The 103,922-nt window shown below is 38.7% G+C and overlaps 1 protein-coding gene across 4 annotated transcripts; it reads right to left on the reverse strand.

The window, feature by feature from the left end:
- Positions 1–616: 616 nt before the first annotated feature.
- lonrf2 (LON peptidase N-terminal domain and ring finger 2) lies at positions 617–65,331 on the reverse strand. Of its 4 annotated transcripts, none has more exons than XM_052126862.1 (13): positions 65,262–65,331; positions 63,766–64,498; positions 33,039–33,157; positions 23,719–23,841; positions 17,307–17,468; positions 16,961–17,132; positions 16,690–16,792; positions 16,496–16,610; positions 16,149–16,270; positions 10,903–11,061; positions 2,388–2,550; positions 2,113–2,262; positions 617–1,968 (listed from the first exon to the last, which is right to left on the reverse strand). In XM_052126862.1, the coding sequence occupies exons 1-13, from the start codon at positions 65,262–65,264 to the stop codon at positions 1,810–1,812; spliced, it is 2,283 nt and encodes a 760-aa protein (XP_051982822.1). In that variant the 5' UTR covers positions 65,265–65,331; the 3' UTR covers positions 617–1,809. The 4 variants fall into 4 exon arrangements, with proteins under 4 accessions (XP_051982822.1, XP_051982824.1, XP_051982823.1 ...); XM_052126864.1 differs by having other exon boundaries at positions 63,766–64,495; positions 64,977–65,318; XM_052126863.1 differs by having other exon boundaries at positions 64,977–65,318.
- Positions 65,332–103,922: the final 38,591 nt, after the last annotated feature.

Genomic DNA, 103,922 nt, shown 5'->3' on the forward strand with positions numbered 1-103,922 from the left:
GGGAGTCATCTGGATTGAGAGGATTCAATTTTGAGGTTATCTAATACTACACTACTTCATTTCAAAACTTCAACTTACCTTAGATAAGACTATTACACTCACTGAATCACTCTCCACCAACTTCTAACACTGAACTGTTTCATACTGGGTTCTTCAGATTAGAATGTATACACTCATTCACTGCTTTAAATTTTGTGTTTAATTTTATAAATGTTTTTGGTTTGCATTGTCAGGGATTGTTCATATTGTTTTTTATTTTTTCATATTAAAATTCTACATAAAAGATCTGGTTATTCATTCATTTGGATATTCATGTTTCTTACCTATTTAATATGAAACCTAAAATGTTTTTGTATAGCTGATTGAGTTTAAAAAGACCAGATGCATAATGCATTATGAACAGTAATATTTTGATAAATTAACATACACAAGGCCTTCTATTATTAATAATAATGATAAAAGATGTATTTAAAAGTATAATCATCCTATCTTCAGAATGAATGGTCTGATGCCTGTTAGTATGACGCCTTTAGACATGACAGTGTTTTTCTAGAGACCCGTTCTGCCAACAGTGATGTGCTACTCCTCACCTGTAAATCAACCACTGCATGAAGAGTTTAAATTTTGCCATTGTTTAATGTTCAATCCAAATCTACATACTTCGTTGAGCTTTATCATGCAGTAACACACAGAGATCCTTCCCTCCTTCCCTCCAAATCCAAACACAAGTGGCAACAGGAGATGCATTTAAGTGACCAAATGTAAACAGTGATGTGTTTCACCTGACCACATATGATTCTATCATCAGAGATGCATCTAAATACCAGCTGTGCTCCAGTTCCCAGTAACAGTATGTGTTATAAATAAATTATGCAGATTAGTGTACAACTTCGCTTTACTGCTTGTCAATTTTAGATTCACTGCTGTTATTTTATTTTTTGTAACTTTCAGTTATTTGTCATTTTGTGACTCTTCAGAGCTCATTTTATACTTACTACGTTGTTTTTACCGTCATTGTGATTTGTATGTTAAATGATCAGGTCCACTCCGAAAACTTCGTATGTGCGATTGAAACCATTGGTCTGCAGAGAATTTCAAAATAAAAGGCATTAATATTTCTTAATCTTATGACTTGTTCATTTAATATGCACGTAGTCACAGGGCCCTAGGCCCTGGTGGGCTACAAAACTATTTTAAAAGCAATATGGAAATATTAATGGACATCATCAGAACACTGCAATTTAAGACTCCATTAATGGTCTCTGAATAAACTAGACAACTCTAAATGAGTGTGAGAAATAGGGGGGGGAAAAAAAAAATCAACATACATAGAAAGCACACAACCAGAGACTTACATTCCATTTACATATCTATGATTTTTTTTTCAACACTGTATTGTACACCATGGAAATAAGGTGACTGAAACAAATGAAGCACATGGATTTTCTTTTCAAAAAGGTCAATATTGATACTAAGAGACTATTAGAAACATTTGGTCAGTCTTACACACCATCTAAGCACAAAACAAAAGTGGAAGTTTCTTAGAAAAGGTTGTAAGCACAACAACAAAAAAGCACACCTTTCCCACATCAATGCCTTTCACAATGTTTGTTGCTACATTTAGACTGGCAAACTGTTTTATTGCACATTGTCACAGGTGACTAAACGGTAAGGGTTGCGTGTTGTAACGATTGGCCAGGATGGCCAATGGAAGATGCCTTCGTGACCCCAGTCTGAAGCAACATTCTCAAGGTACAGGTTAATAGTGATGATGACAATTTGAATTGAGGCAGACCAAGATCATATACATCATCGAGGGCGCTTGCGAGTTACAAAAATGAGGACTCGGCGGATGGCAATCAGTCGGTCCTTAAGGGCATTCATAGCAAGGATGGTGAGCTGGGCTCGGTTTTCCAATGGCAACACAGCCAACAGCCACCAACACCATGCTGGACCATTGGGGTTCACCTGAGAAAAACAAGACAACAAACCAGATCTGTTAGCTTGTCATTTTCACAAATTAATTGGATAGACAAAATAATAAAAATGCATGGCAGCAATCTAAAAACAAAGAGTGGTGTCTTAAGCTAATTATTTGGTGTATAAGTTCACCTGTGGGTCGACGTCTTTGACAGGCAACTGGCCAAAGTGGCTGATAATTTGATTCTTCATATCATCTTTAAGGGAGGTAAACCAGGTTGTAGCCTGATCATACACCGATTCATGCAACTTCAGAAGCTCTGTCAACTCTTCTCCTTCAACCTGAACACAGACCACATACGGACCAGGTTTGCATGGAAGATTACAGATTTTTCTCTCCCTCTCTCACACAGTGTGCACACACAAATGTTTGAAGTCTATCTTGCACTCCTCAAATGTATCTATACCTTCATATCCTCTAAATATTCAATCTTGGCTGTGTGGTATCCATCTCTCTGGCCGTGACTGAGCACTTTGAAACGAGCAATGCCGATGGTGTCCACCACAGAGCGTCCATCAGGAAAAAACTTAACATCTCTCACCTCCAACATGCAGCCATGGTCTGCAAACCTGTTAAATCACACATTGCCATTTAACTGCAGGTCACAAGACAAACTGTTTCTTAGATTTAAAACAATTTACCACACATGCAAATGTTTATAAATTATACTTGTATACATACAAGTTATTGGTACAGTATTAACCAAATAACCATATCATTCTCTTCTAATTTATAAATAATGATCAGAACCATCCCAAGAGCAACAGTGCAGATATCGGTGTTCTTTTAACATAATTTTGATATAGATAAAATGAAGATGGGACATTTAATGAAATGAAAGTAATTTGTAGTCTTTGTATGGCAGAATTGAATTACCATCGAAGTTTGACAAGTATTTTACAAAGTGAAACATTGCCGTTAATGCGAAAACCAACAAATCTTACCCTGAACAAGTAAGTTTTTAAACATTTAAATAGAACATTTATTTAAATAGAACATTTCATACACAATGGGAATTCAAAGTGCAAAGAAAATACATAATTAAGAATTAAAAAAAATAAATAATTAAGAACATGAAATATGAATAAAAGTAATAAAATAAATACAAAGGATACAGAGGATAACTACATTGTTAAATAAAACAATTTAAATGAATAAAATAGGAAAAAGAATACAGAAATAAAATGATGCAGTGCAATTAGTAAGTGCAGCACAGTGCTCAGTGAATAAATGCACAGCTAAACGGATGTGTTTTCAGTCTAGCCTTGAATGTGACAACTGTGGAAGCACACCTGACCTCTAACTGGAAGCTGGTTCCAGCTGCAGGTGATATAATAGCTAAATGCAGTCTCTCCTTGTTTTGAGTGAACCCTTGATATTTCTAACTGACGTGATCCTAATGGTCAGAAAGGTCTGTTAGGTTTATATACAACAAACATATCTGCAATGTACAGTATTTAGGTCCTACACCATTTATAAACTAGTAATAGTACTTTGACTTCCAGTTACATTTAGAATTGATTTTAGTGTAAAGACATGAGTACTGGAGTAATATGCTTTGCTTTTTGGGTTCTGGTGAGAATCCTGGCAGCAGCATTCTGAATGAGCTGCAGGTGTCTAACTGGGCTTTTCCACTGCATGGTACAACTCGAATCAACTAGAATCTGCTTGCAGAAATCAGGGATTTCCATTGTGGATAGTACCTGGTACCTGCTACTTTTTTTAGCACCACCTCTGTCGAGGTTCCAAGCGAGCCGTGCCGATACTAAATGTGATGTCAAAACCTTGCAGATCACTGATTGGTCAGGGAGAATAGTCACTACCAGAATCACTGGATTTCCGACATGCAACATCAACCCACTAGTTTTAAAGTTAGCAACAGCTATAACAGTATAATTTGTTCACGTGACTTTCGAATTGTGAAAAAAGAAATAGCTGTGCGCAAAACCAAGCCATGGTCAATAAACAAGGTGCAGGCGGTGCACTCGTTAGCAATGAGCAAAAAGAAAAAGTCTCTCAGGAAGTGTCTCAGCTGTTGGCCGCACACATCTACCACCGTACTTACCAACAGTGTAGGGAAAAGTAAAAAAAAAAAAAAAATTTTTAAAAGTGTGACTACAGAACCATCAAGGAAAAATGGAAGTGGTTCGACCAAATGGACACTATATAAACCGACGAGCAATGGGAGTTAGAGTCCTCTGGACTGGCGTTGATCCACGATGGAGGATGGTATGTTTCGTAACGTTAACTCTATACTCTGCTTGAAAGCTTCACTATATTTAGTTGACCAGCTACTGTGAGATTGCTTCTAAAACAACCAGGCTACAACTGCTTTATGCAGCACAATGAGCTAGTAGCTAACAGCTAGCAGTTGTGTTATTGATTTGGTTAGTTTGTGTCGTGTTTAAGATGATGTCACGGCAGTAGAGGCGGCACATCTATGACTATCAGACTATAATCCCACCCATGTTGAGATGGCACTAAACTGCAGTGGAAATACAAGCTCAAAAACGTAAAGCAAGTAGAGGAGAGTCAAACTGTAACGTGCAGTGGAAACGTGCCATAATGGTCTTTTTGGAAAGGGTGGTGAAATGTCCATTGCAGCGGTCCACATACTGGTGATGAATGCATGAACAAGTTTCTCCAAGTCTTGACTGGATACAAAACATCTAATTCTCACTATATTTTTGAGGTGCTAGTAGGCTGATTTAGTTATTACTTTGATGTGACTAAGAAACGAAGTTCTGACTCCAAAATGACACCAAGATTCCTGACTTGATTTTTTGTCTTTAGACCCCTGGAGTCAAGGTATGTTTTCACCTTGGGAATTTTGCCTTTCATGCCAAAACAATGACCTCTGTCTTGTCGTTGTTTAACTGAAGGAAGTTTTGGCACATCCAACTGTTGATATCATCAATGCACTTGCACAGAGATTCTATGGGGCTGAAGTCATTTGGCGATAGGGCTAGGCAAATCTGGGTGTCGTCTGCATAGATATGGTATACAATTTGGTTCTTTTTTATAATTTGGCTAAGTGGGAGCATATATAGGTTGAACAGGAGCAGTGCAAGTATTGAGCCTTGTGGGACTCCACACGTCAAGAATGTCCACTCAGATTCATAGTTGCCTATGTTTACATAGTAACCCCTCCCATCTATATGAACTGATTCAGCTGAGGACCATCCCAGAGAGCCCTACCCAGTTTTCCAATTGGTCTAGGAGAATGTGCGGTCAACAGTGTCAAAGGCAGCACTTTGATCTAGTAATACCAGAACTGATATGTTGCCTGAATCAGTATTTAGCCAAACATCAATAAGTATCTTTACAAGCACTATCTCTATGCTGTGATGTGGTCGGAATCCAGTCTGGAAATTGTCCAAGTAGCCATTCGAGTTTAAGAATTTGTTCAGCTGATTGGAAATGATCATGCCTATGAAAGGAAGATTTGAGATTGGTCTGTAGTTGTTTAATACGGAGTTATCCAGATAGATTTTTTTAGAAGAGCCTTGACATTTGCAGTTTTTGGGGACTTCCGAAACGTGCCTGAAAGGAGTGTGGCATTGACCATTTAAGTAAGAGATCTTTTTCCGGACAGTTAAATACATTTTTGAAAAATGATGTGGGGATTGTCAAGATAGCAGGTCAACATTTTCAGATGCTATACTACTTCTTCCAGGGTTTTGCCATCAATTGCCTCAAACTCATAGTAACTAATTTCTGAAGTTTTTGTAGTGGGTTCGGTTCGACCTCAGTCCAACATGAGGATGAGCAGATAGAGATTTTAATATCATTGATCTTCTTCATGAAACAATGCAAATTCGTTGCAATTGCTGTCAGACAACCAAGTGTTAGGGGGTTAGTAAGGTTCTCTACAGTAGCAAAAAGAGTGCGGGTATTTTTTATATTGCCGTTTATAATGTTTGAGAAGAAAGTCTGCCTAGCTATACTTAGTTCCAAATTGAAAGCATGTAGGCTGTCTTTATAAGGCTGTTTTATAGATATTATAATGTACTTCCAAGTTTTTTTTCTGCCACATTTGTTCTGCTTTCCTGCATTTTCTTTTCATGTTTTGCACTACTGTTGTGCTTCTCCATAGTGCTTTATGCCTGCCAGTAATCTTCCTAACCTTTACAGGAGCAATGCCATCAATAGCATTTTTATCTTTTGAGCAAAGTTATCTTGGAGAACATCAACATCGATACACTTGGTTTCATAGATACAGCCTTCATAAATTGTACACTAGATATTCTCATTCATGTACCTTGTTTTGACAGTGGCTGGAGAAATCAATATTTCTAAGAAAATACAGAAATGGTCAGATAGCGCTACGTCCTTAAGAGTGACTGAAATGTTCAGACCCTTACTAAGGAGCAGATCCAGAGTGTGTCCACAATTCTGTGAGGGTCCATCTATATGCAGAGTCAGATCAAAAGTCTTTAAAACTGTTGTGAGTTCTTTTGCAGTGTTGTGCTTAGGATTATCTATATGAATGTGAAAATACCAAGCAATAACAAAACAGTAAAATTTACTGATAACAAAGTTGCTGATAACAGTTCTGTAAAATCATCAAAGGCTGGAGAGTATTTTGATGGCTTATAATTATAAAGATACACCTTGCTTCCAAACATTAATCCTCCATTTCGGCATACATATTTGCTCTAGTTTCCAACAAATGAAATATATTTATGTATATATCGCCATTAATACAACAAAATCTCTGAAAATTGACACGAGGGCATTTAAAAAATAAAAATACAATTAAAACTGAAAATTAAAAGAAATCTAATCCTGAGCAGCAGTAATCAGGGTCCAAGCATGTATAGCCAGAACATGACCAAAATAATCAAAATGGAATCAGAAAATATCCTGATAATACTGTGGACAAAATCAGGGCTTGACATTAACTTTTTGGTTCACTGACCACTGTGGCTAGTTGAATTCCAAAGTCACTAGCCACTCAGAATTTTTACAAGCCAAAATCCCTGGCCCAACTAAAACTGGTTTAAACAACTAGAGACTGTAACTACATACATTTGTTTGGAAATCTTATTTGAACAAGAATAATTTTTTCCAGTATGTGGGACTGTTCTGAAACTGCTGAGGTACTATCTGGGCATGATGGTTAGCATGCAAAAAAGCATTCAAGAGTTAAAAGCCAAAATAGCGATTTTTCTATCTCCTGACCAGTAGGGGACAGTGTGCCAAAATACTGCAGGTAACCTTCGGACTTAATGGTGATGACACGTACAGAGTTTCATCCCAATCCCTCAATAGCGGAGATACATCCTCAAGTTTAATTTTGCGCATTCTTCGTAAAATTAATTGAAGCGTCATTCAAAAACTGTATCGTTTATCAAAATTATGAGAATAATTCTGTTATGAGTGCCTCTAGATGATGCAGAACAATTGTCGTACAAATCGGAGAAGCAGTCTAGGAGTTCGAAAAAGTAGGTTTTCAGAACATTTAAAAATGGCTGACAGGAAGTTTGCTCTATCGTGACATAATTTGTTTTTGTTCTCGGCATGAACCACGGAATCTATCAAGACCAGACTCATGACAGTAGGCAAAAAGGGTCAATAGCTATTAGCATTTATAGAAATAGCATTATAATTTTTTTGACCACAAGGTGGCGCTGTCCCGAAACTTTTTGAGTCCCTACAGAGCATGGTGCCAAAGACACATACAAAGTTTTGTAATGATACGCCAAGTCGTTGGTAAATACAGCATTTTATGATGTCAATTGGCTGACATCCAAAGTGGCCAACATAGGAAAACGTGTTATCGTTCGACTAAGTATGTAGCACTTGATCTAAAGAGACAATTTTCATAAATTTTCAGCAAGTGTTCAAATGTTACAAGCCAAAAAAACATTTTTAGCCATCTCCTGACATGTAGGGGGCAGTGCGCCAAAATCCTGTAGGTAACCTCAGGTCCTAATTATGACGACACGTACCAAGTTTCGTCCCAATCCCTCAAAGCGTTACGGAGATACAGCCTCAAGTTCAATTTTGCACATTATTCGTCAAATTCGTTGAAGCGCCATTCGAAAACAGTATGGTTTATCAAAAATCTGCGAATACGTTTTGTCGTGCGTGCCTCAAGCTGATGCAAGCCAATTAACTTGCAAATCAAACAAACGGCCTAGGACAAGTTTGAAAAAGTAGGTTTTTCAGAAAATTCTAAACGGCACAGAAAAGACGTCATAGGGTGCAATCGAATCATCTTGAGCCATGGAATCAGAGGAAAAAATTATTACATTTCTCACGGTTCAAAATTTATTAACATAAACGTGAGTGCAAATTTGGGCAATTGGTGGCACTAAAGGGTTTTAGGTAGAGATGTTAAATTTGCTGTGGTGACACATCTAACTGCCAAATTTCATAACTTTCCAGCAAGCGGTTCTATTGGCTGCCATAGACTCAAGAGTGGAAGTAGTAGAAGAAGAAAACTAACAGAAACAATAGGGGTCTTTCACCCCTTCGGGGCTTGACCCCTAATAAGAAAACGAAGGAAAACAATAGGGGTCTTTCACCCCTTCAGAGCTTGACCCAACTAACGAAAACAATAGGGGTCTTTCACCACTTCAGGGCTTGACCCCAAAATATAGCTGCAATCAGCGATGCCGGGGTCAAGCCAATTATTGGCACCATGAGCAGCAAAAGAAGCTGTGATATGTTTTTGGTTCGAGTTCGATGAACAGTGTATGATAATTTAGAAAAAGTAACCTTTCAATCATAAAAACCCCATTTATTTTAACCCTCTGGGGTCAACGGTGCATCCTGCTGGATTTTTTCGTAATTACAGTGGAAACAACAAAATTCTCTGTCATTTTGGGGCCTACAGATAAGTGTATGACATCATTAGAGACTATAAAGGGTCTTATTTTATTTGTGTACACTCACAATAATAAAAAACCTTGTGCTTTTGTAAAATAAAGAAAATAAAAAGGGTGTGCTTACAGCCAAGATTGCACCAAGTTTCGTCCTAATCCCTCCAAACATTGCGGAGATACAGCCTTAAGTTCAATTTTGTGCATTCTTCGTCGAATTCATTGAAGCCGTTGGATAACGGTATGGTTTATCAAAATACTGTGACTAACGTTTTGTTAGATGATGTAGGCCAAATTGGACAAACCTAGGAGGAGTTTAAAAAAGTAGGCTTTCAATTTTTACACTATTGTTGTGCTTCTCCATGGTGCTTTATGCCTGCCAGTAATCTTCCTGACCTGTACAGGACCAATGCCATGAATAGCATTTTTTATCTTTTGAGTTAAATTTATTGTGGAGAACATCAACAAATTCTGTGGATATACTTTGCTTCATAGATATAGCCTTCATAAATTGCACAATATTATTTCATACATAGTTCATTTAAACTTTGTCAATCAAACGAATGTGAAGTTATGGCTGTGTTTTAGTTGTGGCACCCCCCCATGGCCATTCAAAATGTCCCGTTATCTATTTATTACAGGACCATTTGGGACCATCCTGACAAAATTTTTGTCTCTAGGACATTTTATGCTGCAAAAGAAGGCAAAAGAATAATAATAAATTATTTTTGTTATTAACATTTTTATTGATTCCATCCACAAAAACCAATAAACAACATCAAATATGGAATCAGTTATATCATTTGAAAATTGTGTGTCCAACACATCACACATAAATCTTTGAATCTTCAACCAAAATTCCTGTATTTTAACACATTCCCAAAAAACATGGGTTGTGTCCCCAACTTCTGATTGGTATTGCCAACAGGTGGGTGTGTCTTTAAGGCCAAGTCTACACAATCTTGAGGGTGACCAATATAATCGATTCAAAATCCTAAATTGCATCAGACGCACCCTTGAATCTCTAGACGTAGACTTGACGTTCCTTAGAATACTAGCCCACACTCCCTCCTCCAATACCAGACTATGAATTACTAGAGTAGTACACTGATGCCTCATAGCCTTTTCCAAAAGCAGTAATCACCACTTCTACAGTATCTGCCCCTTTGGGGAGGGTATGCTACCCCCAAAAATAGTACAGAGCAGGTGGCGCAGCTGTAAGTACCTGAAGAACAGATCTAGGAATCCTGAAATGTTGGACCAAATTTTCAAACAATCTCAACCCACCACTCTCATACAGGTCACCAAGCGTATTAATACCCTTCACAATCCACTCCCACCAGCAGAAAGGGGACACACCAATACGCAACTTTGGGTTTTGTGAGAACTTCTCCAATTCGTTTAATAGAAAGTCTTTGTAATAGTAAAATCAGGGCATGAACTTTGTTCAATTCCAAACCAGAGAGGGGCTCTCTCAGGTGGAAGTGACCAATAAGCTAAATGTCTGAGACAGAACGCAAAAAAAAAAAAAATCTTTAGTAGGCCTAGCCCACCTTTGTCAACTGCCCTATGTAACTTATTGAAATGTAACCTGGGATGCTTTCCATTCCAAATGTAGGACTTTGCTATGCTATCAAATTGCTTGAAATAAGAGAGGGGGACATATACAGGCAAAGATTGTAGTAGGTAGATTAATTTTGGAAGATGGCCAAAACCAAGCATTTCAGACAGAGGGCCAAAGACACGTTGAAAATTCTCATATATTACTAAATTATGACAGTTTTGGTGCAAAAAACAAAACAAAAACTTTACTAACATTATCACTGTACCTTGGGGAATATAATAAAATTATATGAAATAAAATTAAATTTCATGAGCCCTTTAATTTCATTTCACAGGTTTTTAAACATCAACCAGGTGCTTCTTTAAAAGTGGACCATCACAAAGAGTTCAAGCTCTTGTAAAATTAATTAAAAAAACTTTTAATTTAGTGAACGTATTCAAGTTTTGAACTTCAATACCATATAAGACTTCCCTTTTTAAAGAGCACATGAATGTAGAATCAAATAAGATTCATTCTAGGTCTCTTACCCCTTTAGTTCATCAGCAATGCACATGCCAAACTGCTTCGTTCCTGTTTCCATGGATCTGCGAATCATAAGCCTGTAACGAGGCTCGAAGACATGCAGTGGGCAGGGAATCGTGGGAAATGCCATGGTGCACACGAAGATGGGCACTTCCTGATTCAAGCTGCAATGAAAAATAAACATGTTAATATCTGGATATTAAAGTCAAGAGAAAATATTAAGTCAATTTAACAATAAAGAACAATTGCAACTCAGTTACCCTAATAGCTATGTGATAAATCATCATCTATTCCGAGTATAACAAAGGTTTTAGTAATTTGCCAAAGCACAGTGGCCTCATTTATAAAATGCACATACGATTAGATTTGATCCGAAATTCCTTGGATTTGATCCTACCTCAAAAGTCAGGAACAAATCAGATTTATAAAATGCAATAGCAAGTAGAAGAGAATAGCGGGAATGGAATGTGCATGTCTTGGTTTAAACGGATTGTGATTACCATGTAGTCTATGCATTAGTGTTGACACAATACCATAATCATATCTTACAATACCAGCTGAAGTATCATGATAGCAATTACCACAATTAAGGCTGAGCATATGGCAAATATATATATATATATACATATATACATACACACACACTCACCTAAAGGATTATTAGGAACACCTGTTCAATTTCTCATTATTGCAATTATCTAATCAACCAATCACATGGCAGTTGCTTCAATGCATTTAGGGGTGTGGTCCTGGTCAAGACAATCTCCTGAACTCCAAACTGAATGTCAGAATGGGAAAGAAAGGCGATTTAAGCAATTTTGAGCGTGGCATGGTTGTTGGTGCCAGACGGGCCAGTCTGAGTATTTCACAATCTGCTCAGTTACTGGGATTTTCACGCACAACCATTTCTAGGGTTTACAAAGAATGGTGTGAAAAGGGAAAAACATCCAGTATGAGGCAGTCCTGTGGGCGAAAATGCCTTGTTGATGCTAGAGGTCAGAGGAGAATGGGCCGACTGATTCAAGCTGATAGAAGAGCAACTTTGCCTGAAATAACCACTCGTTACAACCGAGGTATGCAGCAAAGCATTTGTGAAGCCACAACACGCACAACCTTGAGGCGGATGGGCTACAACAGCAGAAGACCCCACCGGGTACCACTCATCTCCACTACAAATAGGAAAAAGCCATTTTTCCAGAAAAAAAATTTGCAAGAGCTCACCAAAATTGGACAGTTGAAGACTGGAAAAATGTTGCCTGGTCTGATGAGTCTCGATTTCTGTTGAGACATTTAGATGGTAGAGTCAGAATTTGGCATAAATAGAATGAGAACATGGATCCATCATGCCTTGTTACCACTGTGCAGGCTGGTGGTGGTGGTGTAATGGTGTGTGGGATGTTTTCTTGGCACACTTTAGGCCCCTTAGAGCCAATTGGGCATTATTTAAATGCCACGGCCTACCTGAGCATTGTTTCTGACCATGTCCATCCCTTTATGGCCACCATGTACCCATCCTCTGATGGCTACTTCCAGCAGGATAATGCACCATGTCACAAAGCTCAAATCACTTCAAATTGGTTTCTTGAACATGACAATGAGTTCACTGTACTAAAATGGCCCCCACAGTCACCAGATCTCAACCCAATAGAGCATCTTTGGGATGTGGTGGAACGGGAGCTTCATGCCCTGGATGTGCATCCCTCAAATCTCCATCAACTGCAAGATGCTATCCTATCAATATTGGCCAACATTTCTAAAGAATGCTTTCAGCACCTTGTTGAATCAATGCCACGTAGAATTAAGGCAGTTCTGAAGGCGAAAGGGGGTCAAACACAGTATTAGTATGGTGTTCCTAATAATCCTTTAGGTGAGTGTATATATAAAATCTATATTTTTCAGCCAATTGACAATAAACTATATCTAAATATTTATGTATTTGTTCTGATAAAAAATAAATAAATAAAAAAATTCAAAATGTTTCATGCATGAGAAGTATATATTGTGCAAAATCTACATCTTTTTGTTTTTGGAACACAGTTGACCAATATTACTGAATTATTACAGTGTTTACAGTTTAATAAATTCAATTTATAAATAAATATATTATTGAATAATTATTACAATTTAAAAGATTTTATTTGTTTTATACAATAGTAATACATTGTAATTTTGTTCACCTGGAGCTTTATTTTGATAGAACAAGGTGTTCACTGGAAAGTCATCTCTTCAATTTCTGTAATACTGTGACTGGTTTGAAGATCTGTTTTAAAATTTGTAGCGGTTTAACATTTTATAATTGCGTGAACTGAAGAATTTGCTTATAAATGTATGTGGAATGCTCTTAGAGTGCCAAGAACAACAGGAGCCCTGTGCATGCACAAAAGAACAGAACGTCACCTGTTCACTCTGCTTGACCAGGAATTAGTTTAATTAAATCACAGCGTTTTGTAGTTTAATGTTGACATAGGACCATATTGTGTTTCAGGTATTATTTTGATTATTTGTGCAGTCCTGAAAGACGTGTAATGAGTCTGGCACCAACAATCATCCATGCAGTTATCTAATCAGCCAAAAACCTGATCCCAACCAAAGAAGTTGGTGCCATTTTGGCAGCACGTGGGTTACCTACACAATATTAGGCAGGTTGTTTTAATGTTGTAACTGCAGGTATTTCCAAAATGTTAACATACTTTTTCTTGTCACTGTATACAATATTTAAAAATAGAAAAATTGTATCATTAATAATACCACACATACAACATTACTTACGATACTACAGAATAGTATTCCACCATTCAAAAAATACAGGTGGCACTGCCAGTATTTCGAAGCTTTAGTTTTGCGATAATACTATAGTACCAGTATACTGTTCAACCCTACTATGCATTATTTATTATATGTAGACGAGCATGCAAACCTCTTTTTGGAATTATTATTTAACAACAATATGGACCGTGATTGAAAAATTGTGTGCATTTACTAGGGATGTCCCGATACCACTTTTTCCACTTCGATCCAATTCCAATATTGGAAATCTCAATATTGGTGGATAGGCCTACCGATCCAATACCAGTTGCTTTTTGCATAATCAGTTTATAATATCTTTACATTATTGTGTGGAAATAATTGGGTGTACTCTTTAATATGTAAAGAAACAAACCTATAACTACACATTATTTCAATATAAATATATAGCTTATTAAGCTACGTGCACGTTTAGTCACTGCCGACAAGTTCTGATTACACGCACCTGCATATCATTAGTGGCTAATCAAAGACTGCATAAATACCCCGCTTTCACACAAACACTCTTTGCCTGTTCTCATCGATAGTATCTCTGAGACTCCAAAACTTTCTATTATGTCAAACAGCCCTCTACTCAAACCCTGCTACTGAGTTCATATCTCTGCCTCCATGAGTCTCTCCGTGACAGCTTGACCTTTTAAACCCTCACACTTTTTATTCACAGTTTAATTCGCTTCTTATTTAAATTCTGGTAAAATGCACCCCTGGTGCCGTACTAAGTCCATATTATAAGTGAACCTAACTACTGAGCATCTACATCGGAGATGTTGTAGCGCTCAAATATTGTGCACGCGTGAAGGCTAAAAACAGCCGCGGGTATGTGTGTGTAAACCGAGAAGGGCCATTCACTAACGCGTTGCAGCTGCGCGTGCATTTTAGGTTTACTTATTCAACACAGCCCATTGCGATTCACAGAGCTATTGCACGTCTTCAAGTGGCTTTGAATAAAATTTGAGTAATATGAACTGCTTTAATGCCGTTTTAACAGTTAATTTATGTCAATTTATTTTTTTTAGCTGTGAACAAACACACAGTATCGGATTTGGGTCGGGCTCGTCGGACCGATACCCGATCAGTCTAAAAATGTCAGTATCGAAACGGATACCGATTCAGGTATCGGATTGGGACATCCCTAGCATTTACAGTAGGGATGTTAATTTTCAGTCATTTTCATAATCTGTCATCGTGGAAATTAATGATCAATTAATCATTAACATTAATATTGCAAAACACACGTGGAGGACTCCAAATAATATGTGCTTGTAGCCCACTGTTTATATATATATATATAATATAAATGAATAAATGTAATGCATTAAGTATTGCCATTTTCCTCTAATAATATTCTTAATTCAGTGTATTTTAATTAATTTAGGCTACATTTAGTTCAAATTTGTGAATTGTTTAATTACTGTTAATGAATTACTGTTAAAAATAACTGAAGATATATAACTTGTATACATGTTTGAGTTTATTAAAACTTCACATTGTGGAATATTTTGGACCTTTGGATTTATTTTTTCATGGAAATTAAGGGAAATAATAGCATGCTGTGTAAACACAGTACATAATAAACCGCTTCTCCGGTGATTGAGAGATGTCAGCTGAATATGATTTCCCGTCGATCGCTGACGTAATTGTAGTTTGGGATGAAACAAGGAGATCAACCATGCTTGTTGTCATGTACGATCACGGTGTGTGCAGAAAACAAATGCTCATTTATAGAGAAATGCTCCAACACTGTTGAACATCACTCTGATCTGTGTGGCTCTTCTTCCATGAACTGGAGAAGACATGACATGCAGCGCCAAGCAACTTCTAGCGAATTATGACTATAGACAGCCTTATGAATGTCTGCTGTAATGATTACTGAACACATTTTCCTGAAATTAATTAATCGAAGATTGATAAGCTTAATTCGATAAAATTATTAATGACAATTAATCGATTTTCGATTAATCATTAACCTCCTTACAGAAACTGTGGTCAACGAATGAACTTCTATGACAAGTTGTTGTTGAATAGTACATGAGCAGAAGAAACCAGGAAATGGTAAGGCGCCCGTGCCTGCACACACATTTTTAGAGAACCTTACTAAAAGAAGAAATAAACTAATGAACTTGCGCATGCACTTTAATTGTATTCTCTCTCTCCCTAATAGAATATTTGTGGGCTTATGTAGGTGGAGTCCATGCGCTCATTCACATGCATATGATTTTGAGATTTGCAATTTATTAAGTGTTTGTGAAGAAAATGTTTGTGCATACCAGCTTGTTATAAATTGTTCAAAGAAACATTTAGGAAATTGTTGTAGGATCATTTAACGTGCATCTTTATAAATGACGCCCCAGGTGTGTTTAAAGATTGTACAGGGAACAATCAAACAGGGTATTATTATTAAACAGCAAAGTGGTTATGGAGACCACTATAACAAACACCAACTTACTTTGAAAGTTCTTTCATCTCTTCTTCATGCAATATTCTCCTTTCTGCCAGCTCTTCACTCAGGTAGCGCTGCAATACCTCTTCCATTAGAAGAGTAATGTTGTACGCTCTAGTAGCCAGATACTGCAGAATAGAATCCAGTCTGATATTTTAACTTTGGATAAAAAAAGCACCTTCTCATTGACTAATGACTAAAACAAAATTCCCAAAAACTAAATATCATTTAACAATGATTGCCTAGCTACAAGATAAAAGGGCGTGTATACCTCGAGGAGAGAATAGTGTGTTGTGTATGCTAATATCTGGTAGCAGTGCAAGGAGATCATGTCTGACTGGGTGTGTGTTTACCTCAGATAGATTCTCCTTGCACAGGGGGCAGTTGGGGTTGTGGTCCAAGCAGCGCTCCAAACACTTCAGGCAGAAAGTGTGTCCACAGGGTGTGGTGACAGGCTCATAATACAGTCTGGGAGAGCAAATGAGTGAGGATGGAGTTTGGGTCCCTAAAAAGTCATGCCTTTAACCAAAAATGTATCAACTTTTACCTCATGCAGAGAGAACACTCGAAGTCTGCACTGTCCAAAATCTGTGATGGGACCTGCCTTCCCCCACAAAGAGTAGGGAAAAGTTTGGATGACGGTGCCTCATCTGGGAGTGACATAAGTACAGAGAAACAGTGATTGTGCATAGCAAAATCCATAGCTTATACAGTATTAGAACAAGTACAATAAAAATTCCTTTATAATATCCATTTTAAATAATCTTTTGTGTCACTTCCCTCTGAAGAATTCATGTATTTTTTCTACATTGTTATACCTTCTTTAAGCTGTTTGCTGGGTGGCTCAAAGGCCTTCGCATCTTCAGTCCATTTCCTCTTCAAGACTGGCAGAACAGGAAGTGAATATAAGCCAGAGTTGACAAAATTTTCAGTTTGTTTTAATAAAGAGGAGCTCCTATCTTTGAATTTACTGCAACCGAATGTTGATTCCTAAAAAGGGTGTACAGAACAGTTTTAGCATTGATTTTTTTCACCACCTATGCTGATTCTAAATTTTCCTCTTTAAACGTAAAGGGAGTCCTATTACAATATTCAGTGTGATGTTATCACAATTGTTGAATCAACTGCAATTGTTATTTTTTTTGTGTGCAAACATACACTAACCTTGGAGCTGCCTGCTCTGGCTCCATCTCTAGGAAGAGAAGTGTGCAGAGAACTGAGGAGGGATGAGGTTTTGATACGAGGAGAGGGGCAAGCCGAAAGGGGTTGCAGGGATTCGGCCAGGCCATCATTCACAAACACTAAGGAGAACATGTCGCTCAGGATCTGCAGAGACACAGATGTGGCCATCAACAGTCAGGTCAGAGAGGTCACCAATCACTAACCACCAGGAGAATAATCTACCAGGGAATGGCATTTTGATCAGTTTGTTTATTTGAGTACATACAGAAATTGGGGCACACATGGACATGAAAATGTATACAGTATGTCAGATCCAGCTCAGTTCCTGCTTGGTGTCGGACTCCACTGCTACATGTCTCTGAGTGACATTGACTAAATGCAGCCGTGCCAGCCAAACATCACTTCAGTCTATTACGATGGACTTCAGAGGATGAACTGATGCTGACTCCAACCATAAGAAATAGAATACTTCATATGCCACTGCCTGAACCTTGGACATAGGATAGACCTCACCGAAACGATATGCTGGTTGAACTGTGATGCACCTTACTGGTCTCTGCCTGCATCACCTTGGTCTAATGATGGACTATGCTTTTAAAATACAATACATTCACTATCCGTGAATTGCCAACAAAAGCCTTCATCAGCCAACTAACATCTATGTGCACTTCTGTAGTTAATCCAGGATGGACTTCAAAGACATTTCACACAAAATATTTGTTTAAACACTGACCTTTAAAACTTACTTGGTTTACTCATTTTAAACCATGACTTGCACATAATATGGGCATTATATTCATGCAGTTAGCCAAAATGGAACTGGCCTCCACAGTGAGCCTGGTTTTTCCCAATGTTATTTTTCTCCATTAACCAACATCTTATGGAGCATTGCGTTCCTTGCCACAGTTGCCTTCAGCTCACTCACTGGGGTTCTAAATACAACTAGATTGAAAATATTGTGGACAAACTCTAGGTTGGATTGAGAAAGCCTCGCCTGAAAGTTTGAAGTAGTTGTAAAAGCTTGAAGGTTTTTAGTTAAAAGTAGATATGTTTAAGTAGTTTTAAATGTTAAAAGTTAATATAAGAATATAAGACCATTCAGATTCAGTCTAGCAGATAGATAGATAGATAGATGGATAGATCCTTGCTATCCTGAGTCCATGAACAAAACCAGAAGTCTTTGTTGTTCTGGTCCAAAGATATGTGATTTGTTACTTGGTTGCTAGGGTAAGCCCATGTGGTTGCTAAGTAGTTACCAAAGTGATACAATACATGGCTCCTTGCCAAACTGAGTGAAATAAGTCAACCAGGAAGTCTCTACAATTTTCTAGAGCAGAGCTATGATATTTGTTAATTGGTTGCTATGATAACCCCATCTGGTTGCTATGCAGTTACCAGGGTGATACTCATCAAGGATAATTTCCATCATGAGTGAAATAATTCAACCCGGAAGTCTCTACGTTGTTCTGATGCAGAGATATGGGATTTGTTAGTTGGTTGCTAGGGTAACCCCAACTGGTTGCTAGGCAGTTACCAAGGTGATACTCAAAATGTTCCTTGCCATCCTGAGTGAAATAAGTGAACCCGGAAGTCTCTACGATGTTCTGTTGCAAAGATATGTGAATTGTTACATGGTTGCTAGGGAAACCACATCTGGTTGCAATGCAGTTACCAGGTATACACTCACCTAAAGGATTATTAGGAACACCTGTTCAATTTCTCATTAATGCAATTATCTAATCAACCAATCACATGGCAGTTGCTTCAATGCATTTAGGGGTGTGGTCCTGGTCAAGACAATCTCCTGAACTCCAAACTGAATGTCAGAATGGGAAAGAAATGTGATTTAAGCAATTTTGAGCGTGGCATGGTTGTTGGTGCCAGACGGGCTGGTCTGAGTATTTCATAATCTGCTCAGTTACTGGGATTTTCACGCACAACCATTTCTAGGGTTTACAAAGAATGGTGTGAAAAGGAAAAACATCCAGTATGCGGCAGTCCTGTGGGCTGAAAATGCCTTGTTGATGCTAGAGGTCAGAGGAGAATGGGCCGACTGATTCAAGCTGATAGAAGAGCAACTTTGCCTGAAATAACCACTCGTTACAACCGAGGTATGCAGCAAAGCATTTGTGAAGCCACAACACGCACAACCTTGAGGCGGATGGGCTACAACAGCAGAAGACCCCACCGGTACCACTCATCTCCACTACAAATAGGAAAAAGAGGCTGCAATTTGCAAGAGCTCACCAAAATTGGACAGCTGAAGACTGGAAAAATGTTGCCTGGTCTGATGAGTCTCGATTTCTGTTGAGACATTCAGATGGTAGAGTCAGAATTTGGCGTAAACAGAATGAGAACATGGATCCATCATGCCTTGTTACCACTGTGCAGGCTGGTGGTGGTGGTGTAATGGTGTGGGGGATGTTTTCTTGGCACACTTTAGGCCCCTTAGTGCCAATTGGGCATCGTTTAAATGCCACGGCCTACCTGAGCGTTGTTTCTGACCATGTCCATCCCTTTATGGCCACCATGTACCCATCCTCTGATGGCTACTTCCAGCAGGATAATGCACCATGTCACAAAGCTCGAATCATTTCAAATTGGTTTCTTGAACATGACAATGAGTTCACTGTACTAAAATGGCCCCCACAGTCACCAGATCTCAACCCAATAGAGCATCTTTGGGATGTGGTGGAACGGGAGCTTCGTGCCCTGGATGTGCATCCCACAAATCTCCATCAACTGCAAGATGCTATCCAATCAATATGGGCCAACATTTCTAAAGAATGCTTTCAGCACCTTGTTGAATCAATGCCATGTAGAATTAAGGCAGTTCTGAAGGTGAAAGGGGGTCAAACACAGTATTAGTATGGTGTTCCTAATAATCCTTTAGGTGAGTGTAAGTCAGTGGGATTTGGTTGCTAGGGTGCTCTAAATTGTTGCTAGGGCGTGGCTAAGTAGTTTCCATGATGATACTTGAAGACTGATTACTCACCCAATTCAAACAATCCAAGTCTCATGTCTGTAGGACATTCTGATCAGAAGATATCACACTCTAATTGAAAGCAATCGAGCTGGTTGCTAGGGTGCTCTAAATGGTTCCCAGGGTATGGCTAGCCAGTGATTTGTATTGGCTGCTTACCATCCTAAATGAAAAGAGCCAATCCCCAAGTGTCTACGATATTCTGTTATGAAGATATTGTTCTGAGACATTTTGAATAGAAGTTAAAGGGGTGTGGTTGCTAGGGTCCCATAAATGGTTGTTAGGGCTTGGCTATGCAATTTCCAAGATGAAATCTAAAGACTGATTGGTTGCCCGAGTGAAATGAGCCCGCCCCATGTCCCAAGAACATTTTGATTGGGAGATATTATCCCACAAAATAAAGGTTTCTTGTCATAGTAGGGGGAAATGTTTTTTTCATGGGCAAGAACCTAGCTCAAGTATGTCAAATGTGACATTTTGGGGTGGTTTTTTGCCCCGGGGGTGAACTGTACCCCCAACCCCTTAGAAAAGTCATAGCACAGGTGTCGTCAATAGGCCGGTCAATTTGGATAATAATATGAATAATAATAATAATAATATGAATAATAATGTGAGATTACAATAGTGTTGCTTTGCAAGCACAACTAAGAAGTATGTGAGATTACAATAGTGTTGCTTTGCAAGCACCACTAATAATAATAATAATAATAATAATAATAATAATGTTTAATTAGAATATCAGTAAGTTGGCTCTTTCAAGACAACCTAATAATAATAATAATAATAAATATAGCTGCAAGCAGCGATGACAGGCCCAAGCACCATTGGTTCATTTCCACTCGGTGGCTTTCGGAAAACAAAGCAAGATGAACATAGCAACAACTCAACATTAATGTAAACATGGACCCTAAACATACAATGTGTAATAGACATATGCCACCATTCCAGTTTGACTACAACTTCATGTAATTTGATCCACTGCCATGACAACACTATTAAAGTGACACACAGCTTGTACAGCTGCAAACAGATACAGCAATGGCCTGCGACCCTCATCGCAAAGAAACAACCATTCTAGTCTAATAAAAACATTATGAAAAGTACAGTTGAAGTCCGAGTCTGTAGTCTGAGCCAGTAGTCTGGCTTTTTTAATGGCAGTTCTGGAGCAGTGGCTTATTCGTTGAACAGCCTTTCAGGTAATGGCGATATAGGACTCGTTTTACTGTGGATATAGATATATACACATAGACCTTAGCCAAATACATTTAAACTCAGCTTTTCACAAGTCCTGACATTTAAGTCCTAAAGTAGAAAGCATTCCCTGTCTTTGGTCAGTTAGGATCATTATTTTAAGAATGCGAAATGTCAGGATTATAGTAGAGAGTATTATTTATTTCAGCTTTTATTTCTTTCATCACATTCCCAGTGGTTAAGAAATGTATATACACTTTGTTAGTATTTGGTAGCATTGCCTTTAAATTGTTTAACTTGGATAGAACGTTTTGGGGTAGCCTTCCACAAGCTTCTCACAATAAGTTGAGTGAATTTAGGCCCATTCCTCCAGACAGAACTGGTGTAACAGAGTCAGGTTTGTAGGCCTCCTTGCTTGCACAAGTTTTTTCAGTTCTTTCCACAAATTTTTTATCGGATTGAGGTCAGGGTTTTGTGATGGCCACCCAAATACCTTGACTTTGTTGTCCTTAAGCGATTTTGCCACAACTTGAGGTATGCTTGGGGTCATTGTCCATTTGGAAGACCCATTTGTGACAGAGCTTTAACTTCTTGGCTGATATCTTGATATGTCACTTCAATGAGTCCACAATTTTCCTTCCTCGTGATGCCATCTATTTTGTGAAGTGCACCAGTCGCTCCTGCAGAAAAGCACCCCACATGATGCTGCCACCCCCATGCTTGATGGTTGGAATGGTGTTCTTCAGCTTGCAAGTCTCACACTTTTTCCTCCAAACATAACGATGGTCATTATGGCCAAACAGTTACATTTTTGTTTCATCAGGCCAGAGGACATCTGTCCCCATGTGCACTTGCAAACTGTAGTCTGGCTTTTTTATGGCAGTTCTAGAGCAGTGGCTTCTTCCTTGTTGAACAGCCTTTCAGTTTATGTCGATATAGGACTCGTTTTACTGTGGATACAGATACTTGACTATCTGTTTCCTACAGCATCTTCACAAGTTCAATTTGCTGGTGTTCTGGTATTGATTTGCAATTTTTGCACCAAACTACGTTCATCTCTAGGGGACAGAATATCTCTCCTTCATGAGCGGTATGATGGCTGTGTGGTCCCATGGTGTTTATACTTGCGTACAATTGTTTGTACAAAGGAATGTGGTACCTTCAGGCATTTGAAAATTGCTCCCAAGGATGAACCAGACAACTGGAGGTCCACAATTATTTTCTTAGATCTTGGCTGATTTCTTTTGATTTCCCCATGATGTCAAGCAAAGAGGCACTGAGTATGAAAATACATCCACAGGTACACCTCCAATTGAATTCAATTAGTGAATTTTGTGCTTTGTGCTTGTGTCATGCATAAAGTAGACAACACAAAGTAGATGTCCTAAACGACTTGCCAAAACTATAGTTTTCTAATATGAAATCTGTGGAGTGGTTCAAAAATTAGTTTTAATGACTTCAACTTTAAGTGTATGTAAACTTCTGACTTCAACTCTACATTTGCTGTTCAGCTGTTTTTTGAATATAAAATACCACTCAAATATAAAATCTTGATTATATTAGCCAAAGCTGCACAAAAGATTTATAATTATCGTTTTGTCTATATTATGTCCGATAATACTGTACTCGTACCATTAAACGCCGTAATCAAGGGTCTGGATGATGTAATGCACACGGAAATTGTATGCCGATGAGGATATGCATAGTAAAAACAGGTGGTGTACAATCCATACATGGTTATTTTGGGGAGGAGATGGGTGGGGAATGAATCACATGCAAGTATGCACAATCTTCCTCTAGCTGGGATTTATTAAGGGAACTATGCGCAGGTTCTGGCATACATAGAGTTTTAGGAATCAGTTTTGTTTTTGTGCGTATGCAAAATCTGACTTTTGTGCTAATGCACACTTTTAGGAAGAAACCTAGTGTGTTGAGCTCTCTCTCTCCCAGAAAGTCATGGTGCGCTGTGTTGGAGCTTGTTGCTGTGATGATTTAGACTGCAAGGTACCACCTCTTTAACATGTTTGTGTAAAGCTGTCATTGAATTTCAAAATGAGTGAAAATGCAAGGCACGCTTGATCATTTGATCATTTTTTCATGATATAATGTCACTTTTGAGTACTTGAGCCCATCCCTAGAATCTACAATACAAAAGTTGACACCCTCAAATAAACAGACCAATTTAATTTGTACACAATATGCATTCGATAATAGATGTACCTTCTGAGCCTCCAGTTTTACAGCGATCCAGTCAGATTTCAGAGCCACACAAAATAAATACTCCTGCAGAGCCTCTTCAATTCGGCCTGCATTCTTAAACGCTGTGGCCTTTATGTAGTAAGCCTAGAAATGGAAAAGATTATAACAATTAGGGCTTTGGACAAAAATGTACATTTTTGCAATTATTTAAAAATATATATTGTTATTGCGATTTGAACTGCGATGTGATTGTTAACATAAAAAATTTAAATAAAAACAAGTGCTTCCTTTTTACCCAAATTAAGTCATGGACAAACATGCTCTATTGCCAATACAAATATTGATAAAGATGGGTGTTCACACTTGAGTCCTCTTAAAAAGAACCAAACTAAATAAAATACAGTAAAACAGAGGGGGGAAAAAAACAAAAACAAAAAAACATTTCAAACCATCTTCACAATGTATCCGTTTGCTGTGTACATGTTTTTGTCTACTTTGTGATGGGGTCTCAGCCCACTTATATTTGGGTTCCAAAAAATAATAATGAAAAGTTAAAAAAATATATATTTTTGTATAATAATTATATTAAGTATAATTATCATTATAAAACGGTACCATATTATTAAACAGTACCATATTCATGTCATATTTTCTTAACCTGAGAGCAGCATGGCTATTGGCGGAAGACATTTTTGTTTGTAGTAGAGTTAACAATACCTTTTAATGCAGAGGAATGCACAAGGCTGAATCCAGCTTCTTGTTCATGCCATCTGCTCCCAATGCAACGCTTCCGTGTTTAGTCTTAAAGGGTCCATAGCCCCATTTACGAGTGCAATATTTCAACTCTGCAATGTATTACTGCAGAATATAATCTTATGTTTAATATGCAATTCAAACTAATAATATGCAAAAAACATAGCATATCTGTAAACAGCAACTTAGCAAATACAGTCAGGTCCATAAATATTGGGACATCGACACAATTCTAATATTTTTGGCTCTATACACCACCACAATGGATTTGAAATTAAACGAACAAGATGTGCTTTAACTGCAGACTTTTAGCTTTAATTTGAGGGTATTTACATCCAAATCAGGTGAACAACGTAGGAATTACAACAGTTTGTATATGTGCCTCCCACTTTTTAAGGGACCAAAAGTAATGGGACAGATTAACAATCATAAATCAAACTTTCACTTTTTAATACTTGGTTGCAAATCCTTTGCAGTCAATTACAGTCTGAAGTCTGGAATGCATAGACATCACCAGACGCTGGGTTTCATCCCTGGTGATGCACTGCCAGGCCTCTACTGCAACTGTCTTCAGTTCCTGCTTGTTCTTGGGGCATTTTCCCTTCAGTTTTGTCTTCAGCAAGTGAAATGCATGCTCAATCGGATTCAGGTCAGGTGATTGACTTGGCCATTGCATAACATTCCACTTCATTCCCTTAAAAAACTCTTTGGTTGCTTTCGCAGTATGCTACGTGTCATTGTCCATCTGCACTGTGAAGCGCCGTCCAATGAGTTCTGAAGCATTTGGCTGAATATGAGCAGATAATATTGCCCGAAACACTTCAGAATTCATCCTGCTGCTTTTGTCAGCAGTCACATCATTAATAAATACAAGAGAACCAGTTCCATTGGCAGCCATACATGCCCACGCCATGACACTACCACCACCATGCTTCACTGATGAGGTGGTATGCTTTTGATCATGAGCAGTTCCTTTCCTTCTCCATACTCTTCTCTTCCCATCACTCTGGTACAAGTTGATCTTTGTCTCATCTGTCCACAGGATGTTGTTCCAGAACTGTGAAGGCTTTTTTAGATGTTGTTTGGCAAACTCTAATCTGGCCTTCCTGTTTTTGAGGCTCACCAATGGTTTACATCTTGTGGTGAACCCTCTGTATTCTCTTGATTGTTGACTTTGACACACATACACCTACCTCCTGGAGAGTGTTCTTGATCTGGCCAACTGTTGTGAAGGGTGTTTTCTTCACCAGGGAAAGAATTCTTCGGTCATCCACCACAGTTGTTTTCCATGGTCTTCCGGGTCTTTTGGTGTTGCTGAGCTCACCGGTGCTTTCTTTCTTTTTAAGAATGTTCCAAACAGTTGATTTGGCCACACCTAATGTTTTTGCTATCTCTCTGATGGGTTTGTTTTGATTTTTCAGCCTAATGATGGCTTGCTTCTCTGATAGTGACAGCTCTTTGGATCTCATATTGAGAGTTGACAGCAACAGATTCCAAATGCAAATAGCACACTTGAAATTAACTCTGGACCTTTTATCTGCTCCTTGTAAATGGGATAAAGAGGGAATAACACACACCTGGCCATGGAACAGCTGAGCAGCCAATTGTCGCATTACATTTGGTCCCTTAAAAAGTGGGAGGCACATATACAAACTGTTGTAATTCCTACACCGTTCACCTGATTTGGATTTAAATACCCTCAAATTAAAGCTGAAAGTCTGCATGTCGATGTCCCAATATTTATGGACCTGACTGAAAATAAAGTAAAAAATTATTATCTTCATTTATATTTATGGCATTATGTAATAGTTGATGAAAATAATTCTACAACCTTAAACTTTACATAGAGAAGAATTACTTGGTCTGTATGTCCATAAGGATTCACTATGGTGCAATTACTTTCATGGATGAAATAAAATTGGCAATTTGGACTGATATTTAGTCAATAAGACTATCCATATGCAAAGTATATCCATTTAATTTGTATACACCCGGGACAAAAGAAAAAAAAAATTGTCCATCTGTCTAGTTGAAGTAGCTGTGGCACTGGAGACTGGAGCACCGCTGCATTGCATCTTTATATATATATATATATATATATATATAAAGATGCAAAGACAATATCATATCTAGTGAAAACTTGCTGTTTATAGGTATGCCATGTACAAATGTTTGAAGGGAGAATGTAATGTGCAGAGTGGTGAGCCTGTGCAGATAGTGAGTGTAAGTACAGGTGAATTGCATATTAAACTAGGGCTGGGCGATATGGAATTTCTTTTTAATTTTTTTTATCAAACTTATGAACAATTCATGGGGGCCTGGGTAGCTCAGCGAGTAAATACGCTTACCCATGGAGTCACGAGTTTGAATCCAACTGAGATTAATCGTTCGCCACCCAGATTGAGGCGAGTCATACACCACCACGAGGATATAGAGCACATTAGGACTTGGGCATTCCAATTTGGGCAGAAAAAAAAACTACAAAATAAACACTTGTGGACCATTCACGATTCGATTTTTTTTTTTTTCAACTTTAAAATGTACTCCAACATGATTCAAATTGTATGTTCTTTATTAGAATGCAAGGCACCCTGGTTAGATAAATCCAAGATCTTTTCATTATGAAAAATGACTCAAATAATGATAGTGCTGTTTTTTTACATCAGTAATGTCCTGACTATACTTTGTGATCAGCTGAATGCCACTTTGGTGAATTAAAGTACCAATTTCCTTCCGAAACAGCTAAATCTGTACATAATTCCAAACTTTTGGCCACCAGTCTATATTAAAGAGTTTGATTTATTTTACATTGCATTTACAACCATTTTATTCACATTTAAGCCTCTTAAAAATGTGGGGTGAAAAATGTATTTTAAAAAGTACAAATAACTTCCATAATGTCTTGAACTTACATATAAAATACTACGAGCTGTCCTGTTTGAAATTTCATGTCAACTACACATTTTTACAAATTATTAACAATTTCAAACCTAAAAATTAAGCAGAATTACACATATAACAAAAGAAACGCTTGTATCATGAAAAAGTGCTGTGTGTCATAGCTGTCTGAATGTGATCCAATTTACCTTAGCGGGTGTCGGAAAAAGTAATTTACAGTAGGGCTGTCAAATTCAAATTTCGAAATAAAATGCACATTCGAACGCAAAAACAGTGCATTCGAATTTTAGGTGTGTCAGGTGGTGCGCGAGACAAGATGACGTTGCTGACGCAGTTTAGCCTATCCAGTTCAACCCATTAGATGCGGCACGGCTGCATTGATAATTTGAAAAATGCTGAAAAAGAGAGTGAGGACTCTGAGTCGGAGAGGATCTTACTTGCACCAAAACATCTTAAAAGTGCTGTGTGGCGCTTCTTCAGTTTCTGGAGTATCGAAGGCAAGATTGAAGAAACCGCTACTATATCACTCCACAACATCTAACTTGAGAACAAAAAAAAAAATAAAAAACAAAAAAAAACTAAAAAAATTATTTACATTTCTTGTTGCACTTAAATCTGTTTTGTATACTATTCTGATGATAGTGAAACTTTGTAATATGGCACTTTTTGTACCACTGTCTCCCCAAGATGATTCACTGATGTTTTTCCTCTTTTGTGAGTCGCTTTGGATAAAAGCGTCTGCCAAATGAATAAATGTAAATGTAAATGTAACACGCATGCAGTCTTCTCATCCCGAAGAGGGGCCATTATTAAAACAGTCCATGGTATTACTGGCACATCGGTTAGAGCAGAGCGTGTGTTTTCATCAGCTGGAAACATCGTCAACAAAAATGCTCAGCCCTGGCTGCAGATGTAGATGTATGAGTGAGTGCATAGATTTAAAATAACAGTTTGCCATTTTGTGTTAACAATACATTACGCTGTCTGTTGAAGCGTGTTTTCTTTACTGATGCTCTTCCTCTTACATGCACTTTTGTTTCCTCAATTTCCTTGCGTGCACATTTAGAAATTATATTTGATCTATGAATGATTGTTTCAATAAAAAATGCGATGCTTGATTTGGATTATATTTGCTCATTGCGCTCACTTGCGCCCTCTTGTGGGCTCAGGAAACAATACAGTACTTTTTTCATCTAACATAAATTAATGTCTTCAGAATTTGAATATAACTATTATTCAAGTAAGAAATTCGAATTTAGTTTTTCAGCCATTTTGGCAGCCCTAATTTACAGTAACAGAAAAAAAACACCTAACAAGCATTTCCACATATTAAAGGGGTTGTGTAGACTCGCACCATCAACTCTTGGGGGAAAATACCTTGGCTCCCACACATAATCAATTTTGATCTCAGTACACTAATGCAAACAAAGTTAGATGACAAAATACAAAAGAGCAGAGCGTGGAAAAGGGGTGGGGCTGAACAAGGTGAATATATATACAGTACACTTGAAACACATCACAGAACAAAAGCAATAATTAGCGATTTATCTGAATCATCATGACTAAAGGATGTTTGATTCTCCCTTATATAAACTATCCATATGATTACAAATGAAGTGCCCATAACGGTCACATAACTAATGCTTTTTTTTAAATCGGTAAAAAGAAAAGTTATGGTCTTACACCGGTGTATACCTGCTTGGTGGACGAAGCTGAGCTACAATCACACGGTGTGCAATCATACAGGGAATATTACCGCTGTCTTTTATATCAGTCTCCGTGTTGTTAAACGGTCACGTTAATTTGGAGGGCATAACACACTTGCTGCTGATCAGATCGGGAGAGGCATTCAGACAAACATTGTGAATTCTTTTTCTCTTCCTTATTCAGCCTTTGGTGGATTTACAACGTATCCAACTATAGCGTTTGCAATACTTCTATTAGGCAAAATCTCTATTTAAAAGAAAATATTAAAAATATTGTCTCAAAACACAAATTAGAATTCATTTGAAAAATCACCCAGCCCAATATTAAACTCGAGTGAATTGCATATTTAACATGAGATTATATTGTGCAATAATACATTGCAGAATAGAAATATTGCCCTTATGAGTATGTTTAATTGTTCACGTGAGAAATGGAAAGTGTCTTTTAAAGGGGAACAGATGTGTATAAGAAGCTGGATTCAACCTCATGAAAAATGCTCTCATCCACTCTTCTGTCCACAAAACTCTGTGTTAAGGCATTACTTTAAATTTGGACAGTAACTTTTAGCAGCCAAGCATATTTGAAATTACGCTCATTAGACTCTTGCACGCTTTTGAGTATGTTACACAACAGGGAACAGAGCTGTGCATATAAGAGCAGCAAGCGCAGACTGTATTTATTTTATCAGATTGCAGTCTTTGCGGTTTAATATTCGCACTACGTAATATCGCAATTTTTTTCTGATTAATCACAGATTACACAGATGCAGATTACGGCTGGTTGGGATGGCGAAATATTTTGTGACAGAGCTAAAATGCATCAACCTGTAGAGATTTTGCTATATAGTATATACCGCAATATGTAAATATCTGTGTGACTAATATAGTATATTTTTCAATATTCTAGTATGTTTTTATATCAAAGTACTTATATGAGTTTCCTGGCCTTTGTGTGACCCAGGAGAGAGCATATGAGGTTACTAAAAGTGTTGATGCTGCAGAGGCCACAAAAAGCACCCAGCTGTAACAAAATAATGAGGCTAAGGACCTTGAAACACAGCTGAAGATAAGGAGTAAAACCATCTAGTGGTCAAATTAATTAAAAAGATAGACTTAAGCCAAGTTTCTACCAGTAAAAAGATATCAAAAGGCTCTGTGAGATAATGGTGGCAAATAGTATCCATTGGTTACAAAAATAATGAAGGGGCGTAGAAATGAGGTAATGCCAGATAACAAACTGTATAGAAGAGGAGGTTTTGGACTAAGAGTCAGAACGGACAGCTGACCGGTCTCAAGTTTGTTGGTGTTCAATAAACTACAACTTTGGCATCTGGAACTCAAGACTCCGAGAGTTTTCTTACAACTTCAGGAGGCCTGTCCTGTGGCCACAGGACAGGGACTGGGTCAGGAGGCCTGGGAGGTGGCCACAGGACAGGGACTGAGTCAGGAGGCCTGGGAGGCGGCCACAGGACAGGGACTGGGTCAGGAGGCCCGGGAGGTGGCCACAGCCATTGAGAACTCCGAGGGCGGAGCTGTAGAAGGCGGAGCCATGGAAGATTCAGGTGGCAGAGCCATAGAGGGCGGAGCCGTGGAAGACTCAGGTGGCAGAGCCATGGAAGGCTCAGGAGGCAGAGCCGTAGAAGGCGGAGTCATGGAAGGCTCAGGAGGCGGAACCATAGAAGGCTCTGGAGACGGAGCAGTGGAAGGCAGAAGCCTTGGAAGGCTCAGGAGGTGGAGCCGTGGAAGGCGGAGCCGTGGAAGGATCTGGAGGTGGAGCAATGGAGAACTCTGGGGGCGGCACCGTGGAAGGCTTGGGAGGCTCGAGAGGCCGAGCCCTGGGAGGCTCGAGAGTGACCTCAGTGGTCGTGAGTACTAAAGGTCCTTCTCTTTCTCCCTCGGCCAGCAGGAGGCGCGGTCATGGGAACTGTCGAGGCTTCAGGTGCTGGCTCTGGCTATGGGATGGTCGAGGTTACAGGCACTGGCTCACTGACGGTCGAGGCTGCAGGCACTGGCTCACTGACGGTCGAGGCTGCAGGCACTGGCTCACTGACGGTCGAGGCTGCAGGCGCTGGCTCACTGACGGTCGAGGCTACAGGCGCTGATTCGTTGACCGTGGCATGCGTGAGCTCTGGTTCACTGAACGTTGAATGCAGAGCCATGGAAGGTTCTGTGGATGGAGCCATGGAAGGCGGAGACTGGAGAGCAGAAGCCTTTCCTCTTCTCCTCCTCCAGGCGGACGAGGCGGAGCACGCTGGTTATGGGACGGATGAGGCTGGCAACGCTGGCTCTGAGACGGACGAGATTTCTAACTCGTTGGCCGTGGCAGGCCTGGGCATTGGCTCAGAAGCCGAACACGGGACTGAGAGAGCTGGTTCCCCTGCGGCAAATCTCTCCAAGATGAGCCCCACATACTCCTTCCATGTAAAGTCTCCGGTGTTAGGCAACTCCCACAGGCGTGTTGGTAGTCCGATCCGATACATATCCTTCAGGGTATTGTCATCGAGATCGGAGTGGATGGCTGCGGCGGAGAAGCAATGGGAGTACTCCCGGATTGTCAAATCCGCCTGGCGTAGTTCTGCGAAGTACGCCGTTAATCGAGCTGCTAGATCCATTATGTGGACGGTCGTTCTGTTAGGATTCAGACGAGGGCAGACGACGAGTGAGGATCTAAATGCAGCTCTTTATTAAATAAACAAGAAAACACAGAATAAATCAAAACACAGGGAACAAACAAAACATCCACGAGGGGATAACAAAATATAAACACTAGAAACATCCACGGAGGGCACGGAGGGCACGGAGGGCACGGAGGGCACGGAGGGCACGGAGGGCACGGAGGGCACGGAGGGCACGGCAGGAACACAGTCAAAGTCAACCATAACATACAACGACCGACAACGAATGAACAAACAACAGGGCTTAAATAAACAGAAGGATAATGATTAAATTAAACACAGGTGTGAACAATGACACTGGCAGTGATGAGGGCAGAGGATTATGGGAAGTGTAGTTCGGGACAGGTGACGGGAGAAACACTGAGCAGACAACGGGGAATCTTGACAGAATCTCATGAGAGCAATTCACACAAAACATCCTAAGAATATGGCTTAGCTGAAGCAGTTCTGTAAAGTTGTGCAAGTCCTCTGCTACCGGAAACACTTGGTTGAGGTTATTGCTGCCAAACGAGAATTGACCAGTAATTATATCGAAGGGTTCACTTATTTTTACACACAACTGTGAATGTTTAATGGGAATTTTTAAGTAAAGACATGAGATTATAATTGTGTGTTGTTATCTTAAGCACATTGTATTTGTCTATACTTATGACTTTGATGAAGATTAGATCACATTTTATGACCAATTAATGCAGAAAACCAGCTAATTCCAAAGGGTTCACATACTTTTTCTTGCCACTTTACAGACCAAAAATGTCAAGAACAATAGTCATATAAATTTGCTTATATCGCCCACCCCACAGCAGATGACATTTTGTTATAAAAAAAAGCTATGCGTGAATTTAAAGGAAATCACACATCGAACCAGATGTAATACACATCAAAATCGAAACGCCTCGGTTATGGCCATTTCCTTTGGAAAATACACCACATATAGATGTGTAAAGCCATAAGAAATAACCACAGGCAAGTGCACCTTAAAATACATTTAGTGGGTGGCTTCTTAACAGAAGGTTTCTAGAAGAACAAAGAATGTTGAGGCCAGTTTCAATGTTACAATCAACCCAATTCATCTGATATAAAAGATACTCAATGGATTGTTACAATTAATAGAGTAACCTAAATCTCCCATTGTGTTTCCACACAGAATATGCTGTCAAGTCGATGATTCGTTTGGAACAGTTTTCCACATACATTTACAGTGTGCCTTTACAGTGTCCCCATTTTATGTCTAATTTCCACACTAAAAAGCTGTAGGAGTTTAAACCTGTTCTTTGTGGATGTGTGCATCCTCCTCAAACATTCCTACCTTTGGCCACCATGGGCGGAGTTGGCACATGGCATCCCCATCGTGGATTGCTTGGCTGAAATTTTTCATTTCCAAATGCAGCTCAGCCCGCCGTGCCAGGAGCCAACAGATAGAAGGTGCTATAGAGACGGTAACAAAAGATATAGATTGTGTAATTTAGATAAAACTACTGTAGGTCAAAACCATATTAAAGTGGCTAAAATTCTTAAAAAATTTGTAGATTTACAATCAAATAAAAAAAATACATACAGCATATAAACCATATCAGCACTATACAAAGAGTGAGAGATATATATATATATATATATATATATATACACACACATACACATACATATACACACACACATCTATAGGAACACCTGTGAACCTACGTATTCATGTGTTTATCTATTCAGCAAGTCATGAGGCAGCAGTGCAATGCATAAAAACATGCAGATGCATGTCAGGAGCTTCACTTAATGTTCACATTAGGGTTGCAACAGTATGAGATTTTCACGGTATGATAACAGTCTCAGAAAATATCACGGTTTCACAGTATACGGTATTACACAATTACTATTATTAGTGAAAACAGAAGGGTTATTTTATTTATTTATTTTTGAGCAAACACTTTATTACAATTGAAACCATTTATTTTATTGAAGTATGTGCGGCATCCACTCTTGGTACATGTGTAAAAAGTCTCCCTTTTTAAAATGAATGAATAAATAGAAAAAATAAGGAAGCTAACAGAATTATAATAAACAGAATTATCATTATATATATTCATTATGTTAAATTAATTACTAAATGAAAAATAACATCAGCTGTGTGCGCTTTTAAAGTAATGTCCTATGATTATTAACAGTTAACATATACCTTTAACATATACCTTTAACTCAGTGGTACTCAACTGGTTTTGCTTCAGGACAGATTTTACATTGGAAATCAAGTGTCGACCTGCCATAGATTAAACATAACCTGTATTTAAATGTATCCTGGGTTGCATTTCCTTTTATGTTGCATAGTTTTGTTCATGGTTTTCCAGTACAAGGACATGCATCAAGTGTCATTATTTTTGTTGATGTCAACAAAATCTACAGGAAGTTGTCTCTCCCCCTTTTAAAAATTTAAGAGCGTATTTACTTATATGAGCCCATTATTATCCCATTTGTTACCTAATATTACATATTTATACACGTATTACACAGAAGGAAAGGCTCCTCATTACCATGGTTAGGTCAGTGTGCTAGTCTTAAATAATAGCAATAATAATAATAATAAATTAATGTATTTATGAAAAATAAATACTAGCTGAAACATCTTGAAACTTTAACTAAAACTGCCACTGTTGATATAAAATGAGGTCTAATAAATTCTACCTTTAGATTATTTCATATGAAACTATAACATTTTGTCAAAATATAAAAAAGTAGTAAAAGTTTATTTTACTCATGTAAAATCCTGAAACAAACTTGTAATTGATTTGTTTTTTGTAAGCCCAGAAATAGTTGTGTACTCAATTTTCTGAAGTGTATCTTTGACTAGTGAGACTATGTTGCAATTGTCTGAAGTATTATATTGCTCTACAAAGATAGATACTTTTCTAGGCAGAGATAATACATTTATTTTGCCAACTCTACTTCCCTGTTAATTTATTATTCAGTTTTAATAATAATAATAAAAAAAAAGAAATTTATAGAACTTTCAATGTTTGTCGCAAAGCATCCGAGTTTACTTTTTTTTTTTTTTTTAAACGTTACCCGTTTACATGCTAAAAGAGTCATGATGCGGGTCTCCTTGATGGATTGACTTTCAGCACACAACTGCATGAATATGATAAATGATTACTGCAAGAGTTAGATTAACATACAGGTGCGAAGGAACTTCAACGTTTCTAAATTGCACAAATAAAGTAATTTACATATTTGTCTCTGGCTTGCTTTTGCTCACGTCAATGATGCCAAGATCTACTTTTATATTTAATTTACGAGGTTTACCTGCAAAATTAGTAGCACCAAACATCACAAGCAGCTTTCAAGAATGGACACATAGTAGCCATATAACACTTTTCCTTGAGCATAATATTGCACTACAGATCGTTAAGTTTGTTGAAAGGGGAAAGCGTGACGTGCATGGTTGCCAGATTGCACAAAATAAGTATAACATTAGGCGGAATATTTCCAATTTGCGCAAGTATAAATCTCAAACTGGGGGTGTTTTGTCTCTTATCTGGTAACCCTGAGCATGTTAAATGCTTGTGGAGGCGCGTTAGGTCCCAATGCAATTTAATTGAAATATCTAATGAAAGATGCTTTTCTGATAAATGGGCTGTATGTTGCCCATGTCTGCTTTAGCTGTCTGCGAGATTATCATTAAATCTATGTCAGCAGTCCTAAATAGTCTTATCACTTGGGCGGCCGCAGTAATATCTTCAATGGGAGAACCATGGAATTGCTCTTTCCCTGCTGTCCGCAACCCAGTCCAAATAGACCAGTTGAAAAACACTGCTTTAACTCACACACACAATCATGTCAGACCCCCTCGCCTCACCTCTCTCAAACATGTGCGTGTGTGTCGCAAGTTGACGAGTCTGACAGGCAGACAAGGAATAAAGGAGATGCGCACGCGCATGTGAGATTCTCTGTCCGTTTGCATTTTTTTCTCAATACCGTAGCTAAGCAAATGTACATGATATGATAACAGTCAATTTTCAAACCGTGGTATACCGTGAAACCGGTATACCGCTGCAACCCTAGTTCACACCAACCATCAGAATGGGGAAAAAATGTGAGCTCAGTGATTGACCGTGGCATGATTGTTGGTGCCAGATGGGCTGGTTTGAGTATTTCTGTAACTGCTGACCTCCTGGGATTTTTAAGCACAACAGTATCTAGAGTTTACTCAGAATGGTGCCAAAAACATCCAGTGAGTGGCAGTTCAGTGGACAGAAATGCCTTGTTGATGAGAAAGGGCAAAGGTGAATGGCTAGACTTGTTCGAGCTGACAGAACAAGGCTACAGTAACTCAGATAACCCCTCTGTACAATTGTGGTAAGCAGAATAGCATCTTAGAATGCACAACACGTAAAACCTTGAGGCGAATGGGCTACAACAGCAGAAAACCTCGTCAAACAACAATCATCCATGCAATTATAAATCAGCCAATCATGTGGCAGCAGTGCAGTGCATAAAATAATTGAGATGCGGGTCTGGAGCTTCAGTTAATGTTCACATCAACCATCAGAATGGGGAAGAATGATTTGAACAGAGGCATGATATATGGTGCCAGATGGGCTGGTTTGAGTATTTCTGTAACTGCTGATCTCCAGGAATTTTCAAGCACAACGGTCTCTAGAATTTACTCTGAATGGTGCCAAAAACAAAACAAAAAAACATCCAGTGAAGGGCAGTTCTGCAGATGGAAAGCCTTGTTGATGAGAGAGGTCAGAGAATGTCCAGACTGTTTCGAACTGACAAAGTCTACGGTAACTCAGATATCCGCTCTGTACACAACAGTTGTCACTGTTTTGGTGGCACGAGGGAGACCTACACAATATTAGGCAGGTGGTTTTAATGTTGTGGCTAATTGGTGTATACTATTCTTACTTACACATGTATGTATGCACATATGCATGTGTGTGTATGAACTTGAGCATCGGTTTTCAATCCAAGAGAAGAACGTGAGAAAAAGCTATATTTTAGGCAAAATTTATAAATATTAATTTTTTTGTTTTTTTTATGTATAATTTAATTGCATAATCAAGATAGACACTAGGTCTACACAATAATGGTTAAAATGATCATGATTATTTTTCAATATTATTTATGATTATCCTGTAATTTGATAATTTTTTGTTTTTTTTTCCAATTAAAGGGCTGCAAAATTTCGATAAAAAAAAATAAAAAAATCACTTGCCACAGTTTAGATGTCAATCTTAAAACAAAAAATTGAAAAGTAGCTCTCATGTTGAACAAGGTGTTAATACTACAAACTAGTAAATTACTCCTTTGGTGCAAAATTCATGTTTTGTCCATGCTTTACTGCCAATATAAGACTTAATCTCTAGGGTTTTTATACTTTAGTCCTCTTTAAAAGATAACTTTACATTTACCAATTATTATAATAAATTATTATTGCAATATATAAATAGTAAAATATTTCTGTAATAATTTAGCACGCTGCATTGCTATATGGTCTCAAGCCTTAATAGATAGTATTAAATTACTTCAAACATCCCCCCGCTGTCGTAATGGGTGGACACATTGGTAAACAAAGCACTGTGTTTCTCCTGTTAGGTAAATAAAGAACATTTCTGGGCGATATGTAAAAATGTATTTATCGATAATCGCCTTAAGAAATATTGTATATTGGATATACAAGTATATTGTCAACCCCCCTGGGTCGGTGATTTTTTTTTGCTTTATTGATTTTGCTTTAAAAAAACGTTTTTATTGAAACATGAAAAACATTTCTAAATTCAAATTGCACTATAAACTACACGAAAAAAATAAATTAACGCCTCTGAACAAACAGCGAATCAGACACATCCATTGACCGCTTTTCTTTTGTCTATTCTTAAAAATATAATCGTGTGTTTCTTCAAGCACGTCTCTTTGTGACTGACAGCATTTCTTGTCTTGTGTCAATCCATAACTTCATACAGGTCGTCTGCCTTTTGCAGGTAGAGGAGCAAAAATTACCAGCACATGAAATACATTTGGACGAGGAGCTTGTGAACTGGATTCAGCCTTGTCACATTTTGCAGGTGGCGGGTGCTAGTTTCACACTCTGGGCTATGGTTTAATATATTTGCAGACTTCCCAGATCCATGGTTTTGCCATTTCCCGATATTGTCAGTCAGGATCTTTGTAAGACATCGTTGATAACCCATAACATTGTCCTGTTGCCCAGCCCTAGTTTATACATGCAAATACTACTCTGTACAAATAGACATAAAAGATTTTACTGTGTTTGGCCTATGTATTTGTTTACCAGAAGTCATTGAGATCAAAATAATGGTTGAATATCTCTACTGAAATAATCGCTTTTTATCGGTTTCTCAGGTTCAACACCTGCCGTGATATTCCCCTCTATTGTAAATGTGCTGTAAACAGTTTATGTATAGATTTATCTCTGCTGTACACTCTTAGCTCACTTCATTAACAATATTCAGAAAATATGAGAAATAAAACTGTTAAATAGTAGGGCTGCAACTAACGATTATTTTGATAATCGGTTAATCTAATGATTATTAGAATGATTATTCAACTATTCGGCAATTAATCATTAGCACTTAACCGATTATTATGCTTGTGTCCCGATTTAAAAGGTTGTAATGTGCTTACTAACAATACAGAAATTTTTTTTTTTATAAGTTTAATTCAGTAAAGAAATTCACTGCAAAAAAAAAAAAAAAACTTATTTTGTCTTGTTTTCCATTAAAAATTTCTAAAAATTCAAACTTTAATTGAAAAGCAACATAACATATTTATACTTGCTTTAAGAGAATGTATCTTAAATATACAGCAAGTACATATATATATATATATATATATATATATATATATATATATATATACGTAAATAAGTGTATTTTTTACTTTGTTATACTTCTACGAGTGCAGTAAAGACATACACTTATATATTTATCTTCAAGATCTATTCTCTAAAAGCAAGTATAAATAACTTATATGCTGATTCTCAAGTGATATTTAGATATTTTTAAATATTTGTATTTTTGATATTATATTCAACATTCTCAGATAATTTTTTTCTTCTGCAGTATAGTTGCCAAAAATGTTACTTTGTTTTAAGAGTTGTACATATTTATATTGGAAAACAACCCAAAACAAAAACAAATCAAAAACCTATTTTGTTGCAGTGTATTATGGGGTGAAGACAACCCTCTCTCACCTTTTTGTTCACTTCAATCCATCTTTCTCACAAAAGAAAACTCTTATTAATAAAGCTGCATATAGTCATATTATTATTTGACAGTATTATTATTAGATTCCTCAGGTAGGAGGAAACCTATTGTTATTGAAAGTATTATTAGATTCCTCCGGTAGGAGCAAATCTATTGTTATTGACAGTATTATAATTATTATTAGATTCCTCCAGTAGGAGGAAACCTATTGTTATTGACAGTATTATTAGATTCCTCCGGTAGGTGGCGCTACAGGTCATGTCCAAATTCCATAGATTCCATAGGTGGCACTACAGGCCATACCCAAAAGTCCCATTTTTGGGTCAAAAATGTTCTAATTGTGTACAATTGATACTACAGGCCAACGGTAACCCCCAAACCAATAATGGCCATCATTTGCCTTTAGGGGGCGCTACAAGCATTGCCCAAATGTCCCATTTTCAATGTGGTATCAATTCCACCCCATTTATTCAATTCTTCTGAAACTTACTGTACATACCTCATTGGGAACAAAAAAGCCTCAAGGATCCATAAGGTCCGGCATGATGGATTTTCCTGTACACTGAAAATTTTTTGTTTAGGATTCAGACAGATAGACATGTTTTTTTGGATTCCTCCATTGGGAGGGTTTAACCCAAACCCTCTACTGTTCAATTTTAAATTATTTGCCATTTTGAGGAGAAATCGCATTGCTGCTTGCAGCTATATTTTATTGTTGACGTTGTCGATAACATTGACACATTTTTTCAACTCTATTAAAGAGGCTTAATGTTAGGTATGGGAATCGTAAGAAATTTAAATTCCTCTTAATTTTTCTGGTAAGAAGTTTAAAAAATGTAGGTAGAATTATTTGATGAGATTCCTAATATTCTTATTAAATTAGAAATACAATTTTTATAGTATTAACTGCCCTCTGCAGTCTGTTGCAATATGATGATGATTGTTTTAGATTTCTACAGAGCAGATATAACAAATCAGAAATAAATGTTATACAATTCGTATATAAAAGTGTGTTTGCTGAATTGAGACATTACACATTTTAATTAAAATTCCACTTATTACAACAAAACTTGTGTATCTTTAATTATACATTGTCATATGAACAACAAGTCAGTAACTGCACTGCTTGATTAAAGTCTCACAGGTCTGAAGTAACATTACAAAGCAGTAACCGTTCCAGAGACAGTTTACGCTGTGTTCTTTTGTCTAATGTTGTACTACGGGATTGTGAAACTTCAACTGTTCTAATTTCATTTCGAGTTGGACATTCATAATTTGTGCATCAGTATAGAATAAGACTTTACTGGAAGTCTGTTTTGCGCTGTAAATTCAAAAGAGCCAGCTCATTTGTTCAGGAATCAAAATAAACTGATAGTGCTCTGTATTTTACGCTGCACACCCAATAGATGGCAGTGCTGCTGCAGACATGCTTTGCAGGAAATACTCTGTATTTTAGTAAAGTGTTCTGCACATAATGAAACTGTTAACAGAACCGAAAGTCATGAAGATCATACCATTCCGGTATTTTTTAAAGAATGGAACGATTCCAAACCCTTCTTTTTGCATAATCATTACTTTTTTTGTTTATTGTCATTATACACACTTATAGCATCATATTAGTCCAGTTGGGTAGTGCACATATTAAATAATACCGTTACCGAGGTGATAAAAGCACCAAATTTTACATGAAGATTCTTTAGGACCTCCTGAATGATTTCAGCCTAGGAGCCCAGCTGAAATATTGAAATTTAGTGTCAAATCACTTAAAAAACAATATTCATGAAAAACGTTTTTTGTTTTTTTTCCATCTCAAGTAAAACTTTCAGGATAATGGCCTTTTAAGACCACTGAATAAGCTTCCTTTTGTTAATTTGTGCTCAGGCCAGTAGATCTTCCAAATTATAAGTGTAAAACAGAGTGCCAAGACACCTTATACCTAAAACAAAATCAAAAAGCCCTGTATAATATAGGCAGAATTATTAACCCTCTGGGGTCTGAGGGTGTTTTGGGCCCTGGAGAAGTTTTGACATGCCTTGACATTTGTGCTTTTTTCAGTTGCTTAAAAACATATTAATGGCTAAAGTCTGATAACACTGTATTCAGCACAAACTGGGCTACAATAATATGTGAGCAACATGTGTGTACATGTTTGTATTTTTGAGAAAATAATGTTTATGCGTGGTTTTTGAAAAAACAAAAATTTTAAGTCACTGAAATAAGGCCATATAACACATACTAAACATTTCTCAAATACGTTTGAGAACTGGATCTTGTAGCCTAGAGTTTTTGCTACAAAATGATGTGAAAATCATCCTGATCACTCATTCATACAAAACAATATAGTAATTTAACTTTTGTGTGACAATTTTAGTGTTGAATGGCAATATGCGTGGAGGCATGAACTATCATGAATATTGATGAGATTCACATTGATGTGACACAAAGACCACTCCTCTGGGCCTATCAATGAGGAATGTGACGGAGAGAGAATTAATGTGAGGAGACTTAATGATCAAAATCAAGTTTTAAGTTAAAAGAAGTAATCTGACTATATATTTTCTTTACATAAAACTTTACTTAATTTTACACCTACACTACTGTTAACAGAAGTCTCTTCTGCTCACAAAGACTGGATTTATTTGATGCAAAATGCTGAAACAATATTGCTATTCTGAACTCTTTTTACAATTTAAAAGAACAGTTTTCTATTTAAATATATTGTAAAATGCAATTTGTGATCAAAGCTGATTTATAATCATTCTGATTTTCTAATATGGGAATATTTAAAGTGTATTTTACTAATTTAACCTGAACACATATTTGCAAGCAGCTTTGTTGATGATAATGAGGCATTTTAAACACTAGATAAAATATAATCTAAACATTCATATTATTTTTATATCATACAGAATACAATTTACATGTACATGTATATATAATATAGCATGTCAACTAATGAAAACTAAATGACTTACTCGTCTGAAATTGTAACCTCAGCTGGATCAAGTCTCTCTTCAAAATACAAACGTTGCTGCTCTACGAGTCCTGCTCTTCTTCTGAGGAAAATGTTAAATCTTCCATAATATCCTGGAGCTTTCTGGCCATGTCATTGCAAACGCGCAGAAAAATGAATGAAAAGTGTTTACCTCAGAGTAGGGGGCGTGTACATTTGCATTGATCGTCTCGGCACATTAGCGTATGAATGGCGCGCTCTGCTGGTGGGTGGGATCACATTACAGATAATGAGATGGACCGGTAAAAACTGTACATCGCTTTGTTTCAAACAGATTGCATTGCAGGAGAATATTTGTTTTAAATTGGAATAGTTTTATTTAAAAGTAGACATTTTAAGCTTTCTTTAGACATATGTTTCATATTTGAGTGAAAATAATTAGCAGAGTTTCAGTTCATTTTTGTGACGTGTTTCTGAAATATGCTCGTGGAGACAAGAGACTGCTGAAAGCTCAACCTTTTAATTTTCTTTATTTTACAAAAGCACACGATTTTGTTGTTATTGTGAGTGTACACAAATAAAAGTAGACCCTTTATAGTCTCTAATGATGTCTTACACTTATCTGTATACCCAAAAATGACGGAGTATTTTAAGTTGTTTCTGCTGTAATGACGAAAATATCCAGCAAAACCCTTTAACCCTTTCGCACGTACTGCACCGGTGTGATTAGAACGGTCAGTGCATGCACTGCTAAATTCAAAATGTGCTTTCGCGCGTTGGCTGGCACTGAGCCAGAGACAGGCGTGCTCAGAGCTGTCATATATCACAACATTTCAGTGTTTTCAACCACATAATGTTTATTTTAGGTTTCAGACATTTAAGTACTAAAAAAAACAATACATTTAGAGTTTGTAAAATACACACTGATGTCAAAGGAAGAGCCAATAATAATCCTTTCCATAATTAGAAATGTTTTATTCATATCAGATACACATTGTGTAAGTGACTTTAAAGTTTACTCTATTCGTCTCCCAGTTCACCAGCCACTTACTTTTATGTATTTCGGGTGAAGTGGATGAATTCACGTGTTGTAAAATCCAACAGATCCGATTCTCTGAACTGCGTCTGCGGCACAAACTAGATGACGACGCCCATCGCGCATACAGCTCAACTAACGCGATCGTTATAAAGGTGTTTAAACAACAAAACACTTCCACTTGCATATATTTGACAATCGGAATATCAGATATTTCATGCCATATCTAACAAAAGTGTGAATATTTTGAATAAAAAAGGAAAAATGACATAAAAGCAGATCATCATTCATTCTCTGTTGTTGCTGCCGTGTGTCACGTGACAAGCAATGGCCATGGAAACCATAAAGTGACACATTCTAAATAACGGTATAATAATAACTTTTATGCTTACATAACATTAGTTTCTGAAACTTCAACATGGAGCTGAACTGGGCTCTATGTATTATTTGCCAGAAAGACACATCTGAACCCCTGAGAGGTACCTTGCAGACACCTGGGACAAGTGGTGATAAATCTCATGCCTATAGATCATTTCTTGCTAATGTCGAGCAATTCAGAGCGATTGACAATCTTCCAACTAAACTCTATTTTGGGAATGATGAAACTGCTACCAATTTTGCTTCACATTCTGCTTCTTGGCACAAATCTTGCCATCTAAAGTTTAACAATTCAAAGCTTATGAAAGCGACAAAGAAGAACATGCGGAATGCTGTTGAATCTGGACGGGGAAAGCCAATGAAACGCCAATGACTGGATGTTCGAAAGTGCTTCTTCTGTGAGGGTGGCATAGATCAAGGTGCTCTCCATGAAGTATCAACATTTGATACTGACAAGAATATCCGAACCATGATCACTGAACTTAAGGACACAAGGCTTATGACAAGGATAATTGGAGGAGATTTAACTGCAATTGAGGCAAAATACCATTTACCATGCCTTGTAAAGCTGAGAAATTGCTACCGTGGACTCGCTAGTAAGAGCTACCAATGTCCAGAAAACATAGATGAAAATATGAATGAGTCTCGCGCTTTCGTTGAACTTCAGGACTACATTGAAAAATGTGTTGATTCTGGAGTCCTTCTCTTTATGCTATCTGAGCTCCACTCTTTGTATGTAAATCGACTTCAGGAACTGGGTGTCAGTAAGCAAGTCAACAAAACCAGATTGAAAAATCATTTGCTTCAATGCTTTCCAGATGCACAAGAACAATTTGATGGAAGGAATACAGTTCTTGTTTTCAAGGAGGGCATGAGAAATATGCCAAGGGAAGCTCTGAGGAAGAGAGACTTTGATGAAGATGCTCTCATCCTGGCAAAAGCTGCGAAGATTATTAGAAATGACATATTCAACCATACAGGCTTCAAATTAACTGGCTCCTTCCCAGAAAGATGTCAAGAAACCTCACTTCCTTCAAGCTTAAAGTCTCTTATCTTGATGATAATGAATGGCTCCAACTTGAAAGATCAAGATAAATGTGAGTCTCAGGCTTGCCTCACAATGGGACAAGGCATTCTTTATAACACAAAGAAAAGGGCAACACCTACTGCTAGGATGACCAGACACAGCCTTGAACGTGAACCACCACTCCCTATTTACATAGGCCTTAATGTACATGTACAAACCAGAAGCAAGCAACTGGTCCAGCAATTAAACCAAATGGGTATTAGCATTTCATATGACAGAGTTATTAAAATTGAAGACTGGCTTGCTAAAGCCACATGTGAACGCTTTGAAGTTGATGGTGTTGTGGTTCCAGCTTGTCTCCGGAAAGGGCTCTTCACAGTTGGTGCCCTTGATAACCTTAACTATGACCCAAGTTCAACCACTTCTGTAGGCTCCTTTCATGGTACTGGAATCAGCATGTTTCAGTTTCCAACTAAGGATGACTGTGGTGTACAGAGACCACCCATTATGATACCACCTTTTGAAAATAAAAATAAAGCTCTTCCTGACACTTTTGCCACTGTCCCCGCTGTAGCTCTGAAAAATACTTCTGTTTCAGTGCCAGAGTGTAATGTAGTTACAGCTATGGGTTTATTGGATAATGCTAGAGAAGAGGAAAACAGGTGGGTCAATCATGCACTGCCACTTCTAGAGAAGAGAGAACTAGACAGTGATGATGCAGTTGCATGGTCTGCATATCATGCTTCTATGCAACCATTGGTGGAAGACCCCCAGCAAAATGTGCACTCCTTCCTCTGTTTTATGATAAATCTGCCACTCCAGCCATGATTAAACATGGCATGAATGTTCTTAGACAAGCTATTGAATTTCTTAATCCTGGACAAATCCCAGTTACTACATTTGACCAGCCTCTTTTCAGCTCTGGCAAAGTTAGTGCAATGGAAATGGCCAGACACACATGGTGAAAGAGTTCATGTAGTTATGCTAGGTGGATTACACACAGAAATGGCCCTCTGGAATACACTTGGCGACCTCTTAGATTGCTCTGGTTGGACAACAGCACTCACTGAAGCAGAAGTAGCATCTTCTGGAAAGGCTGACTCATTTCTGAAAGCAGCACACCTAACTCGCACCAGGCATGCCCACCAAGACACTCTACTGTCACTTCACAATCTGCAGCAGGAAGCTTTTAGGCTTATTGCTGGCCCCAAAGATGAAGATACCTTTATCACTTGGAGAAATGATATGCTGAAGAAGAGTCCAACTTTCATGTATTGGGATATAATATTAAGATATGAAACCCTCATTCTCATTTTTGTCAGAGCTCACAGAGAGAAGAACTTCCTTCTATATGTAGAAGTTTTAGAAGAACTCATCCCTCTATTTTTTGCCTTGGACCATACAAACTATGCAAGATGGGTGTCTGTCCACATCAGGGACATGAAGTCTTTGCCCAGTACCATCAAGGATGAGTTTGAAAACCATTCACACTGGGTTCTCTCAAAGACATACAACAAGTTCTCTGCAATACCTTTCGACCAAGCTCATGAACAAGAAAATAAGATTGTGAAAGGTTGCGGTGGTGCAGTTGGTCTCACAGAAAACCCAAATGCTTTCAGACGATGGATGATCTCTGGACCAGAGTTGGGAAGATTGCTGAAAGAATTTGAAGAGGACTTTCTTCCTGAAAATGACATAGATAATCCTAAGAACTTCCAGCATCATGAACAGTGTCTTTCCACACAGAAGACATTTCAAAGACATGTAGCCAACCTGTCTGAAACTATTAAAAGAATGGGCAACCCTTTCTTGGATGATTTTAAAGATCTAGTCACTCTTGACAGCCGTAACTGTGCAGATGAATCTGTGGCTAAACAGTGTTCATCTTAGAAGACACAGGCAAGAAACAATATCAACAGTTTGTCACAAAGGTGCTTACTGATCGCAGCCAATCCATCCATGATCCAATCAAAAGGAATTCATTGCAACTCTTCAAGCAAACTCGACGCAAGACATTATCTACACATGGGAAGAAGATTAAAATGCTCCAGAACAACGTGACACTATTTGGTCAGCTGTATATTGCAATGCAAAGTCGTGAGAGTGATTTGGATGAATTCTTTGCACATGAAGTACAGTCCTTCCCTCCTTCCCTCTCTGACTTTGGAAAGATTCACCTGCCAGGCACAAAGTCTGACTTACTTCAATGCCTTGAGTTCCCTGGGCAATCACAGCCACCCTCATGCTTTGACTGCAAAATCTTGGATGGAGCGGTCATTGTCCACAGTCTGTCTACTAATACAGTGAACACATTTAATGAATATGCAAGTAATGTTTTCATCCCTTACCTGCAGAGGCAGCTACAGGATACACAAAGGTTGGATATTGTATGGGATGCATACATCTCGGACAGTTTGAAGGAGTCTACGCGTCAAAAGAGGGGTCAAGGTGTACGCAGGAAAGTGTCTGGCCAAACAAAGCTGCCAGGCAATTGGATGGATTTCCTACGTGATCCAATGAATAAGAAAGAGCTTTTTGCCTTTCTGACATCTAAGACTGAAGCGTTCAACTGGCCCCCAGACAAATCTCTGTATATCACATCAGGGCAAGCTGTATCTTCATTTGGTTCCAGCAGTACCATGAGCAGTTGCAATCATGAAGAGGCAGACACCCGGATTGTGGTTCATATACAGCATGCCCTGGAGCAAGGAGCAAAAACTGTCCATGTGCGTACTGTGGACACTGATGCCATTGTGATTCTTGCAGGTTTATTCCATGATTTACTGGTGATTCAACCTTTGACTGACATCTGGGTGGCTTTTGGCATGGGCAAAAAGTACAGATTTTACCATGTCAATAGCATATGTAAAAGTCTGGGTAAGGACAAGTCTCAAGCACTGTTGATGGTCCATGCCTATTCAGGGTGTGATACAACATCTGCTTTCACTGGGAAGGGTAAGAAGTCAGTTTGGCGGGCCTGGCAAGCCTATGATGAAGCCACTGAAGTATTTGCTTCCCTTGCCAGAAATCCATTCCAAAAATTAGATGCTGCTTCATGGCAGTTCCAAAAGCTTGAGAGACTGACTGTCATCTTGTATGACAAGTCCAGTTCTTCAAGCTCCATTGTCCAGAAGAGGAAAGATCTCTTCTGCCATGGGAGTAGGACAATGGAGAAACTGCCACCCACCCAAGATACTCTACTGCAGCACATCAGACGGGCAGTTTATCAGACTGGAATCTGGGCGACCAGCACACTCTCACAGCAAGGTATTCCTTCTCCAAGGGACTATGGATGGACCAAGGAATCAGGGTCTTGGGAACCAATTTGGATGACACTTCCAGAAGTCCCCACAGCCTGCAGAGAACTTATCAAATGTTGCTGTAAGGGGGATTGTTCCACCTGCAAATGTGGCAAAGCAAGTCTAGACTGCTCACCTCTTTGCAAATGCAACTGTAACGATTCACAATTATCAATTACAAGGCCAATAAAGACCATATAGATAATACTTTAACATGTATTGAAGCTTTTGTTATGTAAAAGTTCATAAACATAAATAAACATAAATGTTAACTTTGGGATTCATTTGAATACTTTATCTTGTGCAGGAACTTGAAAATCGCTGTGTTTTTAAGCATATTTCATTGATAATGATATACTTCTAATATGACATGTTACAAAAAAAAAATTCCGAGGGCTCCTAGGCCAAAATTACACTATAGACCCTAAGGAAACACCATGCAAAATTTGGTGCTTTTATCATCTCGGTAACGGTATTTTCACTACGCCACCGGACTATATCCATAAAATCGAGAAGTGTCTCTTTATTCATAATCTCATAGCTCTGTCTTTGCTTCACTGTCGTGCTAACAGTGAAGCATCCTGAGACCATCAGTGTGTGGGGATGCTTTTCATCCAAGGGAGTGGGCTTTCACACAATTCTGCCCAAAATCACTGCCATGAATAAAGAATGGTATCAAAACATCCTGCAAGAGCAACTTCTCCCAACGATCCAGTAGCAATTTGGTGGTGATCCGTGCATTTTCCAGCATGATGGAGCACCATGTCACAAGGTAAGAGTGATAATGAAGTGGCTATGAGATCATTACATTGAAATTTTAGATCCGTGGCCAGCCAACTCCCTGGATCTCAATCCCATAGAGAACCAGTGGTCAGTCCTCAAAAGGCGAGTGGACAAGCAGAAGCCCACAAGTTGTGATCAGCTCAGAGCACTAAGAAGGCAACAATGGATCGCCATTAGTCAGTATTTGGCCCAGAAGCTGATATACAGCATGCCAGAGTGAATTGCAGAGGTTATGAAGAACAAAGATCAACACTGTAAATATTGACTCTTTGCATATATTGAATGTTTTTGCCAACAAAAGCCTTTAAAACTCATGAAATGCTTATCATTGTTTCCCAGTATACCATAGAAACATGTGAAAAAATATTCTACAAATACTGAAGCAGTATTCAGCTCGGTCAATAAACAGCTTTCTCCACATCAACATAATTTCCCCGTGAAGCTTGTGTAATTAACAAACGTGTGAGGAAGACTTCACTATTTTATTCTCTATTGCTTCACTTTATTCTCTATTGCTTCACTTTATTTTAAGATATTCCAGAGTTGTTGCCATGTTTGTTTCCTTACCTTTCTATCACGACCAGCAGTGGAATTGCGCTTCAATAGTGGGGTTTCCCTTAAGATAAAACTTTGGGATTACCTCAATGTACCAATTCATGTACGTGAATATGAGGGACCATTGAATTTTACAGAGTTGTCTATAAACACCATATTTTTTATGGTATTTTAAGGTGAATGTTCTTTTCCCAATGTAATCCCAGAAATGTTTGTTGTTGAGCTCCATCCTATGGCATTTGTTATCCAGTCTGTTCCACGCACATGCGCACTACTCAAAAACTAAGCACCTTTCTCTGGGAGAAACCTAGGTGCGCTAAACCACTTTCTCTTAATTCCTTAAACGCTGTAAGAAAATCAGCATGATGTTTCAGAATGCCGCAAAAACCCTAGAATAAGCCTCTTTCTTAAGTGCATGTATACATGGTCATTGTTACAGCACAGCAAAGCACAGCCAAGCACACTTTCACTAGATTGTGTAGTCCAACTTCTGTTCCTATACCAAAACTGACACATGACAGTATCCCATATATAAACTATTGTAAATGTTGTACCCTGCCTGGTAAAAATACCAAAAATGTTGCATACTCTAATATTTTGTTGGACTGCCTTTAGAGATCTATTTATAACGGGAGAGTCGAACCACTCCGTAAAGTCTTCTCCAGCACATCCCAAAGACTTTCAATGTGGTTAAGGTCAGAACTCTGTGGTGACCAATTCATATGTAAAAATTATTCCTCATGCACCCTGAACCCCTCTTTCACAATTTGAGCCTGATGAATCTTGGCATTGTCATCCTGCAATATGTATCACTCAGTACATTCAGGTAGTCAGCTGACTTCATATAACGTTGCGCATAATGATGTGGATCCTAGACCTGGCCAATTGAAGCAACCCCAGGTCATAACACTGCTTCCAAATGCTTGGACAGTGAGCACTATGCATGATGGGTGCATCGCTTCATGCACTTCTCTTCTTGCCTTGATGTGCCCATCACTTTGGAATAGGATAAATCTGGACTCATCAGACCACATGGTCATTTCACATTCCGATCTTTTTTTCTCCCTAGCGAATTGAAATATTTTTTTCCAATTAGCCTCACTAATAAGTGCTTTCTTGTGGCCACACAGCTGTTTAGTCAGAATCCTGTAATTTCTTATGTCATTGTGTGTGTGGAAATGATCTTACTTTCACTATTAGTTCTACTGTCGATTTATGATGTGCCTTCCCAAAAGCCTTTTAGTGATTTCCAAACCTCCGATCATTCAAGATTTTTTTTCCCACCAAATTTCTTCAGTGAAGCTGACAGTTCACCACTATCCTTCCAGGTTTTAAGAATGCCTTGGACAGTTCTTAACCCAATTCCATTTTATTTTTTTAGATGTATCAGGAATCGTTTTGGAATTGGATTGAACCATAAAGTGCTTAAATATTTCCATCCCTATTCTAAAGAAAACGTGATGGGTCAGTTGAGGTGAAAATGGACTTCAGAAGAGTTTGATTTGGTCTGTCATGAGTAGATACAAACTATAATAAAATAAACATTTTGCAAATTTACCTGGCTGTAATCTCTGCTTGCCATCTCACTAATGTTGCAGTTGGTTATGCTTAATCAACCGTGAAGAGGCAGAAAACGTGATCGCGGTTTTAGATTAATTGTGCAACCACAATAGAAATGATACTCAGAAATTTCAACCAGTTAACATCTACCGCTATATAGATTTAACTGGAATATTAGCCACCCTAGTACCAAATAGGGCTGCAACTAACGATTATTTTTATTATCGACTAATCTAGATAACACTCATATTTTAATTCACCATGTCGTGAGCAATCACTATTAAGCATGCGCCAGTGATGAGCCAGGAGAAGTTTAAAACTCTCGTGTTGTTTTTCATGCGCCTCATAAGTGGCTCAGACAAATGCCAGTTTCGGAGTTTGAGCTCATTTATAAAGCTTGCTTCCTAATTATTTGAACTTTAATAAAGGATGCATTAAATACAGTATATAACGGAGCAGTGTTTCCTTTTTAGACACCCTAACAGGCAAGTTTTGCTCAAGCGGAACATCAAGTACACCTCCGCTTTATTTCACGACGACACTGCTTCTGCATTTACTTATTTTGAATGTTTGTATTATAATGCTCTGCAATCACCTTAATCTGTGTGGAAAGTTTGGAGTGCATCTGGACTGTGAACTGATCTTTCTTCCTCTCCTAAATCAAGTGCGAACTCAAAAGCTACTCTCTCACGTCATCATTAGCGTATCAAAAGATCTCATGTTGTGTTTAATGAAATCAGACGACTATTATACTACATTGTCGATAATGTCGACTAATCGTTTCAGCCCTAGTATCAAATAATGAAAGTTACATGGACACCTAAACACTCCAAAAACATGTGTTGAGTGCCCACTTATGCATAGTTTTACATGTGCTCTAAACTTGTCACAATACCAAAATTTAAGTAGCTGGTACCGATAGTAGGGCTGGGCGATATGGACCAGAAATCGTATATCTGTATTTTTAAGCTGAATGGCAATACACTATGCATCTCTGTATTTTCTACGAAGTGGGCTAAATGTTCAGTGGTAAGGCAAAGACACATGTGAGATGGTAAAAGAAGCTTGCAACGTGCTTTGTTTCAGGCTGCAAAGGCTTCACGGCAGGGACTGCAGCAGCAGCACGAAGGTTAACACACTCTTCGTACTGCTGTTAATGACGCCGTGGTAAATGGTGGAAGAGATTTTAAGTGCTTCCACTTTTGGATGCAACCGGTTTATGGCATTCTCTATAGTGTGAGAGGAGAGATGCAAACATTGGCATGGCTTTACGGAAAAAATGGGTTACCTAACGCAGCAAACTATATTGATATAAACAGTATTGTCTAATCCTATATCTCGTTTAAAATATATATGATATACCTTAAAAGTTCCAGCCCTCATAAAAAAATGGGTAAAGTGTTCCTCAATCAAGCATTGCTTTAACAATTTCTTCAATTTCACATGTGTAGTTGAATTGAGCTTTTATTTTGACGTGAATCGTTTCCGTTTTTGACAGTAGCTTCACACTTCTGGAAAAGCAGTTGGTTATATGGCCCAATATATAGTCTGCATGTGCCGTGTGCTTCACATTGTACGAGTTCTCTGCTTTGTCATCTCCTACAACATGCGACGTGAGATATTCATAATGTGGAGTTAAGTGTATGAGTTGCTTCACACACCAACTAAAGCGTGCAACACATCCAGACTAAATCACAGCAATTTATGTTTTAATAATCACACAGGGGACAGAACATAATTTTAATTTGATTAATTTTTTACTCAATTTCATATTTAAGAATTTGAAAGCAGTCATGTTTCAGTCAGATAGCGCATTGGAATCCAATTGTGTCTGTACTACCGGTACTGCAGAAACTCTGGTATTGTGACATCTTTTTTATTTTTGTATCGATTTAGTATCAAAGTGCCAGTACTTTTGGCATCCCTTATGTGCTCTTTGACTCTGCTCACTTGTATGTTTGTCAGAGCAGCCTTTTTTTATGGTTTAGAACACTAGACATTCAATGTCAACGAACGAACACATCTGTGATGCAACAAATCATGTTTCAGTTGATGGCAGCTGAGATCGAGTGAGATGCTAGAAACAAATACTAAAGCCAAGCTCACAAGCACGGCTGTTTCCAGACTAGGTGCATAAACCATAAAACCATTCATGCCCGAATGAAACTATGATGCAAATCTATTTTACAAACAGAAAAGAACGTTTATTTGTGATATGTCAACGAACAACATGAAACATTGGCTTGCGCCCTTTTTTGCACTGATTTGCATAAAAGAGAAAAAAAAAACACCTGAAAATAATAATGAGACAGTGGTTCGGGAGATGGGTGTGATGTTTTTATTTTATTGTTTTAGTTTCCTGTTTTCCAATGCAAGATAAACCAACTTGGACCAGCAACCTCTAGTTGTGGTTATAGTTCAAAAAATGTAAATGAATAGGCTTAACCAGTTGGGATTTCTTTAAGACTGCAAGGGAAGCTCAGCTTCCCCTATAATGTCAAAAAAATAATGGTCAAATATGTACTATTGTGTAAACAATTTATTGACTAAAAATGCGTTAGAACACGTTCATCTCGAAGACGAGTTCGTTCAGAATCAGCTACATTACATACAGCAGGTCGGCTGACTCGATTTACTTCTCATACATTCCCGTAAGCGTCAGTGCATTTCCCTGTTGAAGCCGAGCGTCCATTGACTTCAATGGGGCTGCTCTGAACAGTTTTTTCAGTGCTCGAAAATAGACGGTCATTGGATAAATGCTGCGATTATGTCCCGCCCACGGACGCTCAGCGTCTCTGGGGGTGAATGAGGAGTGGGCTGGCCCGGACTCCGGGCTTCCGCGTGATGATTGGGGAATCTGTCGAAAGACTGCATCTCCTTTTGATTGACAGCTGAATCTGTACTATAAGAAGTCACTGAAGCTATTTCAGGCTCAGTCCCATCGCGGATTTCTCAAGTGTAGTCGAAAGACAAACTGCTGCAACCTATTTCTTTATATTTGTTTGGCGAAATTGCTAGTCAATTTGCATAATACATTTCACACAATTATACACCACATTCCTTGTTTCAGTTTTACCAAGTTTAATATATTTTGTTTTAGAGCGTTCGTTCGTTCGTTCGTTCATTCATTCATTCATTCATACAGTAAGCTAGGCTAGCGTCGTACAGGTGAAACTGCGCACGATGGCAGACGGTGCTAATATTGTCGACCTGATGTTGGCGAAGCCATTTGAAAGTCTTCCTTACGAGGAAAAAAATTAGAATTAAACAGCAGGGCAGATCAACACCTAAGATTGATTTAGTGCAAAAAATAGGGAAAAATAACAGGTCTTTTCAGCTCTCCTGGTATGACAAAGTTAGCTGGCTGACTGGAAGTGCTGTGACAAATAAAATGTACTGCTGGCCATGCCTCTTGATGAAACCATCTCACGGATGTGTTGTTTGGTCAAAAGTGGGGTTTGGAGATCTGTCTAACTTTGACAGGGCATATAAAAGACATGAAAAGAGCAATGAACATGTGAGTGCATGTGCAAGATTAAGTTGCATGGGCAGGATCAGGGTTGAGCATGCAATCAATGAAGGTGCTCGCATTCAAGTGACTAAACATAATGAAACAGTCAAACAAAACAGGGCCTTCCTAAACCGCCTTATTGATGTAACATCCTTGCTTGGCCGACAGGAGCTGTCATTTAGGGGACATGATGAGAGTAGTGAATCATCCAACAAGGGAAATTACAGGGAGTTCACAGAAACATTATCTAAATATGACTCTGTACTGTCCACACAATTAGAGTCCTCAACTGTGTTTTCTGGTATGTCCCATACTATTCAAAATGACTTGATCTCTGCTCTTGCAGCCACCATTTCTGATCAGATCAGAGATGAAATTCAGGATGCTCCCTTTTTGGATGGCAGGTGGATGAAACAACTGATATATCCTGCCGTGCCCAACTCTCTGTCATTGTTCAGCTATGTGGATAGTGCAGGTAAAATTCAGTAGCGCTTTATTGGATTTTTTGATGTTTCTGGAGGGCTGAGATGCTCAGTCCGTTTTTGATGTTTTAAATGAGAACATGCAGGCCTACAATTTTAAGGATAAGCTTGTGGCACAGACCTATGATGGGGCTGCTGTCATGGCTTCAGCACTCAATGGTCTGCAGGCCAAAGTGAAAGCAATAGCCCCAAGTGCAATGTGTGTGCATTGCTATGCACACAGACTGAATCTGGTGCTGTCACAGGGGGCCAAATGCTTGCCTGAGTGCAGAATTTTTTTTGCATCACTCTCTGGGTTTGGCACATTTTTTTCAAAATCCACAAAGAGGACATCTTTTCTGGAGTCTGCAGGCTGTTCAAGGTTGCCCAGAAATGCTCCTACTCGATGGAATTTCACATCACGGATAGTGAGCATTGTGGCAAACAATTATGATGGCCTCCTGCAGACATTTGAAAACATCATTGCAGACACGACAATTGATGATGATACACTGGATTGTGCCAAAGGCTTTCTGAGGAAACTGGAGGATTTTGAGTTTGTGTTCACGTTGTACACATATGAACAAATCTTCACTGAGACTGATGTGGTCTTTGATGTTGTCCAGCAGAGGGCGATGGATGTTTTTTACTGCAAGAAAAGAATTGAATCTCTTCTTTCATTTGTCAAAGAGAAAAGGTCAGAGGGGGCTTTCCAAGCTGTTTATGCCAAAACAGCAGATCTCACATAAGACCCACGAGATGAGCCCATGAGAAAGCGCCGTCTGACCCAATTGTAGGATCCCCAAGAGCACTACAGAAATCTCTACATGGCCATCCTTGATAACATCTTGGAGCAGATTCCTCAACGTTTTTCAAATTTGGAAAGTATGCTCTTCTTAGAATTAGTCAATCCAGGGAAATTTGATGACATGAGACAAGAATTTCCAGAGGAGGCCTTCCAAAGTGTCCTGAAAAGTTATGGCCATCACTTTGATTCAGGGAGACTGAGGTCTGAACTTCAAGTCCTGTATTCAGATCAGGACTTGCAGGGTAACAGGGGAAAGCTGTGTGATTACTTGGTGTTCCTCAAAGACATGGAGTTGGACAGTGCAATGCCTCAGCTTTACAAACTGTTCTCATTAGTGGCAACAATTGGAGCTACATCTGCAGGTGTAGAAATGAGCTTCTCCTGTTTAAAGCGTCTCAAGTCCTACACCCGTAACACAATGGGCCAAGGTCGTTTAAGCAGCCTAGCTCTGCTGGCCATTGAGAAGACACTGGTCAAGTCACTGGAAAAGACACCTAGTTGGTACGACAGAGTCACAGTGCATTTTCTCGAAAAGGAACGTAGGGCAGAATTTACTTTTAAATAAGTTTATAATGTAGGCCGAAAATGAGCTTCCCCTCTTTGAAAGACCAGCAGACACCACTGGGCTTAACATATACATTTTAATTAACAATTATATCAAATGAAAAAAGTTAATTGATTTTTGAAAACCGCTGTTAAATAAAAAGCTGAAAGAAAAAAACATTCAACTCTATCTGAGATTGTGTATTGATATAAATAAATAAGGGGACAAGATGCATTGTGATGACTCAAGAATAGTTTTATAATCAAATCGCTACCTTTTGATTAGTAATCGAATTGTAAGGTCAGTGAAGATTCACTTCTCTAATATTGACAATATTAATCACAGTGATTTTGCTGCCGATATAGAACATGGTTCTGTCGGTGTGTGTAGGGTTAATGATACCAAGGAGTTCGCATGATACTCTCTTTTCAGTGGTCTCAGAGAAATTTGTAAGCATAAAAGCAAAGCGCTGCAGATATACACATTCCAAACATTTGTAACAGCTAATTCTAAAAACAGGACAAGGCATCACAGAATAGGATGAGACAGCATGTCACCATATTTGTAATGAGCAACATTGCAAACTGTCAAATACACACGGACACTGCAGTGCACTTTCAGCTGTCAGCCAAAATGCTCAAGGTGAAGCAAATGTGACAAAAATATACACTGATTAGCCACTAGGGTTGCAAAATTCTGGGAATTTTCAAAGATGGAAACTTTCCATGGGAATTAATGGGAATTTAAGGGAATTAACAGGAATTTATGGGAATAAACGGGAATAAAGTGGGAATTTTCAAAGTTGAGGGATGGCTCTTCATAAGGAACTTAAATATAGTTGAGGAAAGTATATTTTAGCATAATCTTGACTAAAACAAACAGATGCCATTCAAATACACTTGAATATCCATGCCATTCCTCAATCACATGCACATAGAACACTGCTTAATGCATGGCTATTGAGACCACACCCCTACTGGCACTGTGCATCCCTCCATCACATGTACAGAAGCCCAAAGCACAAAACTATTGAAGGCACACATTTGAGCCTGTGGACTAAACAAAGTGAAGTAAGTTTTGATGATATTATGGGGAAATATATTTATTAAATGTTTAAATTGCAAGTATCACATACAAATGTATTCATCTAGTAGCAATGCTGATAAGTTAGATGCTAAATAAGCTAGCATAACTTTATTTACCACATAAGGCAGATGCTAGCTACCTCATGTGGCTGTTTTTCTCTGCCTCCTGCAATATGTTTTCAAGATCATTCCAGTTGTTTAGCTAGCCTTACTATTTATGTATCTGTTCATGCCATTGCATTAGTATTCTTTCTTACAAGCTCTTGCATTGCATTAGTATTCTTACAAGCTTATTTTACAGAAAAATGCCACGTACACCATCCGATGTTTGGAGACATTTTACACCAACTAATGTACAAGGGAAGTCTGTATATAAGTGCAAATATTGTGATAAGACATACGTGAAGAATGCCACAAAAATGCAGCAGCATATTGCAAAGTGCAAATAATTTCCTCAAGACCCAACACATGCAGAAAAAAAGAGTTCCACTCCAGGGGAAAATGAATCTGTTTCAGCTGTATCAGAGTCAGATACCCTCTCATCTGCTCCTGCCAGGCCTCCTGGTCCCTCTGGCATCAGAGGATTCTTTGATTATATGGATGAAGCTAGCCAGAGAAATGCAGATGAGTGTTTCACTCGTGCAGTCTATGCAACTGGCTCACCCCTGATGCTGCCATCCAATGTGTACTGGAAGAGGTTTTTGAATGTTCTCCGACCAGCATACACTCCCCCAACCAGACATGCACTGTCTACTCATTTGCTGGATGAAGAGTTCAACCGAGTTCAAACAAAGGTCAAGCAGACCATTGTCAAAGCTGACTGTATTTCAGTCATCTCTGATGGATGGTCCAATATCCGGGGACAAGGAATTATTAACTACATAGTCACCACTCCTCAGCCTGTGTTCTACAAGAGTGTAGACACAAAGGAAAACAGACACACAGGCCAATACATTGCAGATGAGCTGAAAGTGATCATCAATGACCTTGGACCAGATAAGGTTTTTGCACTGGTCACTGACAACGCAGCCAACATGAAGGTTGCCTGGGCAGATGTGGAGGAGACCTACCCTCAAATAACTACTATTGGCTGTGCTGCCCATACACTCAATCTTCTCCTGAAAGATATAATGGCACTGAAAACAATGGACAACCTCAACAAGAGAGCAAAGCAAGTTGTGAAATATGTGAAAGGCAAACAAGTAGCTTCCGCTACATATCTGTCAAAGCAAAAGGAAAAGAACAAGAGTACTACACTGAAGCTCCCCAGCATAACGCGATGGGGTGGCGTTGTTATCATGTTTGACAGCCTTCTGGAGGGAAAGGAGTCTCTGCAAGAGATGGCCATATCCCAGTCTGCAGGCATCGACAGTGACATAAAGAAGGTCATCTTAGATGATGTGTTCTGGGAAAGAGTGTCTAGCAGTCAGAAAATCCTCAAACCTATTGCAGCAGCAATAGCGAAGATAGAGGGTGATGACGCCATCTTATCGGATGTCCAGTGCCTTTTTGCAGAACTCAAAGAAGAAATCCAGACAGTCCTGCCCACTTCCCTACTACTGAAAGCAGAGGAAACGGCTGTGGTCAAGTCATTGGAAAAGCGGAGGGAGTTCTGCATGAAGCCGGTGCATGCAGCAGCGTACATGCTGGACCCAAAATATGACAGGGGCATACTTTCTGGGGAAGAAATTAACGGTGCCTACGCGGTCATTACAGCCATGTCTGACCACCTGGGTCTTGATAAAGGCAAAGTTCTAGGCAGTTTGGCAAAGTATCGAACAAAGCAAGGCATTTGGAAAGGGGATGGAATATGGCAGTCATGCCAGCATATATCTGCAGCCACCTGGTGGAAGGGACTTTGTGGATCTGAGGCCCTTGCACCTGTGGCCTCCATCATCCTTCAAATCCCACCATCATCAGCAGCCTCCGAGCGCAACTGGTCCCTGTTTAGGAACACGCACACAAAGGTTCGCAACAGGCTCTCAAATGTAAGAGTGGAAAAACTGGTTGGCATTCGGGCAAACCTAAGGCTCTTTGAGCCTGACACAGAGCCATCCTCAACAAGGCTGGAAAGTGACACTGAAGAGGAAGAGTTGGAAGTTGAGGAAGTGGACGTGTTGTTGGATGTTGATGAGGCCCACAAAGAGCCCACTGACTGAGCAAAACTGCAGAGGATTGCTTGAAAGAAGAATGGGACGTTTTTGAGGGAGAAGGGTTTTTTTTTTTCATTTAACATTTTGAATGGAACTTTGTGGGGATTTTTGGATGGGGGTGCATTTTTGATTGAGTGGGGTTGGGGGATGAGTAATATTTAACCCAATATTCCGGTTTTTGTTCTTCCATGAAACAAGTGATTGTTCAGTAAAATAATTAAAACTTGTTCTGTTCTACTTACAAAAAAATCTGTTGAAATATCTGCTGAAAACATTTTGCATGGATGTTTTCTTATGACTTCTGTTTATATTTATGCTTGGATATGATACAATGATCGATTACATTACAATTAATTCCCAGTTAGTTCCCCTAAATTCCCATTAATTCCCATAATTCCCATTATTCCCATGGAAAGTTTCTAATATGGAATATTTCCAAAATTCCCCAGCTTAACTTCCCATGGAAATTTACCGGAAACTTTCCGGAAATTTCCCGCCCCTTTGCAACCCTATTAGCCACAACATTAAAACTGCCTGCCTAATATTGTGTAGGTCTCCCTCATGCTGTCAAAATCTGTTCTTCTCACCACAATTGTACAGAGCGGTTATCTGAGTTACCATAGACTGTCAGTTTGTACCAGTCTGGCCATATTCTGTTGACCTCTCATCAGCAAGGCATTTCCATCTGCAGAACTGCCCCTCACTGGATGTTTTTTTTGTTTTTGCACCATTCTGAGTAAATTCTAGAGACTGTTGTGTGTGAAAATCCCAGGAGATCAGCAGTTACAGAAATACTCAAACCAGCCCATCTGACACCAACGATCATCCATGCAATTATCTAATCAGCCAATCGTGTTGCAGCAGCGCAGTGCATAAAAACATGCAGATACAGGTCAGGAGCTTCAGTTAGTGTTCACATCAACCATCAGAATGGGGAAAAATGTGATCTCAGTGATTTGGAGCATGGCATGATTGTTCGTGCCAGGTGGGCTGGTTTGAGTATTTCTGTAACTGCTGGTAACAAGGTATGAGGGAATTATAAAAAAAAAAAAAAAAAAATCAGAAGCACTCTCGTTGTAGAATGAGCAGAGCCGGAGCTCTTTAAAAGGAAACACCCAGGCTTTACATCTTAAATGCAGTTATACTTTATGCATTATAGCTTTATTAAAGTTCAAATAATACAGAAGCAGATCATGTAAATAACTACAAACTCTTCTATGAGTTGCGCAAAAGTCCCTATCTAAGGGGGAGAGATTGAAACTGTGCCCAGCTGATGCACACTGTCGCAGGGACACTCATCACTCGAGTGTACATGCTTAATGCAGCTACATTAGAACGTAATGGCTTGCGACTTATTGAATCATAATAAACGTCACTGTGCATTTCTCATTGTGCAGAAAATTGCCAATATGCAGCTTTATTAATAAGAGGGAGTTTGTTTTTTAGTGAGTTAAAGATGGATTGAAGTGAACAGAGAGGTGAGAGAGGGTTATCTTCATCCCATTATACACTGCAACAAAATACATTTTTGATTTGATATTGTTTTGCCTTGTTTTTCAAAATAATTATAAAAAACTAAAAAGCAGCTATAGGCCTACTGCAGAAGAACAAAAATCTGAGAATGTTGAATATAATATTACAAATAAAAATATTTTAAATGATCTAAAAATCCTTTTAAAAAAAGATGCATTCACCCGAGAAGCAGCATAAGATATTTAGACTTACTTTGAGAATAGATTTTGAATACAAGTATATTTTGTCTTTACTGCATTCGCAGAATTATAACCAACTGAAAAAAATACACTTGTATACAAAATACACTTCTATTTAAGAATTTTTTTTTTTAAATCAAGTCTAAATATCTTATGTTACTTCAAGTAAATATATTTTGGTTTTTTTAGACAATTTTAAATGGAAAACAAGAGAAAACTTGATAACAATAGGGTTTTTTGGAGTGAATTTATTTACTGAATAAAATATTTTTTTTTCCTGTTAATTCAGTGAATGTCATTTAGGGGTATTTTTAAAAGGTGATTTTGTCCTCTTTATTTTTAGTAAGCACGTTTAATACAAACTTTTAAGTCGGGACACATGCAGAATAATCGATTAAGTGCTAATGATTCATCGTTGCAATAGTCGATGAATAGTCGAATAATCGTTCTAATAATCGTTAGATTAACAGTATATAGATCACCCGGGCAGTAACTACTAGATCTGATCAAATTCACCAAGGAAATCAGAATACAGCCTGGGTGATCTATATACTGTAACAAGGGCAAAAGACGATATAGACTTTTTTTATTTGTATCTGACGGTGTAACCTTAAGCATTATTAGTTCAAAAGACCTAAACTTATATCCTGTCTTCTGTGTAACACCTCAAACTACACTGTAAATTGCAGCAACACCTCCTCGACACTTCATGAGCAGAGGTTTGAGACTGATGCAATAATCAGTGAAAAACACAGAGGAAATGAATGCGAGATGTAGACAAGCGGAACAAAAGGTGTGAGTGGTAATATACACTCAGTTGAAACTGTAGAAAAGCGGATAAAAAAACGAAGCACGTGGTAAAATGGCAAAGGATAAAATGATGAACATAAAGGAATAAGCAGTGATAAGCAGGCTAGTAAGTTACAAACAAACACAGACTCGTGCAGCATGCCGGCAGCAACCTGAACAGGAAGTCACAATATTTAATAATTTCCATTACACCAATACAGTAATAAAAAGCTATATTTACCTACATATTTTTATAAAAAAAAAATATTTTGTGAATAAACATGGTGTGCAGAAACTACAAGTTCACTACGGAGCCCAGTTGAATTATATTATAATACAATATAGTAGGGCTGCACCAAATTATTATTTTGATAATCGATTAATCTAACGATTATTAGAACGGTTATTCGACGATTATTGCAAAGATTAATAACCAAGCTCTAAACCGATTATTCTGCATGTGTCCCGACTTAAAAGTTTGTATTAAACATGCTAACTAAAAATAAAGGACAAAATCATCTTTTAAAAATACCCCTAAATGACATTCACTGAAATAACAGGAAAAAAAGTAAAAAGTTTAATTCAGTAAAGAAATTCACTGCAAAAAAAAAACTATTGTTATCAATTTTTTTCTCTTGTTTTCCATTTACAATTGTCTAAAAAAAAAAACAACTTGAAGTATATATTTACTTGATAGAGCTTTTATTGATGGTGACTTCAGCATTCACATAATGAAAATTACACATTGGGATGCAGGGCTTTCAGTAACTCCACCCCCTGTCATATTTTTAGAATTAACAAGATGTATCGTGACTCAAAGCGGAATGCTATGTTTCTCAAGTCATACAGACTGTGGCAGGCAACATATGTGTTTTCAGTCAAAGTGCCCAAGGATCATATTGTGAGATGAAAAAACATGCAGCCAACAAACGCCTACACTGCCACCGTCCATGTGAGAGGATGCAAGAGACCAGAAGACAATCTGCCAACATTCTGATTCACAATTGTGGCTGAGAGCAGGATACAGGCTCTAGTGCTCTTTGCAGAGATATAAGCTTTCTGCATTAAGACGTGAGCAACCTGCTACTGAATTTCTGTGAGCATTACACTGTTGCTCCTTCCTGTGCCCTTCTACCACCCCTTATATACAGGTCAGAATACAGGGTCTAGGCTGGCAAAATTAGGTCAAGTATGATCATGGTTATCAAGGCATCCTGAATCAAGAAACAACCTTGTGTAAATATTTTTGCCCTGTTTCATTGTTATTTTAAGATATGAATGAGGAAAATCAAAGGTTGTCAAAATACATAGACACTGGCGTTTACACCTTAATCTAACCCATTAGAGTGTGAATTGTAAAAATCTAAATTAAAGTGCCTGAAAAACAAATAAAAAAAAATTCTAAAAATATTGTTATTTTGCCCCTTAGCATTTTATATCTTTAAAAGCATACAGAAAAGGTTTTAAATCAAATTTAATAATGTCTGACTGAGCTGTTTGACAACGCATTTAACTTTCTTGCAGTCTCTTTGTGTTTCAGTGGTTTCATTGCATTGCTCACACTTCACATGAATGAGCAGGTCCATTACCTATTTTTGAAAAGCACAAAAACTTAAGCTAAAACAAGGGCATAAAATAACCAAAAGGAAATTAATATAAAATGCATAAAACTTATTCAACTTAATTTAACTAAATTCTATACATAACTTAATTTCAACAGAGAGATTTCTGCCTCTAATTTATGGAATATTCCAGATTGTGCCAAAGTGCCAAGAACAGATGTCAAATGTAGCCAAATGGTGCTGCATGTTTAGAAGCCTTTGGGTAGAGGATCAAACATAAAATAAGATCAATTCAAATATTATTAATAATAACAAGGTATAATATATAACTGAATTAATAAAATAACTACAATAATTAACCTGCCAACCAAATGAACACCATTTTAAGACCCTATTTTAAATCCACAATCATCTTTATTAAGTGTAATGGACACAATGTTATAACAGCTGTGTGATCTTTGGAACGTGAGATGCTCAATGTCGCCCCCTGCGTCTGTTTCATAACTGTCTCTCAGAAAGTAGGTCAGTCCACAACAAAATACCTGCCGCTATAAAGTGGCTGAAATATAACACTTCGTAATACGTTTAAATGAACCTTACCTTGTTCAACCGCTTTGTTAAACATCTGAATGGCGGTGGCCAAGTCGTTTTTCTTCCAATGAGTTTCCCCTTCCAACCAACACCTTCTCGCTTTGCTTTCCGAGTCGAACCATTTTGCAATCAAGCCACTTACTATTACGTTTACTCGAAGTCCGTCAACATTAAACGTTCTAAGTGATTTGATAGTTTTTAAACAGCAGCTTTTGCACTCTTTCACTACAGCATCTTCAACACAGCGCTTACAGAATGTGTGCCCACACACCAGAGTCGTCGGATCCGTTAACAAGCACTTGCAAATGGGACATGAGAACAAGTCCAAGTTCTGCTCTTCTTCAAACTCATCACTCTCAAAGCATCTGCCCTCAGAGTTTGAGCACTTACGGTCACACTGCTCTTTTGCACATATTGTTTGCGCAATAATATCAACTAAAATGCGCAGTTCATCAGGTCTTAGTTTCTGGAGGTTTGCGGCGATGCAGTAAGAGTCTAAAGCCTCGGCTATGCGTCCTCCACGGGCCAGAGCATCGGCTTTCCGCAGGCACAGGCCGCGATCGGTGTGGTGGAGTTCGGCGATCTGTGAGGAGTATATCTCCACGGCCAGGTCGAAGTCTCCAGCGCTGCACGCCTCATCGGCCACGCTGAGCATTTCCTCACACAAAACCGGTGCGCTCGGGTTGGAGAGGTCGTGCACGTAATGGTCGATGTGATTTTTAATCCCAGGATCCATTTTCTGCTACAATACATCAAACACAAATTATTTGCGAGAAAAGGGAGTGATCAAAGTTACAATGCCCAGGATACTGGTCTGGAGCTTTAGTGTTTTTAATTATTTAACGAATGCAACAAGATCTGATTAAATTATAGCGAAATCCAATTATGCTTGTATCCAGTCTCCGAAAACAGAATAATTAAATATTTTCTACACTATTCGGCTAGGCCAACAGCATCGACTGGTGGTACATTTTCCAGTAGAGCAAAATAATGTTTTGTGTATAATTGGCAAAACAAGGAATATAACACATCAGTAGATGATATAATTGAAGTTGAAATGTAAAAACCAAAACAAACTTTGAAAACGTCTTTAGATAACTATAGAGTGAATACTTTGGCATTGTTTTGAAATCACAAACGTGTCTCTGAACAGAGTGCTGACGGTTGAGCAACGAAGGAAGATGTTTGCCTGAAAGCCGATTTTCTTTGAATGCACATACCAACTCCAGGTTAATCAGTCCCGCTGATGATTTGTGAGATCTCTGCTTAGTGAAGCATATTCATGGACGATGTTTAGATGACCCATTAGTTTTATGTAAGACCCAATGTCTCCGGGTAAAGCAGCACTTAGCGTAATCCCCCCAAATACGCTTTAAAACGACAATTCTCTGGGTTCCTTTCGCCTTTGTTTCCATCCTATAAAATGCCCATGTCTAATACAATCCCAGTGAAAATCGTGAATTTTGTTGCTCATTTTAATAACACGGAGAGATTTGTAAGATTACCATTTGGACGCGCGCGCGCACACACACGGGGAAGTGGAAAAACTGTCTGTCTCGCTGTCGTTCGCGTAAGAAGCACGTGACGTCAGGGATGAGGCCCTATTGGTGTGTTATATAGCTCACTTATATAACGACACAGTTGTGTAACCCTAAAGGGGCATTTATGACAATAGGAATCCATTTTATACAAATTTATTTTTTGAGAATGTGATACGGTAGACAGGTTCAGAGAACTGTTTAAGGTTTGAAGTGATAAGACATTCTTCATTGCATTGTTAGAGTGACATAACATCTTTGCAAAGTTTTATATAATTGTTTACTTTATGTAAGGTGTAATTTAATAGCCTACATTCAGTGTGTAACAGGACAAAACCTTGATAATAATAAGGATACCAGTATTAATACTTCACTCTAAATTGGGGGTTCACAAACATTTTTGTCGTTACTCAAAATATCAGGGGGTACTTCAAATAAATATAGGTCAATGTACCCAACCTATATTTATTTGAAGTACCCCCTGATTTTTTAAGTAACATTAATTTTAAAAATAAATAATTTTACATCTTTTCACTTTATTTTTTGTATTATTGTTATATTTTAATGAAACTTTATTACAGCTATTGGTCTTTTCTTAAAATATTTATATATTATTAATTTAATTTAATTCACTATACATGCCCAGTAAAAAAATAAAAAAAAAATCTTGTCAAATGGTCTATTTTTATCTTGGTCAATTTTATTTATTTATTTATTTGTTTTAATTTCCCTGAACATTTTTATAAATCTATGCCATTCCATTTTTGTATGTAGCCTACATGTGATATCTTGATGTACCCAGTTTTTACATTTTCAATAATTAAAATGATCTTTTCATTGAATCAACAAAGCCAGGACTGTAGCTGCATTATAACCTGGGGTGGGGGGATATGTCCCCTTACGTCTAGAAATAAGGAAATTAAACTTTGTTTTTATATTTTTTAGGCAATTATACATGATTAGTCTATATTTTAAGTTTCTGGTGCCGTGCAAGGAAATGGGCGGCAGCAGACCCGATCTTACATGGCAAACATGAGGTTAATGAAGGGCTTATACTTTCAAAACATGATTATGTTGCTTGCTGATAATGAAAGTACTTACGCTACAAATGTTGTCTGAAGAGTGGCGCGTAATTTACTTTTGCATTAAAATGGCCTTTTCTCACCGTCAGTTCATTGCATGAGAGTGCGCACTCTCGCTCTCTTTCTCTCACACACATGGGAGAGAGAGAGAGAGAGAGAGAGAGAGAGAGAGAGAGAGAGAGAGAGAGAGAGAGAGAGAGAGAGAGAGAGAGAGAGAGAGAGAGAGAGAGAGAGAGAGAGAGAGAGAGAGCTCTCTCATATAATTGAGATGTAATAAATTGCACTGAAGCGATATAGACACAAGTTTGGTTTAAAGGAAAATTGACACAATTGGTTGTGTTCTTGTTTTTTATTTTTTAAATGGCAGACAATATTTGGAATCATCCATTTTTTTAAAATCTGTAAATGACGGAAATATTTTCGTTTGCAATCTCTAGACTTCCTGGAACCCCCTGGAGTTCCCTCATGCACCCCTGTTTGGGAAACTCTGTTCTAAATAATAAAGATCTGCAATACTACATTCTAAAAAAATATTATGTCTCAAAGATATCTGTCGAATTTCTTAATGTCATTTGAGACATAGGGTGCATCAGGGAAACGGCTCCTTTAAATTTAAGTAGCTAATAAATATCCTGTGAATTATCACATTTATTTTTTAAACAAAATACCTATTTGTAATTTAATATTTTGTTGAAGGCCATTAAATCAAAAGTTTTTAATAACTGTCCAGTAAGTAAAATTAATTGATCATCTCCAATGGAGATTCATTTGTTTAAAGAATACATAAGATGAATGATTGATCAAAAATGATGCACCCTTTTGTGAAGAGGTTATTTTGACATTAATTAACATGATCTTAATATGTTACAAAAAGCATATTGCTGTCTCAAAAGTATTTGCATAAGTTGAAAAGTTGTGCCCTATGACTACTGCATGTACACTATATTAATATAACCCCCCGTAGGCCTTTTACCCCAAGTGAGGGACCCTTTTGGTAAACGGATCCCTCAACACCTTTTTGTTTTTCAAAACAACCTTCTGTTGCTCCGTCAATATTCAATTAAAATAAATGTATTTCTTGAATCTTGAGACACTTTGTAATAATGTAAAATCATCTGGCAGCCACAGTGTGTGTGTATATACACTCACCTAAAGGATTATTAGGAACACCTGTTCAATTTCTCATTAATGCAATTATCTTATCAACCAATCACATGGCAGTTCCTTCAATGCATTTAGGGGTGTGGTCCTGGTCAAGACAATCTCCTGAACTCCAAACTGAATGTCAGAATGGGAAAGAAAGGTGATTTAAGCAATTTTGAGCGTGGCATGGTTGTTGGTGCCAGACGGGCCGGTCTGAGTATTTCACAATCTGCTCAGTTACTGGGATTTTCACGCACAACCATTTCTAGGGTTTACAAAGAATGGTGTGAAAAGGAAAAACATCCAGTATGCGGCAGTCCTGTGGGCGAAAATGCCTTGTTGATGCTAGAGGTCAGAGGTGAATAGGCTGACTGATTCAAGCTGATAGAAGAGCAACTTTGCCTGAAATAACCACTCGTTACAACTGAGGTATGCAGCAAAGCATTTGTGAAGCCACAACACGCACAACCTTGAGGCGGATGGGCTACAACAGCAGAAGACCCCACCGGGCACCACTCATCTCCACTACAAATAGGAAAAAGAGGCTACAATTTGCAAGAGCTCACCAAAATTGGACAGTTGAAGACTGGAAAAATGTTGCCTGGTCTGATGAGTCTCGATTTCTGTTGAGACATTCAGATGGTAGAGTCAGAATTTGGCGTAAACAGAATGAGAACATGGATCCATCATGCCTTGTTACCACTGTGCAGGCTGGTGGTGGTGGTGTAATGGTGTGGGGGGATGTTTTCTTGGCACACTTTAGGCTCCTTAGTGCCAATTGGGCATCGTAAAAATGCTACGGCCTACCTGAGCACTGTTTCTGACCATGTCCATCCCTTTATGGCCACCATGTACCCATCCTCTGATGGCTACTTCCAGCAGGATAATGCACCATGTCACAAAGCTCGAATCATTTCAAATTGGATTCTTGAACATGACAATGAGTTCACTGTACTAAAATGGCCCCCACAGTCACCAGATCTCAACCCAATAGAGCATCTTTGGGATGTGGTGGAACGGGAGCTTCGTGCCCTGGATGTGCATCCCACAAATCTCCATCAACTGCAAGATGCTATCCTATCAATATGGGCCAACATTTCTAAAGAATGCTTTCAGCACCTTGTTGAATCAATGCCACGTAGAATGGCAGTTCTGAAGGCGAAAGGGGGTCAAACACAGTATTAGTATGGTGTTCCTAATAATCCTTTAGGTGAGTGTATATATATATATATATATATATATATATATATATATATATATATATATATATATATATATATACACACACAGGATTTTTCTGTTTCAGAAGGAAATTGGTACTTTAATTCACCAAAGTGCCATTCAACTGATCACAAAGTATATTCAGGACATTACTGGTGCAAAAAACAGCACTATCACTATTTGACACTATTTGAGAAAAATTCTAGACAGAGCAGCCATCACTCCAACATATTATCCTTGAGTTTTCATGCTAAATTGCTCATTTGGTACTAGACAATCACATGCCATTATATCAAACACAGTAGAAAGCTATTTGGTTCGTTAAATGAAGCTTACATTGACTTTTTAAGCTGTAACCAGTTTGAGTTAGACAGATAGACTGTCATGTCTTAAGGTAAACATTTGGTAATAAATGGCAAAACAGAAACAGCTTTCTCTAGAAACTCATCAGTCAATCATTGTTTCGAGGAATGAAGGCTAACAATGCTTTTTTTCCATAAATATTTGTATTGATTCATAAACATATAACAAAATAAAAAAACACAACATATATACGCTGAATCAACATTTAACCCAAAAAACAAGGGAAAAAAACAACAACAACATAATAATAATATATAATTAAACTAAACATCTTTCTCCCCATCCCCTCCCTGAGAGTCCCCCAAAAGCACAAAATAAGTTGCCCCACTTCCTGTCAAACAAATTCTGAACCCCCTACCTTCTGCTTGTCATCTCTTCAAAAGCACCCACCCTCCCCATCTCCGCACACCACTCTGGAAATGAGGGTGCCCTATCCGATTTCCATCCCCTTAAAATAATTGTCCTGCCAACAATAATGCTGGTCAGAATCCAATTGTTTTGTGTGTTTATCCCCAAAATGTATGACCGCCCCATTGCCCAAAATAAAGAATCTGGGGCAGAGTGCCTAAAACATCACAAAAAACCTGGATCTTAATGAAGGACTTCACAATGATATCAAATTTCTTGAAGAGAGGGGACATCTACAGGGAGATGTTGTAACAGGTAGTTAAATTGTGGAATACATTTAATTTTAATAACATTAACCATCCCAATCATAGATAAATGTAATGAAGCCCACCTGCCCACATCACTCAAAAATCTTTTTATTAAGGAGTCAAAATGAACTCTAACTAAATCAGACAAATTTGCTGGGAATAAAATGCCCAAATACTTAATGCCCTGTTTGGGCCACAGGAAGGCACCTGGCTGAAAGACATTGTGATCAGTTGAATCCATAAGAGCAAAAGTTGTACGTTATTTAAACTTTTGGCTGCCAGTGTGTGTGTCTGTCTGTCTGTCTGTCTGTCTGTCTGTCTGTCTGTCAGTCTGTCTGTCTGTCTGTCTATCTATCTATCTATCTATCTATCTATCTATCTATATACAGTGGGTACGGAAAGTATTCAGACCCCCTTACATTTTTCACTCTTTGTTATATTGCAGCCATTTGCTAAAATCATTTAAGTTCATTTTTTTTCCTCATTATTGTACACACAGCACCCCATATTGACAGGATAAACACAGAATTGTTGACATTTTTGCACTGAAATATTAGAAAAACTGAAATATCACATGGTCCTAAGTATTCAGACCCTTTGCTGTGAAACTCAAATCTTAGTGAATTTGAGTAAATATAAGTGAAACTTATATTTAACTCAGGTGCTGTCCATTTCTTCTGATCATCCTTGAGATGGTTCTACACCTTCAAATGAGTCCAGCTGTGTTTGATTATACTGATTGGACTTGATTAGGAAAGCCACACACCTGTCTATATAAGACCTTACAGCTCACAGTGCATGTCAGAGCAAATGAGAATCATGAGGTCAAAGGAACTGCCTGAAGAGCTCAGAGACAGAATTGTGGCAAGGCACAGATCTGGCCAAGGTTGCAAAAAAAATTCTGCTGCCCTTAAGGTTCATAAGAGCACAGTGGCCTCCATAATCCTTAAATGGGAGACGTTTGGGATGACCAGAACCCTTCCTAGAGCTGGCCGTCCGGCCAAACTGAGCTATCGGGGGAGAAGAGCCTTGGTGAGAGAGGTAAAGAAGAACCCAAAGATCACTGTGGCTGAGCTCCAGAGATGCAGTCGGGAGATGGGAGAAAGTTGTAGTAAGTCAACCATCACTGCAGCCATCCACCAGTCGGGGCTTTATGGCAGAGTGGCCCGACGGAAGCCTCTCCTCAGTGCAAGACACATGAAAGCCCGCATGGAGTTTGCTAAAAAACACCTGAAGGACTCCAAGATGGTGATAAATAAGATTCTCTGGTCTGATGAGACCAAGATAGAACAAGATAGAACTGGTGGAGGCAGCATCATGCTGTGGGGGTGTTTTTCAGCTGCAGGGACAGGACAACTGGTTGCAATCGAGGGAAAGATGAATGCGGCCAAGTACAGGGATATCCTGGACGAAAACCTTCTCCAGAGTGCTCTGGACCTCAGACTGGGCCGAAGGTTCACCTTCCAACAAGACAATGACCCTAAGCACACCGCTAAAATAACGAAGGCGTGGCTTCACAACAACTCCGTGACTGTTCTTGAATGGCCCAGCCAGAGCCCTGACTTAAACCCAATTGAGCATCTCTGGAGAGACCTGAAAATGGCTGTCCACCAACATTTACCATCCAACCTGACAGAACTGGAGAGGATCTGCAAGGAGGAATGGCAGAGGATACCCAAATCCAGATGTGAAAAACTTGTTGCATCTTTCCCAAAAAGACTCATGGCTGTATTAGATCAAAAGGGTGCTTCTACTAAATACTGAACAAAGAGTCTGAATACTTAGGACCATGTGATATTTCAGTTTTTCTTTTTTAATAAATGTGCAAAAATGTCAACAATTCTGTGTTTTTCTGTCAATATGGGGTGCTGTGTGTACAATAATGAGGGAAAAAAATGAACTTAAATGATTTTAGCAAATGGCTGCAATATAACAAAGAGTGAAAAATTTAAGGGGGTCTGAATACTTTCCGTACCCACTGTATATATATATATATATATATATATTCATAATATTTCTGTACTAAATATTTCCAATATTACTGTTACCATACACTACTTAAAACATATACTGTTTATGCACTTTTCTTGCCTCTGCAATCCATATGTATTTACCATTTTTTTTAACAAGAGAACTAGCTGCAACCTCAGAATGTAAAACCTACATCATGCAACTTGCACAACCATAAGAGTAAGATGTAGGGCAGGGTTCCTAAATAGGCAGCCCTCAAGCTACATTTGGCCCACGAGAGACAAATTAACATTATCGTAATTTGTAAAAAAAAAAAAAGCATATTGCTGTCTCAAAAGTATTTGCATAAGTTGACTAATTGTGCCTTATAACTATTGCCCTGGTATGTACACTATATTAATATAACCCACGGGGTCCTTTTAGGCCAATGTCTCCCTCAACACCTTTAAAAAAAAAAAAGAAAGTCAACGTTTTTCAAAACAACCTTCTGTTGTTATTTCTTTTCACACAAATTATGTTGCCCCATTAATATTAATAAAATAAATGTATTTCTTGAACCTTGAGACACTTTGTAACCATGGAAAATCTGTCACAGTTTATATATATATATATATATATATATATATATATATATATATATATTTTAGGGTTGTCAATAGATTACATTTTTTAATCGAATTAATTACATGGTGTCCCAAATAATTAATTGCAATGAATTATTTGCTGAGAAAGCCCATCATATAACAATAATTAAATATATAATGATTATACATAAAAATATTTATATAAATATGTATAATCATTATATATTGAATTATTGTTATATGATAGGCTTCTCAGCAAATAATTCATCACGATTAATCAGCTTATACAAATATTTGCTGAGAAAGCCCATCATATAACAATAATTCAATATATAATGATTATACATATGAAGGGTGAGGGTCAAAATCCCTTGTCTCTTCAGATATATCAATACATATATATATATATATATATATATATATATATATATATATATATATATATATATATATCCTTTTATATCAATATCTATCTGTATTCTGTTGCTTAACTTCTTTAATAAAGTGATGAATTAACTATATGCATGATCACATAATCAATTCTATTTTCTTATGCATAACTGAAATATACTTTGAATCATATGTGTGTTGAATGCTAACTAGTCTCTTTTAGGAACATTCCAGAGACTTTCTCTCTGTCCTGCACGTAGGCTGAAGGTCTTTTGGGGATAAGCTTATCTGTGAGGCTCCAGTCTCTTCGGGGGCAGGGAGAATGCGTTAAACATAGGTTCCAGATGTATTCTGTGTTTGATTGTTACCTTTCCATGACTAATTATATGGTTTAAAGTCCTATGTAATAATACCTGAATAGCAGAAGTGTGATTTTCTCTTATTATTTCTTTAGGGAAGAAATGTATGATATTTCTACCTCTCTCCTCTGCCCGTGGAGTGAATATTTTATCTCTCTGTTTTGGTTTAAATGGCCTGATAACGTGGTGCTCTGGCTCTCTTATGCCCAGAGAAGAACTGTCGTTCGTCAGTGTTTTGTGTGTGCGTTTGACTTTCTACCCAGGTTTTGAACCCAGGGATGCACACCAGGCCGACTCGAAGACGCCCCGCGACCATCTGCGAGGTCACTTCAGATGTAAATCTCGGGCTCGGACGACAAGTGCGCTGATTAATGTTGATAGGCCGCATAGCTGTCTATATGTTGTGACTTTATGGTCTTTTAGCCAATCAGGAGTAAAATAATGGAATGTACGGCCTTGCAAATGGTATAATTGATGTAAGATTTTGTGTAAGGTACGAGTTGGCTTTCGATCTCCTCGTGAGACTTTGCCGCTGGCTCTACCAATTTCACTGCAGACTATACTTCAGTAAATTTTTGATTCTTTAATTGAACTTCTCGACTCCTGGTCTTCTTTCTCCATATCTGGTCCGGGTCACAACTGTTATACCCCTAACACATATTTATATCAATATATAATTATACATAGTTATCTTTAAATATTTGAAAATATATATATATATATATATATATATATATATATATATATATATATATATATATATATATATATATATATATATATATTGATCATAATCCATTCATTGGCACACAGTTCACAGCAATCCATTTCACAAGTGAATTTGTCAATCAGTTCGTAATTTATTATGAGGGCTTGTTTAAGGACCCAGTCAATTTACACCTACGTCAGACATGCTTGTGTATCGTCTCGGGTGCGTTGTGTCACAAACATAAAATGTTTAGGTCACTGTGTCAAGTTAAATATAGTTTAATACTCAATCTTTAAACACATCTTGAGATCCCTTAGTTCGGATTTGTGCTCCATCAAGTGTTTCGAAGGCAAGACCGTAACGTATGTTTGTGTTGTTCTGCCTACTGAAGTGTTTTCTTCACTGTATAAACTGCGCGTTGCTCATACAGCTGAAATTTCACTTACTGCCCTCTGGAGTAAACAGGTGGTACTACAAGCTTGCATTTCGCAGGAATCTTCCTTATTATGGTCCAGGGGCATGCGATTAATTGCGTAAATTGTTTTAACGCGTTATTTTTGTAAAATTAATCGCAATGAATTAATGCATTAAATCGACAGCCCTAATATATATATATATATTTAGGCTGTTAATCGATTAAACATTTAATCTAATTATTTACACGATGTCCCGATTAATTAATTGTGATTAATCGCATTTAATCGCATATACAACTATTTGCTGAGAAAGCCCCTATTATTTCACCATATATAATATATATATATATATAAATTATATTTAAAGATAAGTTGAAAAAGTAAGCATCTCTGATTGGGTGTGTCAACAGGTGATCGCACACGCTCCATCTCTCTCTCTCTCTATCTCTCTCTCTCTCTCTCGTGAGTACACAACAACATTGTAGGTAGAGTCTGTTCATAGGATGAGGCAGGAAATATATTATTTTCAGCTTTCTATATTTTTTATTCTATAATTTTATTTCCTCAAAATTTCAAGTCTCTAGGCCTTAAAGTTTGATCTGCATGATCTGTTTTAGGGCAGAATAATAATAATAATAATAAATATAGCTGCAAGCAGTGATTAATGGGGTTCCTTTAAGGTCCTTTAAGTTCACATGTAAAATATATTATTTCAAGTGTCCTCCAAATGTCCCCATACATAAGTGTCTAAAATCTTTTGAAAATATCTTATTTCATTCAAGAGTTATAACTGTTTGAGTCATGTGATGTGTTTAAGATCCTTTAAGTTCACATGCAAAATATATTATGTATTAAACAGATAAAACAATGTTAAAGTGCCATAATATTGAGAAACATCAGGTTAGGTATTAAACAGATATGTAATTTTTTACATTCCTGACTGTTATAGCACCACCAAGAGGCAAAGGTATGCAATTTTTTCATTTGTCTTCCAAACCTCACCAGACATAAGTGTCTAAAATTTTGTGAAAATATCTTATACCATTCAAGAGTTATAACTGTTTGAGTCACGTGATGCCACGCGGGGACCGGACATGTGAACAGCGAGCTCTGAGCTAGTTTTAATACTTATTATGACATAAACCGGTGAGATTCGATACACTCTGGCAGGAGATGCTAAACATGTCGGCAATGCTGATAAAAGTTACAAGAGTGGGGGATGTTGAGAAATGGATAGATTATCTGGAGTCATTAGTGATGGAATTATTTGCTTATCTGTTAGTGCCCAAAGGTGGATTTGGAGCATGTCTAGGAGAAGTTGGAGGACATGGAGGACCGTAGCCAGCAGAATAACCTCTGTATCATTGGAATCTTTGGAATTGCTGGATGGGCTCTTTCCGAATCTGCTCGACATAGCAGGCCATAAGCTGGAAATCGAGCGAGCTCACAGGGTCCCTGCTCATTGACCTGTAGAGGGAGGCAGGGTCCTGATCAATTCTGGTCAAATTTCTGAGATCATCTGATAAAGATCTTGTGTTGTGTGAGGCGAGGACTACAGGCAGGCTTTATTGGAAAAAACACAGCATTTTCTTTTCCCCAGACTTTGCGAATTTGACAAGTGAGAAACGTGATCAATTCAAGGAATGCAAGAAACTTTTACACCAATGGAAGGTAGTTTTTGCACTGATATTCCTGGCCAAATTGAGAATAGATGCTAAGGATTGCCATAAAACATTCACATGCCCACAGCAAGCTGTGTCCTTCATAAAGTTAATGGAGTGAGCAAGTCATCTTGTTGTACTCACAGTGCAGCTGAGTGGTCCGGCTCACTGAATATTCGCTTGACTGTTTTAAGATTATGCATGTAATATTTTGTGCTGGTTCTGCCTAGCGGCTGTAGATTGTTTTTTTGGAGTAGTTCTTGCAAAGACATTGGAGTGATTAAGTAATTTGTTTGCTCTCATGTTGCAGTCGAGTGGACTGTTTCACTGAGTATTCGTTTGACTGTTTGAAGAATCTGTGCATTCTATTTGAGCTGGAGTTTATGTTGTACAGTACAGTAACACACCTTCAGAACAGTTTTATGGATAAATCTACATACTCTCTGTTTTTATTCAGCCTATTGGCTGGAGTTTGTTTTATAGATTATCTTTTGCTGTGTAATTCTGTCTCACAAAATAGAAACACCGGACTTGAGCAATCCAACGGCAAGGTTGTCGCTGGGGCTCTCATAGGTGTACATGGACTGTTTGAGTTTGGAGGTATAGACGCCAGATGGTGCTGTCGTACGCAGGGTTAATGCATATGTTTTTATTTTTTCTGTTTGATTCTGGGGAAATTTCGGGTTTTGATTTAAGCACTAATGTTGGAATGTGGTCTTTTTAATCTTGTTTTTGACACATAATCTATTTTTTCTTACATGTCAAAATATCAAATATTAATATGAGTGGATTGTCTCTATCCATGTAGAATGTGAATGGGTGGAGGAACCCCATAAAAAGAAGGAAGGTTATTTCTCTTAAGTTTATGAAATACGATATAGTGTTTCTTCAAGAAACGCTTCTTAAATCTGCCTGGCATAGTTCCACAAAGTACGCCGTTAGTCGAGCTGCTAGATCCATTATTTGGTCGGTTGTTCTGTAATGAAGGCAGACGAGGAGTGAGGATCTACATGCAGTTTTTTTAACAGGAGAACAAAAGGTGAACAGGATAACTCAAAATAACAAAACAACACAGGGAACAAATAAAACATCCACGAGGGGAAAACCAAAATACAAACATGAGAAATATCCACGGAGGGCACAGCAACACAGTCAAGAACAAACATTACCTTTATCAACCGACCACAAATGAACAAACAACAGGGCTTAAATACACGGGGATGATGATTAAATTAAACACAGGTGAGAACAATGAAACTGGCAGTGATGAGGGCAGGGAATTATGGGAAGTGTAGTCCGGGACAGATGACAAGTGAGAAACACAGGGCAGACAACAGGGGATCGTGACAGATAGATAGATATATATTGATTCTCAGAGATAGATAGATAGACAGATAGACAGATAGATAGATAGATAGATAGATAGATAGATAGATAGATAGATAGATAGATAGATAGATAGATAGACAGACAGAAAGATAGATAGATAGATAGATAGATAGATAGATAGATAGATAGATAGATAGATAGATAGATAGATAGATAGATATTGACCCTCAGATAGATAGATAGATAGATAGATAGATAGATAGATAGATAGATAGATAGATAGATAGATAGATAGATAGATAGATAGATAGATTGATCCTTGCTACCCTGAGTCCCATGAACAAAGCCAGAAGTCTTTATGTTGTTCTGGTGCAGAGATATGTGATTTGTTACTTGGCTGCTAAGGTAACACCATCTGGTTGCTAGGTAGTTACCAAGGTGATACTCAAAAAACTCCTTGCCAACCTGTGTGAAATATGTCAACTCCTAAGTCTTTACAATGTTCTGGTTCAAAGATATGTGATTTGTTACTTGGTTGCTAGGGTAACCCCATCTGGTTGCTATGAAGTTACCAGAGTGATACTTATCAAGGCTCCTTTCCATGCTGAGTGAAATAAATCAACCCAGAAGTGTCTATGATTTTCTGGTGCAGTGATATGTTATTTGTTACTCGGTTGCTAGGGTAACCCCATCTGGTTGCTAGGGAGTTACCAGAGTGATACTTATAAAGTATCCTTGCCATCCTGATTGAAATAAATAAACCCAGAAGTCTCTATGATTTTCTGGTGCAGAGATATGTGATTTGTTACTCGGTTGCTATGGTAACCACATCTGGTTGCTAGGCAGTTACCATAGTGATACTTATCAAGTCTCCTTGCCATCCTGATTGAAATAAACCAACCAATAAGTTTCTATGATTTTCTGGTGCAGAGATATATGATTTGTTACTCGGTTGCTAGGGTAACCCCATCTGGTTGCTAGGCAGTTACCATAGTGATACTTATCAAGTCTCATTGCCATCCTGATTGAAATAAATCAACCCATAAGTCTCTACGATTTTCTGGTGCAGAGATAGGGTTTTAAAGTGATAGTGAAAGAAATAAAAGAGTGATGTAAAGATAGAAAAGAGAGTGATGGACTGATAGATATAAAGTGTGAGTGGTGGCTTGATAGGAAGTAGACTGAATCCTCTAAAGGAGTTATTACAGGAAAAGGTTTTCACACCTTGAATGGGAGTCAATGGAAAATCAGTCCTGTTCGGAAGTCGGATACGGGTATAGCGGAAGACCGATCAGTTAAAAAAGATATAGCACACTATTCGGGATTAGTCTGAAGGTCTGTGCCGAGTTTGGTTTATGTAGCTTAAAAGCTCAAGGAGGAGTTAGTCTTGATAATTTTAGTCTCAGAATAATAATAATAACTAGATAGGTACATTTCCTGAAGAAAATGTGAGTGGTGCTTGCCGTGGCAAAACTCGTCAAATAGCATTTTCTAACTTGTTGCTAAGCACTAAAATAATGGTCATAGAATTTTCCATGTGTTAGCACTTCGCTAGGGGATTCTAGCATGTGTTAGCATGATGTTAGCACGGAATTAGCATGTCTTAGCACTTCGCTAGGCGATGTTTGCATGTGTTAGCATGACGCTAACACGGTTTTAGCATGTTGTAGCACTTCGCTAGGCGATGCTAGCATGTGTTAGCTTGATGTTAGCACGTTTTTAGCATGTTTTAGCACTTTGCTAGGCGATGCTAGCATGTGTTAGCATGATGGTAACACATTTTTAGCATGTTTTTGCACTTTACTAGGCGATGCTAGTATGTGTTAGCATGATGCTAAATGATGCTATTACATTTTATGGTGTGGCTATGAAGATTTTAGGTCAATACTTATTGGCTGCTTGATAATATAAATCCACTGAGGGAGAGAGAAAGAGGAAGAGATGCAGGGCTGCCAGGCCCTTTTTGTCTGTGTGTGTGAAAATGTCAGTTGGGATTTACATTTCTGAACATTCCGCAATGTTAAGTCAATGGGACTTTTATGGCCACTTTTTCGTCCGCTCTGCGAACATCGTACACCCGATCGCTTAGAAAAGATAAAGCGCACCTCTCCTCAATGAGCCGCACGATTTGACACCTCACTCAGGGGTCTGTGACAAAAGCTGCGGGAGGAGTAGCGCACCAAACTTTGTGTGGAATAATAATAAGAAGAAGCAGAATAAGTATGCAAGAGAACAATAGTGATGCCTTGCCTTTGGCACTCACCACTAACTAGATAGGTACATTTCCTGAAGAAAATGTGAGTGGTGCTTGCCGTGGCAAAACTTGTCAAATAGCATTTTCTAACTTGTTGCTAAGCACTAAAATAATGGTGATAGAATGTTGTTAGCATTTGTTTTTCATGATGGTAGCATGTAGATGTTATGTTTATGTTAGCATGATGATAGCACATTTTTAGAATGTTTTAGCACTTCACTAGGTGATGCTAGCATGGTGTTATCATGTTTTTAGCATGTTTTAGCACTTCGCTAGGCGATGCTAGCATGTGTTAGCATGATGCTAGTATATTTTTAATATGTTTTGCACTTCGCTAGGTGATGCTAACATGTGTTAACATGATGCTAGGATGTTTTTAGCATGATTTAGCGCTTCGCTAGTCGATGTTAGCATTTGTTTTAAAATGTTTTAGCACTTCACTAGAAGATGCTAGCATGTGTTAACATGATGCTAGCATGTTTTTAGCATGTTTTAACACTTCGCTAGGTGATGATAGCATGTGTTAGCATGAAGCTAGCACATTTTAGCATGTTACAGCACTTTGTTAGGTGATGCTAGCATGTGTTAGCATGATGCTAGCACGTTTTTAGCATGTTAGAGCACTCCGCTAGGCAATGCTAGCATGTGTTAGCATGATGCTAGCACAATTTTAGCACTTTGCTAGGCGATGCTAGCATGTGTTAGCATGATGCTAATATTTTTGCATGTTTTAGGGTGTGGCTATAAAGATTTTAAGACATTACTTATTGTGTGCTTGATAATATAAATCCTCTGAGGGAGAGAGAGAGGCAGAGACGCAGGGCTGTCAGGCCCTTTTTGTCTGTGTGTGTGTGTGTGTAAACATCAGTTTGGATTTAAATTTCTGAACATTCCGCAATGTTAAGTCAATGGGAATTTTTGGCCGCTTTTTCGTCTGCTGTGCGAACATCGTACACCTGATCGCTTAGAAAAGATATAGCACACCTCTCCTCAATGAGCCGCATGATTTGACACCTCACTCAGGGGTCTGTGACAAAAGCTGCGGGAGGAGTAGCACGCCAAACTTTGTGTGGAATAATAATAATAACTAGAAAAAAAAGTTCATCGAGACAAACTTTAAGTTGGCTTGTGAAAGTTTGGACCAGAAAGTTTGAAGAAGTTTAAAGTAGTTTGAATTTTAAATTTGTTTATAGTTTAAATTAGTTTGAAGTTTAAATTAGTTTGTAGTTTAAATTAGTTTGAAGTTTAAATTAGTTTAAAGTAGTTTATAGTTTAAATTATTTTAGTTTAAATTAGTTTAAAGTAGTTTAAAGTTTAACTTAGTTGCTAGATAGATAGATAGATAGATAGATAGATAGATAGATAGATAGATAGATAGATAGATAGATAGATAGATAGATAGATAGATAGATAGATAGACAGACACTCAGATAGATAGAGAGATAGATAGATAGATATTTACCCTCAGATAGATAGATAGATAGATAGATAGATAGATAGATAGATAGATAGATAGATAGATAGATAGATAGACATTGACCCTCAGATAGATAGATAGACAACAGACAGACAGAGAGACAGATAGATAGATAGATAGATATTGACCCTCAGATAGATAGATAGATAGATAGATAGATAGATAGATAGATAGATAGATAGATAGATAGATAGATAGATGGATAGATAGATAGATGGATGGATGGATGGATTGATTGATTGATTGATTGATTGATCCTTGCTACCCTGAGTCCCATGAACAAAGCCAGAAGTCTTTATGTTGTTCTGTTGCAGAGATATGTGATTTGTTACTCGGTTGCTAGGGTAACCCCATATGGTTGCTAGGCAGTTACCATAGTGATACTTATCAAGTCTTCTTGCCATCCTGATTGAAATAAATCAACCCAGACGTCTCTACGATTTTCTGTTGCAGAGATATGTGATTTGTTACTCAGTTGCTAGGGTAACCCCATCTGGTTGTTAGGCAGTCACCATAGTGATACTTATAAAGTGTTCTTGACATCCTGATTGAAATAAACCAACCCAGAAGTCTCTACGATTTTCTGGTCCAGAGATATGTGATTTGATACTCGGTTGCTAGGGTAACCCAATGTGGTTGCTAGGCAGTTACCATAGTGATACTTATCAAGTCTCCTTGACATCCTGATTGAAATAAATCAACCCAGAAGTCTCTATGATTTTCTGGTGCATAGATATGTGATTTGTTACTCGGTTGCTAGGGTAACCCCATATGGTTGCTAGGCAGTTACCATAGTGATACTTATCAAGTCTCCTTGACATCCTGATTGAAATAAATCAACCCAGAAGTCTCTATGATTTTCTGGTGCATAGATATGTGATTTGTTACTCGGTTGCTAGGGTAACCCCATATGGTTGCTAGGCAGTTACCATAGTGATACTAATGAAGTGTCCTTGCCATCCTGAGTGAAACAAATCAACCCAGAAGTCTGTACGATTTTCTGGTGCAAAAATATTTGATTTGTTACTCGGTTGCTAGGGTAAGCCCATGTGGTTGCTATGCAGTTACCAAGGTAATACAATACATGGCTCCTTTCCATCCTGAGTGAAATAAGTCAACCCAGAAATCTCTACTATTTTCTGGTGCAGAAATATGTGATTTGTTACTCGGTTGCTAGGGTAACCCCATCTGGTTGCTAGGCAGTTACCATAGTGATACTAATGAAGTCTCCTTGCCATCCTGATTGAAATAAGTCAACCCAGAAATCTGTACTATTTTCTGGTGCAGAGATATGTGATTTGTTACTCTGTTGCTAGGGTAACCCCATCTGGTTGCTAGGCAGTTACCATAGTGATACTAATCAAGTGTCCTTGCCATCCTGAGTGAAACAAATCAACCCATAAATCTGTACTATTTTCTGGTGCAGAGATATGTGATTTGTTACTTGGTTGCTAGGGTAACCCCATCTGGTTGCTAGGCAGTTACCATAGTGATACTAATCAAGTGTCCTTGCCATCCTGAGTGAAATAAGTCAACCCAAAAGTCTCTACTATTTTCTGGTGCAGAGTTATGTGATTTGTAACTTGGTTGCTAGGGTAACCCCATCTGGTTGCTAGGCAGTTACCATAGTGATACTAATCAAGTCTCCTTGCCATCCTGATTGAAATAAGTCAACCCGAAGTCTCTACTATTTTCTGGGGCAGAGATATGTGATTTGTTACTCGGTTGCTAGGGTAACCCCATCTGGTTGCTAGGAAGTTACCATAGTGATACTAATGAAGTCTCCTTGCCATCCTGATTGAAATAAATCAACCCAGAAGTCTCTCTGATTTTCTGGTGCAGAGATATGTGATTTGTTACTCGGTTGCTAGGGTAACCCCATGTGGTTGCTAGGCAGTTACCATAGTGATACTTATCAAGTCTCCTTGCCATCCTGATTGAAATAAATGAACCCGGAAGTCTCTCTGATTTTCTGGTGCAGAGATATAGATATTGCTAAACGGTTGCTAGGGTACACTGTTTAGTTGCTAGGGAGTGGCTTGACAGCTGCCAATCATGAAACTCCAAATGCTGCTTGTCAGTATGAATGATATAAACCAACTCCCATGCCTCTGTGACATTCAGAATGGAAGATATCCCTCTATGGATTTTGGTTGTTAAGGTGCTCGACAATGGTTGCTAGGGAGGGGCTAGGAAGTGTTGACGTGATTCATGATTGGCTGTTTGCTTCCCCGAGTGAAACGAGACCACCCTTGTGTTTCTATGACACTTCTATCCGGAGATATCCCTTTGATGTCTTTCATTAGAAGTCTATGGGAGTTGTTGCTAAGGTGCTTTAAATTGTTGCTAGGGCGTGGCTTGATAGCTTCACAATGATCCAGAGAGACTGATTGGTCGTCTGAGTAAAATGAGCCTGCCCCCTTGTCTCTATGACACTGTGATCCAGAGCTATGTTCAATACAAAATCCCTATGCAATGAGGGAGAGAGAGAGGGAGAGATGCAGGGCTGACAGGCCCTTTTTGTCTGTGTGTGTGAAAATGTCAGTTGAGATTTAAATTTCTGAACATTCCGCAATGTTAAGTCAATGGGAGTTTTTTCCGAGTTTGATCGTCATTTTTAGGAAAACCGTAAATCCGATCAGTTCAAAAGATATAGCAACTCGAGTCAGAACAGTTTGAGTGTCCGTGCCGAGTTTGGAGTATGTGGAGTTAAAGCTCGGAGTTAGATATAGAAATTTCTTAGTAAGAATAATAATAATAATAATAATAAGTTTAAATAGGATTTCAGTAAGTTGGCTTTCACAAGCCAACTTAATAATAAGTTTAAATAGGATTTCAGTAAGTTGGCTTTCACAAGCCAACTTAATAATAATAAGTTTAAATAGGATTTCAGTAAGTTGGCTCTCACAAGCCAACTTAATAATAAGTTTAAATAGGATTTCAGTAAGTTGGCTCTCACAAGCCAACTTAATAAATATAGCTGCAAGCAGCGATGGCGGGCCCAAGCCGGTGGCACCGCCACCCCCGTGCATTTAGGGTCGCTGTGCACGATGGGCAATAACGTAACCTCGCTTTGACCGTCGAGAAGATGTGTGCTGTAGAGCTTGCATCAGTGTGGGCTCTGCAAAAGTGCGCATCGAGGGCACATATCAACCACAAAGTATGCGCGAGCACCCTTCTGATACCTAAAATGAAAAATGACACACCCTACAGTCACATGGAGTTAATGGAGACATGAAATAAGTACACAAGACTGAAAATTCATATGAAGTGTGCCATTTGGGACAGGGCCTATGACCGTGAACCACAATAGTCACATCTATGAGGTAATTCAAATGTAGAATAATTTTTAATGTCATAGGATGTCATAGGTCAATATTTTTTGCAGCACTTAAACGTGTTAATCCAGAAGGCCAGTATTTATCCGGAGGTCTCTGTACAGGTTTATTAATGTAATTATAATTTACGCACTGCTGAAGTTTCATTGAGATCAGTTAATGTACGCAGAAGTTATAACACACTTCCTTGCTTTTATGCACCCTTTATGTGCTTTTTGGAGCTTCAAAGATTCATTTGCAATGTGTTCCACATTCAAACCAAAATATCTGACTTTCTGTTGGTCTGAGCTAATGACTGTAAATTGGAAAGTTGTCCGTCTCCCTCCCCCTCCCCTCCACACACACACACACACACACACACACACACACACACACACACACACACACACACACACACACACACACACACACACACACACACACAAAGAATGGCAGGGGAAACTGTCTGTCAGAGAGAGACAGAGAGAGCAAAATTCCAAGAAATCCACATTCAAACCAAAATATCTGACTTTCTGTTGGTCGGAGCTAATGACTGTAAATTAGAAAGTTGTTCGGCTCGACGAGAACAATATACACGACGAGTTTTGTAACTGTAGTTAGAACTAACTAAGTTATAATACACTTTATGTGTCCTTTTTTAGTCCTAAATCAATTTCCTCGCCACGGACAAACCGTTCGAAATATCAAAAATCCGTCCGGAATGTAGCATCCTCAATGTCTTGACTTCATGCCGAGCGAGTTTGGTGGCGATTGGATTCATTCTCTAGGAGGAATTTATATAATTCCAGAGCATGTGTTTCCAAACAACCCATAATAGCCGACTTCCTGTTGGGCTGGCGTAAAACTTAGAGGATGAAAGTTGTTCGGCCCGATGAGATCTACAAGTGTACCTAGTTTCATATTATTACATGCAAGCGTGTTTGATATATGGACAAGTGTTCGAATCCCATTCCAGGGGGCGCTGTCGAGCCCCCCTGCCACGTCCGGGTACCATCTTCGGCACGGCCCTGTTGGCCGCAGGTTCCGACCCGTGTGCAAAGTTTCAAGAGTTTGAGCACGTTAAGGGCCCCAAAACCTTGAAAAACAAAAATAAAAGCATTTTCACTCAACAGCCAAATCATCCCCCTCCCCCCAGACACAGAGAGACATAGGGTCAGTGAGAGAGGCAGAGAAAATTCTCCAAAACATCCACATTCAAACCAAAATATCTGACTTTCTGTTGGTCTGAGCTAATGACTGTAAATTAGAAAGTTGTCCGGCTCGATGAGAACAATATAATTACTGAGTTTTGTGACTGTGGGTCAAAGTTTAAAACCAACCCCCTCACTTTTGTCAAAAGGTGGCGCTACTGAGGCCCAGCACCACGCCCGTTTCTGAAACTTTGCACATGTCTACTGCCTAATAAATGTGATGTGTCTGTCGAGTTTCATGTAATTTCAAGAATGCTAAGAGTCTCAAAAGCATCAAAAAAGAATATTCGAGTTTGAAGCGTTGCCGCGGCAACAGTATCCAAGATATCAATAATCCTTTCACATGTCTACATCTGCCGTGCGTTTACATTACACGCCAAAAGTTTTAAGTAATTCGGGTAAAAATAAGAGGGTGATTTCAAAGCATTTTGAAAGTGACACACTTCCTTCTGCCAGTTGGTGGCGCTATAACTTTGACTCACAATAGTCACATCCATGCGATCGGCCTGTTACATCGAACAGACTGCTGAAGTTTCATCGAGATCAATTAATGTATGCAGAAGTTATAACACACTTCCTGTTTCTCTTTTCGCGCCATCATTTCGTTTCCTCGCCACGGCCAAACCGTTCGAGATATCAAAAATGTGCCGGCAATGTTTCATCCTCAATGTCTTGACTTCATGCTGACCGAGTTTCGTGGCGATTGGTGGAATTCTCTAGGAGGAGTATTTCAAATTCCATTGCATGCGTTTTCCAAACAACCCTAAATAGACGATTTTCTGTTGGGCTGGGGTAAAAAGTAAAAGTATGAAGGATATATGAAACGATGAGATCTATACGTGTACCAAGTTTCATATTATTACATGCAAGCGTGTTTGATTTATGGACCACGTTTTCGGACCCCGTTCCAGGTGGCGCCGTCGAGTCCCCCTGCCACGCCCCGGTACCAGGTTCAGCCCGGCCCTAATGGCCATGGGTTCTGACCCTTGTGCAAAGTTTCAAGAGTTTTAGAGCACGTTAAGAGCCCCAAAAGTGCCCAAATAGTCGTAAGAAAAATAATATTCTAACGAAAACAATAGGGCCTTGCCTTTTCAAGGCTTGGGCCCTAATAATAAGTTTAAATAGGATTTCAGTAAGTTGGCTCTCACAAGCCAACTTAATAACTAGATAGGTACATTTCCTGAAGAAAATGTGAGTGGTGTTTGCCGTGGCAAAACTTGTCAAATAGTATTTTCTAACTTGTTGCTAAGCACTAAAATAATGGTCATAGAATTATTCATGTGTTAGCACTTCGCTAGGGGATTCTAGCATGTGTTAGCATGATGTTAGCACGGTTTTAGCATGTCTTAGCACTTCGTTAGGCGATGTTAGCATGTGTTAGCATGATGATAACACAGTTTTAACATGTTTTAGCACTTTGCTAGGCGATGCTAGCATGTGTTAGTTTGAAGCTAGCATGTTTTTAGCATGTTTTAGCACTTCGCTAGGCGATGCTAGCATGTGTTAACATGATGCTAACACGGTTTTATCATCTTTTAGCACTTCGCTAGGCAATGCTAGCATGGGTTAACATGATGCTAGCACGTTTTTAGCATGTTTTAACACTTCGCTAGGCGATGCTAGCACGTGTTAACATGATGCTAGCACGTTTTTAGCATGTTTTTGCACTTCGCTAGGCGATGCTAGCATGTGTTAGCATGATGCTAGCACGATATTAGCATGTTTTAGGCTATGAAGATTTTAGGTCATTACTTATTGGCTGCTTGATAATATAAATCCTCTGTAGGATAGAGAGAGGGAGAGATGCAGGGCTGACAGGCCCTTTTTGTCTATGTGTGTGAAAATGTCAGTTGGGATTCAAATTTCTGAACATTCCACAATGTTAAGTCAACGGGACTTTTTTGGCAGCTTTTTCGTCCGCTGTGCGAACATCGTACACCCGATCGTTTAGAAAAGATAAAGCACACCTCTCCTCAATGAGCCGCACAATTTGACACATCACTCAACAGTCTGTGACAAAAGCTGTGGGAGGAGTAGTGCGCCAAACTTTGTGTGGAAAATAAGAAGCAGAAGAACTAGAATGTACATTTCCTGAAGAAAATGTGAGTGGTGCTGCAGTGGCAAAACTCGTTAAATAGATGATATAACTTGAAAAGAACTAAAATTATGGTCATAAAACGTTGCTGGCATGTGTTATTCATGACGGTTGCATGTAGGTGTTATGCTTGTGTTAACATGATGTTAGCAAGTTTTTAGCATGTTTTAGCATTTCGCTAGGCAATGCTAGCATGTGTTAGCATGTTGCTAGCACATTATTAGCATGTTTTAGCATTTCGCTAGGCAATGCTAGCATTATTTAACATTATGCTACCATGTTTTTAGCATGTTAGAGCACTTCGCTAGGTGATGCTAGCATGTGTTAGCATGATGCTAACACGGTTTTAGCATCTTTTAGCACTTCGCTAGGCGATGCTAGCATGTGTTAGGTTGATGTTAGCACGTTTTTAGCATGTTTTAGCACTTCGTTAGGCGATGCGAATGTGACAGGATAAAAGAGCTAGGTTATTGGTTTATAAGTGGATGGGTGGAAGACCAATGAGGTGGTAACACCTTTAGTATTTAAGGACCTTTATTTTGACGTCAGAGGACGTGTCTTGCTGATTCTGGGCTCCCCCCTCTCCCCCTTGGCATTTCCTTTCCCTGTTACGGTGGTTTGCAGTTTGATTCACAGCATTGCCGGCGACATGGGCATTGGGAGGAAGGGCGGCTGTATGTGATCACAGATTGGGCTGCGGCGCTTGGAGCAATCATACAACGGACCGGTGGATGTTGTTTATTTAAAATAAACCAGGCTGTGGCGCTTTGAGTAGCCACATAACAGGCGGTTGGTGTTCACTTGGAGACACTGGAAAGGGGACTTCACCATCAGTAAACTTTATCCAGTGTGAGGACGCTACAGGAGATGCCGCTGCTGTTTTGCTATCGGATCAAATTTCTTATTTTCGTTTGTTTGTTTGCTCCGCTGTGCTGAGTTTACCGCTTAGCAGGTTGGTTCTTTTGGGTCAACCAACCCACGCTCTGTGTTACTGCTTGTGTGATGTACGATTGATTTGACTGGTTAAGTGTGTACATTTATTTGTTTGTGTTTGTAGGATTTCAGTTGTTTTTTTTGTGTTCTGTCTTGTTGGATTTTTCTTGTAATTACTGCGTGTGGATTATTTGTTATTGGTTTCTTTATGGTTTTTGTGTTATTTATTTTTTATATATTGGTACATACTAATTGATGTTTTCGTTGTACAACTCATTGTAACCGTAACCACGCAGGCATTGCTCGTTGATCGGCCTTATCTGGACAGGCGGCTGGGGCGCCTTTGACGTGCCAATCATTGTGGTTGTACATTTCATTTAGGTTGGGGGGGTTTTGTAATATAACTTCTCAGTTAATTATTATTTGATTTTCTTCTTGTGTCTCCAGGAGCCGGTAGGGGTTCGAGGTGGAACGGGGGAGGCCGGCTGCCTTTCTTTAGAGGTGTGTGTGCTTCACAGTGTGTGATGTGTATTAACACAATTGCTTTGCAGTGCCTTGCTGTCTGATTTTGGGGTGAATTTAAGTGGGTTTGGACGACCTCTGAGTGCGCCCGGCCTGCCTTGTTCCTGCGAGGCCTGCCCTGGAGAAGTATTTTTCTATGGTGTGTTTTTAGTGATGTGTCTTTTAACAAAATAAAGTATATTTTGTATTGTTACCCCTGTCTCACTGGCTTATATCTTCGCCCTCAGTGGGTAATATTTACCTGTGTGTTCTTCCTTGGAGTATTTCCCTGGCTCTCCACCAGGGTGGCGTAGTCTGATTTGCAATTAAAGTGTAATTGCAAATTTCTTGTGCTTACCCGCGTCACATTTTGGCGTAGTCGGCAGGGTTTGCCTGGTAGGGCGAGGATGTTCTCAAGTGAGACTGGGGTGTAATTGTGTTTGAGTGGATATAGTTTGTTTTTGTGTTTTTTTTTTTTTCCAGAGCAAAACAGCAGCGTGCATCTTATTTCTCGCAAGACTGTATCCCTTTTTCGGGATTTTGTGGCTTTTTCTCTTTTAGGGTGAGTATAGTGGACGAGTATGGAGGAGGAAATGCAGGAGTTGCGAGAATTAGTGGCGCAGTTGCGAGCAGACAATGACCGGTTGCGTCGTGAGCAGGTCCCAGGTGAGTGGCCGGGCCCTAGCACTCCTCCTGTTGTCGCCGCTACGGTGGCTGGCCCTCATCAGCCAGAAGGAATTGATACTGTGCCGGAGCGGTTCGTTTTCGTACCTAGGGATAGGCGGTGTCCAAAATTCTGTGGCAGATCCGGCCCTAGTATTGGTGAGTGGGTGGAGGAGGCCGAGGCTTGCATGCGGGCTCGTTATTTGTCCAAAATTGATAAAGCATTTTTTCTCTTTGATCATTTGGAGGGTGAAGCACGGGAAGAGATTAGACACCGTCCCAGCGAAGATCGGTTGGATCCAGATAGGATTATTGCGATTTTGCGCGAGTTGTATGGTTGCTCTCAATCGTATGTAGCACTCCAAGAAGCCTTCTTCTCCAGGAGACAACAGGAGGGGGAATCTCTGTTAGAGTTTTCCCTCGCCTTGATGTCTCTCCTGGAGAAGGTTAGACAGCAGTCACCCAATGCTATCCCGAATGCCGAAACTGTGTTGCGTGATCAGTTTGTTGAGTATGTCGCCGATAGCGCCCTCCGCCGCGAATTAAAGCAGTTATCCGCCGGCAGCGCACCTCTACCTTATTGGATGTACATGGGGAAGCCATTAGGTGGGAGCGGGAGGTAATGCCAGGGGGTGCGAGAGGTAGGAGTCAGTCGGTCCCGATGGCTTATGGCATTCAGTATGGTGTGCAGGGAAATTCTCAGTCTGAGTTGCGGGAGTTGCGGGAGATGTTAAAATCGCAGCAGCACCAATTAGATCAACTCACTCAGAGTATCGCAGGTATTCGGTATCCCCAACAGGGTCGTCGGCCCGCCCGTACGGAAGTGTTACTCTGTCACCGGTGTCAGAGACCAGGCCATTTTGCCCGTGAATGTGACGGAGAGCGCATTCACCCACCTCCCTCTTCAACCCGTGGCGAGTCGCCCTCTTTGAGGGTTGGGCGGACAGGTTCTCAACCGACGGAAAACTAGGTCCCGCCGAACTGCAGGGTCACAGTTCGGTAGGGGAAAGTCAGGACTCAGGGACATTAGGCCCCCGGCCGCATTTAATGGCATCGTGTCCTCATCTCGTTGTCAGTATGGGGGGGGTACGGGTGCCCTGTTTGATCGATACTGGCTCCATGGTGTCTACAATTACGGAAAGTTGCTTTGTTGAACAGTTTGCACCATGGGGTCAGGATCGGCTCAGGGCATGCCAATGGTTGCAGCTTCATGCGGCCAATGGGTCATTGATACCATATGTGGGCTACATCGAGTTGGACGTTGAGCTTTGTGGTCGGGTAATTCCAGGGTGTGGCATACTGGTGGTCAGAGATCCTCCCGGTGGCACCTGTACTCAAGTCCCTGGTATTTTGGGAATGAATGTGTTGAGCCGGTGCTATCGGGAGCTCTTTGGACAGCATGGTCCCGGCCTCTTTGATGCACCGTCTGTGTCAGGGGCCTCTAAGGCAGTGTTTCATGCACTACAACACTGCCGTCAGGTTAGCTTTGTTCCTCAAAATGGCCATTTGGGCAAAGTTCGATTACGGGGCCGTAGTGCGTGTCGTATTCCGGGTGGCACAATGAAAGTTGTGGCCGCCACTTGCCCTGGATACCTGGCAGGGGAGACTGTGCTTTTTGAGCTGGCTGCAGGTCTGTTGGCGTCATCAGCTTTAATGCAGGTGTCCCGAGGTACGGTTTATGTGCCAGTAGTCAATGTAGGTGTGACAGATGCATTGCTTTTTCGGAACTCCATGTTGGGTACGTTGCAAAAAGTATACATGGTGAGTTTGCCCCGTGGGGTTTCCGAAGTTAAATCAGTGTCGGCGTCAATAAACCTCCAAATTCCTGCTGTTCTTCCTTCCGTGCAGGAGCAAATTGAGAGTCTTGATTTGTCCATGTTGTCCGTGACTGAACAAGAACAGGTTAGGGCTTTGTTGTTAAGATTTCAGACGGACTTCTCTGCGTATGAAGGGGATTTGGGATGTACTCAACTTCTTTCTCATGACATCCCTTTGACAGATTCGGTCCCCATTCGGCAACGGCACCGGCGGATTCCGCCATCTGAGTACGACGTGGTGAAGACGCACATAAATCAGTTGTTGGAAACCAGCATTATTAGAGAGAGTTGCAGCCCCTATGCCTCCCCCATTGTGTTGGCCAAAAAGAAAGATGGCTCGTTGCGTATGTGCGTAGATTACCGCCAGCTGAATGCAAAAACACGTAAAGATGCTTTCCCGCTCCCGCGTATAGAGGAGACCTTGGATTCACTGTCCGGGGCCCAGTGGTTTTCCACTATGGACCTCGCCAGTGGTTATAACCAGGTCCCTGTCACGGAGGAGGATAAATGCAAGACCGCTTTTTGCACCCCTTTCGGTCTTTTCGAATGGAACCGTATGCCATTCAGGCTCTGCAACGCCCCAGGCACCTTTCAGAGGTTGATGGAGAGGTTGTTTGGGGACCAGCAGTGTCAGTCCCTTTTGTTATACTTGGACGATATAGTGGTGTTTTCCTCCTCCGTGGCACAACATCGTGAGCGGTTAGAAGTGGTTTTGAGTCGGCTTGAGCGATAGGGTTTGAAGGCTAAGTTAACTAAATGCATGTTTTTCCAGCAGGAAGTAGGTTATCTCGGACACGTCATTTCGGCCGAAGGGGTGTCGACCGATCCAAGTAAGATAGAGGCAGTGAAGCAATAGCGGCACCCTAGTGGGGTGGCAGAGCTCCGTTCGTTCCTGGGGTTTGCCAGTTATTATCGACGGTTTGTAGAGGGTTTCGCCAAGTTGGCGGCCCCACTACACCGTTTGGTCGCTGAGGTTGCTGGCCGTAAGCCTAGGGTTCGAGCAGAATTGAGCTTTGGTCTGGCCTGGACAGAGCAGTGTCAGGGGAGCTTTGAAGAGTTGAAGAGTAGGCTCACCTCTGCCCCTGTACTAGCTTATGCTGACTTTTCCATTCCCTTTATCTTGGAGGTAGACGCTAGCCATGGAGGTTTGGGAGCGGTTCTGTCCCAGGAGCAGGGAGGAAAGGTGCGGCCTATAGCTTATGCTAGCCGCAGTCTCAGGCCCACTGAGCGCAATATGTCGAATTACAGCTCTATGAAGTTGGAGTTCCTGGCACTCAAGTGGGCCATGACAGAGAAGTTTAGGGAATATCTACTGGGGCAGAGGTGTGTTGTCTTTACGGACAATAATCCCCTTAGCCACCTGGCAACTGCCAAGCTGGGGGCCACTGAACACCTGAATGTGTTGAGCCGGTGCTATCGGGAGCTCTTTGGACAGCATGGTCCCGGCCTCTTTGATGCACCGTCTGTGTCAGGGGCCTCTAAGGCAGTGTTTCATGCACTACAACACTGCCGTCAGGTTAGCTTTGTTCCTCAAAATGGCCATTTGGGCAAAGTTCGATCACGGGGCCGTAGTGCGTGGTCGTGATTCGGGTGGCACAATGAAAGTTGTGGCCGCCACTTGCCCTGGATACCTGGCAGGGGAGACTGTGCTTTTTGAGCTGGCTGCAGGTCTGTTGGCGTCATCAGCTTTAATGCTGGATCAACCCGGAAGTCTCTACTATTTTCTGGTGCAGAGATATGTGATTTGTTACTCGGTTGCTAGGGTAACCCCATCTGGTTGCTAGGCAGTTACCATAGTGATACTAATGAAGTCTCCTTGCAATCCTGATTGAAATAAGTCAACCCGGAAGTCTGTACTATTTTCTGGTGCAGAGATATGTGATTTGTTACTCGGTTCCTAGGGTAACCCCATCTGGTTGCTAGGCAGTTACCATAGTGATAGTAATCAAGTGTCCTTGCCATCCTGAGTGAAATAAATCAACCCAGAAGTCTGTACTATTTTCTGGTGCAGAGATATGTGATTTGTTACTCGGTTGCTAGGGTAACCCCATCTGGTTGCTAGGCAGTTACCATAGTGATACTTATCATGTCTCCTTGCCATCCTGATTGAAATAAATCAACCCAAAAGTCTGTACTATTTTCTGGTGCAGAGATATGTGATTTGTTACTCGGTTGCTAGGGTAACCCCATCTGGTTGCTAGGCAGTTACCATAGTGATAGTAATCAAGTGTCCTTGCCATCCTGAGTGAAATAAATCAACCCAGAAGTCTGTACTATTTTCTGGTGCAGAGATATGTGATTTGTTACTCGGTTGCTAGGGTAACCCCATCTGGTTGCTATGCAGTTACCATAGTGATACTTATCAAGTCTCCTTGCCATCCTGATTGAAATAAATCAACCCAGAAGTCTGTACTATTTTCTGGTGCAGAGATATGTGATTTGTTACTCGGTTGCTAGGGTAACCCCATCTGGTTGCTAGGCAGTTACCATAGTGATACTAATCAAGTCTCCTTGCCATCCTGATTGAAATAAGTCAACCCGGAAGTCTCTTCGTTTTTCTGATGCAGAGATATGTGATTTGTTATTCGGTTGCTAGGGTAACACCATCTGGTTGCTAGGCAGTTACCATAGTGATACTAATCAAGTCTCCTTGCCATCCTGAGTGCAATAAGTCAACCCAGAAGTCTCTACTATTTTCTGGTGCAGAGATATGTGATTTGTTACTCGGTTGCTAGGGTAACCCCATGTGGTTGCTAGGCAGTTACCATAGTGATACTTATCAAGTCTCCTTGCCATCCTGATTGAAATAAACTAACCCAGAAGTCTCTACGTTTTTCTGATGCAGAGATATGTGATTTGATACTCGGTTGCTAGGGTAACCCCATCTGGTTGCTATGAAGTTACCAAGGTAATACAATACATGGCTGCTTTCCATCCTGAGTGAAATAAGTCAACCCGGAAGTCTGTACTATTTTCTGGTGCAGAGTTATTTGATTTGTTACTCGGTTGCTAGGGTAACCCCATGTGGTTGCTAGGCAGTTACCATAGTGATACTTATGAAGTCTCCTTGCCATCCGGATTGAAATAAACCAACCCAGAAGTCTCTACGTTTTTCTGATGCAGAGATATGTGATTTGTTATTCGGTTGCTAGGGTAACCCAATGTGGTTGCTAGGCAGTTACCATAGTGATATTAATCAAGTCTCCTTGCCATCCTGATTGAAATAAACCAACCCAGAAGTCTCTACGTTTTTCTGATGCAGAAATATGTGATTTGTTACTCGGTTGCTAGGGTAACCCCATGTGGTTGCTAGGCAGTTACCATAGTGATACTTATGAAGTCTTCTTGCCATCCTGATTGAAATAAACTAACCCAGAAGTCTCTACGATTTTCTGATGCAGAGATATGTGATTTGTTACTTGGTTGCTAGGGTAATCCCATCTGGTTGCTATGAAGTTACCAAGGTAATACAATACATGGCTGCTTTCCATCCTGAGTGAAATAAGTCAACCCGGAAGTCTGTATTATTTTCTGGTGCAGAGTTATGTGATTTGTTACTCGGTTGCTAGGGTAAACCCATGTGGTTGCTAGGCAGTTACCATAGTGATACTTATGAAGTCTCCTTGCCATCCGGATTGAAATAAACCAACCCAGAAGTCTGTACATTTTTCTGATGCAGAGATATGTGATTTGTTACACGGTTGCTAGGGTTACCCCATGTGGTTGCTAGGCAGTTACCATAGTGATACTTATCAAGTGTCCTTGCCATCCTGATTGAAATAAATCAACCCAGAAGTCTGTACGTTTTTCTGATGCAGAGATATGTGATTTGTTATTCGGTTGCTAGGGTAACCCCATGTGGTTGCTAGGCAGTTACCATAGTGATACTAATCAAGTCTCCTTGCCATCCTGATTGAAATAAACCAACCCGGAAGTCTGTACTATTTTCTGGTGCAGAGTGTCGTGGAATATCGCGATGAATCTCTCTAAGTTGTAAAAACTCTCAGAGTCTTGAGTTCCAGATGCCAAAGTTGTAGTTTATTGAACACCAACAAACATGAGACCAGCCAGCTGTCCGTTCTGACTGTCTTAGTCCAAAACCTCCTCTTCTATACAGTTTGTTATCTGGCATTACCTCATTTCTGTGCCCCTTTGTTATTTTTGTAACCAATGGATACTATTTGCACCATTATCTCACAGAGCCTTTTGATATCTTTTTACTGGTAGAAACTTGGCTTTAGTCTATCTTCAAGGTCCTTAGTCTCATTATTTTGTTACAGCTGGGTGCTCTTTGTGGCCTCTGCAGCATCAACACTTTTAGTAACCTCATATGCTCTCTCCTGGGTCACACAAAGGCCAGGAAACTCATATAAGTATTTTGATATATAAGAAACATACTAGAATATTGAAAAATATACTATATATTCCCACCTCTGAGACTTAAAAAAGTCTCACACTCTATTTCCCTCAAACCAGAGTGTAGTCACACAAGCTAGCCTGTCCCATTTCATCATGTAGCCAAAGTAGGCCACTCAGTCCACTGCACTCTGCAGAACTTGGGACCAAACCTCTCCATCCACACTTAACTAGGAAGGAGTAAAAGATCCCAGTCCTCTAGCTAGCGCTGTGCCTGGGGGTGGGTGACAGAAATCAACTCATTTGTAATAAGCATGTGCATGCAAATGTGAAGCCTTGCGTGATGTAGAGTACAATTGATTATCCATTGAGTAGAAGATATATATATATATGCTTTAACAAAACACTATTAAAAGTAACATAGTAATATTTATCCTTCATTGCCAGAGGAACTCGCAGACAATTCCGGTAGCCTGGAGCGCTTTCTGGTGGTGTGTTGGAGCAGACAGCGGGTTTTTAAACCACCAGTTGAGTCTATTTGCTCTTGCAGCCAAGCACTGAGGTGCTCGTCGCTCCTGTCTTCAAATATAGCTCTTATATGTCTTCTCTTGGCAATAACTTCACATATACATTATATGGAACCATAATCATCAAAAATGCTACTTCTATTTGGTTAGATACAGTGTACTAAAGATATACTTCACCAATAAGTAATAAGTAATTGGTTACATTGATAATATGTCAAAAATAACAAACAAAACACCCTCTAACTCCTTTCTTGAGATGCTACCTATTTTGTTATGTAAAATGAAAGTACAATAGTCTTGCTGTCTCCTTACTATCAAAAACATGAGAAAAGTGTTCAAAAATAAAATTCCCCTTACATTGTTATTTTCTTGATTGCTTCTCAGTAAATCTCATCAAGTTCATCCAATCCTGGCCCAATGGTATATTGTCTGGTTGCTACACATGTTTGCGTTGTCATCATTGATACGGCTACCATTTGCTTAGCCTCCGTTCTAGTCATAATTGATCTCAGAATGGGTATAATACAACATAACAATAATGCAAATAGGGTCAGTCCCATAACTACTATTATACCTATTTTCATTAGCCCCAACTTCCATGAACCAAAAAGATCATCAAACCATTGCCCAAACCGCTGATCTCTCCCTACATTAGATTTAACTTCCTTTCTCAAGTCATGCAGTTTCCTCATCGCCTGGGTAAAAGTTCCTTCTGGGGATGTATTATTTGGTATGTACATATACAGCAATCTAAATCTAAACCTAATCACATTATTATTAAAAAACATTTCATCATCTAAATGCCATATTACTGCACAATTGCCCTTAAATTGTCCTACATTCGTTTTTCCTTTAGTTTTGTTAAATCATTCATACTCCAGTTGACAATTTATTTTATATGATAATGGGCTTTCTTTTTTCTCATTATCCACACATACGTCTAATTTTTTGCATTCATCTCCCCACCCTATCATCTTATACTATTTATCATATTCCGGATGACCCAAGAATGCCAAACATTTTGCTGGGCAGTACACTGTTCTCCCTGTTTTACCACAATTTTTTGGCATAATACTCAGCGCAATGCTTATAATCATACTGATTTGGGACTACTACAAATTTTTTCAATGGAGTGGGCGAGCACATTACACAGTTTGTCATTTTTGCTTGCTTAGCTGTATATCTGGCCCATTTATACCAGTCATTTTGATTTGCATATTGTAATAGTTCCTCTGTTCCTGCTGACTCTATGGGTTCCATATCATTTTTTAAATTTATTTGCTTTTTCAGTCTTTGGGTGATTATTTTGACAGGTGTCTTTTGAGGCCGATTCTTCGGTTTGTTCTGCTTAGCCAAATTGCTTATCCAGATTCTTTGCTTTTCGGGTTCACCTTTGTTTAGTGATCCAGGCGTTCACTTCTTTCTGATTTCTCGTGCTATGTTATCTAGACTCTGCTCATTCAGGGGAATAATATTGAAGGTCTGAGATGTCAATTGTAGGAAATTCATCATACCATAGTCGTTGTGATGGTCCCTCGCCTGGGGAGTCTGGGCCTTAATTGATCGCCTGTCCGGTAGGCCCTGTATAGGAGGCAATACCTGTCCCAAATATGTTAGTAACAGCATCATCAACACTAATACCTCCTTGAGCTTCCATTCTTTCTCCATGTGCCACAACTCTTCCTCGAACAACTGCGCTTGTTGGCCTGTTTCATTTCCTTCAGTTGCTTCTGAATCTGTTTCAGCAGGACGATCACTTTCTTCTTGTCTTTCTCCTTCTTCACCTTCTTGGTCCTGTTCTTCTGTGACATGTACTTCCGTCTCACTTTCTATGCTTTCCTGCTCTACTGCGGCACTTCAATCCCTTTTTCTGCCGCAGCGTGCTCTTCCCCTACTTTCGCTTGTCCTTCTACTTCCTCTTCTCTTTCCTCAGATTCTGTAGCCGGTTCCTGCTGATCTTCTTCTTCCTCGGGTTCTTAGTTTTGTGCTTGCTGCTCTTCTTTGTCTGAATCTTGCCTCGTATTCATCGTTGGGAAGTCCATATTCATAGTTTCTTCAATACAGTCCGTCAAGTGCTCTGTACTTTCTGAATTCACATTCTGGATTGTTTAGTTTCAGGTTAGCTTCATTGGAAAGGCCATCCAAGATCCCCAATGCTGATTGTAGGGAACCCACTCTGCAGTATGCTTTCTTAGAATTGTTCATCTGGTGATCCTGGTCCTTCTTGGGACGTTTCTCTGGTAGGCCCCATCATTGGGGGCAACACTTGTCCCAAATATGTCAGTAATAACATCCATATTAATGTCTTTCTTATTCATTGGTATTGTAGGCCGCAATTGTTTTCCACCTTCTCTCCTTCAGCGGGTCATGCTGTCCTAACTTGCTTCAATGATGGCAACAGCATGACTATTTCATTTTATATGCATAAAGAACACTGTAATCACCTCATATGGTTACATGTTTTATATTAACTAACAATCATTACTTTCTGCATTCATTTGATTAATATATTAAATGATTTCCCTTATTAGAGTCATTTGCTACACACACATTTGTTGCATCTCATTTCTAGCACTAAATAACACATGGGTCCTCTGCCTCCTCCAGGCAGGAGCCGGGCATAGCCTGACTTTGTTCCAATTAAAAACATTAGATCATCCCTTTAGTATCTATACACAACATTTTTCATGGTCATTCACAGAAAGGGTAATTCACAAAAGGCTATAATTCTCCACAGAGGAGGTAAACTACCACAGGTGTTCCTTATCTTAAAACTCCCTACTCATTCACTTATCACATACATTTCATTTCCTCCTGTTTCCCAAGGACTCTCAATGTCTGTATCACATTAATTAATTTTCCCTGCAAGCTAAGCTGTTTTTCATAGTTTCAGACTATATCAGAGTAATTCAGAGTATTAAATCAATAAAATAATTATCAAATATATAACATATCATTGGAGGAATCAATTTCCTCCCAGTTTGGTCTTTCTGTTGCATTGGGCCATTTACATTGATCAGTACTTCATCTGGTTTTTTATTTAATCAATGGTAACACACAATATTATATTATTCCCCTCTCAAGAATTGTTGTTTCAATTATTATACCAATTGTAGCCAACCCTGCACCCTATTTCTTAATTAATTCCATTTATATTGTTACAAACAAACAAGACAAGCAATCCTAATCTTTAGTCACCACCATGTATCTTTTCCATTCTTCATTACTTTTACAATGTATATGAGATCAATTAAAGCATAAGTAAAAGTAATAAATCATCTTCCAGTCTAAATTCATTATCATACAAACATTCCCATGTTTGTTTAATACTTCTATATAAAGTCAAGCACTCCTTTGTCTGCAACGGTTCTCAAAACTTTACCCCAAAAACCAATCTATAAATAATCCTCTACACAGTGTATGATCCCCTGACAACACAGTGACAGAATGCTTGGTATTTAACACTGTGATAAGTTATTTTAGTAAAGCGGTTATTAAAATGCAGCATTTATCCACCCCTTAAAACCCTTTCAAACCTTCTTGGGCGGTGACGCCATTGTCAAGTCTTAACCGTCATTGGGTCGTCACCTCTTGCCCCTGGTCTTGATACTGCTCAGTCCTCAATCCATAATAATTTGGTATCAGTAAACAGATATTTTCTTTTTCAGGGAGTATCACCAGAGAACCGACACAGCCAATGGAACATCTACAAATGCTTAAATATGGAGACAATTCAAAACATGGTTAAATTCAAAAAAGCATTATTAAAAATTCATCAATCTATTAAAATTGTCCAAAGTAAAAGTAAAATATGCTAAAATTGAACTCATTTAAAGATCATTCATTTCCATTCAGGTTTTATTTCTGCTACTTTAGCAAATGTTACACAAAACTATGTGGGGACTAACATCAGATCAGAGCCTCTCAAGCTTCTAGGAAGCTTAATTAAAAACATCACCTCAATTCAATAATAGCCTCTAGATAGTTTTTGAACCTACATTTATTCTTTCAGATGAATTTTCAACTTAATCTGTTTTCTTTAGTATAAACCCTTAACTTTAGATTGCCCTCTTAATATATAAAATCTTTAATTATTGATGAGGAGAGCTGTTTGAACTCCTTCATATCACTCTATCTAACATTAGTGTCAAGGCACATCATTTTACATATAAAAATAAAATCAAACCAAAATAAAATGAAATAAAACACTTATGAATATTTCTTCAAATTCTGCTCTTGTGTTTCTGTTTCAAGCAGACACTTATCAATTTTAGACTGAGAGTGAGGAGTGGGGCATTACACTGTTTCACAATAATACATTTAATTTATTCTTCAACAGTAAAAATAGTGATATTTATAATAACTGATTATATTAACTGCTTTCAAACTTTCTCATCTCACACCATTTAAAAACAAAAACTACTCTCATCAAAAAACTACTCTCATCGTACTTTCTTCTGTCCATTCAAACAACATACAAATAACCTTTCTAATCTTTAATAAAACAGAACACAATGTCTTTTTCGACATTCTCTATATAATCAGTTCAACTTATGTTTAGCCTTCTGTTCATGCAGAGCTTTACATTTACAACACCTATCTTATTATTAATATATTATAATCCCTTTTTATTATTAAGTAATAATTTATTATTACTACTTTCTCCATTTCTTACACTTTCTCAGGTGAAGGAACTTCCATTCTATCTAATAAAATAATATAAATCAAGTTTTTAAACTAACAGAAAAGTAAAAGATTAAACATAATAAAGTCTTAAAGACAAACATATCTAAAAACATATCTCTTTTCTTGTGTTTTGAAATAATTGCTCACTAAGATACACTACTTACTTTTAATTTCTCATGACTCATTACATTATTTATTTATTTTTATTTTTTTTTATCCAAATGTTTCATCATCTTTTAACCGTTATCACTATTATACCTCTAAATTACACTTTCATGTATTAACTATGGCAAACTAAAATAGTAGTAATAGAAATAGACACTCAATCAGCACTTTATAGCACACACTAACCTCCTTTTTTTTTTTTTTCTTTATTATGAGGGTACTCTCTGGAAAATTTGGGGGAGTAACCAATCCAATAGGTAACTCTATAACTTTGCCATATGTTTGTAATATTTACTCTTCAAATCAATAAATCAGTGGTTAGCTGCTGGATTTAAATTTAGACCCTCAGAACAATTTAGACACGGGCATTGAACCCCATTGATGGCATTCTGGAAAATCATAAAGTGATCGTATAAGACTGAAATCAACTTTTCCAGAGAAATTTTAATCCACATTATAAATGGCAAATCAATAATGAGTCCGGATTTCCTCCTGCAGCATTAGTAACTTCTATAAAATCATCTTTCTCAGCCGTCTGCAATGGTGAGAAACTAGTTCCAGAATGAGTTAGTGAAACAACACACATAATAATAACAAATGAAACACAGAACAGACACATGAATATGAACTTATTAACATTCATATATGAGGAAGTTATGATGTTCAATTTAATCTTAACCTTTCTCCATGGGCTTCACCCGCCCCAAAGACTAATTTTTAAATGATCCAAATCATTCTTAAATTTATGTTCCTTTAATTTTAGTCTCAAATGCAGCTTCTCAGTGTATCCACGATCAACCAAGACCTATTCTGTGTATACCAAACAAAAAATAAATAAAATAAAAACAAAATATCTATCTATCTGCTATCTGTCTTTTTCTAAAGTCGGGGCCCCTTTCTGTCTGTCTGAAGACATCAAGAGAGGCCTGTTTCCCCTCAAAGTTATCCTCAATGCCCTCATCAGACAGTCCCTAACAAAAATAAAAAATCTCTGCCTATCTTTTGTTGGTTGATCAAGTATACACCGATAACGCTGCACTCACATTTAAATTGTTCTCCAGACATTTTTAAAATCATAGAAAATTCAAAAACAACTTTCTTGTGTTTAATTTAATAATGTTAAAATAGTATTCTCTCAAAAACTGGACCAGACAGAACATAAAACAGACACATGAATGTGAAGTTTTCACATTTAAGGTTTAACTGCATAAGATACAAAATATAATTTTCTTATTATTTATTTTATCATCATATCATTGGCCCTCTTTTGCCATTTGCTTGAATATAACAACACTTATCTTATATACAACCTTGGTTTAAAATCCAATAACTTATTTGACTTTAGTTTAACGCAATACACTCGACTCAAAGCTTTATTGTTTGTCCAGATAATGTGATTTCCCAAATGCAATTCAATCACTTTAAAGTTATCACTTTTTTATAATCGAAATATTCTTACTCATCACTTTGATATAAAAGGAGTTATGATCTGACACATGTCCATTCAACAGCTGCTCCATCTCAGTTTAGTTAATCTTACATCAGGCTTCATTCATGACATGAAAAGAACAGCCCAATAATAAACATTGTCCAGTCAGCTAAGAGTTAACTTTTTGATTTCATGCACATTTTTGTTTTACAGCTATTTGTTTGTTTATACTGTATTATATTTATCCTTATACATACATACATACATATACATATACATACACACATTTACACAGACATACAAATATAATTTTTATCATTGGTTTTAATTCTACAATCATAATATTTATTAAGTGCCCTCTTTGTTTTTAATCATCAGATCTCTTCTGCCTCTTATATTGATGAAAATAGTCTAAATAGATTTTCTTTTATGTAAATTGCATACATACTCCTCATTAGTTACGCAGCAAAGGATCAACCTCTCTGGATGGATATTTATAGGGCTCATATAACATACACTTCCTTACGCAATCACACTTCAGTCATACTTCCCATACTTTCAAACACAGATACTCTCACAAACACAGAAACTTTCACAATTTTTACAAACACAAGGCCTTTATAAACACAGAGCTCTCAAAAAATATTATACTAAAACAAACCTATTACTTCTGCCCCTCCTTTTGCTCTCCTCTTTTTATCCCTCTCCTTTATTTCTATAAAAAACACTAATTATTTACAGTGGTTGATTGCTATATCTGTTACTTCTTTTTATATTAAAACTCATGTACTTCCACCCACAGAGGTCACATCCATTTTGGGTCTCTGTTCAAGACAATTTCTACATTGGTGCTAATTCTCCTTTACTCTCCTATTAAAAATCACCTTAACATTTTTGACTGTATTTAATTTGTTCATAACTCCAGAAATGATCACTAATTCCCTGTGTTTCTATTATTAATCTTTTTAATTCGATTTCTTTTCTCCTCTCAGTTAGTCTCCTCTCAAATTCAGTAACATCTTATTTCCACATTATTATTTCTGCTTCAGGAGGAAAACTGAGACAAGGAAAAAAAAAGTATTGTTCTGTTTCTCTGTGCCTGCTCAAAGCCCTCCCTTTACAGCTCCCTATTCTCACTCTAGCAGCCCCTCCCTTCTCTCTTCCCCAGCTCTCAGTCTCCAGTGTACTGTAAGAGAGAGAGAATGAAAAAATCAACAACTGTGCTCATTTATCCGAGTCTTATCAACTATACTTCTGGATAACATCCAACTAAATAAACTAAATATTTATTACTACTAATACTTATTTATATA

Source organism: Xyrauchen texanus, chromosome 5, assembly GCF_025860055.1.
Source record: "Xyrauchen texanus isolate HMW12.3.18 chromosome 5, RBS_HiC_50CHRs, whole genome shotgun sequence".
Lineage (NCBI taxonomy): Eukaryota > Metazoa > Chordata > Actinopteri > Cypriniformes > Catostomidae > Xyrauchen > Xyrauchen texanus.

Bases quoted from the DNA above. Each gene is read 5' to 3' on its own strand.
- lonrf2 (XM_052126862.1), bottom strand. The intron at 33,158-63,765 runs GTAAGGTTCATT...CCGTCTCTATAG, and splicing joins TAACAAAGCGGTTGAACAAG to CACCTTCTATCTGTTGGCTC. The intron at 16,611-16,689 runs GTAAAAGTTGAT...TTGCTCTCCCAG, and splicing joins GAGTGTTCTCTCTGCATGAG to ACTGTATTATGAGCCTGTCA.